General features: G+C 39.8%; 1 protein-coding gene across 6 annotated transcripts; it reads right to left on the bottom strand.

Moving 5' to 3' along the window:
* Nucleotides 1-26,133: 26,133 nt before the first annotated feature.
* LOC100765442 (fibronectin type III domain containing protein 3C1) lies at nucleotides 26,134-92,045 on the bottom strand. Of its 6 annotated transcripts, none has more exons than XM_035450289.1 (28): nucleotides 91,951-92,045; nucleotides 90,205-90,285; nucleotides 81,647-81,763; nucleotides 80,792-80,908; nucleotides 80,373-80,448; nucleotides 55,465-55,541; nucleotides 53,112-53,769; nucleotides 51,123-51,821; nucleotides 49,632-49,687; nucleotides 49,172-49,314; nucleotides 47,358-47,417; nucleotides 46,342-46,480; nucleotides 45,784-45,837; nucleotides 44,950-45,071; nucleotides 44,689-44,863; nucleotides 43,601-43,687; nucleotides 43,283-43,421; nucleotides 42,572-42,643; nucleotides 41,853-41,971; nucleotides 41,625-41,730; nucleotides 40,854-40,960; nucleotides 40,536-40,649; nucleotides 38,860-39,009; nucleotides 32,140-32,414; nucleotides 31,618-31,830; nucleotides 30,937-31,103; nucleotides 27,647-27,768; nucleotides 26,134-26,880 (listed from the first exon to the last, which is right to left on the bottom strand). In XM_035450289.1, the coding sequence occupies exons 3-28, from the start codon at nucleotides 81,722-81,724 to the stop codon at nucleotides 26,545-26,547; spliced, it is 4,461 nt and encodes a 1,486-aa protein (XP_035306180.1). In that variant the 5' UTR covers nucleotides 81,725-81,763; nucleotides 90,205-90,285; nucleotides 91,951-92,045; the 3' UTR covers nucleotides 26,134-26,544. The 6 variants fall into 6 exon arrangements, with proteins under 6 accessions (XP_035306180.1, XP_035306185.1, XP_035306181.1 ...); XM_035450294.1 differs by having other exon boundaries at nucleotides 51,723-51,821; XM_035450290.1 differs by having other exon boundaries at nucleotides 90,209-90,285.
* Between the last annotated feature and the right edge of the window lie 39,801 nt (nucleotides 92,046-131,846).

The following is a 131,846-nucleotide window of genomic DNA, read 5'->3' as shown; positions in this document are numbered from 1 at the left end:
GAGCAAAGGAGCAAAGACAGTGCTAGAGAAACCTGCAGAAACAGTTGACCTGACCCACTGAGAGCATGGAGACCCTAGTCATAAAGCTGGGGAACCAGCATTGGACCAAACCAAGCCCTCTGAATGTCGGTGCCAGCTAGGAGGCCAAGACAGACTACGGGACTTCTAACAGTGGAGCCAGTCTTTATCCCTAGAGCACAAATGGACTTTGGGAACCCATTCCCTATGGAGGGATACTATTGCAGCCCAGATACAGCAAGGAGGGCCTAGGCCCTCCCCCAAATGATATGACAGACTTTGAAGGTCCCCTAGGGAGGGTCTCACTATTCCTGGGGAGGAGTTGGGGGATGGGTTGGGGGGTTTGGGGGGGACATGGGAGGATGGGAGGGCGAGGGAATGGAGGGATGGGTATGTAAATATGAGTGCCTCTAAAATAAAAAAGAGCAGAAAAAAGGCATTGCTGTAATTGGAATTTTTTGTTCCACCAGGTCCTGCTGCCTTTCTCAGTCCTCAAAAAACACACGACACTATATTAATTATTAAACTGTTGGCTTATGGCTAGGGTATCTTATTGGCTAGCTCTGTCTTATTAACCCATTTCTATAAATCTATGTATTTCCACGTGGTCTTATCTTACTGGAGAAGGGTCCGGATCTGTTACTCCTTTGGTGGCTACATGGAGTTTCCTCAAGGTCTCTCTCTGCCTACCTTTCCCAGAATTTTCCTCATCTCCTAGTTCCATCTACCTTCCTGCCTCTATTGGCCAAACAGTGTTTTATTCGTCAACCAATAAGAGAAACATATATACAGAAGCACATCCCCCACATCCTCCATCATCTCCTCTTTTCTGTCTAAATAAAAAGAAAGGTTTTAACTTTTTTTTCAGTCTTAAGTTTTTATTAAATATTGAATGTATAAAACTCAATGAGATTTTTTAATTTCTAGGATTTCTTTTTTATATTTATTTTTTTATCAGTTCGAATTAGGAACAAGCTTGCTTCACATGTCAATCCCCTTTCCCTTTCCCTCCCGTCCCCCAACCCCTCACCCCATCCCCCTCTACTCCCCAGGGAGGGTAGGGACCTCCATGGGGGCTCCACCAAAGTCTACCACATCATCCTGGGCGGGGCCTGGACCCTCCCCCATGTGTCCGGGTGAGAGAGCATCCCTTCATTTGGGATGGACTCTCAAATTCCCTTCTTACACCAGGGAAAAATACTGATCCACTACTAGGGGGCCCATACTGTGCCGAGGCCTCCTCATTGACACCACGTTCAGGGGTCTGGGCATTCCCGTGCTGGCCTCCCAGACAGCAGTCTGGGGTCCATGTGCTCCCCCTTGTTCAGGTTAGCTGTTTCTGGGGGTTTCACCAGTCTGGTCCCGACCCCTTTGATCTTCATTCATCCCTCTCTGCAACTGGGTTCCAGAGTTCAATTCAGTGTATAGCTGTGGGTGTCTGCCTCTGCTTCCATCAGCCACTGGATGAGGGCTCCTCATGCTCTCAATTAGCTCAGCAGATCCTGCCCCTTCCCATTCTCTGGGCTCCATGCATTTTTCTCTTAGAGTCCTTGTTTCCTAGTTCCCTTGGTGATGAGGATTGTAGGCTGGTAATACTTTGCTCTATGTCTAAAATTCATATATGAGTGAGTACATAACATGTTTGTCTTTTTGTGACTGGGTTACCTCACTCAAAGATAGTTTTTTCTGGTTCCATCCATTTGCCTGCGAATTTCAAGATTCCATTGCGCTTTTCCCCACTGAGTAGTACTCCACACTTTCTCTATCCATTCTTCAGTTGAGGGGCATCTAGGTTGCTTCCAGGTCTGGCTATTACAAACAAGGCTGCTATGAACATGGTTGAACATATGTCCTTGTTGTATGAATGTGCATTATTTGGGTATATGCCCAAGAGAGGAATTCCTGGATCTTGAGGTAGACTGATTCCCATTTTCCTGAGGAGTAGCCATACTCATTTCCAAAGTGGCCTTACAAGTTTGCACTCCTCTCCAGCATAGATTGTCATTGGTATTTTTTATTTTAGCCATTCTGGCTGGTGTAAGTTGGTATCTCAGAGTTGTTTGAGTCGCATTTCTCTGATGGCCATTTTAGATTCCTCTATTGAGAATTCTCTATTTAGTTCTTCACCCCACTTTTTAATTTCTTTGATTGGTGTTTTGGTGGCTAGCTTCTTGAGTTCATTGTATATTTTGTAAATCAGCCCTCTGTCAGATGTGGGGTTGGTGAAGATCTTTTCCCATTCTGTAGGCTGTGGTTTTGTCTTACTGACTGTGTCCTTTGTCTTACAGAAGCTTCTCAGTTTCAGGAGGTCCCATTTATTAATTGTAGGTCTCAATGTTTGTGCTACTGGTGTTATGTTCAGGAATTGTTCTCCTGTAACAATTCGCTCAAGGGCATCTCACACTTTCTCTTCTAGAAGGTTCAGTGTGGTTGGATTCATGTTGAGATCTTTGATCCATTTGGACTTAAGTTTTGTACATGGTGATAGATATGGACCTATCTGCAATTATCTGCATGTCCGAATCCAGTTGTGCCAGCACCATTTGTTGAAGATGCTTTCTTTTTTCCATTGTATAGATTTAACTTCTTTGTCAAAAATCAGGTGTTCATAGGTGTGTGCCTCCAGAAGTTCCTTTATTGTACAGGGTTGTTTTGGCTATAGTGGGTTTTTTGCTTTTCCATATAAAGTTGAGTACTGTTCTTTCAAGTTCTGTGAATTGTATTTGGATTTTGATGGGAATTGCATTGAATCTGTAGATTGCTTTTGGCAAGAATGCCATTTTTTACTATGTTGATCCTACCTATCCAAGAGCATGGGAGATCTTTCGATTTTATGGTATCTTCTTATTTTCTTTCTTTAAAGACTCAAAATTCTTACTGTACAGGCCTTTCACTTTTTTGGTTAGTGTTACCCCAAGGTATTTTATGTTGTTTGTGGATATTGAGAAGGGTGATGTTTCTCTGATTTCTTTCTCATTTCATTTATCATCTGTATATAGTAGGGCTAACTGAATTTTTTGAGTTAAACTTGTATCCTGCTACTTTGCTGACGGTTTTTATCAGCTGTAGGAGTTCCCTGGTAAAGTTTTTTCCGATCACTAATGTAGACTATCATATCATCTGCAAATAGTGCAAGTTTGACTTCTTCCTTTCCAATTTGTATCCCCTTGATATCCTTTTCTTTTATTGCTTTAGCTAGAACTTCAAGTACAATATTGAGGAGATATGGAGAAAGTGGACAGCTTTGTCTTGTTCCTGATTTTAGAGGAATCACTTTGAGTTTCTCTCCATTTAGTTTGATGTTGGCTGCTGGTTTACTGTATATTGCTTTTATCATGTTTGGATGTGTTCCTGTTATTACTGTTCTCTCCAAGATCTTTATCATGAAGGGATGTTGGATTTTGTCAAAGGCTATTTTTTGGCATGAAGTGAGATGATCATGTGGTTTTTCTTTTTCAGTATGTTTATATGGTGGATTACATTGATGGATTTTCGTATGTTGAACAATCCTTGCATCCCTGGGATGAAGACTACTTGATCATGGTGGATGATTTTTCTGATGTGTTCTTGGATTCTATAAGCCATGCCTTCTAGAAGCTGTCAGGGTGTGGTCAAGGTGAGGGCAGGATGATGCCTGATAGGGTTTTAAGGGGCTGCAAGGCATGCTCTGGCTTGGATTTGGCTAGTGTTTATTTAAATAAAGATATCTTAACCTTACAGGCTACGAATCATCTCATATCATATTTTGTTGAATATTTTTGCATCGATGTTCATGAGGGATATTTGTCTGTAGTTCTCTTTTTTTAGTTGTATCTTTGTGTAGCTCGGGTGTCAAAGTAATTGTAGCCTCGTAAAAAGAGTTTTGCAATGTCCCTTCTGCTTCTATTGTGTGGAACAATTTGAGAAGTACTGGTATTAGCTCTTGTTTCAATTTCTGGTAGAATTCTGCAGTGAAGCCACCTGGGCCTGGGCTTTTTTTTGGTTTGGAGGCTTTTGATGACTGCTTCTATTTCATTAGGGGTATAGGTCGATTTAAACTGCTTATCTGTTCTTGGTTTAGTTTTGGTATGTGATATCTATCCAGAAAAAATGTTCATTTCCTTTAGATTTTCAAATTTTGTGGAGTATAGGTTTACAAAGTATGACCTGATGATTCTCTGGATTTCCTCAGTGTCTGTTGTTATATCCCTTTTTCCTTTCTGATTTTATTAGTTAGCATGCTCTCTCTCTGCCTTTTGGTTAGTTTGGATAGAGGTTTGTCTATCTTGTTGATCTCCTCAAAGAACCAACTCTTTGTTTCATTGATTCTTTGTAATGTTTTCCTAGTTTCTACTTTATTGACTTCAACCCTCAATTTGATTATTTCCTGGCGTCTACTCTTCCGTGGTGAATTTTCTTCTTTTTGTTATAAAGCTTTCAGTTGTTCTGTCAATTCTTTAGTGTGACTAATCTCCAGTTTCTTCATGTGGGCACTTAGTGCTATGAGCTTTACTCTTAGGACTGCTTTCAAATTGTCCCATAAGTTTGGGTATGTTGTGTCTACATTCACATTAATTTCTAGGAAGTATTTAACTTCTTTTTTAAATTTCTCCCTTAACCCAGGAATGGTGCAGTTGGGTGTTATTCAATTTCCGTGAGTTTGTAGGTTTTCTGCAATTTGTATTGCTGTTGAATTCTAACTTTAAAGCGTGGTGGTCTGATAAGATACAGGATGTTATTTCAATTTTTTTGTATCTGTGGGGTTTGCTATGTTGCCAAGTATGTGGTCAATTTTAGAGAAGGTTCCATGTGGCGCTGAGAAGAAGGTATATTCTTTTGTTTTTGGATGGAATGTTCTATAGATGTCTGTTAATCCCAGATGGGTCATAACTTCTGTTAGATCCTTTCTTTTTTTGTTAAGTTTCTGTCTGGTGGGCCTGTCTAGTGGTGAAAGCAGGGTGTTGAAGTCTCCTACTATAAGTGTGTGGGGTTTTATGTGTGGTTTGAGCTTTAGTAATGTTTCTTTTACAAATGTGGGTGCTTTCGTATTTGGGGCATAGATGTTCAGGATTGAGACTTCATCTTGATAGACTTTTCTTGTGATGAGTATGAAATGCCCTTCTTCATCTCTTTTGATTGATTTTAGTTTGAAGTCTAATTTGTTAGATGTTAGGATTGCTACACCAGCTTGTTTTTTGGGCCCATTTGTTTGGAAAATCTTTTCCCATCCCTTTACTCTGAGGATAATTCCTGTCTTTGAAGTTGAGGTGTGTTTCTTGTTTGAAGCAGAAGGATGGGTTCTGTCTTCATATCCATTCTGTTAGCCTGTATTTTTTTATATGCAGGTTAAGACCATTGATATAGGGGGATATTAATATTCATTGATTGTTGATTCTTGCTTGTTTTGGATTTATTGTTGGTGGTGTCATTGTGTGTGGATTTTGCCCTCCTGTTTCTTTTCCTGTTTGGTAAAGTTGGATTATCTATTGCCTATGTTTTTGTGAGTATAGTTATCTTCCTTGGGTTGGAGTTTTCCTTCCAGAACTTTCTGTAGTGCTGGATTTGTGGATATGTATTTTTTAAATCTGGTTTTGGCACGGAATATCTTGTTTTCTCCATCTATAGTGACTGAAAGCTTTGCTGGGTACAGTAGTCTGGGTTGGCATCCATGTTCCCTTAGTGTTTGTAGGATATCCAGGACCTTCTGGCTTTCAAATTTTCCATTGAGCAGTCGGGTGTAATTCTGATAGGTCTGCCTTTATATGTTATTTGGTCTTTTTCCTTTGCTGCTCTCAATATTTTCTCTTTATCATGTACGTTTTGTGTTTTGATTGTTATGTGTTGAGGGGAATTCTTTTTGTGGTCCACTCTATTTGGTGTTCTGTAGGATTGTTGCATTTTCTTTGGCATGTCTTTCTTTAGGTTGGGAAAGTTTTCTTCTATGATTTTGTTGAATATGTTTTCTGTACCTTTGAGCTGTATTTCTTCACCTTCTTCTATACCTATTATTCTTAGGTTCAGCCTTTTCACGGTGTCCCATATTTCCTGGATATTTTGTGTTAGGGATTTGTTGGACTTGAGATTTTCTTTGGTCTATGACTGTATATCCTCTAGTGAGTCAACAATTGAGATTCTCTCCTCCATGTATTGTATTCTATTGGTTATACTCACATCCTTAGTTCCTGATCATTTATTCAGCCTTTCTATTAACAGCATCCCCTCATTCTGTGTTTTCTTTATTATTTCTATTTCAGCTTTCATGCCTTGAACTGTTTCGAGTGCTTCCTTCACTTGCTTGGTTGCTTTTTCTTGGCTTTCTTTAGATTCTTTAAGAGAATTACTTATTTCTTGAATTTTTTGTTTACTTTTTTTCTATTTCTTTAAGAGATTTTCTTGTTTTCTCTTTAAGGGTCTCGAACATCTTCATAAAGTAGAGTTTTAGGTCTGTTTCTTCTTCTTCCTCTGTGTTATGCTTTTCAGATCTTGCTGGTGTGGAGTTCCTAGATTCTGGTGGTGTCATATTGGTCTTTCTGTTGTTGAGTGTGTTTTTTACTCTGTCTTCTTTCCATCTCTTCTTCCAGTGGGTTGCAGGTGGGGTCTCTCTATCTCCCCTTGTCACCCGGTGCTGTGTGTGGGCCAAGATTTCAATGTCTGCAGTTCTGGATGGTCTTGACTCTCCTGGTAGCCTCCTCATTCAGTAGGGGTCTGGGTGGTGGAGGGGAATGGAAGAGTGAGGTGTTTCCGGACTCAGGGAGATCCTCCCTGTCTGGGCAGGTCCACTCTATGACAGGCTCAGGTACAGAGAGATCCAGGGGTAATGGCAGGAGTTGGGCAGGAGTTGGGCAGGTGTCAGGCAGGAGCAGAGGGTACAATCACCTCAGGAGAGGTCTGGCCGGCGGAGGGGGAAGGAAGCGAAAGGTTTTAACTTTATGACACAGTAAAATTATATATAACCAAACAGTTATCTAGCAAATCTAGAGTTAACAATGTTTAGTCCATTAACATTTGGCAAATTTTAAAGAAAATATTCTATCTTCTATTCTATCTTTGTGAGTCTAAAGTTTCATATGTAACATCTTTTATCATAACTAAGGAAAACCATAACCATAACTATCTGTCTTCATCTCCATCAAAGACCTCAGAAGGATAAGATATAAACTCTAGAATTAACATCACACTGCCTGGACAGTCAGCTGAAGTTCTTCTGTAATGTTGGAGCATCCATCTTCAGCCTACAGTCTGGCAGATTTCTCAGTGAAGCAGGAAATTTGAAACTGTCTGCCTGTATTGGCAGTTTGTCAGTCATTTTTCTCTGTGTCCTGCAGAATGTCTTGCAGAATCTTCCACGAAGCAGGAACCCTGCAGGACTGTCCCATCTTGTTTATTCAAGTTCAGCAGTCACTTTCCTGTGGGTCCTGCATGTCTAGTTTATACAGCATACAGTCAAATAGTCCAAGCAAGAACAGTTTCTTGCCCAAATGGCTATTTCTGCCATGTCAAAGGCAAACTCCATAACGAGTTTCTTCGATGCCCATCTTCCTCTCTGACTTAATTGGTGTTGCTAGGAGCAGTTGTGTTTCACTGTCATGAAAAATCCTAACCATTTTATTTTTTATTTTCTTTTTTTCAGATTTTTTTTTGAATTAGAAACAAGATTGTTTTACATGACAATCCCAGTTCCTGTCTCCCTCCCCCCTACCACCCCCCCAACTAAAACCCTACGTATCACATATCCTTTCTGCTCGCCCTGGATGGTTAAGCCTTCCATAGGGTGTCATCAGAGTCTATCGTATCCTTTGGGATAGGGCCTAGGCCCACCCCAGTGTGTCTTGGCTCAGGGAGTATTGCTCTATGTAGAATGGGCTTCCAAAGTCCACACCTATGCTAGGGATAAGTACTGAACTACTACAGGAGGTCCTGTAGATTTCCGAGGTTTCCTCACAGAAACCCATGTTCCTGGGGTCTAGATCAGTCCCATGCTGGTATTCCAGCTATCAGTCTGGGGAGCAAGAGTTCCCCGATGTTCAGGTCAGCTGTTTCTGTGGGTTTCACCAGCCTGGTCTGGACTCCTTTGCTCTTCACTCGTCCTTCTCCGCATCTGGGTTCCAGTTCAGTTCAGTGATTAGTTGTGGGTGTCTGCTTCTACTTCCACCAGCTGCTGGATGAGGGCTATCGGGTGGCATATAAGTCAGTCATCAATCTCATTATCAGGGGAGGGCATTTAAGGTAGCCTCGCCTCTGTTGCTTAGATTGTTAGCTGGTGTCATCTTTGTAGATCTCCAGACATTTCCCTAGTATGGAGATACCATAATAGGTAGACATAATAGGAGACATTTTAGGTTTACAGAAAATCCTAAATCATTTTAAATGCCATATTCTGAAGGTCTTTGAAAGGTTTGAAGACTATCTCAAATATATATCTGTATATCTAGAAAATCTGACTAACATAACTATAAGTTGTTACTATTGTAGGTGACTATATATAATCTGTGTTTAATTATACATCACAATTTAAAATGTGTTATGTAAACACAATATCTAAATAAGAGAATAAATATACCTATAACAAATTGACCTTAAATTTGTATCAATAAATCAAAATCCATACCAATACAAAACATTCATTTCTATTTCATATCCCCCTTTTCTCATTTAGAAAGAGATTGATTGTGATCATTAAGCATTTTAACCAACCTCATTTAAATGAAACAAATTTATAAACAATATTTGGGAATTTGGGCATTATTCTCTCCAAACTGCCTCCTGCTGTTTGGGGGTGCTGTCAATATCATGGGGATCCTGAGAAAACCCAGAAATCTGGCCAAACCCTGACTGTAGTAGTCTGAGGATGCATCGTCTTAGTTGTTTTGGATGTTGGATCACCTGGGCCACTGCTTCAGGGGGGTCTTGCTTGGACAAACCATATTAGTTTGGAAGGAATCCACTGCTTTTCATTTTCTGTGGAAACAAAAGCAGAACTTCTTTGCCAAAGTAACCTGTCCTTAGACTTACATTTTGAAGTCAAGGCATTTAAAAAATATATAGGTTAAATTAGTCCAGCAGCATTTATGATCAAATGTCTTTTAGCAGCTGTTGCTTCTTCCTCAGCAATCAAACAATTTATAGACAGCATGTTAATATGCAGTATCCAGACTCTCTGTGTATTTTCTATCTTTACATGGCTTTTTTTTATTACTCTATTTCTTTTTATTTTTTCCTTTTTTGAGCCAGGGTTTTTCCATGAACTTTTGCCTGTCCTGGAACGCACTCTGTAGACCAGGCTGCCCTTGAAATCACAGAGATTTGCTTGCCTCTGCTTCCCCAAGTGCTGGGATTAAAGGTGTGTGCCACCCCAACTGTCCCGCGCGCTCTCTGTATTTCTCGCCAGCAAGAAATCATACGCAGGACACTCGGATCCTTCTGCAGGAAAGCTTTAATGCGTCTTGAGAGGAGAGCATAAGCTTACCAGAGCGGAGACACTGAGCCAAGAATCCCGTCCCCTAATAAAGGCTGGCAGCCGCCGCCTGGGACGTGTCACCCTATGATTGGCTGCAGCTCATCAGGCCATATGACGCCACGGAATAGGCAGAGATCAAGGAATGGAAAATTACCCAGCGCCTGCGCAATAATCTTGTTTACATTCGGTGCCTGCCGGATGCAGGCGCCATCTTGTAATGGAGAATGCAGGGACGGCTCCCTACAGATCCCCCTTTTTTTATTAATTAATGATAAGGCTTTATATTTTTACAAGCAAATAGGTCACCCATATGTTGAGGGATAGAGGCAGAGGTTGTACCTTCCCAATCAAATATTAAGACTGTGTACAAGAGTCGCCATCAGGCTGTTAGCTTGACCCGAAGCGCTCTCGACCTGTCCTCTGCCGTTTTTCTGGGAAAGGGAGACTAGGGCAGGCAACCCTTATGCAGGACAACATGCCTCCCAGAGAAGCCTGCATATTGGGCAACTCTCTGTGCGATGCCTTGCTCGACATCCCTCATGGGCTGCTCAAGCCAGGCACTCTACCCTGTGCAATGAGCCTAGGCTCCGGGTGTGCAAGAGCTGTCTGGCCAGCGGCCTATTGCTTAAGCATAGTTATCCAAATATCAGTGGAAGCCCCTTGTTCCAAAGCTACAAGCGCTTGGGCGATAACCACCTTGTCTCTCTTAGTTTGAGCCCTGAGCCTACAGACCAGCCAGAGAAGCAACATCAATCCGCAGCAAACGGCTGCACCAAACAATCCCACCACCACCCATTCCTTAAAATAGGAGACAGCTGAAGCGATCCATGATGACAATCCCTCTGTCAAGGACAGGAGTTAAACTGGATAATAGCGGCTCTCAACTCCCGGGGAGAGGGTGGAGTTCCGACTTTTGAGGGTCCAAAGGGGCTCTTCGGGTGAGTCTTTCCGGGATCCACAGGGGATTCTCTTCATCCTGTGGAAAAACACATATCGCTCCCCTGGATCTTATGAGAATAGGATCCGGGCCTCTCCAAAGACCAGTTAAGACATCTTTCCATTTTACCATCTCCTTAGATCTATCAGGTTCTGAGGTATGACGCTTGGCCGCTGTATGGCCCTGAGCGTCGGTGTTTAGAAAATTAAGGGTAAAGAGTGCCATGGATATTGTAACTCTTGGCACCGAGGGTAAGGATGCTCCCATTCTCTCCTTTTGTTTGATTAAATAAGACTTAAGTGTTGTCCTTGAGGGTTATAAGGTAGGCCAGTTAGATGGGTAATTTCCATCTGTCTGTAGAAGTGTTGGAACTTTTGAGAGGTATAAGCCGGCCCATTATCTGTTTTTAAGAAGCACACAGGTGGCTAGGTAAAGTCTTATTTTTGTAATACAGTTGAACTTCCTTAAACAGTAGCTTAACTTCTTTTTGAGGCAGGGTTTTTTTTTTTGTGACTTTGGAGCCTGTCCTGGAATTTGATCTGTCGGACCAGGCAGGCCTTGAACTCATAAAGATCCATCTGTCTCTTACTCCCTAGTGTTGGGATTAAAGGCGTATGCCGCCAACGCCCAAAACTTAAAGGCGTGTGTCACCAACACCCTGAGCTTAAAGGTGTGTGCTACCAACATAATAGATTAGCATCTTTTACAAAACAAGAACTTTACATTGTCAGGCTTTGCTTAAAAATTTTAAATTGAAGCTCTTTAAGTATAAATATTAATAAAATCAAACATTTGAAAACTGGTTTTAAAAAGAAATTTAAATTTCCTTAAGGTCTTTTTGTAATATATAGAAGCATTAACATTTTAAATCTTAACTGAAAAACTTGTTTCTAAGATGGTACTTCTGATTTCCATGCGGTAACCTTTAGTTAAGATGGCGGTCTAAGTATCCTTTTTTTAACTTTAGCAAAATGGCTACCGTCAGTCATGTGACCAGCTACAAAATGGCCGTACCAGGAAATAGAACATTTTAAAACAAGCATACATAAATTACTTGAGCATCTTTAGGATATGAGGCTTTCCCCAGGCATCCCAGGCCTCCAAGCAGTGTTGAATAACATGCACGGCCTTTTCCCCTATCAAAGACTGGGAAAGTCATCTGTAATTTTCTCCGCTCCTCTGATGGTAAAAAGGAGTCGGTACCAAATAGTGGGGGTGCTGATGGAAGCACACCCGCTGGCATTTTTGGCAGCCGATATCTATCGGGGTGGTATCGTGCTGCTTTTTTCTCTAGCTCTGCTTCCTTGCTAGAGTCTAAAATCTCAGAGTCTGAGCTGTTCAGCTCCAAGGCTTCCAGTTTCGTTGCAGGGCAGAGGCTAGGTTTCGAGTCCTCATCTCTCCTAAATTTACGGGGGTGTGACCGGTTATCTCCTATTTTCTCTCCCTCCATTTTTGTTTCTTTTTCACCTAGCTGAGCTGTTTCCTCTAAAACTTTATCTCTTGAGCTTTTAGAGTCATTAGAGCTATCAAGATTTAAAGCTTTAAACTTATTTACAGAATCATCTAACAAATTATTCACTCCCTTGTCAGTAGACATTCCAGGAGGTCCTTTTTTCTTATTTGTTGTTTTTTCTGTTAACAAATTATTCACTCCCTTGTCACTAGACATCCCGGGAGGTCCTTTTTTCTTATATTTTATTGTTAGGCGCGCCCCATCTCTCACCACATTCGGTTTCTGATATGTAATTCTGGACTTCTTTAAGATTACAACAGTGAGAAAAGTCAAAATAGCTCCTAGTAAAAGCATAGAAGCCTCTATATTAACCTCCCACAATAGCAACATTCCCAAGCCAAAGTCCAGAAAAATCATACCTCTCCGAATTTACCACCCTGCAGTTCTGAATCCGCCTCGTTAGAGGGGATTATTTCTTTATTTCTTTTCTTTTCTTTTCTTTTCTTTTCTTTTCTTTTCTTCTACTTTATTTCTTTTTTAACCATTTGATCATTTTTACTCTATCTCCCAAGCCTACGTATATTTTTAAACAATTGTAAACCCTTTAGAGGTTTTTTTTTTTTTTCATTTGAATCTGTCTTTAATATCTCTATCATTTTTCTGGCCATGAGTCGTTTAATCTGCTAAACAGCATGGCTAAACTTAAAGTGGACGTTTTAGCTGCTGGCTTTCCAACATGGTGGGGTATGTTTAGCGCCAGCACTGGGAGCTGTGCTCACTGCCTCAACTCGTAAACCTTTTTTGTCTGTTTGAGTAAAAGCTAAATCTGCTGTGCAGCATGCTGTGCGGCTTGAAGATGTGGTAACTGCTGCCACCATTCAATTGTTTGGTATCAGAGCCTCTTTTTTTTTTTAAAGATTTTATTTATTTATTATTCATACAACATTCTGCTTCCATGTATATCTGCACACCAGAAGAGGGCACCAGATCTCATAACGGATGGTTGTGAAAAGAACTCAGGACCTCTGGAAGAGCATAAAAGAGCGGTTCAGTTTTTTATTTTTGCCACTAATGCTGAGTCAGGAAGACTCTTAAAGAATCCTCGAGCCTCTGCTTGCGTCTAGCAAACAGAGCCCACCAGAGAAAATGCTCCTACCAAGAAGCCATGTTTGACTTTGTTCTTTTGTTTTTAGAATCCCTTTTTAAGCTTTTGTAGAATATGTCTATTGCTCAGTGTTGCTCTTGCTGGATGTAGGTCTTATTTTGTGTATGTTTCTGCCTTTCTCCTGGAATATACTTAATATTTGCTATCATTGTATATAGTTTTTGTACCAGGCTTAAAACCCTCTTCTTTAGAATAAAAGAGTTATTGTAGGGGCATCTTGCCTTGCCAGTGAACTTGTAGTAGTGGTCACACCCTTTGGTTGTGGTTCAGGTGCAGATGTGACCCTTTAAGATAGAAGAAGGACTAGTGTGAGCTCTCTTGGGTCTCAGAGAGCATTAGAAGGACAGAGACTTCATCTCCTGGAGCAAGAAGGCCGTGGTGGTGATTATTTACTCTTATTTGTGTAGGTTCTTCCCTAATAAAACATCTATTTATCATTTATCTTGGGTCTGGTGAACTCATTTAAACCCTGCCTTCAATAGAGATAGTCTTGGTAGAATGTTTACCAGCTGACCAGGCCCTTTGCATTTGCATATAGACTGCTCATGAAAAAAATCCATCAGTTTTAAACACTTCAAAGTGCATTGGATGTCATCATAAAGTAAGTTTGTCTTTAAAAATGTTTTATTAGCTGAGTGGTGGTGTTGGTGCACGCCTTCAATCCCCGAACTCGGAGGCAGAGGCAGGTGGATCTCTCTGAGTTAGAGGCCAGTCTGGTCTCGAGCAAGTTCCAGTATAGCCAAGGACAGCTAAGGCAGCATAGAGAAACTCTGTGTCAAAAAACCAAAACAGTTTTATTTTAATTTTAATTGTGTGTGTGTGTGTGTGTGTGTGTGTGTGTGTGTGTGTGTGTGTGTGTGTGGTATCTGTGCATGTGTTGCTAGATGAGGGTGTAGGATTGTATGGAACTGGAATTATAGATAGTTGTGAGTTGCCCAATGTGTATGCTGGGAACTGAACTCCTGTCCTCTGCAAGAACTGTATCTGATCTTGATGGCTGAGTCATTTCTCCAGCACCAAACCTGTCTTTCTTAAGAAAAAAATGTCTTATAGCACAGAACTAATTTGAATTTGTCAGACTGACTGGATTCCAGGTAAGTTAGAAATATTCCAAGACTCTCAGAGTTCCCTAGAACTAACTAGGAATGGCATTGGACACACACACACACACACACACACACACACACACACACACACACACACACTCACAGTGTTTTCATCTATACATATGTATGATAAACTTTAATTTTTGTTTCTCTTTGTTACATCCAAATTACCAGAATTATTAATCTTGTGCCTTGGAATGGTTTTAAAGTAAAATAACCGTTATTTACCCACATGCACTGTAGCAGCTCACATGAGAACTGAAGTAGTTACTGACTCGTGGGTGAATCTGTGTATAGCTGGGATGCACTAGACAAAGGAATCACTCACTATAGGAGGGCACAAGAATTTAGTACACTACTGAGAACAGCTTGAAATTTTATGATTCATGGATTGTTAATTTCTGGAATTTTTCATTTAATAAGTTTAGGCCATGGTTGACAACAGGCAACTGAAATTGTGGAAAGCAAAAACAGATTTAGAGAGATTACTGTAGAGAAATGAGAGTATTGCTTCACTCTGGTGCTTTTTCTGGTGACTCTGTGTGTGTGTTCATGCGTGCTCTGAAGCTATTTTATTTTCAAACACATCTCATTCCTTTTTCCTTTCTTGTATGAGAGTTGTTTCACAACTTACACATAATGCCTGTGCTGATTAGTTTTTTGACAACTTGACACAACCAGGGTCATCAACTGAGAAAATGCCTCTGGCCTTTAGGCAAGTCTTTGAAGTATTTTCTTGATTAATGATTGATGTGTGAGGGCCCAGGCCACTGTGGGTGGTCCACGGCTGGGCAGGTGGTCCTTGGTTGTATAACAAGGCAGGCTGAGCAAGTCATGGGAAATAAGCCAGAAAGCAGCGTTCCTTCATGGTCTCTACATCAGTTTCTGCCCTAACTTTCCTGGAAGATACAACTGTAAGTTGAAATGGATCTTTTCTTCCCCAAATTAATTTTGATCATGGTGTTTCATCATCTGAAACCATTAAGCTCTTTTGGAGAAACAACATATAAATATCTGTTTGATTATTATCTATTTTCATCCCCAGTGTATTTCTAAATTAAATGCATTTCTTTCTTTTTCTACATTAATAAAGTTTCAATTTATATCAGACCAACATTTTAGTATCTTTTCTGTGGCCAATAACAACGATAATCACTTTGCAGGTACATGTTTTAAGTTATTCCTTCCATTTCAGTAAACTAAAACTTTTCAGGTACCTTTGTACATTTTAAGGAAACTGGAAAGTACACAAAAACTTCCAATATGGTTCCAAGCTGTTCTCAGTAGTGTATTAAATTCTTGTGCCCTCCCATAGTGAGTGATCCCTTTGTCTAGTGCATCCCAACTATACACAGATCCACCCATGAGTCAGTAACTATTTCAGTTCTCATGTGAGCTGCTGCAGTGTGTGTGGGCAAATAACGGTAAAATATTAAGTAAAATATTATTTATTTAAAAATGGCTCCAAGGCGCAGAGTTAGTAATTCTGGCAATTTGGATGTAACAAAGTCAAACAAAAATTAAAGTTTATCATATATATATATATGTACATACATATATATATATACACACATATATATATATTAAAAAATTCTTTGTGTGTGTGTGTATGTGTGTGTGTGTGTGTGTGTGTGTGTGTGTTCAATACCACCTTTAGATCTTCAATATACTAGGCAAGAAAATCACATCATTCTTCATGTTGTCAAAAAACCAAAAACCAAACCAAAATCAATCAAACAAACAAAAACCCATAATCTTATTTTACATGCCAGTTCCAGTTTCCTCTCCCTCTCATCCTCCACTGCCCCCATGCTCCCATCGCCCCCCCAATTCATTCCTCTGGGAGGTGAAGCCTCCCATGGGGGATTATCAAAGTTTGTCATATCATTTGGGGCAGGACCTAGGCCCTACCCTGTGTGTCTAGGCTGAGAGAGTACCTCTCCATAGGGAAAGGTCTCCCAAAGCCCATTCGTGTACTAGGGATATTTACTGTTTCCGCTGCCAGAGGCCCCATAGACTGCCACCAGGCCTCCCAACTGATATCCACATTCAGGGGGCCTGGTTTGGTCCTATGCTGGTTCCCCAGCTGTCAGATTGGGGTCCATGAACTTCCACTTGCTCAGGTCAGCTGTTTCTGTGGGTTTCTCCAGCATAATCTTGACCCCTTTGCTCATCACTCCTTCCTCTCTACAACTGGATTCCAGGAGTTTGGCTCAGTGCTTAGCTGTGAATCTGCTTCTGCTTCCATCAGCTACTGGATGAAGGTTCTATGATGGCATTTAAGATAGTCATCAGTCTCATTATAGTGGAAGGGCATTTAAGATAGCCTCTTGCCTATTGCTTAGATTTTTAGTTGGGGTCATCCTTGTGGATCCCTGGAGATTTCCTTAGTGCCAGATTTCTTGTTAACTCCATAATGGTTCCTTCTATTAAGGTATCTCCTTTCTTACTCTCCTTCTGTGCTCTTCCCCCAACTCGATCTTCCTGATCCCTCATGTTCTCCTCTCTCCTCCTCTTCTCCCCTCCTCTTTCTCCTACCTCTCTCCACCCTCCTTCTGTGCTCCCAATTTACTCAGGAGATCTTCCTTTTTAAGGATTGACTAATTAGCTGCTGGTGGTGGCACATGCCTTTAATCCCAGCACTCGGGAGGCAGAGGCAGGCCTGTGAGTTCAAGGCCAGCCTGGTCTACAAAGTGAGTTCCAGGACACCCAGGGCTGTTACACAGAAATCCTGTCTCAAAAAACCAAAAAAGGGGATGGTTTATTATTTATGTTTGCCTGCCTGAGTGTATGCAGCACTGTAGTGCAGGAGCTCTTGGAGGCCAGAGGACATCAGATCCCCTAGAATAGAAGTTACAGGTGGTTGTGAACCATTTGTTGTGGGTGTTGGACACATCCAATAAGCAGTAAGTGCACTCAACTGCTTAGCCATCTCTCCAGATCTGTCTCTTTTCCCTTTAAATGAATGAAGACCTCAGCCGCCAGCAGCTGCTGTTCAGTTGACTAGCTATCTGACTCTTCCTTTCTGGTGCCTTAAGGGCAACTTCCAGGGAGTGGAATTATGTGACTCATCCAGGTTGAGGCCAAAATGGAGGCCCAAGAGGAACTATAACTTTTTTTTCCAGGTTTTATTTTTTTTCAAGATGCCAGAACTATGCATCCATTAGCATGGTGGCAAGCAAATCTACAGCTTGGACATTTTCTCAGAGGCAGCACAAACTATCAGTCAAACACTCACTTCTTAATTAATTGTTTGAACTATTATCCTAACAGTCGTGACAGCTTTAAGCACCTCACAGCTGCCTGAAGAACTGGTTCATTCAGATATCCAGGGAAGAAACTGGTCTAACCACCGATGACCTGAGAAGACTTCCTTCTAGCCATTAGGCCTACTGTATTTGTCATGGCTGCTACTGCACCCTTGGTTTTGCTTCAGTAAAATTTGCTTCTATCCTGGCTACACCAAACACCCAGAAACAGTGCTGGGAGACTTCCATCGGGCTATGATAGCTTCAGGTGACCTTTATATGTATGGGAAAAAATAGTGATAGTCACTATGGAAAACAGACCATCTGAGTATACAGTAGAGACAGTGTTGTTTTTAATTTTTATTTATTTACTTAGCCACTGTTTACAATTCAGCTGTTTTCATCCACTATCTAAGATTTTATGTCAAAAAGATTAGGAACAAGATTTTTACTGCTCAAATCATGACAGTGCATGGGGTGGGGAGATGACTTAGCAGGTAAAAACACTCATCCTGAAAGTAATATGACCTGAGTTCTGACCCCAGAACACACATTTTAAAAACGTTGGATGGCCAGGTGTTGATGGTGCACGCCTTTAATCCCAGCACTCCGGAGGCAGAGGCAGGCGGATTTCTGTGAGTTCGAGGCCAGCCTGGTGTCCAGAGTGAGTGCCAGGATAGGCTCCAAAGCTACACAGAGAAACCATGTCTGGAAAAACCAAAAAGAAAAGAAGATGCTGTCTCCCATCCAAGTACTAACCAGGCCCAACCCTGCTTAGCTTCCGAGATCAGACGAGATCGGGCACGTTCAGGGTGGTGTGTGGGTGGGTGCCAGCTAGGAGGCCAAGACAGTCTATGGGACCTCTAACAGTGGAGCCAGTCTTTATCCCTAGAGCACAAACGGACTTTGAGAGCCCATTCCCTATGGAGGGATACTGTTGTAGCCCAGATACAACAAAGAGGGCCTAGGCCCTCCCCCAAACGATATGACAGACTTTGAAGGTCCCTGGTGGAGGGCCTCATCCCTGGGGAGGAGTTGAGGGATTTGGGGGGGTTTGGGGGGAGGGTTGGGGGAACATGGGTGGATGGGAGAGCGAGGGAATGGGGGGATGGATATGTAAATATGAGTAGTACTTACAGAATTTAAATTAAAAAAAAAAGATGCTGTCAACTTTTTAAATGCAGAATGTCTCATTGGCCTGGAACTCATAAAATAATGAGTAACTGGCCAGCGAGCCCCAGGCACCTGCATGTCTGTGCCTCTCCAACACCCTACACCTGACAATTTTTGCGTGGGTTTCGGGGGTTTCGATAGGTCTTTGTGCTTACAACGTAAGAACGTTACCAATGTAGCTATCTTCCCACCCATCCCCCCATTTCTATTTTTAAATGATGCCTCTTAAGTCTCAGAAACTAACTTGGAAGGAATCTAATTTGCCATTTAAAAATACATTATGTATTTTGGTGGCATATACAAGGATGAATTAGAAGATCTGAAAGCTCTTCTTTTTTCTTTTTCTGAAAGCAGAATGCTTCCTCTAAAAGTTCTATAATTTTAGCTCTCATGTTTAATTCTATATTCTTTTTTGGTGTATGGTGTAAGGTAAGAGTCTAAATTGTTGCATGTGGATATTCAATTGTCCCAGTGCCATTTGTTGACAAAAGACAATTTCTTTCTTGAATCATTTTGTGTGTCTTTATCGGAAACCAACTTATCAAATTTTAAGAGTTCTAATTTTTTGTATCATTCATCTATATATCTATCCTCATGCCATTATTGAAGTGTCCTGATAAGCGTAGCATTATAATCACTTTTGTTGAGGCAAGATCTCACTAGGTAGCTCTAGATGACCTTAAACTCATGGAAACCCATCTGCCTCTGCTACCCAAGTGTTCTTTAAAACTTGTGACAATACTGCTGGATGTAATCACTTTTGAAATCAAAGATGTGTAATCTTAACTTTTTTATTTTCTTATATTGTTTTTTAAAGATTTATTTATTATGCATACAGTGTTCTGTCTGCCTGTGTCCATGCAGACCAGAAGAGGGCGCCAGATCTCATTTTGGATGGTTGTGAGCCATCATGTGGTTGCTGGGAATTGCACTCAGGACCTTTGGAAGAGCAGCCAGTGCTCTCCAGCCCCTCTTATATTGTTCTATCTATTCTTTTGTATTTTTGTCACTTATTTAAATTTCTTAAAAATTAAAAGCAATCTTACTTTGTTTTCTCTATTCTTTATCTTTTGTGTTTTCATTTGATTACTGGAGCTGGTTACATTCAAAAGTAGCATGCTGGTTACGGGGGTATATAACTGCTTTCTGATTAAATACGAGGCTTGACCCATAGGATAGATTTCCTGATTGCCATTGTAGACCTTGTTAAAAGCTCATGACTAGGCAAATCATAGGCCCTGTGAGAGAACCTAATTTTGTTGTTAAATGATCATGCTATCAAACTGGTTTATACCCATCAATTTGTGTTGCTCTCAAATTTGGCCAGAGAAGCTTCATTTTGCAGCATAGACTCCTAACTGAGAAAGTGCCATGTATAATCAACTGTGAATGAAGTATGAGTGATCATCTATGCATGAATCATGTACATCAACCTCTCCCAATTCAGGGCTCAAGGAACATCTTGGAAGACTGGCTGGAAAGAATGTAAGAGCTGGGAGATGAGGAGAGCTGTGGAAAGCTGACCTCTGGACAGGACATGGCTACTGCACACGTTTACATCAAGCACATCAGTTGTGCCTACCTGCACAAGATCAAGCCAGTTAAAAACTTCATCCTGGTTAGGAGAGGAGAGGTGGTGAGGAGAGGTGAGGAGAGGTGGTCTCAATCCCCTTCTCCTATTGGAGGTGCTATTGACAGTTGATGGCTGTTGGGGGAGAGTTTCTTTTGGATAATGTGCTGCTGGTAGGTTGTGTACCTGACATTGGTTGGCCCCACACCCATGCACATATGGGGAACACTAATTGGACTCAAGGAATTATTAATAACAAAAAAGGAAGACATGATGTGTGTGAGAGGGGGTAGTGGCACTAGGAGGAATTGGAGGAAGATAGTAGTGGATGAATATGATCAAAATACACTGTTTAAATTTTTTTCTTTTTATTATTATTATTATTATTAATTCAAGTTAGGGAACAGGCTTGTTTCACATGTAATTCCCCTCTCCCTCTCCCTCCCCTCACCCCCATTCCTTCTCCCCCACCTCCAACCTACCCCCCACCCCATCCACCCACCACTCCCCAGGCAGGGTGGGGCCCCCAACTGGGGCTCCACCACTGTTTAAATTTTAATAAATAAGTTTTAGGCATGATTTATGGCCCAGACTGTCTGTGGTCCACTTTAGTGAATGCTCCATCTGAGCTCATAAAGTATATATATAATATATATATATATATATATTATATATATTCTATTGCTCTTAGATATAGGTATCAATTGTGATGAATTGGCTGGCGGAACAGGTGAGTTCAGCTATGCTATATCCTTTATTTTCTGCCTGCTCTATCTTAGTAAAGGGTGTTGATATTTCCAAGTAGAATAGCGGATTTCTTTATCTTTCATAGCTATTTTGTTAATGTTTGTTTCATGTACTTTGGAACTCTATCTGTTGTTACATGTATACAAATTAAGATTTGTAGGGAATAACTTCACTGGGTAACAGTATTCTGAATTGGCATTTAAAAAAAGATTTTATTTATATATTTTTGTATGAGTGTTCCATCTGTATGTGCTCCTTTATTCCAGAAGAGGGTATCAGATCCCACTATAGATGGTTGTGAGTCACCATGTGATTGCTGGGAATTGAACTCAGGACCTCTGGAAGAGCAGCCAGTGCTCTTAACCTCTGAGCGATCTCTCCAGCCCCTGAATTGGTATGTTTTTTGTGTTGTTGTTGTTGTTGTTTGGTACTGTGAAAATCTTTGTCTATTCTCCTTGTCTTTAGTTTCTGCCAAGAACTCTGATTTATGTGAACTGTGTACCTTTAAATGTTATTTTTCTTCATTCATTGATAGCACTTTTTTGTCATTTGCCTTTGAAGCTGGATTACAAAAAGCTTTTGGATAGATTCAGTTGAGTTGACCCTAAGTGGTGAGCATTGACCTTCCTGTATGGTTAGTTGTATGTTTGTCTTGAAAATCCCTTCTCTTCTTGACTTATTTTGTGCTGCCCTGGTTAGCTCCGAACTCGCAGAGATCTGCCTGCCTCTGTCTCCTGAGTGCTGGGATTAAAGGTACATGGCACCACTCTGGGACTCTTTTTTAGAAAAGATTTATTTTTTACTTTATGTGTATGGGTGTTCTGCCTGCATGTGTATCTGGGCACCATGTGTGTGCCATGTTGAGGAGGCCAGAAGAGGACACTGGATCCTCCGGAACTGGAGTTAACAGATTGTTGTGAGCAGCCATGTGGGTCCTCTGTAAGAACAGCAAACACATTGAGCCATCTCTCTCTTTGACACCCCCTCATTATCTTTTTGAATAAGCTTTCTACCCCGTTGGCATTCTTGTTTCTCTTGCCTTCATAACTAAAATTTGCTCTTCTAATGCTGTCTCCGAGTTCCCATGTGCTTTCTTCATTTCTTTTGGTTTTCTTTCTCACCTGATTATGTATTTCCAAGTAGCCAGTCTTAAAGCTTCCTCATTGTGTTTCCTGTCTAATCTGTTCTACCCCCACACTTTCTATCATGTATTAAATTTCATGTAGTATAAATTTCAGCTCAAGAACCTTGATAGACTGGGTGTGGTACTATACTCCCAACACTCAGGAGGCAGTAGCCAGTAGATTTTGAATGATTTTTCAGCCTGGGCATAAATAACCAAAAAAAAAAAATCAAAAAAAGAATTTGTCTTTGATTGAAAAAATTACCCTAAGTTACTCCATTATTCTATTGGATTATTTATCTATCCTCCTGAAGTCCATCGAGTTTCTCTAAATTAGCTGTTTTGAACTTTTTGGTATGACGCTTCTCAGGCATGGGTTATTATGTAGTCAATTTCTAGAGCCTTATTTTTGTTCCATAAGTGGAGTACTGGTTCCTGAAAGTACTTGGTGCTTGTTTGTGTACAACAGCGTGTTCAGTGGAGGATTCGACACCTTTAAAAAAATATTCACCATCTGATTTTGTCAATCCAGAAATTGTAGGCTGTTTTTTGAGTCTGTGCTCATTTCTGTTACTTAAACACTAGAGGGCACCTCAAGCCTGGTTTGTCCTAAACTGAGGTTGGTATTTTGCTGAGAACAAACCGAGTGTCTTAAGAATGGTAGTCTATCCTTGCAAGCTTCCACTTGAGCTACAGTGAACCCTGATCCCTCTTTTCTGGCAACTGGCCCATAGTCAGTCATTGCTTAAGGATTCTGCTTACTCCCGGGATTCATTGTGGAGAGCTAGTCCTCTGCTCTATGCAGTGAGTGGGCATTCACATTTTCTCTGTGTTTGGCTTGTGTTCATATAGTTTAGAAGTCAGTTTCACCAAAGAGTAGGTCCCTTCCAGGTGCTGGGCATGTCTCAAGGTTCCATCTATAAATGTTGGCCGGGGAGATAGGGGCATATGAGCTCTGTCAGGTACTAGGTCTCAGTGTAATGCCCAGGCACTGAGCTCTAAGAAAAAGTGTTAGTCTCACTTTCCTTCTCTGCACCTCAGTGAGTGGGATGCTCTTACTGCTCTTCTACCTGAGGTTGGGAGGGGGCTGATGCAGGTGGTCCCTTAGCTACCGGGCTAGGGAGGGGCTAGATGCTCAGTTTGAGGATATAGGCCTGGGGCCAGGGGGTATGAGGCCCTGCTTGGCATTGGGTTTCAAGTCTAAAGTCTGAACCTAATTCTCTTTCCCAAGTGGGAGGAGTGTCTTTAGTTGTGCTGCACAGAGGAGAGGGAGGGGCACCACAGGCAACTCTTTTTGCTTCCTTCAGTGTTTCTTTTATAGACCAGCAACATTGAGGCTCTCCCTGACCCTGCTAGGAGCCTGTGCAAATAGATAGGTGCATGGATTACTGTTTAAATTAGTGCCTGTGGAGGAGATGATCACTGGACTATCTCACTTAGTTGCTATCTTTCTGCAAACTCTGTAATGTAATTCACTGTTTCATTTGAATACATTCAATTGCTATTTCACTTTATTAACACTTAATAATTGTATATATATGTACGGTGTAATATTTTAACACATGTATGCAGCATGCACTGATCAAACTAGGTATTATCTATTTGACACTTACATTTTGAGCCCCATTATTGGCCTGATATTTTATGCTTTATAGCCTTTGAACATCTCTCTTGTAATTCTTCATAATGTTATGATTATCCACTATGCTGTGGAACACTATGAGCTACTACTTCTGTCTGGCTTCCAATGCCACTTAAACAACCTCTATCTTTCCTTCTTCTCCCTTTCCCAACCTCTAGTACTCTACAATCTGACTTCTTCAGATTTTTCTATATGGGCGACAGATTTCTCTTTCTGTGTCTGGCTTATTTCACTTAATAGACTGTCGTTCAGTTCTGACAATGCTACTACAAATGACAGAATTTTGTGTTTGTTCATGGCTGAGTAATAGTCAATTATGTACCTATTATCAGCAACAATTTTTAAAATATTTTTAAGTAATATTTTTTCATTTATTTTACATAACAAGCGGTTTCCCCTCCCTGCTCTATTCCTGTCCCCTCCCATTTCCCAGCTACCTCCCTCCCTATCCACACTTCCATCTCCATTTAGAAAGGTGCAGGCCTCCCATGGGCTTCCACAAAGCATGGGACATCAAGTGAGGCAGGACCATGCTCCTCCCCTTACTTCCAGGTGATGCGAGGTAATCCAGCATGGGGAACAGGTTCCCAAAAGCCAACTAAGCACCAGGCAGAGGTCCTGCTTTCATTGTTAGAAGTCTTACTAAGAGACCAAGCTGCACAATGGTCACATACATGCGGGGCCTAGGTCTGTCTCATGTAGGTTCCCTGACTGTGTGTCCAGCATCCATGAGCACCCGTGAGTCAGGTTAGTTGGGTCAGCTGCCTCTGAGGGTTCCCCCACCTTGACCCCCCTGGCTGGTACAATCCCTTCCCGCCTTTCTTCTAAAGTCTGGACCTAATTCTATTTCCCGGGTGGGAGATGTCTTTAGCTGAGCAACAAGCTCAGTGCTTGTCTGTGGATCTTTGCCTCTATCAGCAACAATTTCTTAATCAATGGGCACTTACTGTAGATAGTGCTGGAATACTGTTTAGTAGTCATTTCTTCTGTAATATCTAATCTATTGCAAGGGTTTGGGAAATCAAGTAGAATGTATGTGGAACTGGGTTGTTGAAATTGCCAACAGTTACTTGCTTAGTGAAAACAAAATGCTACCTGTCACATGATGGCAGTCACAGTGCTTACAGAGAAGCAAGACTGAGCCAATGTCCAACAAAATGTACTGGTACTTTTATAATATCATTTATATCACTTATCAGTGCCCAGTAAAAGGATATGTCATAGAATATGAAAAAAGTTACACTGAATTTAAATATTCAGTTTTAAAACATTAATAAAAACATTTAAACATGTTCAGTGAGTGTGGTGGTTTGAAAGAAAATGGTCCCCAAAGGAAAATGGCACTATTAGGAGGTGTGGCTTTGTTGGAGTAGGTGTAGCCTTGTGGAGGAAGTGTCGCTGTGGAGGCAGGCTTTGAGAACTCATATATGCTCAAGCCATTCCCAGGTCTCCGTTCACCTCCTGTTGCCTTTGGATCAAGATGTAAGGACTGTCAGCTCCTGTTCCAGCACCATGTCTGCCTGAATGCTGCCATGGCCCACCAGGGTGATAATGGACTGAACTTTTGAACTGTGAGCCACCCCCACGATGAAATGTTTCCCTTTACAAGAGTTGCCATGGTCACGGTGTCTCTTCACTGCAATAGAAACCCTAACCAAGACAGTGAGGATAGTTAAGTTTCTTGATAGAGTTTGAGAACTGTGAGAACTGAGGTGAGATGCTTCATGTGGAATTAGAAATGGATGTGACTCCATCTATGGGAGAGAAAACAATCATAACATGCTGTGTACACGTGCATATAGATGATTGTGTATGGACACAATGTTTGGCAGTACCAATGAGAGGGGTGTATTTTAAGGAGCTTACAGTGCTATAGAATGGTTCTCCATGCCCTTATTTCCTATTACAGCAAAGAGCTATAAATTACTATTTCCCCACTATCAAAGCATGATGGCTAATCTTGGTTGTCAACATGGCTGCACCTAGTCTCAGCTAAAATCCATGCTCCGGGGCACTCCTATGAGGGCTTTTTCTTATTTGAGGCTGAAAGACCCACCATAAATCTGGGCCACACCTCCTGGTGGTAGCCTACATCAAAGGACACTGAAGAAGGAAGTGTTGCTTTTTGCCTGCTTTCCCCCACTCTCTCTGGCAAGTTCATCTATCCTGTTGCTATGGCAGGTATTAAATCCAACTTCTTCAGGATTCCAGTGTAGTTTGAAACCCAGCAGCTCTCCAGGAATCCTCCAGGACTCCAGCACCAGACTGGGACTGCTGAGACATCCAGCCTTGTGGATGAAACAGCTGTTGATTCTTGGCCTTTCTGTTGTGAGAAAGCCATTGTTGGACTATCTGGACCACAATGTGTCAGGCTGTCCAATAAATCCCCCTTTAGTATGTATATTCACACTGTCAGTTCTGTTCCTTTAGAGAACCCTGACTAACACACAAAGTATTTATCAGGGTAAAAAACAATCACTGGTTACATTGTTTTGAACAAATTAGAGCACAAACCTTTGGTAGATACGTTTTATTTCTTCATATGGATGGTATCTGGACATATAGAAGTGATTTTTTTTCTCATTTCATTCCAAGTACAATTCCAAAACACTGACTGCTATTATCTCATAGTCCAGAAATTTTGGAAAAGACTGACTTGAAAAGATAAGGCAGGAAATAGTTTCAACAAAAGGCCTTAGCTTTGCATCATAATATAATGTTTTGTTGAAAAATGATGGAATTCAAAGTACACCTATTTCCTTAAAAACCTTCTCTACTGTCACATTAAAAGCTCTTAGATATTAAGGCAGTTCCTTTGATGATAATAGCTTCTATCGGTAAGCTTTATTTTGAAGTATTAGTTAAGATGTATCTAAGGCTTTCTAAGTTTGATGTAATGCACTTTCCTCCTTCCTAAAAGAATAGACTAGTTGATCAGGAAGTACTGAATTGCAACAGCACACAAAATGGCAATAAGAGCAAATCCTATCATAAGGATTAGAACAAAGGTATCATCTCTCATTTCTGTCTTGTACTTTTCATCTTTGTCATTGTGGTTGCCTTTTCCTTTACCTCCACCGCCTTTGCCATGCCCTGACTGATGCTTGTAAGTTGAGAAGAGTGTGCTGGGGCTATATGGCCCCCAGAGCTCTTGCACACCATCAGAATTTTCATATTGACGTCCGGCACAGACTTTGAAGCGATATCTTGAATTTGCAAGATAGTTGGAAAAGCAAAAGGTAGTGTTCGGTCCTTTGTAAATCTAAAGGAAAAGGGATCAAATGAAAATTATAGTTTCTTTCCAATTAAAACTATATTGTATAGTTTTTTTTTTTTACAACAAGAGAAAAATTCCTTGGTTTCATGAGCATGTTCACAATAAAACTAAAATTTTACTCAATGTTTCTAATGTTCTGAGGGGGATTCAGTATTGATTAGATAATTTTGTTCAATAAAGCATAGCAAAACCCTATGGCATTCAAGTTTAAGTACTTTATGTATGGACTGTGGCCAGTGGAATCAACAAATACTAAACAATTCAATGGTAATGAGCCAATTAAATGAGTGAGCTAATTTCTCCAAATAAAGATTATGTACATAAATGCTACAGATGAGATGGAAGTTTGGGCTAAGATTTAGTTACTTCCAACGCCTTTAAAAATAACACACTCCCCACCCAAAGCACTAATCTCAGCTGGACACAGGACTACAATATTTTTTGAAACAGGGTTTCTCTTCGTAGCCCCGGTTGTCCTGGAACTCACTCTGTAGACCAGGGTGGCCTAGAACTCAGAGATCTGCCTGTCTCTGCCTCCCAATTGCTGGGATTAAAGACGTGCACCCCCCTGCACTGGCATACTTTTTTTTTTTTTTAAAACAAGGCCTCCTAGAGGCCAGGTTACCCTCAAAGCTGCTATGTAGCCAAAGAGTACCTTGATCTTCCTGCATTTGCCCCTCAAGTGCTAAGGCTACAGACATGTGCTACGAGGCCTGGCAGAATGTTAAAGACTAAATTTGCAAGAATATACCTGTTCCGCTTTCTTTCCAGTGATGACTTGAAGACAGTAAATGATGGGATCACCTTTAACTGGATTCAAGGAATCCCATTTGATCTCACAACTGTTGTTATTTAGTGGATGTAATTTAGGTGCTGGAAAAGGAAAATTACATTTTAGAATGTCCTATATTTTTTTTCTAAATGATGCTGAATACATTAAAATGACTAATAACCAACAATCATTATTAAGCACATGTAGATCTAATGTGAGAAATATGTAACCATACTTAAAAAACTATGTGTCTTTTGAGATGGTCTCCCTATGAAGTTGTGAGTGGTCTGGAACTTGCTATGACGATCGGATTGGCCTTGAAGTCACAGATATTCACCTGCCTCTGCCCACCTTGTGCTGGCATTAAAGGTTTACACTACCATACCCAACAGAACTATACTTATTACTGAAATTACTTTTGTTATACCATTAGGCATCATTACTGTAGCAAAACCTTAATGAAGTTATAAATTAATAATGCATGTTTAGATTTTCTATTCATATTGTATACATTTTAATTTTGTTTTTTTTCTTCTAGAATTATCTGCATTGTGTTTATATGGTGTGTTTTACATTAAGAAACATTTTCTTTTTTTTCTGAATGAGAGTTGCTCTGTGTAACATCCTAGTTGTCCTGGAACTCACTCTGTAGTCCAGGCTGGCCTCAAACTCACTGAGATCCACCTGCCTCTGCCTCCTGAGTGCTTGGGATTAAAGGTGTGTGCCACCACCACCTGGCTAGAAACATTTTCATATGGATAAGCAATTTTATTTTAGGAGTTCAGCAACTGTGTCAGGTAGGAAGTATCGGACTCTATTTTATATCATTAGTCTCCACATTTTAATAAAATGGGGCTTAAATATATAGGGACTGTAGTCAGGAAAGGAAAGCATTACTGTCATCAAACACAATTCATTTAATTTGAATGTTGTTCAGTTAGCATTACACTGGAGAATGATTTCATGTTAGTGATTGAACTTGGGGCCTAGAGAGATGGCTCAGCGGTTAAGAGCATTGACTGCTCTTCCAGAGGACCCAGGTTCAATTCTTCGCACCTACATGGCAGCTCACAACTATCTGTTATTCCCATTCCAGGGGTCTGACATGCTCACACAGGCATACATGCAGGCAAAACACCAATGCACATAAAATAAACAAAAATAGTGATTGACCTCATGTGGAAAGATTAGATCAACCAAACTTCACAACTGGGAGAGGAAAAATAATCCTCAAATCTGAGGTTCTGAGACATGTGAACTTGGACTCTGTTAGTGTAATACATAACATTTTATTGTTGTCATTGTAACAGGTCCTGAGACCTTAGTACAACTGACTCCACGATGGAAGTGCATTCAGGCTGTAAAACTCAGTACATAGACAGCATCACCTGACAGCACTAAAACAAAGACCTAACCCACCAAAGCCCATATAGTTCTGGGAAAGTCTCTAAAGGTACTAACCTTGCTTTTTGGCTTCTGGTAGTTCTGCTTCTGGATACTGTTATTTTTAAATGAAGTATGTCAACCCAGAACATGGCTTTTGTGCTCAAAAGCTCACCCTGAGAAAGGCTCAGTGCTCCCATGAGATCCCAAACATCTCGTGTAGTTTTGGGCCCACTAATAAAGACTTTCTATTGGCTTAAACCCTGTTTGAGCAGTCTTCTCTGATGGATACCCCACAACATTGATAAGGAGAGTACATTCATAGTTTTAGAAATAAACTTATTAAAGTTTACATATTAGTTTAGCTTTAATCAGTATAGCTGCACCTGTCAATTGATAATTTTTTCATAACAGCACTTGAGAAAATACAATGTGTAGCAATGAATGAATATGACAATGTGGGAGGCATACCATTATGGAAATCAGGGGCCTGTGTTTTGCCTATATATAGGTATGGGCACCTGTGTGTGTGTTTGTGCTTACAGAGGTCTAAGAGGGCATCAGATTCCCTAGAATTGGAGTTACACATGGTTGTGAACCATCAAGTAGGTGCTGGGAATATAACCTGGGTCCTACGAAGGAGCAACAAGTACTCTTAACTTGGAGACATCTCTTCAACTCCATGTCTTACTCTTTTTTTGTTTTTTATTTTTTGAGACAGGGTTTCTCTGTGTAGCTTTGGAGCCTATTCTGGCACTCACTCTGGAGACCAGGCTGGCCTCGAACTCACAGAGATCGGCCTGCCTCTGCCTCCCAAGTGCTGGCATTAAAGGTGTGCGCCACCAATGCCTGGCGCATGTCTTATTCTTAAAGGTGATAGTGACGAAATTAGATGACCTCTAAGATATTTGAAAAAATATTGATTGTGGCAGTCTTATTAATCCTTTTTTAAAATGTTTCTTGGGACAGGATTTCTATACGTAGTACTGGATGTTCTGGAACTCACTCTGTAGACCAGGCTGGCTTTGAATTCAGAGATCTACTTGTCTCTGCTTCCCAAGTGTTGGGATTAAAGGTGTGTGCCACCACCACCAGGCCTGAAGTCTTAATAAATATTTTCATTGCTCCTTAAATACACAATAAAGCACTACTTTTTAGCATTCTATTAGTGAATTAAAAAATTACAACTGCTATTTTATACGATTTAGTTTAATTTAAATTTTAATTAATTAATTAATTTTATCTATGTGAATGCTTTGCCTGCATATATGCATGCCTGCATTTCGTGAGTGCCTGGTACCTGTGGAGGCCAGAAGAGGGTATTGGATCCCCTGGACTGTAGTTAGGGATGGCTGTGTGCTGCCTCTGGGAATCAAACTCTGGTCATCTGGAAGAGAATCCAGTGCTCCTAACCACTGAGGCTTTTCTCTAGCCCCAAGATTTAATTTAATTTTTAAAATCAGCAAACAAAGTAACAGGTTTCCTTATGTCATATATTTTTAGTTTTGGTTAATTCCTCCATTTGCTGTTCATCTCACTTTCTGGCTCTCTCTTCCTACTTGTACTCACTCCTCAACCTTCAGTATTCTACCTTCCACTTTAATATCATGTGTGTTTTACGCCCTCTCTATCCCCTTCCTTAGAGTCTCTCCCCAGCCTCATGATTTCTACTTTCCTCAACTCCACCCGTAATTACTCTTACTTAAATACATTTGTATAAAAATTTAGAAGCAAGAACTTTCACACGAGAGAGGGAGGACATGTGGCATTTTTCTTTCTGAGCCTTGTTGCCTCCTCTAATATAGCATTTTCTAATTACTGCTCAATTTTCAATATGTGCTGAGGAAGCTCTAGTAAAATGTCCAGTGTCTGTGTGCACCATTTACCTTTAAGCGCAGCAGGCGGGGTTTTTGTGGTCGTGAAAGTGTAGACATCAGACTGTGGTCCCTCACCAGCTTCATTACATGCCTGTATTTTAAACTTGTACTGTGTGTATTCACTCAGTTTTTGCACTTTGTGAGTGAGATCAGGCCCATGGTAAATGACAGAAAATCTGAGAGGAAAACAATGAAGATAAGGGAAGCAATATTATAATCAATACTTGAGCCCAAGAAAGTAAAACTAAGCCAGAGAGGGAAAACAACCAAAAGGGCAAAAAGAAATCAAGTCATAAGATCATATACTGTCAAGGCACTGGGCTTTCTCTTTTTCTCTCATAACTTCTATTTTCTGGTACATACAATGTACTAGGTAAAGGAAAAAGTGGTTAGGAAGAAAGGAAAACACACAGCTTAACCATGGACAACAATTCAAAATATTATGCCTCCCCCAGCAATGGGCTGTTTTCATGCCTACTTAGTTCACTGAAACTACTTCAGATTAAGACGTGTGTGTGTGTGTGTGTGTGTGTGTGTGTGTGTGTGTGTGTGTGTGTGTGTGTGAGAGAGAGAGAGAGAGAGAGAGAGAGAGAGAGAGAGAGAGAGAGAGAGAGAGAGAGCATGCCTGGCAAGATATAACAATTTAAACGGTTTTAATTGCAGTAGATGTTAAATGGTAAAAGTAGTTACCTGCCAGATCGATCTTCCATTAATAAGTTGTAGCTTATAAAGTTGGCAAGTGACTTCTTGTTTGAGGCATTGCCCCATTTGAATCTGAGACTTTGGTGTCCACAGACTACACAATCAAGCAGTGGAGGCTCTGGTGGTAGTGGTTTGGTTTTACTTCTTATTGGTGGGCTAAAAGGGCTTAGTCCATAATGATTAATAGCTTGAATTCTGATTCTAATGGTAAAAATAAATTAAAATTATTAATTTATATTTAGTAAAGGAAATATTTTTCTTTATATAAACCGACCCACTATATCTCTCTGTAGAAGGACTATTATATTAATTATAAGACAGATTTCCAAGATAGAACTATTACTGAAAATTATTGATGAGAAGCATAAATGGCTCTTACTAATATCAAATTTCACCAGTGAAACAGAACTCATTTCAAAAATAATTGGAAGTATATTAAGTACACAAATGCAGATCTGCTCAAAATTCTCAATCTTTCCATTGACCCAAAATAAGATATAAGTGATTTACCTGTATGTAGTATTAGGCTGCAGATTTTTTAGAACACATTCTGTTACTCTATCAACAGTCAAGATTTTTTTATCTCCATATTCAATGTTATATCCAGTGATTGGAGAGCCATGGCAGTCTGGTTCCTCCCACTGGATAGCTATGCAAGATGACGACAATTTGGCAGGCACTTTGTCTTCAACTTCTTGTAACATTGGAACTATGGCGGGTACAGTTCCTGGTGTAGTTACTTTTCCAGTTCCTCCAAACATTCCAACCCCAACTATATTTACAGCCTGAAGAAAAAAATTATGTTTTGTTAGCAATTCTTTTTTTTAAGTTTATTTATTATGTATACAATGTTCTGTCTGAGTGTATGACTGCACACCAGAAGAGGGCACCAGATCTCATTACAGATGGCTGTGAGCCACCATGTGGTTGCTGGAATTGAACTCAGGTCCTTTGGAAGAACAGCCAGTGCACTTAATCTCTGAGCCACCTTCCCAGCCCTAGCAATTCTTTTTAACTATTTTCTGTGCGTGAACCATTTTGTTGTAGACCAATGTGCACCCTAAACTCATCGCCTAACAATTTGGTTCTATGTTGAAGAAATACATACTGAGACAAGCAGACTGTGTCTTTGGGAAAGGAAAGAGTGCACATGGGGGAAGAAAAGTCCAGAGTGTTAATATAGATATTTTAGGAAAATTACACCCCCACAAGATTCATCAACTATGTCACTAAGCTTTCTTCCATTCTTCATGCTTGAGTTTCTATCTCTGTTACATGCCCATCCAGTCAATCAGTTTCACTAATCTTGAGAAAGCATTATTTTTTATTCTGAGATCATTATAAATACATACATACATACATAGACTACATACACACACAATATGTATGTATGTATGTATGTATGTATGTATGTATGTATGTATGTATATATACATCCTGTACCTACTTTCCTCTGGAGATAATATTTTCAGTAGTTACAGCTCAGTACTACAACCAGGAAATCACCATTGATAAAAGCCACTGATGTTATTCAGAATTGTGAGCACTTATTTGTGTCTGTACTTAATTTTTAGTCAGTAACCATGGCCACTTCAATTCAAGGAAGTTTATCACAGGACTCCACGTGCTTCTCTTACAGCCACAGTATCTTCTTACTCCCATCGTCTAACATCCGGAAACCACTAACTGCTAGCCATCATTACTACAATTTTATCGTTTCAAAAATATTATATAATTGAATAATGCAACACATAACTGATGCAGGCTCGGTTTTTGGTTACTGCAATTCTCTGGAGCACTCTGAGCTATTGTATATAGTAGTACTTTGTTCATTTTTATTACTGAACAATGTGACACAGAATAGATGTATCATAGTTTATTTAACCACACATCTGTTGAAAGATATTTGAGCTGTTTTTAGTTTATGATTCCTATAAATAAACGTAAGATGTTACTGTGCTCTTTTCTGGAAAGGCTAGAATTCTCACCAGTAAAGTGTGAGTGACCAGTTTCTTTAAGTCTTTGGCAGCTTAGGCATTCTAGAAGATAGGGAATGGAATTTCCTTGTGTATTTCCCTAATAGTAAATGATGCTGAATATCTTTGCATGTGCTCATTTGCCAACTGTATATTCTCTTCAGTTACTAATCTACAAATATTCTAACAGAATTATCTGAAATAACTCCTGAAGTTTGAGAGTTCTTTAAATATTTTAGGTGCTAGTCATTTGCAAGATATGTGTTTGGAAAATATCTCTCAGCCTGTAGGTTCACCTTTCATACTTTTTAGAAGGTAGAAAAATAAAAGTTTTAAACTTTGAGCATGTCAAATTTACCACTATTTCATTTTGTCAGCTAGCATAGTCTACAGAGCAAGTTCCAGGCTAGTCAGGTCTACACAAACAAACAATGCCCCCCCCCAACTAAAACAAAAAAGAAAGAAAAAGACAATGGTGTGACTGGCTGAAAATAAGAACCAGTTATAAGTTGTTTACAAGAAACTCACTTTTCTTCCACTGAATCACACACACTCTTCGTCCAACTCAGGAATATTTAAAAACCGAGTCGTTATTTTTTTTTCCTTCTGGGAAAAAGGTATCACTGTCTAGCCCAGGCTACCCTAGAACTTGTGATCCTCCTGCCTCCATCTCCCCAGTGTTGGGATTCTAACTGTGAACTACCATGTTCAGCTTTGCCTGCTTTCTTTTTCTTTCTTTCCTTTTGGTAGCACTGAGTAGAGCTGAGTATGTAACCCAGGGCCTTTGCATATGCTAGGCAAGTGACCTACCATTAAGGCTCACATAAGCTCTATGGTATTGTGATGGCTTAAATTTTACAGAGAGCACATTTCAGATTATTTTAAGTTTGTACTTCCCTTTTAACTTATATATATTATAATTCTAGTTGTTCAGAAAATAAAACCAGATCACTTCTAGCTGGCATATAGGAAACATTTATGCAAGAACTGGCTTTGAGGAACAAGACATGCAGAGGGGCACAGTTTCTAGGTGGAATCAATTTATTTGGAATTAAGATTCTATAGAGGTTTTCTTAACTGTGATAGCTGTCACTTAGAGAGCAAAAAACACGGCTATCTTATTTTGAAGCAATCCCATTCCAACCTGAAGAGACCCCTTCTATTTAATTAAAATATAGTCACATTTCCTCCTTCATTTCCTCTCTCAAGCCACTCCTATGCTCAATTCCTTTCAAACCCATGACCTCTGATTGTTTGTTATTGCTACAAACACAAACAAACACATAAATGCAACATCTGAATCTGTTTAGTGTGTGTGTGTGTGTGTGTGTGTGTGTGTGTGTGTGTGTGTGTGTGTGTTTAATGCTGACCATTTGTGATTGCATGACCTGTTTGGGATCTCATCCCTGGAGAAGAGTGACTTCCCCTCCCATAGGGGAAGACTCCCAAAGGCAGTCTTTAATTGCCTGTAGTAGCTCTTCATCTAGGAGTGGGGTCTATGGGATTTCCCTCATCTATGTTGGCATGTCAACTGGTGTCATTGTGCAGGTCTTGTTTAAGCAACTGTATTAGCTCCTTCTTTCATGACACTGACAGTTTTCAATTTCCCCAAAATCAAAGCCACTAATACCATCCCTACACATCCTAGTTTGACACATCATCCCATCTAACTGATAAGCCATTCTGCCCCACCAGAAAATGCCCAGCCCACTGACTATCCTGTCACCTATAAAACTCCAGCCTGTATAAGAGAAGCTGGCTCTACCATTCTCTTCTGACAAGAGCCCTCATGTTTAAATGAAATGTGTTCTTGTCTTTTCTTCTTGATCTTTTTCTCATGCACACCACATTGTATGGGATACAAGTTGTCCAAATAATTGCCTGACACCACCAAGTGGTGCACACCTCCCTTAAAGACACTTCCGCAGTATATTTCAATACACCAATACCCATTTTTTCTCCTGTAGGGCTATGAAGACTCAGACACATCATCCATTGCCTCCTTGTGTTGGACAGCCTCATTCCCAGTATACCTTCCCACCGAATACTATTATCCAAGGATTCCTATCACTTCATAAAGGGCCTTCACATGGAGTAACTGTTCAGTTGTTCCCAGACAAAGGCTTTGTCATCTTGTGGAATTGAATGGCCCATTTCTGGGTTGTCCTAGCAGTCTAGGGCCAGGATAATCCCCACTGTCTCTTTCCTTTGCATACATTACTTCTCTCCTCTCCCCACCTCACCCCACCACACAGGCAGAAATTCAACCAGAGCTTGAATTTCAGGAGCCCTACTGGTACCTCATCAAAAGATCCAGGTTGGCATACCTCAGCTGCATCGTGGAGGACAAGAAGGGCTGATGGCAACCTGTCTGATCCACTTCCCAATCTGTCCCTCCTCTTACTAGTCTCCCTCCTGCTCAGACAGGGGTCCTCACTTCCGTAACTCAACCAGACTGTCTTACTACCCACCAATCCCATCAAATCCCACAATTCCTCCCTCTTCGCCTCATGTTGGAACTATGTTCACCTGTTCCTGGTAGCAGATAGGGCACCATACCTGCTTGCCTTTCCTCAACAGGTAAACTGTATCACGCCCAGTAGAAAACTCCTGAAATCGATTTTGTGCATAGGATGGCTGGAGTTGAGGCAAAGACTTCAGCAATCAGGCCACTCTAATTAATTTCCAGAGATTTCTTACCTGCCTACAACTTCCTCAACATCCCTTCAGGAGGCCATACCAAAGGCCCTTTGCCTGGCCTTCCAAGTCACCGTTGGTGGCCTCTACTCCTCTCTTTACAACGACATCCTCACTATGCTCCCTTCCACTATATTAACCCCCACTGTCTCTTTAAGTCAGGGTCTTTCTATGTAGTCCTGCCTGGCCTGGAGCTCACTATGGAGACCAGGCAGCCACTGAACTCACAGGGATCCAGTTGCCTCTGCCTCCAGAGTGCTGGGATTAAACATGTGCTCTGCTAAACCCAGCCAGTCAATACCTCCAGTCTGGTGAATGCCTTAGACAAAGCAGACTGCCAAACCTTAAAACAATCAGAGAACAAAGCCTGATCCCTCAGCTTCTAGGGAAGAGTTCACTGTCTTGACTTTCCTTCCCCATGCCCTACTTTCCCCACCCTCAGCCCTCCTCTGTCCCTCTCTAAGTCCATCTCCACCTGATATTTGATTCTTACACACATTTTCACTAAAATTCTAAAATCTAGTACCTTCAACTTAAGCTTGGGGGAGTCCCCTCCAGGCTGTCATGCCGCCCCTATCCAGCCTGTCACATTCTTAGCCTTGGGCACTACATTTCCCTTTGGGACACTCATTCAATCACCAAATCCAGACATTCAAGGAAGCTCTTTCCAGATATCCTGCTTTGACCCTCCCCCTGCCTCGCATACACCATGGGCCTCTTCTGAATTTTCACCTTTCAAACCCACACTTGCCTCCTCTTAATTGGATAGGCAGATGTACTCTTTCCTTTTCATTCCTCACAAAGTCACTTCTCCCCTACGATGCACCCATCCTGGTCTCAGCCTCCATCAAGATCTCTAACAACCTTGGAGTCATGATGGAATTGGGTAAGGGGAGCTCCATCCCGTGAGAAACTTTTCACCAGTTAACCCTTCTTTCTAGAGAAGTATTAAAGAGCATCAACAATGTCACACATTAGCTCCAAACAATCCAAGACCAGATCTGTTCCCTAGCTGCTCTTGTTATGCAGAGCTGCCAGGGCCTCCCTGTCTTCCAGAGGCCACCCATGTGAGCTGTGTGTGCACTTCTGAATGAACAGTGCTATTTCTTTACCAGTAGGTCATTTCTGGTGGACATGGTGCATGAGGGTTAAAGGATAGTGGCTTGGAGAGGTGGTTTGACAATTAAGAGCACTGGCTGCTCTTCCAGAAACCCTGGGTTTACTTCCCAGCACCCACGTGGTGGCTAAAAACAATCTGCAACTCCTGTTCCAGGGGATCTGCTGCCCTCTCTTCTGGCCTTTGTGGAGGCCAGACATGTTTATACAATTAAATTAAAATAACTAAAGGATGGAACCATTGTTCTTCAGCAATTATCATGATCATTCTGGGATTCCTCTTCCTCCCTTGGTCTATTAACCCTTTCCAGAAGTTTTTGCCTGACAGGATCACCTCAACTTCTACTAGCAGAGTGAACTCACAAGAGTGCCTTAAAGCTGTCCTGCTCCTCCAGACCCTTAATTTCTAGGACCATTGCCCCTCTCTAACAAGAAGTACTATTAGAGAATTGGTTATCCAGTCTTCCTACCGAACCATAGAGCTTGAATTGGGAGAATAGATGCACAAGCATCTTGTCTTGACAGCAGCCCCATTCTAGCTTTATAGTACCCCTTTTCAAGAAACTAGCAACTTCAGTTTCCTGAAGCCAGACTTTAATTGAATATACCATTCCTGCAATCCTAGTTTAATCACTAACATCATCTCATCTAACTAACAAGACCATTCTGATCATTCAGGACCCTCCCCACCCAGTATCCCCTTTCCAAGCCTGAGCCCTATAACAAACCTAGCCAGTAAAAGAAGTTCATTGTCTTATTATCTTGATTTCTGAAGAGAGTCTGTCCTGAGTTTATCTCAAAATAAACCTGTCCTTGCACTGGAGAAGCAGAGGCAGGCAGACTTCTGAGTTTGAGGCCGGCCTGGTCTACAGAGTGTGTTCCAGCACATCTAGGGCTACACAGAGAAACCCTGTTCTGTCTTGAATAACCAAAACCAAAAGAAAAAAAGAAAGAAAGAGACTGATTATATAGACCTGAACAGGTGTATTTGCTTGTTTTAGGCAGGGTCTCACTCTATTCCAGGCCAGGCTTCAATTTACTGTGCATGCCAGGCTGACCTCAAAACTGTGGTAATCCTCCTGCATCATGCTCCAAAATTCTGGGACTCCATGTATATACTACAGGCCTGACTGGAGTCAGTGTTTTTAATAAGCATTTTAGGTGATTGCTAAGTTCAGAGAAATTTGAAAACCACAGAAGTATAAAGGAAATATGGCAGATCAAGCTGGACTAGGAAGTACATGTAAGATCATATGGGGCTTTGAATAACACAAGAAGGAACTCCAAATGCTATAGTTAAAGATAAGCAATACTCTTAGAAATCCTTCTCTTCTTGACTTTACTCTGGTCTTTACAACCAAATGACACTAGTATTATGTATATGCAAAGTATAGGTTAACAGCTGTTGCTTTCTTTGTAGTGAAGGAAATGATAGCTCTACCTGGACTCTGCAAAAATATGTGGTTGCTGGAATAAGACCTTTAACTTCATAGCGCAAACAAGGGCCAGTGTAAATCAAATGCATGGAATCTTCAATTTGTCCCCACTGCAGTCGGTAATCAGTGATTTCAGCACCATTGCATTTAGGAATCTGGAAGACAAAATGCACACAGAAATTCAATTCTTTTTCTGAGTGGTCATTATGTTAGATACTATGGAGAGGAATAACACATGGAAGCTTGCAATCCATCAAGTGATACAGGATAGCGATGAGTAGAAACAAACACAAACAGGACACTATAACAACATAAAAGACATAAGTTAAAGTAAGAAAAAGGACTTGTTAATTTTACATGTCAGATGAATGAAAACAAATATATTAATATTGTGTAATATTCAGTTGGTTAGTATGATAAATCACTAATCACATACCCTGGTGATTTTGGCTATTATAAGTTAAAAATCAGCTCTGCCATGCATTATTAACAGACTATGCCTTTTTTGGCAATGTTAAAAAAAAGCCATTGCTTGAGACTGGGAAAAAAGAACAACATAAACAAACTTATATGCTTAAATAATTAGGTTGATTCTTTTTTTGGGGGGGGGTTGAGGCAGGGTTTCCTCTGTATTGTTTTGGAGCCTGTCCTGGAACTCACTTGGTAGATCAGGCTGGCCTCGAACTCACAGAGATCCACCTGCCTCTGCCTCCCAAGTGCTGGGATTAAAGGAGTGCAGCATAGGTTGATTCTTATTTTTAAGAACTTAATTGCTTTTGTAAAGCAGCCACATGGTTGTTGAAAGCATAGTTTTAAATCTTTAACATTCCTTGTGTACCACATTGTAGTCACGAGTTAGAATAGAACCAGAGGATTTCCCAGTGAAGTTCTTCAAAGAATACTAAATCCTGGCCTGGGGATATTGTTCAGAAGTAGAGTTCTTACCTAACATGTATGAAGCCTTGTGTTCAGTCCTTAGCACCACAAAAAATTAAACTTCTTATAAAATTTTTTAGATTTATTTATTATGAATACAGTGTTCTGTCTGCATGTATCCCTGCAGTCCAGAAGAGGGCACCAGACTACATTACAGATGGTTAGGAGCCACCATGTGGTTGGTGGGAATTGAACTCAGGACCTCTGGAAGAATGGGCAGTGCTCTTAACCCCTGAGCCATCTCTTCAGCCCCAAACTTCTTATAAATTGATTTACCTTTGCTGCCTCTTGTATTATCTTTAAAAATTCAATTAGAGCAGGGCGGTGGTGGCGCACGCCTTTAATCCCAGCACTCGGGAGGCAGAGGCAGGCGGATCTCTGTGAGTTTGAGACCAGCCTGGTCTACAAGAGCTAGTTCCAGGACAGCCTCCAAAGCCACAGAGAAACCCTGTCTCAAAAAAACCAAAAAAAAAAAAAAATTCAATTAGTTAACCATTGAAGGTCTACTTTGGTACCCAAATTTATAATTGAGATCTGAAGAGCAGATTATCAGATCTATAGTCTTTATGATATCATTGGTATCAAGTCCTTGGAATGTTCTAGACACCACAGTCTCTGAGGGGTATGGGATCCTAATTTTAATCTATGATTCATTAGAGATTTCAGGGGTTTCCCCCCAAATGCTCTAAACCGTTGACATGTTTGTGTATCAGCAAAATTATAAGAAGTTGAATTGGTAACATACTTCCCAACTGACAATAACACAGGTTGGACCCTTGCAGGTTAACACAGGTGTACCACACTGAGAAGGAGGGTGCCGGGCTGGTACAGTTCCACACTTCATTGAATGAGATCCAAGCTACAAATTAAACAAACATACAAATAAACAAACACATGCATGACTTCGCAGGCATGGCCGCTCCTTGCCTTGACAACAAGTACAGTGCAAGCATGAATTCATTCAAAGTGAAATGAAGTACAGGCCTGAACAGCCAAACTCTTATACTCCTATTTTGTGTTTGTAGCCAGAACTGGTGGGTTCTTCAGGAATTAATTTACTTACTGCACATTTCTTTTCAGAGCCAGGGCTCCCCTTTCTGTCATTCCGGGGACTTTTTGCTTTTTTGCCACGCACGACTGTTTCCAAGTTCCCAGTAACAGAACGATTGCCTACAAAATATATAGAATGCACTCAGTTCCCTCATCCCCAATTTAGTTATGTTGATACTAGTGATCAAGCCCAGTCTTGTTTCTACTAAGCACACACGCTATCATTTAGCTCCACACCAAGTCCCTAGTTTTTAGGATGGTTCTTTAAAACAATACAACATACTGTAGAGTGAGTTAAAACAACTCTTTTAAAATGCTCAGAGACACAAAGCTTATTGTATCTTAAAATTAACCTCATAATTTGACTCACACATTAAGAGTTAGATTAAGAATTATTCGATATCTTCTTTATATTTCCAGGTAGTTCATACCCTCTATCTCTGTCTCAGTTTACCATCACTTCTATCCAAATCCTACCCACAGTTAAGATCCAGTCTTCAATCCCCCATGGAAGGTCTCACCCTCCCTGGGGAGCAGAAAGGAGTTGGGATGAGTGAGGGGGTAGGGGAGGAGGGGAGGGAGAGGGAACTGGGATTGACATGTAAAAGAAGCTTGTTTCTAATTTAAAATAGGTCTAATTACAATTAAAAAAATTAAAAAAGAATTATTTGATTCAGACTAAAAGGAAATTCTACTTGATAATATTAATATATGCACAAAAGCAAAAGTCCCAGGACAGGAAGCTTAGGTGCAGCTGTCAATCATATAAGGAAGTCTTACTTACCAAGGAGAAGGTTGGTGTTTTTGCACTTGGTTTTACCATTTAAGGGCAGTGAACGACAAGACTCTTGAGGCAGAGTAGGCGTCTGAATTGTCAATACATCTGAAGGCTAAGAGATATGGAATATTTTACTATTATACTAAATTCAAGATCAGCTTTAGAAAACATTTATTAATATAACACTTTATTTTAGTCCTCAATTTGAGAACTTTCCCCTTTCTGTATTCATACCTGGCTTTGGCCTACAGGTGAAGTGCAAAAGACTCTAAGTTTATATGTGGTTCCTGGTTGGAGGTCATTATACAGAAATTCCTGTAGGGTGCCATTGTAGATTATCTTCCAGACATTTGCTGGAGGAAGAAGAGAAAATTGGTTCCTAAGTCACATAAATTGTATAAGTCCCCACAACAATGAATGTATACATGATATATGCTATGTAACAACCATTTTGGAAAATAATTTGATCCAATAATCTTTTTTTGGGGTGGGGGTGGTTGTTCAAGACAGGGTTTCTCTGTGTAGCATTGGCTGTCCCGAAACTAGCTCTGCAGACCAGGCTGTCCTGGAATGCACAGAGATCTGCCTGTCTCTGCCTCTCAAATGCTAGGATTAAAGGTGTGTGCCACCACTGCCTGGCTAAATCCAATAATATTTTTATGATTGTTAAATTATTTTTTTCCCAGTTGAACTAAACAAAAATGCAAAAGGACAAGTCAATAATGATTTCTTATCAAAACTTGAAGGAATCCAATTACATTCTGGGGTTTGATTTTGTAGATGTGTATTATATTGCTTTTTCTGGTTCTGGTAATTGCACTATAGTTACATAAGACACTACTATTGGGTAGAGCTAGGTCAAACTTTTGCAGGGCAGCCCTGTACTATTTTTCATAACTTACAAGTGTAAGATTATTTCAAAATAAAATCTTTTAAAATTCATGTTGTCTTACCACCATCTGAATTTTCACTGACTTCTAAGCTGTAACTTGAAATGTGCATTCCTCCATTATCTTTGGGGGAGTCTAAAAAGAAAAATGCATTTTTAAGTGATTCTTGAAAAGTCTTACAAGTCTTTCACTAAAATTCTATCTCATAAATTATAGCTTCTCATAGAGAAAAATATAACCATGGCACATTGCTATATTTATATAGTTATATTTATACATGTACACACTAGTAACAATCCAAAGACATAAGACAAGCTACATACATTTGATATTCTGAATCAAGTATTTAGATAGTATTTCAAAGTTCTTGGGAAGAAACTAAAATGATAAGAATGTGTGGAATAATTTTCATTTATCTAGTTTAGAGGCAATAAATCTTTATAAATAAAATTTCTGGTTAAGATGACATTTATTTTTGACACAGACTTCTTACTGTAGTACCTCTGTTGGATATAATTTCACTTGGGAGAAGGTTACTTAAGGATCCATATAAAACTCAAAAGTTTGTTCATATGTGAATAATTAATCTAGCAATAGGAAATCCAATGGCAAATTAGAAAAAATAATAGGGTTTACAACTAAACTCATTATTATGGCAGAATATTTCACATGCAAATGAGAATATTTTATTAAGGGCTTAGGGAAATTGCAGAAAGATTTCTTCTCAGTAGTAAACATGGGAGAACAAAGTTTAGACATAGAAGAATTATTTACCCCATCCAATTTTTACTTGGTGTGCATAGATTGCTCCCACTACATATGGTTTTTTAGGGTATCCAGGCTTGGCTGGACGAGTAGAGTATTTTACTTCTCCACTGGAGTTGCTTCTTCCTTCTAGATTGTAGGCAAAAATCTGTGTAAAAGAGGATATTTTGTTGAACACTGGAAATAAATGTCTGGTTTGATAATGTGTAATGTGCCAGCTGAGTGAGAATTTCCAAGAATTAAATGCAAAGTAAAGTTTCATTTCAAAGGTGAAGAGTTTAATCTTGTATGAAAACACAACACCAATTTATAAATCATGGCACTTACCCGAAACTTGTATGCAGTATTTCTCTGAAGGTTTCTTACAGTGCAGGAGAGGTCTTCTCCATTGTATTTAGGTTTAAAACCCAACCCCTGAAAATGGAGGACAGTGAATTCAGGAACAAAGCCTAGGTTCTAGGCCTAGCTTCAGCTTACTGTCTACCTGAATGGTCTTGAGAATGGTCCTTAGTCCTTTTGAACCCCAAAGGGTCTGCCCCGGGTCCTCTGCATATATGTTATGCTATTAGCTTGGTGTTTTTGTGAGACTCCTAACAGTGGGAGTGGGTGTATCTCTGATTCTTTTGCCTGTTCTTGGGATTTTTTCCCTCCTATTGGGTTGCCTTGTCCAGCCTTGATATGAAGACTTTTGTCCTGTCTTATTGTATATTTTTTTGTTGTATTTGTTTGTTGTGCCTTGTAGGCCTGCTCCTTTCTGAAGGGAAATGGAAAGGGGAGCAGATCTGGGAGAGAGGGGTGTGTGGAGGGGGCTGGTGCTGGGAGGAGTGGTGCTGTGGTCAGTATGAGAGAAGAATCTATTTTCAATAAAAATGGAGATAATTTTTGTTTTCAAATGTTCCATTTTTCAAGATGTAGTGAGATAGCACATGTAAAAGCAACTAGCTTATTAGTTAACAACCCAGAACATGTCTTAATGTTATCTATTTTATTTAAAATTTGGTAACACACACATAGTAATTTGTGGCTGCTTTTTAAATGACTAGTTCTTTGACAGAGATTTGGAAATTCCAAATGGAATGAAATAGTTGCCCATGTACATGAGGAAACTGAGACGAAGAAAGGACAGCTTGGCAGAATTTTGTTAAGGTGCTGAAAGACATGTGTGAGCACAGAGAGTCATCCAGAACAGGCCTGGAGCTGAAGATGCTAACAAACTTCTTTGGTTAGAGACCAAGTAGAGCACAGAGGTGCTGCTCTTGCATTAGCTAGGATGAGGGGGCCTATGCAGACTTGCCCAACAGTTGCTCTGCACCTGGACTCAAGGTTGTTGTTTTTCTTTTTCTAAGTGAGAAGTGAGTGTAAAAAAGTAATGAAAGATGAAGCTAAAGATCATAGTACAAAGAAAAGGAACTTACAGATCTTGGTTCCTCCATCTCTAGTACATAAGTAAGAGTGTCATTTGGGTTTGGGTTTGTTGGGGCACACCATTCAAGCGACAAACTGTAGACTCCTGCTTCTTTCAACTTAGGTGGCAGCGGTGCTGGAGGTGTGTTTCCTGATGTATAGAAGACTGCTATTTCACTGAAATTACTAAAAAAATATGTTAAAATGGGAGCATCAGTTTCAGGATCTCATGGCAGTATAGAGTTTTCAATAGTGAAAATTATTCAGTGTACCTGAATCCGAAGTTATTTTTGGCAGCTAATCTGAATGAATACTTCGTGGAAGCCATCAATTTAAAGATCTTGTGCTGTTTCATGGAACCACTGTAGCAACTTTTGAACTCTTCACCTTTACCCTTGACAATGCACACAAAATATTAGAATCTTTTAAAATACTTCATTTAACAACACATATGCATCATAGCATTCATCATTCACAATCAGGTGATTTTTAAAGGTAACTCTGCATCAGGTCTAAGACAGATGGGGTCCTAGTGCTGAGAGGGGGAAGTGGACACAAACCCTCATCCCTAACCCAGAAGCTGTCTCCAATTGATAACTACTTGCAAAGGAAAATTTAATTTTTCTCACAGTTTCACTGGATACACAAGCCACGCAAGGGTAGGCCCAATGTCCAGCCACAAAATGAACTCAATGGTAATTTTGGAGGTTTTTTTAGTGACTCATAATGCTTTGTGGGGACACTAAAAAACAACCCTATAGGTCTTTTCTTATATATTGTGGTTTCTGTTTTGTGTCTTTATGAGATTTCTATGTGTACAAATGTGTGTGTCATCTCTGTGCCTATATATGTTTTTTGGTGCTTTTACTTTGGCTCTTTTTTTCTGTTGTTTTTTTTTTTGTCCTATTCAGATTTGTTTGTTTTTATTTTACCTTTTTTTCTTCTTTCTTGTTTTCGATGCCTGTTTTCTAATGAGAGAGAACAAGAAAGGGGTGTGGATTTCCACGGGGGTGGGGATGGGGATCTGAAGTTGAGGGAGGGGAAACACTGATCTGCAGATATTATATGAAAAATATTTTAATAAAAAATAAAAGAAATGTACATACCTCATCCCATTCCAAAAGAAAGCTGCTTATTTTGGATCCATTATCTTTAGAACCCTGAAAAAATCAGAATGATAAAATTATGATGTGTTATTTTTCCAACATATATATGTTGCAGACAGTATGTAATATGTATATACATTTAAAGTTGTATAAATTACTGCAAACATTTGTCCCATATCTTGTTTTCATGGCAATTCAGATTTAAGGTTAATACACATGGTTTCCAGTCTATACGACAGATACTGATTCTGCACTTTATGTTTTCAGATTGCATAAAAGGAAGGAAAGTAAAATTAATACCTAAGGAAATGGAGAGGTAGATTTATTGGTAACTATGATGACTAACACCAAAATGTAAGTGCTGGAAAGGAGCAGTTCACCTTTTATTAATTACCTAAGTTATATTCACATTTCTCAATTCACTTGGCAGGACCTCTTAGACAGAAGAGAAAGACGAAAAGTTATATGGAGCATGCGTAACCTGTCTTTAGAATTCAGGATACAGGAGAGTGTTTTAAAGTCACATCTCTGAGATGCTTTTGTCAATAAAATCCTTACTTTCCACTGTAGATTCAGGCTGTTCTTGGTTCTGTTAATTAGTTTGGGTGCAAGTGGAGGGTCTGGTTCACAGCCAGGTGTTGTGAAGCTAATCACTTCAGACACACTTCTGTGTTCTTCGCCTCTTACAGTTGTAATTCTGAAAGGGTAACAGCAATTGTTGTAAGCTTTCAAGTACTGAGCTGCAAGACTATGTTTCTAGACACATTTTTTTTTACTTAAAATGTACTTTTAATTTTTTTATTTTCTTTTTTTAATTTTTATTTTATTAGTTCAAATTAGGAACAAGCTTGCTTCAGATGTCAATTCCCTTCTCCTTCTCCCTCTCCCTCCCCTGCCCCCCAACATCCCACCTGCCCCTAGCCATCCCCTCTCCACTCCCCAGGCAGGGTAAGGCCCTTAAAAGGGGCTCCCCAAAGTCTACCACATCATCCTGGGCCAGGCCTAGGCCCTTCCCCATGTTCTAGACACATTTCTTTGCTGTTCTTTTATTGATTATACATAGTAATGGCTTTCACTATGACATTTCATATATGATCACACTCCCTTCTTCCCTATTATGCTCTTTTGCTCCCTTCCCACTCCCACTGACCCCCTTTTGCTTCCTAACTAGTCCCTCACTTTCTACTTTCATGGTTTTTCTTTTTCTTTTTTTAAAGATTTTATTTATTTATTATGTATACAATATATATCTGCACACCAGAAGAGGGCACCAGATCTCATTACAGATGGTTGTTAGCCACCATGTGGTTGCTGGGAATTGAACTCAGGACCTCTGGAAGAGCAGTCAGTGCTCTTATCCTCCGAGCCATCTCTCCAGTCCTTTCATGGCTTTTCTTTTCTGGGTAAGCTAATGAGTTTAACTAGGATTGCTTACCTGAGTATGGAGGTGGGGTTATTTGGAGTGGCAGGTAGCAGCACTTTGCTGGTAAATAGCTAGGCTGACTTCAGGAATTCTAAGTACTAAACTCATAAATTAAGGAGTCTCGGTATGTTGTGTAGGATAGAGTTCTTACCTTAAAAAGTAGACTGTGCAGGGCTGTAGGTCATGTAGCGCCACAGTAACTTCTTTACCACTAAGAAGATAACCTTTGTTTATATGGGATCTCACATATATTTAACAGCTAAGTAAGCAGTCCTAGTCTCATAATAATTGGTAAGGAACCACAATTTTCCTTAAAGTTTGAACAACTTTAAATTACTTTATATCTGTGCAAAATAATGTTATTAGTAGGCTACAGCTTTCCCTGAGGAGCAGCAGTGCCTCACCAAGCATACCAAGTTTCTGAGGGATGTGATGCAGGAGGTATGCAGTTTTCACTAGCTAGTGGACAGACCACAGAGCTACTCTAAGTTTCTATGGCAGGCGCTCAAGTTCAGAAAGTGGTGATGCCCATCTGTATACCTGTACCAAGAAGCAGCTGGAGGAGCTGAGCAGCATGCTGCTGGTAATCAGGAAAGTGGCCACTAAGAATGACCAAGTTTGTCCTGTCCCTTGCATCAATACATCTTTATATTAAACATCAAAAATCAGAATACTAATTCAAAACAGTCGATTTGCATTTCTTACCGAATACACTTAACCAAAATAGTACAGATTTACTTTTAAGTAGCTCATTTAAAAGAACGTAGATACCAAAAGCTTCAAAGAACACAATGATTCAAGCAATTCATGCATTCAGGTTCAGAGGGATGTTTCTGAGATGGGACCCTATCTGACCATAGGACAGAGGGCTTATATTATTGAAACTATGTCTTCCTGAGCAAACACTTACAAACACCTAAGTCTATTTCACCACACCAAGGAACTCCTAAAAAGACCCCTCTAAAAATGGAAAGGATTGATACTTTTAAGCAAAGTCTGGTTAAAAGCCTTTAAGGATAATCAGAGATGTAAACCAACAGGCAACCTCCTCCTCTTGCTGTGGCCCCTCCTTTTCCTCCCAATGTTGAAAGCTAAGTTCTGTTTCGTTTTAAACTAGTGATGTGTGCAAAGTGCATGACACACCAGAAAAAGATTTTCATGCAAGTGAATTTTGCATTTCCCTGTCTCCTACCCAGTATAGATGATTGTGTGTTGTGATTCTTAAATCTCACAACTTTATCTGCCAATTATTAAATAAATGAATTTTACTTTGAGTATCTAGCCAAAAACAAAACATTCTAGAAAATAAAATTGTCGGGTATGATTTTCAAAGTATTGTATACCATTTCTTGCTTATTTTCTGCCTAAGTTGAACAGTGGGTGTAAGCCTGTCTCTTTCCCTTTATTTGCATGTATTTCCTTCTTTGTTTTTCTCTGCTTACATCTTCATCCAGGCTGACTGCTGTTGAGAACATCTGGGTGTGTGCATGCTATCTTCTACTGTATTCTCCCCAGTCCTGGATTTATCTTTGATTCACATCTCTGAACTTATCTTGCTATTGTCACAACCTCTTTTTTACAACCACCTCCCAGAATTTAATTCCTAGCAGAGTCCACATCTTGAATTCCCACTGCAATGTAAATTATCTCTCTTGTTTATCTAAAGATATCATCACATTTCCTAAAATGAACCAAGTGAAAAATGAGGAGGAATTAGAAGTTTTTTTTTTATTCTCCTCAAGATCAAATTTGTCTAATAGGAAACCTGTAGCCAAAAATGGATGAACTGCTATCTAAATGACATACTGTGATCTAATGAGCTTTGTGGATTGATTTGGGAACCTACTACTAGAAAACTACCCTAGTCAAAGAAGAATTTAGCATAGGTATAAGTTGGGGCACAATGACTATATGTTTAGACAGTGTACTTGAACTGAATAATGAGAAATAATTAAAAATACTTACTTATAAATATTTTTATAGATTCCATTTTTACCATTGCTAGACAGTGCCAATTCAAATGTCACAGGAGAATTAATATGATCACTGTTTTCAGTACTGTTCGGATTCCATGATACAGTAGCAGATCGTGTTTGAATATCAGAAACCTAAAATGATGAAAATGCAAGGAGTATACTTAAAAATCATAATCTGTAATTTTGAATACAGTCTTTTCTTAAGCCTTGTTTGATATTAGGTATAATTCCCATATTAGATACTGAAATACTGTGAATAAATATTTTTATTATTAAATAATTTTTAAAATGATGATGCATTGGATATTACTGCATTGCTGAAGGAGTTCATAAAAATTTTAACATGGTAAATGTTTCAAATGAATCCTCTACTAAAGAAAAATCACTATGAATTTGCAGGGTTTAGACAGAAAAGGTAAAATCATGAAATCATCACTTTTGTTACTTACCACAGGTTTTTCAATGTTGAAACAGCATGGCTGTGTTCTGTATTCTGTATTGTTTTCTAAAAGTAAAAAAAAAAAAAACCCACCTCAAACAAAATAATATATTGGCAAAAACAAGAGAAAAAAGTTAGATCTATTATCACTCTATAAATACATCAGCACAATGAAAACTATTAAGACCCAACGACAACTTACATAAAACACTTAGTACAGAACCTGGTCAAAATATGTATCACACTCTAGCCAGATATGTACAAAATTACTCAACTTAAATAATATCAGACGAACTAAGTAGGATTGAAATTTGCAATATTTCATTAGAAGACAACTAAAATAATGCAAGGACATGCAAATTTTACAAGAAGATATATTTTTAATATGTGTGTGTGTGTGTGTGTGTGTGTGTGTGTGTGTGTGTGTGTGTGTTGTTAGGAATTTAAACCAGAAACTTTGGCATACTACACAAGCATTCTACCATTGAGATGCATTCTAACACTTTTCATGATTTTAAAAGGCAACCTAACTATGATTTTGCATACACTATTTGGCCTTCAAAAGTAGAGTGAGAGTTCTGTCATTTGCTACAACATATATAAACCCAAAGGACATTATACTAAATGAAATAAGCCAAGCACAGAAAAAGAAATACATCATGATCTTACTTATACATAGAGTTTAGTAAAGTTGAAAGAAATATTACCAGGAGTGGGGTGGAAGTTAGAGAATGAGTAGTTGCTTAATAAAGGGAATAAAATTTCATATGGGAGAAATAGGTTTGAGAGCTATTGCATGGCAGGGTGACTCTAGTTAATATAAGGTATATTTCAATATAACATACATGCATTTCAAATGTTTCAACATAAAAAAACTGATTGGTAAGTGAGATGACAGATGTTAGTTTCACGTACTAATTCCACATTATAGTTACACATACATACGTGTGTGTGTGTGTGTGTGTGTGTGTGTGTGTGTGTGAAAATGTTACACTGTACTTTATAAATGTATGTTTATTATTTGTCAACCAATAATAAATTAGAAAAACATGGAGGTACAAGTATAATGAGGTTAAGCGGAGGCAGAAGCAGAGAATGGCACGTTAATATTTCAAGTGGGCTGGCAAGGTGACATTGGAGAATAATGGTGCTTTTCACCAAGCACTATGACCTGAGTTTGATCCGGGGACCTGCATGCTTGAAATGAGAAAACAAACTCCGATAAGTTTCCCTCTGATCTCCCTCATTCACATACATACACAGACTAAATAAGTAATTATGTATAATAGAAATTTATTTAACAATGCATTGAGAGTCCAAAATATTTGACTTGAGTACTCATTGGCAACAAAACTGGATTCCTGGGTCCTCTGATCTACCTTGTTCACATATGTAGAGAAAATGATTAGGTGTAGTGAAAAATTTATTTAAAAATGCATCGTGAGTCCAAAAAATTTGGCTTGAGTACTCATTGGCAACAAAACTGGATTCCTGGGTTTACCTTTTAGGGCTGCATTTGACGACTGAGTCTTCTTTTGTTTTCCACCTGACATCTGCTTATTGTCTCCACCTCCCATATTATTCTCTCTCTTTCCATGATTATTTTCAGTATAAGCCCTGGTAATGTTGGAAATGCTGGCAGCACCAGAAGGTCTGAGAGCATTAGTAATTGAAGAGGGGATATGAGCATTTTCAGAGATTAAAACATAGTGAGCACTCTCGGAAATACAGCGTGGAGTACTATCAGCATTTGAATATTTTTGAGTTCCAGCAGAGGTGACTGGATCATGACTAATTCTGGAAAGGCTTGGAGCACTATTAATGGTGTCAAAGCAAAGAGCAGTGTTTGAGGTAGAAGTGCTAGGGGCATGATCAGAGGAACTAGTGATTTTGTTAGTAGTGTTAATGTCTAGAAGACTGTTAGCAATGTAGTTTTTTGGAGTATTGTCAATAGCACAAGTGCTTAAGATGTTATTCAGAGAGCAAATGCTTGAAGTATTGTTATCAATGTGAATGCCTGGAGTGTGAGTAGCTGACATGTCAATGGTTTTGTTTAGAAGCAAAGGAGTGTCATTAAACATGGATCTAGTCTTATGTTCACCAAATTGGCGATCTCTCATTTTCTTCTTTGAATAATCTCCCGTTTTAACAGTCCTTTCAACAAATTGGTTATGGTTTACTCTTCCTTGAAGATAGGTTTCTAAAAAAGATAATGTGATAATGTTTAGTAATTAAAATAATCATATTCTCTCAATTTCTTTCTTCACCTTAACCATCAAAATAACACTGATAAATCATGCTTTACTTATTTTTTTACCTTACTTCAATCTGAATATTCGGTATTTATATATATATATGTCTTATGTATATGTATTTATGATATTCTGATAGGCATGGAAAAATATGAGCAAATACAGTATTTTCTCATTTAGTAACTTCAATTTCCAATCTTAAGGTCTTATGATTTTGATGACAATCCTCCAGTGCCTTTAAGATTTTTATGATTTTCCAATCTGATTTTATAGACCAGTCAGGAAAAATATGGACCACAAATTACATGCTACACTGAAGCAAAATAAATATTTATAAAAATAGAGTTTAATGAGAATTTTACCTAAGACATAAACTTTAGGCATTATAAGCATTTTATCTAGGGACTATCATCAGCTCTAAGAAGTATGCATGATATACAATCATTCGTGGAAATATTATCTTCTACCCTCTCCACTTTTAATGAACTGAAAATATTCCATTTTTTCCACTTTTAGAAACTTTTGTTTCAAATGGCATGTATTCATTGTATTGTCGTGTTGGGTTTCATAAGAACATTTTTATACAATTATATCATGTGCTTTGCCCATATTTACCCCCTTACCTTCATATTTCTTCTCCCTCCCACAACTGCTCTTCTCTATTTTTGAGATAGTCCTTTTTCTCCTCCTCCACCTCTGCCTCCATCTCTTCTTGAGACAAAAATCACACGCTTTCTAGGCAGGCCTCAAACTCCAGCAGAGGATGACCTTTAACCTCTTATCCTCCTGCTTCCCCCTCCAGAATGATAGCATTCTAGGCATGTGTTACCATCTAGTTTTATGTGGTCCTGGAGATGAAACCCAGGGCTTTGTGCATGCTAGGCAAGTACTCTATTAACTGAACAATATTCTCAATTCCCAGACAGTCTTTCTTTTACATCCATGTCACATCTATATTTGTATCTCAACGACAATGTTTTGCATTTAGGAAAAGTGTATACGGGGGCTGGAAAGATGGCACAATAGTTAAGAGCACTGGGTACTCTTCCAGACGATCTGGATTCAATTCCCAGAAACCACACAACAGCTAACAACTGCCTGTTAACTCCAGTCCCAGGGAGTCTGATGCCCTCTCCTGTTTTCCACTCACACCCACAGGGTGCACAGGCATACATTCAGGCAAACACTTGGTATGACTAAAAACAAATAAAATCTCAAAAGAAGAAAGGATACACTACCATGATGCTCCTGGTACATAAATGCTGGTGGTGGTGGTAGCATCGGAGGTGGTAGCACCGGACGTGGCAGCATCGGAGGTGGCAGCATCGGAGGTGGCAGCATCGGAGGTGGCAGCATCGGAGGTGGCAGCATCGGAGGTGGTAGCATCGGAGGTGGTAGCATCGGAGGTGGTAGCATCGGAGGTGGTAGCATCAGAGGTTGTAGCACCACCAGAGGTGGTAGCATCGGAGGTGGTAGCATCGGAGGTGGTAGCATCGGAGGTGGCAGCATCGGAGGTGGCAGCATCGGAGGTGGCAGCATCGGAGGTGGTAGCATCGGAGGTGGTAGCATCGGAGGTGATAGCATCGGAGGTGGTAGCATCGGAGGTGGTAGCATCGGAGGTGGTAGCATCGGAGGTGGTAGCATCGGAGGTGGTAGCATCGGAGGTGGTAGCGGTGGTGCAGGTAGTGGTATCTGCTGTGGAACAAATTCTTGCATGTAAGGCATTGGAAATTCCCCTTGAACTGGGGGATACATAAATGGAAGGGCCTGGGGGTATGTGAACTGTGGTGGTGCTATGAAGGGTGACAGCTGATGCCCAGGAGCACTCAGGGCCATGTTATAGTCAAGTGTCTGAGGCACAACAATAATTTTCTGAATTCCATTTTCTTCCACCACCTAAAACAGAAGACAGAATCATATGTACATATTAAAGTCTATCGAAATCATTATGTTTTAGATTTATATCATATCCTGTTAATTTGGAATTCTAAAGCATCAAGGGCCAATAATCAAGAAGGCAAGATCATTCTTGTTTTTCCCCAGGTATCTTGATGTTATTTGAGACAGGGTCTCACTAGGAAGTCTCTGGAACTCATTATGTAGACCAGGCTGACTTCAAACTCACAGAGATTCACCTGCCTCTTCTGCCCCTTGAGTGCTGGGATTAAAAGTATATGTGTCACCATGCTTGCTTTTAAGTAGCCTTTTAAAAAAAGAGGTAATTTCTGACATATATCAAAACCTTAAAGTGTACCATATAATTTAAAAGTACCCTTCCTAATCCTTACTTTTTCAATGATTCACAACTGGAAACTACTGTGACTTTCTTAAGAACACTTCTAAAATTTCTTGTTTTCCTTCTTTTTATTATATCACAGTATATTTTTCGTATTCCGAGCTTTCTCTTTTTATTTAGCAATACACATTTAAAGAGTTTTCTGTATAGGTATATAATTACCCTCCACTTTTTGGGATAGGGTCACACTATGTAGCTCTGATTGTTCTGGAACTCACTATGTAGACCAGACTGGCCTCGAACTTATATTCACCTACCTCTGCCTCCCAAGTGCTGGGATTAAAGGTGTGTGCCACTACCACCCAGCTCTATTTTCCTATTTTTTGCTTAGTTTTACAATGCTCCATTAATTGCACATATTGTACAGCCACCTCATTTATAGGTTTCAGGGTTATTTTCAAACCTTTGTGATTATAAACAGCACTGTAAGGAATATTATATATTTGATATATCATTCCAAAGTTGTAAAAATGTGTCTGTCTGATAAAATAAAGACTTTATTTGTTAAAGAATTTATAGTGAAATTGCTGAGAGCAGGCACATGTGCACTCATATTTTTATTAGGTATTTCCTTACATATAATTTTGTTTAGAATTGAAGTATAATATACTAACTTGTTTGGCATGTCCTGCATGTACACCACTATGCAATTTACACAACCAAATAAGCCATGAAGACAAAGGCTATGAAGAAGGATAACAAGACGTCTTCTCAAGTACTATATTTTCAAGGCCACTGCATATTTTCTTAATCTCAATAGGAGTGTTATTTGCACTGTTCATTTTAGGTGCACAATAAATATTTGAGGATCTTCTTAGGTAGCAGATTCTAGATTGTCAAGTTGAGCAGAATGTTGTATACATAATAAATAAATAAAATCTTTATAAAAAAAGCTTTCTTTGGCCTTTAAGAATGAAACACTACTGAGTTGAAAATACTATGTGACTTTCAGGACTAAAGATTATACATTATCAGAAGCCATTACTGTAAGAATTGTAATGATACTTAAGGTGGATTAACAAACTCTACAAAGCAATGGAAATTATTAAATATTATATGATATAAATTCAGTAAACAAATATCATTTATGAGGCAATCTAAGGGAGGTTTGGCTAAAGTCAATCGCTTGAAATGATTACAGATAAAAGTTTAGTTAAGAGAAAAATTTAAAGAAAATGACAACAGTGAACTAAATAAATACATATTTCTGAAAATCTATTATCATACAGTGACATAGTAAAAATATTAAATGATAATAAAGAGCTAGACACCAAACAAAAACCACATTAGCATACCTGAGATATGTAACCAGGAGGAAGGTATATTGGTGGCAAATTACCGGTTGGTGCTATTAGAGGTACGTCTGCAGGTCCTAAGAGAATTATTAATGAATATTAAAAAAGTTCATTACAGAATCCAGTTAACTTTGCATAGTGAAAATCAGCACTAAGCTTCAACAATATCCATTTTGAATGGATACTGTGACATATTCAGAAAGCCTATTGTCAAAGTATAGATGAATCACTGAAAATTCATTTCAAGCAATGGAATATAATTAAGGGATATAATGAGTATTGGGTAAAATATATACTATAAAAATATTGGTAAGTTCACTGCAAATGAAAATGAACTACTAACTTTCTTCTAGTGCTCTCTCACTTAGCATGGTTATATTACCTAAAATTTTACCCCATGTCATAAAATAATTTATTGCAGCGATATTACCCAATAAAAATGAAAGGAATTTTTATTTCAGGGCTTCCTTCCAATAATATTAAAATATATATATGTGTGTGTGTGTGTGTGTGTGTGTGTGTGTGTGTGTGTGTGTGTAACAACAATTAATGAAAAAAAGAGGCCTGTGAGGGAGCAAGTAGGGATACATGGGAAAGTTTGGAGGGAGGAAAGGGAAGGGGAAATGATTATATTATTATATTATAGTCTCAAATAAAATAAATAATTAAAAAAGTGAAACGGGGGCCTGGAGGGATGGCTCAGTGGTTAAGATCACTGGCTGATCTTCCAGAGGAACTGGATTCGATTCACAGCACCCTCATGGAGACTAACAATCATTTGTTAACTCCAGTTCCAGGGCATCCGATACTCTCTCCTGGACTCTATGAGCACTGCACATACATGGTACACAGACATGCATGCAGGTAAAACACTCATACATATAAAATAAAATAATAAATCTTCAAAAAATAATAAAATAAACAGGTTTTAGGAAATTACCTACTATAAAGAGGGCTTAGTATTATTCATGCAATGTTGCACTTTTATACCACATATTCTTAATATATCTCAAACATACATTTGCATTGCAACTAAAAGTTACAGTACAGAAAGGTATATGTCATCATTCTTTGTGTTATTTGCAATTATTATAATTAGTATTTAGTCTAAGAATACATGAGTTTTAAGGTTCTAGATGGTAATTTGTGAGTTCATGATGAGCATTCCATACCAACCATTTAAAATATATTGCTAGATAATATTTTCAGAAATTCTGAAGACACAGGTGCAAAGACAAAAAGACCAACAAGGTAGAAACACAAATTCCCACACTTTCAAAATCAGACTGACTAATCACAACTTCACCTCAGTGACTTGAGATGCCTCAGATAAACATTTAGACTAACTTCTTTTAAAAATGATTTAGTTTATTTTGTGTATATGAGTGTTTATCTGCATGTATGTATGTGGACCATGTGTTTGCCTGGTGTCTGCAGAGTCCATAAAAGGGTATTGGATCCACTGAAGTTGGAGTTACAAATGGTTGTGGGCTGCCTTGTGGTTGCTAGGAAAAAAACCTGGGCCCTCTTCAAGAGCAAACAGACCTCTTTAACTCCTGAGCAAGAGCATAAATTCCGATGAACCTTACTCCAAATGGTCAGTCTCAAGAAAGAAAATGGGTGCTATGAAGTTTACTACTTAACAAAATTAGTTGGATGCTTGCTTACTAGCCTATCCAGATATGAACTCACACAAATGGCTTGAAATAAGACTAAATGGCTTTCCTTTAAAAGAACTCTCATTCTTTTTCAAGGGGTGATTCTTTCCCTGAGCATTTTCTTTTTTTAATTTTTTATTTAATTTTTACATTCATGTCAATCCCTTCTCCCTCTCCCTCCCCTCCCCCCAAACCCCACCAGTCCCCTCCCGCTCCCCTCTCCACTCCCTATGGAGGGTAGGAACCTTCACGGGGGCTCCTCAAATTCCACAACATCATCCTGGGCCTGGCCTAGGCCCTCCCCCCATGTGTCCAGTCTGAGAAAGCATCCCTTCACGTGGGATGGGTCCCTCAGCATTTTCTTGCCGTGTTTCTGTCTTTGCAGCATATTTTATTTTAGACGTTTTTGGCAATTTCCCTTATGTATACACTGTATCTTGGTTATATATAACCCTCCCCGCCCCGTACGCCTTCCCTCCAGCTCTCCTCACCTTTCCAACATATCTCCCATTTCCTTTTTCATCTTATTTTTTAAAACTATAACCCAGTAAGTTCAATTAGTGCTGCTGCTGCTGCTGCTGCTGCTGCTGGTGGTGGTGGTGGTGGTGGTGGTGTGTGTGTGTGTGTGTGTGTGTGTGTGTGTGGTTTCAGCCACCGAAGTGTGGGCAATCTACCAATGGAAGCCCTCCCACAAAAAGAAGTGACTCTCCCTTGATAGCCATCACCTGCCATTAGCTCCTCACCTAGGGGTGGGGCATGGAAGTTGGAATTTAACTCTCTTGATCTTGTTTCGGTCTTATGCAATAACCATAGCTGCTGAGTTCATGTGTACAGCAGCTGTGTCATGTCCAGAGGCCAGCCTTTCACAGCACTCCTCTCCATCCTCTGGCTCATATGTTCTTTCTGATCCTTCTTCCAAGATATTCCCTGAGACTTTTTTGATGTGCACGTGTGTGTGTGTGTGTGTGTGTGTGTGTGTGTGTGTGCGCGCGTGTGAGAGTGCCTACGCTCGGCGGGGGGGGGGCTGCGTGCATACATTCATGCGTGTGTATGTGTGTGTGTTTTGATATGGATGCTCTATCTACTGCAGAACAGTCACAATTGCTAATTCTCAGCATTTTGAAGAGTTCTGAGTCTCTGCATTAACTACTACCCTCTGTGGTAAGAAGCTTCTCTGGGCAGGTTGAGAGCAGCACAAGTCTGCTACTCCCTGGAGCTAGAGAGTTTAGTGTATTTAAATTAATATTTCCTTGTCTGTTGTGTCTGGTAAATACTTTTACCCTGGTGCCTTTGGCTCACCACTGTTGTTTCTGATACATTTTGGTGGCTGGAAGAACACTGTCTTCTTGCCTCTTTTGGCCTTTTTCTAGTCTGGTGATTATGGTAGTCAGCCAAGTAGGCTTGTGCTGTTTTCAGAGAGGTCCAAAGGCTTCTGAGCTCACTAGTATTACTCATCAAGGAGTTAGTTTGTGTCCCTTGTGGAAAGGCTTACTTCTTTGCAACTGGAAGGCTCTCGCCAAAGCTATTCTTTGGTGGCAACTAAAGGCAGTGAAGAGGAGGAAAGTCCATTGCAAGTCTACAAAGTTAAGGAGCCATTGTCAATATATGGCATGGCTGGTAGCCTGTCCGGAAGGAATTCACATGTCCTGTGAGGATTCCTTCTTTTGCCCCTCTCCTTTTCTCTGTCCCACGGCTTGCTACTGCTTTCCAAAATGGGAGAGAGTAACCTGGTTGTTGTCTTCTTTGGGACCATGAGTCCTCTCCTTTCCCTCACAACTGCTTTTTTTCTTTTAAAGATTTATTTATTTATTTATTTATTTATTTATTTATTTATTTATTTATTTATTATGTATGCAGTGTTCTGCTGCATGTATTCATGCAGGCCAGAAGAGGGCACCAGATCTCATTACAGATAGCTGTGAGCCATCAAGCAGCTGCTGGGAATTGAACTCAGGATCTCTGGAAGGGCAGCTAGTGTTCTTAACCACTGGCCATCTCTCTAGCTCCCATCACAACTGTTTTATGGCTAATTTTGGTCTGTGAGATTTCCTTTCAAGGTTAATCTAGCCTGACTAACTGAATGGGTTTGGTTCTGGAGTGAAACTGTTCCATCTCTGCAAGCCAGAAGGTTCTCTATTTTCAGAGGATGCCCCAGCTTAGAACATACTTCAGACAGGTCAGTGCAGTGAAACTGGATCTCACCTATGACAGCAGGAAAAGCCCACTGCCTTCAAGAAATACCTTTTGGGTGAACATTGCAACTCTTGTCAGACACTCCTATATTCTCTGTGACTGAGCCCAGGATGTGGTCTCAGAAACTGGCCCCACTCTTAGGAAAAAAAATCCTTATTTTCCTTTGTAACAAAATTTTGTTCTTACACCCACTCCTGGATCAAGAGTGCTTGCCACCTCATTGCATATGAAGCTATAACTACATCCTATAGTTAGATCTATTTTGTTGTAGTTTATGAAAGACTTCAAGGTCCCTTATATCCAAGTCTCCATGGCTGTGCCACACGATCTCCAGTTGTGAGAGAGATGCTCTATGTGCCTTAAAAGATTCTCCTACACTATTATGTGACCTCTAAACTTAGTCCTGGGTGATATCCTTGATAAGTCCTCATTTGTGAGCACTCAAGACTCTGCTCAGTCTATGGTTAGTTAGGCCAGGGTTACGGTGTGGTCCCTGGTATGTCGCACCACTGGTCATATTAGGCCACTGAATTAGAAACTAGGTGGGGGGAGGATTTTCCCAGACTGTATCCTGTCTATTACAGGGAATTTAGAAAGGGACCATCATCAAACTTAATAACTACAGCATTTGGTGGGAGATAACACAGGGATGCTCCCAAGAACCCTACTTGCTTTTAGTCTAGAAGTATACTGATCTGGCAGCATGTCAGAAAGCCAAGCCATCCTGGCTGTACATTTTACAAGTCAAATCTCTCCAGGTGCTAGATAAAAGCTTAAAGAAATTCTAAACTCTTGCTTCACTTTGTTAAACATGGCCTTCAAGATCTTAACCATAAGGAGACCTAGAGAGCCAAGGATGCATATTATAAGAGTAAAGAGGAGCAATGTCAGTCCATGGCTGCCACAATTGTCTATTACCTGCTCATCTCAGGAAAACCTAGAGCTCTGTCTGCCAGCCACCATGTTCTGTCACAAGGAACTAGTTCATTATAGGCCACAGGACTCTTTCCTGTTATTGCAGTTGCTAGCTTCCCCCAGGACATGTCCAATCTACAAAGTATAGGCCAATGGGAGGCAAGACACTCCCCCTCTTCCTTGTGAGGGAAGACTAATTCCCACCCAAAGAACCCAGATCAAAGCTAAAAAAGACAACTGTCCATGATTTTGTGAGAGAACAAGAGCATGACTCAGAGGCAGCCTCCATTCCAGCCTCAGCTCCTCCAGTCATCAAATTGCAGTTTGAATAGCTCTGTCTTCCCGTGACTAGCAGTTTTAATTTCCCATAGTCAGCTTCCCAAAGTTCACACCACTAATAGCATTCCTGCACATCTGAATTGAACCATGACTATTACTTGCCCAACCTGACTTCAGCTCCTTCCCCAGCTCTGATAAAACCATAGCCTGTAAGAGAAATTCACTCTCTCACCTTCAAAGATGAGAGACCTTCTTAAGTTTATTTCAAAACAAACAGCTGTCGATCTACCTCCTCAGAGTCAGTATCTTTTTGCATTCCCGGAAGTAGCTGACAGTAGTAGCTTCTCCTGGGCTCAATTATGGGGTGCCCTTGGCTTTTACCCCATTCTACTTCACTCCCTTCTTTCAGCCTTGCCCTCAAATTGCAAAGTTTGGTGTCAACTTTATAGGCAAATGTGGTCCTTGTCAGGAGATTACTCCTTTCTGGACACCCCAAACCATCTGCACAATTTAGCCCCTCTCCCACACCCTCGGGGTACTGTGTAATCCACTGAGCTGGAGCTCTGTCTCTCTGTCTGTCTCTCCTCTCCATTCCTCTCCTCCCCTTTCCCTTTTTCTACTTTTTCTTTCCCTCCCCCCTTTCCATCACTTCCTTTCATATTCCATTCTTTAGCAGCTCTGGCACTGTGGAAGCATCTTGCTCTGTTCTTGTAGTGTTCAGCTACCCCTTCTGTCTGTTTCTATCCCAAGGTGACAAGGAGATTACCTGGGGTACCGCCCAGATCCAGAGGTCAAGGAATTGCTACTGGGAAGGCTGCCATTTCTTTTTCTGACCTCTCCAGGAGCTGTCCCAGAGGTGAGTTACATCTTTACAGGGACACTGGTCTGGGGTCATCAGAACATCCTGGGCTCTCCTCACCACCATGGGTTTCCAAATTTACTTCAAATACCTTCAACATTCCCTTTGATGTGTCTTTTGTCTAACCTCTCTAAATTGGATCTTGGGAATAAAATCTAACCCAGTAAATGGCCTGGCACCAATATAAATTGGACAGCGTCTCTCTGTGGTCTGAATGTGACATTGACTTGGCAAATTCTCAGGGACATTGATCATTTTAGGACTAGAACCAGAAAGTGTCAGGAAGCTCTATGTATAAGCTTTCTGCCTGCTTGATGGCTTTTCCTGTGTCAATCTTGTTCCCCTACCCAAATTCTTCTCTTGAAAGAGACTACTCCCTTCATCTCCCTTGGAGATTCCACCTTTAGAGCTGCTGCTGATGCCCATCCCAAACCATCTCCCACCTCAACCTTCTGCTCTTGAGCTCAGTGCCTGGCTCATTGAGTGTTGCCACAATGTAACAAAGTGGAGAATAGTTCTGTTGGTCACCTCCTTTACACTGCCCTCCCAACTATAAGACCATGCTTCCTGTTACTGGTATGAAAGACCAACCCAAGATTCCACATATCATACCCCATTCATTTGTTCCTTCTAGGACCTAACTCTTATACATTCATTTCTCCTTACTCCACTCTTCATTTCCTTTGCTAGGATGAGACTTGCTTTATAAACTTGGATCTGCCATCTCTCTTGCCTATCAAATTATCCTCAATTTATCCTCCTGTGCTAGGCCACACCTGAGGTTGACTCTCTCCCATCCATCAATCCTGTTTTTGTCTCTAAAGTTGGCCCCATTGTATAGGACACAAACCACTTGACAATTGCCCAACACCATCACATGGTGCTCATTTCTCTCAGACACCTTTATTGATTTATTTCAATTCTGCAGTACCCATTTTCCCTTGCCATGGACTTAAACCCATCACCTTTTACCTCTTTGTGAATATCTCCATGCCCACAAACTCCCCCAACAACAATATGCCCATCCTCACTGTTTGAAAGCCCAATGTTCCTACCACCTTGTACAAGGCTTTTGCCAGGTCAACTATCTTCTTGTTCCCATCCACTCACGCATCCCTCAACCTTCTACTATTTTCTCTCTGGTCTACCAGAAATCAACTCCCTTTTCAGTCATGGATTCAGTGCTGCCTTCTTCACCATTATCCTCTAGCCAACTCTTGGAACTTTCTCCTTTCACTTGGACAGACCCCAAGTCCAACTTCTCCCAGCAACTTACCTGGACTGTTCTCTGCAGGGATTCTGTGATGGCTCCTACCACTTTGGAAAAGTTCCTCAACAGCACTCAGATCCTCTTCTTTCTTCTCTCCTCTCTCTCTCTTTGGCTCTCCCTCTTTCTCCTCCCAAATATCCCCCTCTTCCCACAACATTCTACTCCAAGACATAGTGGACTTGTCGTGGAATTGATTCCCGTTCCTAAGACAGAGAGTTTAGTTTTCTGTCTCAGAGGCTACTCGCAGCTGTAGCTCTCCAGTGGTGCTAGTCTCTCCCAACCTTTTTATGCTGCATCCAAAGATGATCTCATTGTCACCTGGTTTCCAGTCCAGATACACATAAAGGTTTTGTCACCCTGAAACAGGCCCTCAGGAACTACTGCCCTTGGGCTCCCCAGCCCCTTCTGACCTTTCTCTACCTTTACTTCTGTAGTGCTCGTAACCAGGCCTTAGTTCTTCTAGCCCAACCAGTAGGAGACTTGTTCCTACCTGTTGCCTATTTCTCTAAACAAATTGAACTGTATGTCAAAGCTGGCCTCCAATGCCACAAAGTTCTAAAAACTGCCATTCCATTCCACTCATCCCTAGAGCCTTCAAAGTTACCTTCCTTTCAAACTCTGTTTTCTCCTCCCACCCATTTGCTACATGAGTAGCCATCTTTCACTCTCCTCCACTTCCTGCTTTTACTCCCAGTCTTGTTATACTACCCTTTCCCAACTTGCATTTTCTCTTCAGCCCTCTTCAGTCCTGCCATCCACTCAACCCTAGCCACTCTGCTCTCAAATAGATATCATCTTTCTTGTGAAAGTCAGAATACTTCACAATTACTCTAAGATAACAGATGAGGCACTTAAGATTTTTCACCACCTCCCATTCCTGGACTTTTGGATTGTTTCACTGATGGTAGTTTTCTCAAGGAAGCCCCATATTTCTGCTAGCTACGATATCTATTGTTATCTTAAGTGGTACCATGATGATCTTGACTGCTTCCTCCAGCATGTGGCAGAGGCAAGTCCTCTCCTTTTGCAGGCTACTTTTCAGCAGGCAGAGCTCATTGCACTCACTAGGGTCCTAAACCTAGCTTGATATACCACGGTTAGCATCTACACTCTAAATATATCTGTGACATCATTCATTCAAACTCTAAAACTTGGAGAGTGTAGTGTTTCCTCACTTCCAAGGGCACCTTGTCATTAACAGGAAAACTATACCCTGTCTCCTTGAAGCAGCCCCATTATCAAAAGGTTCCACTTTGGGGAAATAACTGCCTAACCCTGAGTCTGTTAGCTGACTAAGGGCTAAGATTGCCCCACTATTTTCCCTCTTTGACTATATTACTTATCTTCTCTCTTTTTCAGGCTTTTCTTACCGTACCAGTGGAACACTTCAGATCCACCAAGCCAACCTCTGAGAACTCTACTGATATATTAATAATCTACTACTCTCTTCCCCAACTGAAAAACCTTTCCTTCCTCCAAAAGAGTCACTCCTACTTTCCAGGCCCAATACTTGCCCCTTTGAAATGCCCTTAGTACACATGTTCTTCTCACTACTTTTATGAGAGAATACTTACAGGATCTCTGTAAACAGTGTACCATCTCCCAAAGGGTCTCTCCATGAGCTACTATTAGGCCCCTACCTTTCCCAACTCATCTACTTATGTTGCAACTCATGCCTCCCATAGGACACACTAATTACTTCCTGGTAGTAGTTGTAGTTGACACTTTCAAAGGTTGGGTAGAGGCTTTCCACACTTCTAGCAAATATACCTCCATGTGGCCTCTAGGCTACTAAGTGAAATCATTTCTCATTTGGGGGTAAAGGCCTTCCATTTAATTTGACAATGACTTTGAATTTGTTTATCAAATAACTCATGCCCTAAACATTTCTGAAAATTTCTACATTCCTTGTCATATCTAGTCCTCTGGAAAAGAAGAGACAGTGAATGGCATCTTCAAAACAATCTAGCCTGCTTCTTTCTCTCTTCAACTACATAAGGACGGGATGTCTTTCCTGCCCCTAGCATTCCTTAAACTTCCTGAGGTTCCTTATAACCCTCTCATTCTCAGTCCTTCTGAGTTAATGCATAGATACTCCCATTTGCCACACATCCTTCTAATTTGAACCCATCAAAAGACCCTCCTACTTTACTGAGTAACTCTATATTTCAGTTTCTTAAGACCCTTCTATAGTCTTTTACTAATTCCCGTACTCCCACTCCTGTCTCAATTCCACTAGACTACTCCTTGCTCCTCCTACCTTGAGATCTTGTTCTGATTCTTGTTTCAGTGAACCATCTAAATCCCACATGGGATACCCCACACAGGCTCATTCTAAGCACCCCTACAGCATCCAAACTTCAAGATTTGCCCCATTGGTACCATTTCTCCTCCATAAGGAAGGACCTCTCTGACCCTGGGGACCTGAATACACTAATTAATAAATAATCTTCCACCTGCAAAGGACCTACCTTGATGCATCTCATATGCATCCCAGAGGATATGTAATACATCCTCTCCAGTCTACCACCTAACCCTGCCCATACTCTTTCTTCTCCCCCACCTCTCAGGCAGGGGTCTGAGTCCTTACCTGATACCTAAACAAGACTGTCTCACTACCAATCTCATGAAGTCCTTTCATGATACCATCCACTCCTCTTGTTGGGTGTGCCTTCATGTGCCTCATGTAGCCAAGGCTTTCCTGACACCTATCACTGCCTAGTTCTTTTGAGAAGCAGGACTCCACCATGCTGGACAAGACACTGATTAATCTGAGTACACACATGGGGATGGCTAGAATGAGGTGAAGATTTCTGCAAATACAACACCACAATTAGTTTCCAGAGATTTACCTGCCTATAACTTCCTCAGTGTCTCTTCATTAGCAGTAATAAAAGGCCTTTGCCTGATCTACTAAGGCTCCCTATGCAACTCCTGACCACTGTCTCCCATTTTCTCGGTTGTTGGCAGCTTACAACCTGATCTTTGCAACCTTACCTAATCATTCTTGCCCCAAACTCACTACATTAACATACCTTTTCTTGCTCAATCTGAAGAACTCCTTAGAACAATGGAACCACCCACCATTAATCAATCAGAAACCAAAACCCAGATCCATTGACTGCCAGGCAACACATTTGCTTTCTGATCCTTTCTTTGTGTCTTACTTTTCCTATCCTCTAGTCTTCTTTTATACTTTCTCCCCCTAATACAGCTATACCTGTTATTAAATTCATATCCATAATTTCTCTGAAATCCTGTCCTTAAAAATATTTTCAACTTAACCTGGGAAGTGTCCCCTCCAGACTGTCCTGCCACCCCTTCGTAGCCTGTCACAACCCTAGCCTTTGGACACTCCATCTGCCTCTGGCACACATTCTTAAAACACCAAATGTGGACACTCAGGGAAGCTCTTCCAGATATCCTGCTTTGACCTTTCCACTGCCTGGCATACACCACTGGAATCTTTTGGATTTGCAGCTCTCAGGCATGCATGTGTCTTCCTGTTAATTGTACACTCTTACCTTCCACTGCCCCACAATCTCACTCTTTCTTCCTGACACACAAATCCCAAACCATATCTTGACCTGTGTTAGGACATCCTGGACTGTGAAGATGGTCTTCCTCCTAGTAATCTTAGGAGTTCTGATGAAAGTGGGTATGAGGACCTCCATCCTGTGAGTAAACTTTCACCAGTTAACCCTTCTTTCCAAACAAGCATTAGAGTCTCAATGATGATCAATGGTGATCCTGGAAGTCCAAGATCAGATCTGTTTTTTTCCCTAGCTGCTCTTCACATGCAGGATCTCAGTATCCTGCAGGCCACCCATTAGGGTATATGTGCACTTCTGAATGAACAGTGCTACTTTTTATCAGTAAGTCAGCTCTGATGGAGATGGAGCACAAAGGTTAAGGGACAGAGCCACTGTTTTTCTGCAAGACCCCTACTCATAGTTGGCATGTTCATTGTCCTAGCCGCTTCCTTTTTCTGCCTCTTTCATCCTGATCATCCTGTGGCTCCTCTGCCTCCCTTGCTTACTAACCCCTTCCAGAAGTTTTGGTTCAGAGGATCACTTTAATTTCTCCTAGCAGAGTGAACTCACAAGGATACCTCAAAAATGTCCTCTTCTTTCAGATCCTTCTTTCTAGGACCCATCACCCCTCCCTAGCAGGAAGTACTATTAGAGACTTGGCTGTCCTGTCTTCCCACTGAGCCTGAATTGAGTGACAAGGTTCATGATCATCTTTTCTTGAAAGCATTCCCATTTCTTCTGTGCTGATGCTGTCAACTGAGGAATGAAGGTGCCCAGGATCCTTTGCCCTGACAGCATCCGAATCCACAGAACACAGGGTAATTGTGATGGTATATGACAAGACCATTTCCTTTCTTTTGGATACAACTGCAATCAACTAATTCTGTTCTGATTGACTATCAGGGAACAATTACAGGGGTTTCTTTCCCTTTTGATGATGTGAGAGGACAACCTGAGATTCTACCCATCCCACTCTTACTTACCTTTTTCTTCCAGGACTTTATTTCTATGCACTCGTTTCTTGTCTAACCCTCCTGTCCCCCTTGCTTACTAGGTAGGGACTTACTCCATAAACTTGGAGCCTGTCAAATTATCCTCTCATGCTAGGCTGTAGCTGATAGAGACCTCCCTTCATTCCTTGAGCTTAACTCTGACTCCTAGGGTGATGCCATTGTCTGAGACAAAGTTTGTCCAGTATTACCCAATACCACCAATTGCCTCACATGTCCCTCAGCAACCCTTCTGAATACATTTTGATAGCTCAAAACTCATTCTCCTCCTTGGGGCTATGGGTTACAAGCCCATCGTCTTTCATTTCCTTGTTTCTGTTAGTACCATTTCTGAGAACTCCCTCCAAAGTATGCCTATCCTTACAGTCTGGAAACCTAAGGGTTCCTACTAATTGTGAGCCCATCCACCTAGAAGTCTTCAACCCTTAGCCCCTCCCTCCTCAAATCTCCCCTGATCACCACTTGACAGTCTAGGACCTCCGGGGTTATTTCTTCACAATTGCCTTCCACCTCAAGTCCTGTGACATTTTACCTGACTCATGACTCAAATTTTTTCCAACAACTTACCTTGACTGTCCTCCCTCATGGATACTTAGTGTCCACTATTTTAGACAAACTTTACCAAAGCCCCTTTTCTCCCCACCGACACCCTTCTTCAAGACATAGAAGACCTGCTTCTGTACTTCCTCCTTTATTGTCTCCTGAAATCCATAGCCTCCTCAGTTTCCTAGCCATCCTTAGACGTCAAGTCTTTAGACAGAAGACTCAGCTCATTCAATCCCAGAGGCCCCATTTGGGTGTGAAAGTCACCCCCATACCCTGCCTAATTTCTGCTTTCTGGAAGGAGGATATTAGCCCAATCCCTTTCACTAATACTAAGAAGGATCTTTTATTTTTAGGTCTCATAAGCTACTGCCACTTGTGTCCCTATCATTGCTATTATCTCAGAACTCTTATATTACATCAGTGGCATCACTGATCACTTGATTTCTACTCTATAAATACATAAAGACTTTATAATCCTAAAGCTGGATCTTCCTGGGCCTCCTACTCTTGGGCTACCAACATCAACACTTTCACATTTACCTCTTCAGTGCATGAAAACAGGTGTTAGTTCTTCTAGCCCAGTTGCTGTAATTAGTTCCAATCTGTAGTCTGTTTCTCTAAACAAACTGATGCTGTATTGCAGAGCTGGTGCCTTATGTCTCTAACTTCAGGCAACTGCTGTTCCCCACAGCCTTCAAACTACACTCCATCAGTCTGTTTTTTCTCCTTTATTTCCTTCATTTGCCCCCAGCCTCGTCAATCAGCTTTCTTTACCCTGCAGTCTCTGTACAGCTCTGCCCTCCAAGTATCCCTGACACTCTGCTCCCAGCTACTGACAACACCCTTTTTGTGACTCACACACACCTCACAATTACTTCAAGACAGTAGATGAGGCCCTTAAGGTTTTTCAGTAGCTCAATATCACTCCCATCCCTGGGACCCTGGATAAGTTGATTGATGGTAGCACCCTCAAGGACCCCCTGGTTGGGTTCCCATTGTTGAGTGCTGTCCTGAGAATCTCAACTGCTTCCATTCTCAGTGAGTGGAGGAAGCAAGCTTCCTCCTTCCCAAGACCACTCCTTAGCAGGCAGAGCTCACTGCACTCACCAGGGTCCTACCCTAAGCCTGGAACACTACAGTCATCATCTATCCTGACTCTCTAAAAATCTATAGCATTATTCATCCCATTCCCTAGAATTGCGTTAGAATTGCATTTCTTCTTCTTTTTTTGTTTTGTTTTTTTCAAGACAGGGTTTAGAATTGCATTTCTTTACACCAAAGGCCACCACCAGCATCAATGAAAGGCTCTTTCCCCCTCCTCCTCAAAGCATCCACATTTCCCCAAAGGGATGCTATCATTCACTGCAAAGGCCGTCAGACAGACAAAGGCTTTGTCATCCTGTGGAATTGAATGGCCCATTTCTGGGCCAGGATAATCCCCACTATCTCTTTCCTTTGCATAAATCACTTCTCTCCTCTCCCCACCTCACCCCACCACACAGGCAGAAATTCTTCAACCAGAGCTTGAATTTCAGGAGCCCTACTGGTGCCTCACCAAAAGATCCAGCTTGGCATACCTCAGCTGCATCATGGAGGACAAGAAGGGTGGATGGCAACCTCTCTGATCCACTTCCCAATCTGTCCCTCCTCTTACTAGTCTCCCTCCTGCTCAGACAGGGGTCCTCACTTCCATACCTCAACCAGACTGTCTTACTACCCACCAATCCCATCAAATCCCACAATTCCTCCCTCTTCGCCTCATGTTGGAACTATGTTCACCTGTTCCTGGTAGCAGATAGGGCACCATACCTGCTTGCCTTTCCTCAACAGGTAAACTGTATCACGCCCAGTAGAAAACTCCTGAAATCGATTTTGTGCATAGGATGGCTGGAGTTGAGGCAAAGACTTCAGCAATCAGGCCACTCTAATTTCCAGAGATTTCTTACCTGCCTACACCTCCTCAACATCCCTTCAGGAGGCCATACCAAAGCCCTTTGCCTGGCCTTCCAAGTCACCCTTGGTGGCCTCTACTACTTTCTCTGCAAATTGAAACCTGGGCCTCTGTGCCATCCACACTATGAATGTATAGGTGGAGGACAGAATGAGGCTGATAGTCAGGAGAACCATCTTGCCACTAGAAAGCAAGCTCCTTTACCCACTGGCCTTCACTGAGATATTTGGATGATTCAATGATCCACACATTCTATCTGTTGTTACATCTGTCAAAAAGCCCCTTGCCTGCCCTTGCATTTCCTTTCTTCACAACCTTCACTCCTCTCTGTGCAACTGCAAATTAACTACACTTCCCCCCTCTATCACACCAACACACTTCTTTCCTTCAGTCTGGTGAAATTCTCAGACTATCTGAACTGTCCACCTTTAAGCAATCACCTCTAAGCAAGCCTGATCCCTTGGCTTCCTGAGAAGTGATAACCATCCTATCTTCCTTTCTCCATGTCCTGCTTTCTCCACCCCTATTCTTCCTCTAGCCCTCTCTGACTCCATCTCCACATGATCTTTGAGTCTTATCCACAATTTCTCTAAAATCCTAAAATTCTAAAATCTAATGACTTCAACTTAACCTTGGAGGTGTCCCCTTCAGAATTTCATGCCACCCCTATGCAGCCTGTCACAACTCCAGCCTTTGGACACCCCATCTCCCTCTGGTACACTCACTTTGCCCTGCCTGGCATAGACCATGGACCTCTTCTGGCTTTGTGGCTCCCAGGCCTGTGTGTACCTGTTGATTAATGAACACATGTACATACTCTTACATTCTTGTAACCCACAATCTCACTCTACTCTTCTGATGTACCCATTCCTATCTACATTTTGACCTCTGTCAGGACACACCTGGCTGTCCAGATGATCCTCTCCCTAGCAACCTTGGGATTCACAAACTCTTGAGTAACATCTCAGGAACAAGTCAAAGGTGTCCTTCACCTTCAGGCCCTTCATTTCCGTGACCGATGATGGCCTTTTGCAGAAAACAGAGCAAGAGTAATGCCACCAAATCTTCCTTTGTAGTCATACACCTTGAATTAAGAGTATAACTTGGAGGCCACTGCACTCCAGTCCCTTCCTCACTATAAACTACATTCCAGCTTGAATGCCCCTTTTTCCTATGATTACATTCCAGCTTGACCAGCCTTCCTGTGACCAGCAGTTTCAACTCCCCATAGTCAACTTCCTCAAATCAACACCACTAATATCATCCCAGCACATTCTAGTTTAATCATGCTTACAACCTGGTACAACCTGATTTCACTTGCTTCTTCTGCTCTGATAAAAATTCTAGCCTGTAAGCAAAGTTTGCTCAATCCTTTCTCTGATGAGAGCCCTTCTCAGGTTTATTTAGACACAGTCCTCTCCCTACCAATGTTCGTTTGCCTCTTTTCTTCTTACACTTTCTTCCTAGACTATGAGGATACCAGTAAAGAAAAAGGTACTTCTCTCCTTAAGGAATAAGGAGGCCCTGTGGTGGATTGAAAAAGAATGTCGAAATAGGCTCATATAATTGAATGTTTGGTTCCCAGGTAGTTGTTTGTTAGGAATGATTAGGAGGTGTGGTTTTGGAGTAGCTGTGGCTTTGTTGGAGGGGTTGTATCACTGGGGTTGGGCTTTGAGGTTTCAAAAACCCAAGCCAGGCCCAGTCTGTCTCTCTGCCTCCACTATTTGGGGATGTAAGCTCTCAGTTACTGCTCCACTGTCATGCCTGTCTGTCTGCTGCCATGCTCCCCACCATGATAGTCATGGACTCACTCTTTGAAACTATAAGCTAGCTGCAAATTAAATTAGGTTTCTTTTATAAGGTGCCTTGGTCATGGTGTCTTTTCACAGTAATAGACTAAGACAGACCCTAAGGTTGTACAGAATTTTGTATTCTCCGTCTTTGTGGATGAGCCTTTAGCAACGCTAGAACTTGCAGAGATGAAAATAATTTATTATCAGTAAGAATGTGAAATTTTGTGTCTTTTGGTTTTTCAAGACAGAGTCTTTTTCTAGATAGTCCTTGCTGTCTTGGAACTCACTTTGTAGACCAGGCTGGCCTCAAAGTCACAGAGATCCTCATGCCTCTGCCTCTTGAGTTCTGAGATTAAAGGTATGAGGGCCACTACTGCCTGGCTGAAATTTTGTGTCTTGACCACCTTCTCAGGTTTGACATTTTGGGCTCAGGTTCTGCTCACTGGTGTTAATGACAAGCCTGCTTTATAACATTTTAAACTTGTATGAAAGGCAAACAACTTTTCACTCGTTTTTTCCTGGTCCCACCTACCTGCTCCCTTCTCCTCCTAGGTAGGGACATAATGTTTAAATTTTAGATCCATTTAAGTCTCCAGAGACTCTATGGCTTTCTTAACACTGCATCTCCTGTCCTGGAGTGATCTTTTGTTGTCTGGGGCCTCAAAGGTCCTCCATATATTCTCCAAAGTAGATGTTTACATCATATAAGAAGTTCCACCCAAAGTAGAAGCAGACACCCACAGCTTAACACTGACCTGAACTGGAATCCAGTTACTGAGAAGGAGAAGTGATGAGCAAAGGGGTCCAGACCAGGCTAGTAAAACCCACAGAAACAGCTGACCTGAACGGGGGGGGGGAGCTCTTGATCCCCAGACTGATAGCTGAAAAACCAGATTGGGACTGATCTAGACCCCATGAATGTGTCAGTTGGGGGACCTCGGAAATCTATGGGGCCTCTTGTAGTAGATCAGTACTTATCCCTAGCCTAGGAATGGACTTTGGAAGCCCATTCCACACATAGGGATACTCCCTGAGCCTAGACACACGGGGGTGGGCCTAGGCCCTATATCAAAGGATGTGACAGACTCTACCCAAGTTACTCAGCAGTCTTACCTTGGGGCTTTTGGGATAGCCCTATCTTTCCGGTCTCTACAGAGACCCTTTCTCTTTTAATTTTCTTCCTAGGAGTAGCCTCTTTCACTATGTGGATGTTAATCTGTAACTCAGAAAAATCCAGTTCAGATCAAAATGCTGTCCTAACTCTTCAAAAACTGTCTCCATGCAGCTATAAGGCTTCTCTTTCAAAGGCCAAGATCTCCCAAATAAGGGCAAACTAATTGTGACTTCTACTCAGCAAAGTAGTCTTTCCAGTTACTGCAACAATTTTGTTTTAACTATGTGCACTCTAGCCACAAAACAGCCAAGGACCTTCTTAAGATTTTACAGAATCTGGATTTCCCAATGTGACCTGATAGCTAAACTGCTCAATGGAGATTTGAGGGAACCAGAGGTGAAGCCATTATTGGATCTCTGAAATGACATGAACCCTAGACTTCCTAAAGCAGATACTTACCTCCTACCCAGCATTAGCTGTGACAGATCTTACCAAAACTTTTTTCTTCATATGTGCACAAACAAAAAGGATAGCAGTGGGAGTTTCAACAAAGGCTTTGGGACTTCTCAGTGCCCAACTGCTTATCTTTCCAAGCCTAGTGGCATAGAGCTGCTGCCCTTACCTCAGAGCACTGGCACCCACGACATTCTTAGTTTTAAAGACCTCTCAGCTAACCCTGTGCCAGAGCACGATGAGTCAGTCACACGTCACACTAGAGCCTCAAAAATCTCAACTTAAGAGTTTTCCATTGGGGATCAGACAGAACCAGTTAGTACCAGACTATTCTATTATAAACTGCAGAGATTACTGTAAAACAGTGGCAAACAAATCCTCATCCAATACTCCCAAATCCTAAGCCTGACACCCTTCTCCAGTATACCTGTGTGGAGACAATTGACTTTGTCTACAATGCTAGCCTGGATCTACAGGACTTTCTCATCTGGAGTTTACATGGTTCAAGTACAGCAGTAGCTTTACAGAGGCAGGGTAAAAAGCTTTCAAGGTATGTAGAATGGAGTGTCACAGAAGTCACAGAATCTGAGACCCTTCCAGTCAATTCCAGAACTAATGACCCTCACTAGGGCTCTCTAGCTGGGACCAGAAAGGAGATGACTTTTACATGGATTTTGCCCATGCTTTCTTTGTAATTAACACTCAGGAAGGACCTGAAGAGGAAGGGGCCTCCTCGCTGTTCAGAATGTCCCCATTAAACATGCCCCTAAGACTTTGGTCTTACTTGAAGCCATCTGGTTTCTATCCCAGCTGACCTTTATACATGGCAAGGCCCATCAAAAAGACTATTATCTACACAGTGAGGCTCTGTCTAAGAAAAAGAAGACCACTGAGACATTTCTTAGAGAAACTGAGCAGAACGACGGGCTTAACAGGCAGTGTGGCTTCCCATCCAGGCTGCCTTAGCTCCTAATCCCATTCTCTCACATCCACAGGATACCCTCAGGAGACCGAAGAGGCTTTATTTTTTTCTTTCTCTCCATTTTTTATTTAAATTAGAAACATGATTATTTTACATGTCAATTCCAGTCCCCTCTCCCTCCCCTCCTTCCCTGACCCCCCCAACTAACACCCTACCTATCGAATACCCTTTTCTGCTCCCCAGTGAGGGTGAGGCCTTCCATGGGGGGGGTCTACAGAGTCTGTCATATCTTTTGGGATAGGGCCTAGGTCCCTTGTGTCTAGGCTCAGGGAGTATCCCTCTATGTGGGATGGGCTCCCAAAGTCCATTCCTGTGCTAGGGCTTTATCAAGGCTTTACAAGCAGTCCAGAGTTACAAGCCCACCCCCAAAACTTTTACTCAAAGGATCTCTTTGATGAAAGATCTTTAAGAATTTTCATCAGTCTACATATTTAGGGGCTAAAACCTTTATTTTCCAATTGAGGCTCTGTTCACAGGCATAACAATACTTTGGGGTCCATGTTTAAGCTTGTCTTTCTTGCTGTCAGGTCAATTCTGAAGGTACCTGACACTTCTGTTTCTTTTCTTTTCTTTCTTTCTTTCTTTCTTTTTTTTCGAGACAGGGTTTCTCTGTGGCTTTGGAGGCTGTCCTGGAACTAGTTCTTGTAGACCAGGCTGGTCTCGAACTCACAGAGATACGCCTGCCTCTGCCTCCCGAGTGCTGGGATTAAAGGCGTGTGCCACCACCGCCTGGCTTGACGCTTCTGTTTTTATACACTGTCCAGCGTAGAAGAACTATGCTGGGATAGGGAATGGCAAATATTTTTCACTTACGTGCCCCCCCTGCAAAAGATTCAAATATCTACTAGTTGTGTCTTTTCACCAGATGGCTAGAAACATTTCCCATTAAAAGAGACAGGGCCTTAGTGGTAGCTAGCCACTGTCCTCATAGAGAACATTATTCTTTGCTTTGGGTTCATTTAATCTCTATAATACTATAAAAGCCCAGTTTTCATTTTCAATATGACCCAGAGTGAGTGGGGAGGTGGAGAGTATCTGGGAGAAGTTGGGAGAGGAGAAAATGTCATCAGAATATATTGCATGAAAAAAAAATCCCTTTAAACTCTAATAAATTGCTCTTGAGCTTCCAGTTGTGTCTGGTCTTTAATTATTTTATTAATGAGACTAAGAACCCCAAGGAAGACCCCCATTTCCTTAGTAATATGTGATGGTTCTCCTGAGACTCCCCAAGATTTCCAGCAATACTTCTTTCTTGCTTTTCAACTTTTTAATAAGTAGAATTCCTTCCTGAACCCCTAGATGGTACCACTATCTCAGCCCTTTCAAAGTACTCCCTTGAGGCAGACCTGATACATCTAAAGGCACACTACCTCTCTGAGTATATTACTGGGGCAGGTGATCACGGATGTCCTTCACTACCAAGGTAAGTATAGCTCAAACCTGTCCTAACCTTTTAAATATCATCCTCTCATATTGGCTTACAAAATTGTCTTGAGCCAGTATTGGTTGAAATACAGATAAACAGAAAACACTGGATCCCTCCTGGAGTCTGTTAGTCTAAACATTTGCACCCCTCCACAACCTGCACTGTGCTAAGCTAATCTCACACACCCAAACTAGAAGTTAAAAACAGAAAATTAATAACCATCAAGTCACAAACACAAGGTCACATACCTGATAAGTTTAAAAATAAACAAGATGTAAAATGTCTAGATGAACCTCCACGTGGTTTTTGTTAAGAAAAAGACTAATGATAAGTGGCAGAGAGAAATGTAACACTTAGATGATATGTAAGTTTGCATCCTCCTGGTTACTCAGCCAAAGGGGAAAGGAAGGGAGAGGCCTGTGTTAGGGCTATAGAGACCATTTTCTGTGTTTAATCAACGAATCTGCCACTCCAGGCTGATGCACACTCAGATTTGCAAGGTCATGAAATAAACTAACTTTCATACTGCTGAGTTTCCAGTACTCTTATAAATTGATGACCATTTCTCACATTAACCAAGGGGATTCAGCCTATCTTAAAGACCATCCAACATTTTAAAATTTAAATTAAAAGCAATTATATTTTACATACCAATCCTAGTTCCCTCTCCCTTGCCTCCTCCTGCTCCCTCTACCTCCCCCCCAACCACTCCTCAGAGAGGGTGAGGCCTCCCATGGGGGATCATGAAAGTCTGTCACATCATTTGGGACAGGACCGAGGCCCTCCTCCCTGTATCTAGGCTGACCAAGGTATCCCTCCATAGGGAATGGGTTCCAAAAAGCCAGTTCATGCATTAGGCCATCCCACATTTTTAAAAGACCTTTTGAAGTTGTTTGGACCAGATTTTATCAAGTGTTACACATGCCACCAAAAGTAGCCAGTCTATAATGCTTATTTCACATGGCTTTATATGTCCAGAGTGAACACTGTTCCAGCCTTAGAAACTCAAAAGGTCTGCTTCCATGAGCCTCGTAGAGGTCTCTGATTCATCTTATATCAAGACCCATGTGAAACAGATCTTTAATGCCTTTAGGTCCCAAGGAGTAGCTAGTTCTCTCTCTCTCTTGCTTTTCTGGGATCTGTGATATCATTTTACAAGTTCTTTCCTCATATTCCCTTGCTATTCTTTCTACAAGACCCAACTCAGTTTAGGGAACTCATACTAGACTTTTTCCTTCAGAGACGTATGTATGTATGCATGCATGTATGTATGTATTTTATGTGTGTGAATGATATGTGTATGTGTGAGTGCAGGCATGCCTGGGTGGAGGCAGAAGGACAACTTCAGAAGTCAGTTCTCTTCTTGCTCTGCTCGTGGGCTCTGGGAACAAAACTCGGGTTCTCAGGTTTGCATGGCAAGAACTTTTTCCTGCAGAGCCATCGTGTGGACCTTAGGGAGATTTCTTAAACTATTCTTGGACTGAAGTTATCACTTACCGTGATGCATGCCCTCCATCTTTAATGTTTTATTTCATGCTTCAACTTTCTCCTTTTAAAATGACCTAACCTCTTACTTTTCTATCTAGTCATCAAGTGCTTTAATTCCTCAGAAGCCTTATTCCCATGTAGAAGTAATGTCTCTTCTGGCTAATTCATCTGATACCTGTACCAATGCCTTCACTGCTCCTGACATCCAAGTTACTTCTTTCAACCAGCTCCTCCATGTACCCTCTTCTGGAATCTCTTGACCTAGAAGGGCCTTTCAGCTGATTACTTTCCTAGTGGTATGAGTCATTATGGCAGGCGTAAGTACCAGAATAAGAACACTCACAATGGCTTCTTATGTTTAACATACTTGGCCAAATTAGCCTATGGGACTAGACTACATCTCAGCATCCCCCAAGGTCCTTCAAGACCAGTATAATTTTCCAAAGGCCTCATTTGTAGCATTGCTTACAGTAGTCCAAGGAGTACCTGCCTGATCCTGGGACAGAAATGTTATGTATATGCTGATCAACTATAGATAGTACAAGATAAAGTTATAAGACTAAAAGAGCAGGTATCTGATTTAAGGGAGATAATCTGAGGGATTGCTCCTATGGAAGGACACAGGGACTAGCATTTACTGACATAACTCCTCTCTCTTCCTCTCTCTCTCTCCCCTCTTTCCTTCCCTCCCTTCCTCCCCCCTCAGTATTTTCTTACTTAAACCTCTGGTATGATTGGTATTTTCCATATTAAAGGCCATTGAGTTGCCATGGCAGTGTTGCAGGGCCATTGCCATTATCATTGACATCAGTGCCCATCTTCCTGAGTCAATGACTTTGAAATCTCCAAGTTGATATTACAGTTAGGCCTTCAACCTCTTGAGACAGTCATTCCCTCCTTCCCCTCCAACATGCTTCTTAAAACCTTCTATGCAATACCCATGGTCTTAAAACACTATGACATATTATCACCAATATCAATAAGGTCCCTTTTCTAACCCTTCTGAGCTCTGAAGATTATCTTTGCCCCTAGTCAATGAATTGACCTTAATGCTGTATTGGGGAACACATTTAGAGATAAAATGGCTAAAAATAAAAAGCAAACTCCCACATTTTAACAATCAGCTCCTCACTAGTTGGATCCTGATCACAGTGCCTTGCGAAACCTTGTACAAATACTTAAAGCCTAATAATTCTTCTTTTTTTGAGACAATGTCTTTCTGTTTAGCCCTGGGTGTCCTGAAACTCTCTATGTAGACCAGTCTAGCTTTGAGCTCACAGAGATCCTCCTGCCTCTGCCTCCTGAGTGCAGGAATTAAAGGCATGACTATATCCCCTTTTAAAGCCTAATAATTCCTTTTTTTTTTGAAGACAGAGTTTCTTTGTGTAGCCCTGGCTGTCCTGGAACTCACTCTGTAGACCAGGCTAACCTTGAACTCACAGATATTTGTCTGCCTCTGTCTCCCAAGTGCTGGGATTAAAGCCGTGCACCACCACTACATTACTAAGAAGCCTTATAACTTGTAAAGCTCCATGATGCTCTATTCTAAATGCCCAACCCCCAACAACTGGTACTATACACTTTTCTCCTTAGCAAGATCTTGAGATGCTTGCTTATGTATCCAAATACAGACCCAACAAATGACACATGAGGTAAGACTAAGTAACTTTCTTTAACTGTATAAAAGAATCCCATTCCCTGTCTGGGAGTGTTTTACTCTGTTACAAACTGCCCACTGTGTGTCTATTTCCAATTTAACCCATTTTTCTACATCTATTCTGGCCTGGTAAGTACATTTGCTGGGCCTCTGGCTTTTTACTGTCATTCCTGGCACAGCAGTTAGATCAAAATCACCTTAGAGTATAAAACAATTAGCATAAAAACACAGTCATCTTAATTTAAAATAGTTAATACTAAGTCTATGAATATAAAGCAATACACTTTATTATTGACTATTTGATAGTGAGATCATGTTTTTATACATAATAAAATTTGTATGTGTATTTAAAATACACATAAATTTACTATATACAGTATTTTACATGTGTGCACTCTCTCCTGGACATTATTATTACCATTTATCTAGTGCAATGATGGTGCATGCTAGGATTAAAAAAATATCTGTTGGAAATGTGAAAGAATGAGCTCTCAGAAGGCTCCATCTGTAGAACAGTCTAAAATGGATCATATATGATACATATATGATCGTATATGGTACATATATGATACATATTTGTATAATACATATCTAGTTTTGTTGCTATAGATTGTACAGATTGGTGGTTAACAGGAGATGTTACCTTTTAACAACATACTTGTTAAAAACTTAGAATGTATATATGTCTTTGAAGATTTATAGGCAGTTAATCATTCCTGGAAGGAAGGGCTTCATAAGGCCACACACCTCCCTGAGGAATTATTGGCAGTAAATGGTGGTTGGAAGAGGCAGACATTTTCTTCAGTGGTGTATCCAATCCTAAGATGCCCATACTCCTATACAATATCTATGCTCATGCAAGAAACCCTAATAAACTTAATTTATCACCAAAACCAAGCAGCCTTGAAAACAGAAGAGAGACTAGATGGGGGAAAGGAAGGGCAGCAGTTGATGGGGAGTAAAAGAGGGCAATGGAGGTATGATCACAATACATTATGTACATACATGAAGTAAAAAAAACCTGCATATGTTCACATCTTTTTTAAAAGAGGAGAAAGGCCATTGTATGTGATGAAACTGCCTTTGAGTAATTTATGTTTCATTCTGTTCATGAGCTTTTTTCATTCTACTGAGCTTTATAAATTCAATAAACTTGAATTTAAGTTTGATCAGAATATATGCCACTATAATTCAGATGTTGCAAACATATTATAGATAGAACTCTATAAAAAGTAGCCTACTTATCCTGATATGTCAGCTTGCCTTTTTGTGGCCTTATTTTTTGATGCAAACATTAAAAGTATATGCAGATATTTTCATTGCCTTTTGATATTCTCCAGTCTGACAAATATGTCAAACATCTCAGCAGACATAAATAGTTCTATGTATTAACCTGTAGTACATTAACTGCTTCAAAGATTTTACTATTGAATTAAAAGCATTAGCACAGATCATATTGTAAGGTGTTAAATTCCCATATTGAAGTCAAAAGTAATATAAGTAGCAATCACTATCTACAATGACTGGACTTCTTTGAACAAAATTCTTCAATTAACTTGCTTTCATGTTTTAAAAGTTAGTTGTCAAGACTTCTAGAAAGATTAGCAAGATTAGCTCTTGTGCTATTGCTATTGATTAAGCTCCTGTGAAGAGCATTTTAGGAGTATTCTGTCTCACAAACAGTAGGAGATATTACTGAATTGTTAGTAATTTTACAACAATATTTAGGCTCACTCGTTCTGATTGTAAGATAACACACATCTAATTCTATTTTAACAAACCTTGAATGTGCTGAACGGACCCATCATCAGCTTTTATGGTAAGGACCTCGCCCGGGTTAACTTGAATGAATATAACCTAGAAATAGATAATTATTTAATGGCATACTTTTTTTGTAAATCTATGGAAAAAGTCATTATTATCCCTTTGAATAATATTCAGGCCCCCTAATTATGGGGATTTCAAAATGCTCAAGGAGAAGAGTACAATTGGGTCAATGGGTACTTAGGAGAAATTCAATACCCCCTAGTAAGAGCAGGTCACTCCCCCACCCAAGTAAAGCTTAATGAAGGTCATAGAAAATAGGTGCATCGAGGTGGAAAGACATTATTCTCCTCTGCATCTGCTCCTAGAACAAAACCTCTACAAATAAACAAATCCCAGCAAATAAAATTTATCTGAAGGTAAAAGTCAGACATACTTGAGTCCAGTATTGGGGACAAGAAGTCCATGTGTTGTATATCTTAGGTTGAATCATGGTCTGTGAATAATGAGAATATGTTGCCATAGCATTGGGGTCCAGAGTCCAATTTTCCATCTAAAAAATGTAATTTTGATTACAAAACCATTTTATTTTTGTTATTTTTAGAAATAAAACTTACCATACACTAATAAAAAAATGAGCATCATTTTGACATTTTCATGTATGCATATATCTCAATCATTTCTGTCCATGTTGTTTTGCTAAAGTACCATCTTTGCTTTTTTTTTTTAATTCAAGAGACAAAACGCCTGTCATCTTTTTGCATTATGTATTAAGTTAGGCCTTCTACTGAGTCTATTAAAGGGGCAAATGCTAAATTTGAAGTACATTTTTTTTTCTTTCTAGAAACCAGTCTTACTCATAGAAGTCATTGCTATTCAGATACAATACTTTCAAATATTAGATAATTGAACTACTAACTGAATGAGCATTAAGGAATGCTAGTCTTCATTAGATCCACAATTTCAAAAGATATACCCTATGAAATTTTAGGTAGTAGAAACTTTACAATATAGGGCTAGGTCTTTCAAGTTGTGCTAAAGAGTATTAAAAAAGAAGGTAAACTAATTTAAAAGGAAATTTTATGTAGGATAAGCTAGTATTGAATGTCTTAAGTGATTTTCAAAAGGCCTACAAGGAAAATAACCAATGTTGAAAAGACAAAAAACAAAACAATGACAATAAGAAAAAAACTTTCCAAGTGACAAATAGTCTAAATGAAAACCAATGCCAGATTTTATAACATTTAAACCAGTTATAGTGCAAATAAAAAAGTAGCAAAATTTCTCTTACAGGATACGTGGGATCTCCATTGATAAATGGCACTGTCGGATATATTTCAGCAAGAATAGGTGGGAATTGATGTTCCATTGGGTCTAAAAAGGACTGACTTTCACATTAATTGATACTCTAAAAGAAAGAAACAAAGAAACAGAAACTTACAGATTAATTAAATGTAGTCAGAATCATGTTTTTAAATGACAAAGCAATATACTTCTGCGAAAATCCATCTTAATTTTCCTTTCTAGGAATGTTTGACTTAAGCAGAATTACATTAAGACATCATTTAAAGTAATCATTGTGATGTGGTAGACTTTGGGGAGCCCCTTTTGAGGGCCTTACCCTGCCTGGGGAGTGGGCTAGGGGCAGGTGGGATTTTGGGGGGAGGATGGGAGGGAGAGGGAGAAGGGATTGACAAGTGAAGCAAGCTTGTTCCTAATTTGAACTATAAAGGAATAAAAAATAAAGTAATCATTGATCTTCATAAATGACAGAACCAAGTATGGAGTTGGTGGTCTCTGCTTGATTGTTTTCACTTCATTAATGTGAAGTCAAAGATAGCTCACGAAACGACATAAATAAAGGGTTAGTTAAGCAACTCATTGGCTATTTGATCCACTTTACATCCAGCTCAAACAACTGATTTCCAATTTATGACATTAATTACAAATAATATTTTTAGATTGTAAAGATAGCTGTAAGAACTAATTAGTTCCCATTAATTATGTTAGAAATACAGAAATTTGCCTTAACTGTCTTGGACACTAAGCCAAACAGCTCAAACCTATTGCAAAATTTAAAACCAAACATTTAAACTTGTATTTCTTTCCTGATTGAAATATTTCATCTATCAATGACACCGAACAACAAAACAAACACTTAAGCAAAAACCAGAAAGGAAAATGTGATTACTTTCAAGTTAGAGAGCGAAGATGCTCAAGAGAGAACCTCTCTGTAATGAGGCAAGTCTTGAAATGAAGATCTTGTGACATAGAACTTTAGGAAAAGAACACTTCTATGTCATAATTTGTCGACATCATTTCCTTTGCAAGTTTTTTCTAAGTGCTCTTAGGAGACTTCTTATTTTTGAATATTGTTACCCCACAAAGTAGAGATAAGTGTTTGAAAAGAAAACTCTTTGGGAGTCATGAAGAAATCTGGATTGCATCTAGCAGGGAAAAACACACATTTGTTTAGGTTTGAGGGATAGTGAATAGTCACCTCTTTAAGAGCTTTCAAATGTCTCTCCAGGAGTGCCAAGAAATTTATAGTATTCTAAATCTCTCCTTTGTAATCAAGGTATTGGCTTAATTTAGGGCAAAACTCATTGTTCTGAGGTCTATTCTGATGGCTAGGTTGGTCAACTTAAAATATCATTTAAAAGCAGACTATCCCTCAACCCCTCTCCTATCTCTGTCTTTCCCTCCTTTCTCTCTTCCTCTCTTCTCTCCCCTTCTTTCCTTTTCTCCCCTCCCCTCGTGTTTCCTCTTTCCCATCTCCTCTCTTTCACTCCTTTTCTCTTCATCTCCTCTCTCTCCTTAATTTCCCTTCTTCCCTTCTCCTTTCTTTCCTTTTCTCCCTGACTTTCTCTCCTTCTCTTCTTTCTCACTCCATAATGTAGTAAATTTAATCAAAACTTCCAATAATTTGGTATAAGTAACCTTGAATTGATATCATTTACTATGTCACCACTGCTAGAATCTGTTGACTTGTGGATGCCATCTATATGCCAACAGATTCACAGTGGACAGACTGAGTGAGAGAACTACCCCAGTACAAATTGACAAAGGAGTTTTACTTGTTCTGAAATTATAATTGGTATCAGCTTCTCTAAAATAGAAACATCTGAAAACTCTTTTCCCATAACAAACATTATATGGGATTCAATTCCCCTTTTGGACTTTTAAACCTTTAAGTCTTATAGGTTAAGTTCCTTCTATTATGTAAGGAATCCAATTCCCTTTTACATCATGGGTAATGACCTGTGTTTTTCCCTTATAACTTGATCATTAATTTCATAATTAAAAATTAACTGTTAAACTCATGTTTAGATCTTCAATTTCTTAAAGATAGTATGACTATTTGGGGGCTGGAGAGATAGCTCAGAGGTTAAGAGCACTGACTGCTTTTCCAGAGGACCTCAGTTCAATTCACAACACCCACATGGCAACTCCAACCTTCTGTAACTCCAGATCCAAGTGATCTGATGCCCTATTCTGGCCTCCATGGGCACTAGGCAAGCACATAGTACACAGACAGACATATAGGTAAAATATTCACACACAGAAAATAAAATGCTATTGAAAATTTTAAGACACTATGGCTATTTACATAGCCACTGCCAAAATTTATGCATAACAATAACACCACAATTATTTTAATGAGGACACACTTATCCTTTTGAGCACATACAATAAAATACCAACAATCAAACTGTAACAGCTCTAAAACGGAATTTCCATAGTTATATCACCATTATTACAAACACAAGCGGACTAAATGAATGAGAATACACACTTTTCCTATCAATAACTTTAGTTTAACAACTGCTTTAAATACAGCTTTCATCCATTAGGTACAAGTAAGATAAATGAGAACACAATGAAGGACAATTTGACAAAGGTTTGGTTGTCAAGGATTTTTTTCTAGTATAGAGAATTTCTACGGTTGCTTCATTAAATACCTCTCATCCAACATAATCTATTTTCCACCTCATTAAGTTGGTCAATTAACTACTCTATAAGGTGAAGTACCTTTTTCAATGAAGCTTTTCTTCAATGAAGCTTTAATAGTTTTGCTTTTCAAAAGTCTCCTGAAAAAAATCCCAAGCTTCCATTTTTCTGTTCCATTTTTCTCACAAATTTACTATTATTCTGCTACTACTTTGTACTGTAATTGGCCTATGAATGTTAACTGAAACAGCTCTAAAGAATAAAAATGCCATGTCAGAAAAAGTACAATAATAGGGAGTGACATTTGTGCAACTACAAATCCCCTGAAATTCATTTCAATAAATTTACTACATATGAACAAAATTCATTAACTGTGGCCGAAATAAGGAATTACAAAACACAGAGGAACAATATGCTTTTCAGAAGAAGAAAAGGCTCTAGAAATTGATCAGAAAATGTTAAAGTAGACACATTCAGGCTTCTTAGCTGTTTTTATACTTTTAATTTCAAGGTGGTTCCAGAGTCATGAATTTTCAAATTCAGAAGTTCAGAAACTGTTACATTTAAAAAGTGCTGAGGCCTAATAATGTTGCAATACAGGATTTTTTTTTTTTTGCTTCTTACTACATAAATGTTGAAGCTAAACTATGTAAATAGACACATTTACCATAAACAGCAAATGCAGCAAAGGGAGGATCCCAAAGAGACATTCTGCCTTGGTAATTGCTACAGTTTAATTCAATGAATGATCTGATATCCACATTCATTGTTATTCTGCTGTAAGAAAATAAAGATATTTAAAATAGGCAGCTTTGGTATCTGAATCTGTGTCTGCTCTGACAACCAGAATGCTTCAGAAGTCACTTCTGAACACGTTATACTAGGCCATGTGTGAGTAATTTCAAAAGAAATACACGAACCTTAGACATTATTTTCAATTTCTGTTGAAAAGCAGAAAAATACATCTTACGTGAGTAACCTGATTAGGAACTGGTGCTTGTAAATACAGGTTGCTATGATTGGAAAGACTATATTTTTAAAGATTTTTTGGAATTTTTCTTTGCCCCAGGTTTGCAGTTTAAATTTATCTTTTAACTTTATATAAAGCACACTTTGTATTTCTTTGATAGCCATATTAATTATGCAAGGAATTGGTAGGACTTATTCAATCTTGGTGAATGAGAACAGGTGGTGCTAATATTTTAGTATTTTTGTTTTATGTCAGAGAAGGTAGGATTCTTTGTTTCACAGCAACGTCTGATGGTCAAAAGACCTGGGGTCAAATTCTTGCTTTGCCCCTTTTAGGCAAGTTCTGCTTTGTTTGTATTCTATACTGCTGAGTACTGAACAGGCACTTTAGAAATGCTGAATGAAGGCTGGACATTTTCACCTACAAATGCCCTACTCTGGTAGGAAATAACTGGAAAATAGCCCCAATTACAAAGTGTTCCAAATTAAATGCTCTATTTCCAAAGAAAAGAGCGTTTGCTAAACAACACAGCTTAATATATAAATGAATTATTACCTTGAGGATCACTGGTTTTCCCTGTGCGTAACATGAACAGATGTGCAAAGCTTCAAGTTAAAAAGGAAAAATTGCCAATTTATAGATAAAACCATTTCTGTAACAATAACTCAAGGAATTTGCTAATTTAAGTAGCTAATATCAGATAAATTTATTTTATTTAAATCAAAACATTAAAATTCTCTAACATTACCTCCTGAAAGTGCATTCCAACTACATTTTTCTCATGAATACAACAGCTGGCTCAGGAAACAGACTCTGAAGATGGCAACCTCGGGAATGATGCAAAATTACCAATGTTTTTTAGGTCTTCACTAAATAAGGGGACACAAAGAGGTCAATCCACATCAGATGACATAGCTGGAGCTTACCTCCAGGCTCCTGTCAAGTCAACCCTAGTACCTGTTTCAAAAGACCAGTTTAATTCTGAAGCCGAGGTTAAAGTCAACACCCAATGTAAGACAATGTTTACCAGATAGTAACTGTTATATGTCCCCATTTAAAAATGCATTGCACTTTGATTTATACATCATATTTATACAACATACTTATATTTATGAGTTACAACCATATGTTTTAATTCATGTAGCAAATCAACTCACATTGCCCATTACTTTAAAAACTTTCATAATTTCTTTAAGATGAGTATACTCATATTCCTTGTATTTTGAGATACATAACATATTATTACTAATTGTATTCATCCTTCTGTACACCATATTATTTTGCTACAAATGACTTCTCAGAGATTTGCAAGAAATTTAATAAAAGAAAACAATAAGGGGTTGGGGAGATGTCTCTGTGGGTAAAGTGCCTGGAGCACAAGCATGGCGACCTGAGGTCAGAGTCACAGCTCCCATGAGAAAGCAGGTGCAGAAGTGCATGCTTAGGGATCCAGCCCTTTGAGGATAGCAGGTGGATCCTTGGGGCTTGCTGGCTAACCAGTTTATCAATCTGGAAGCTGCAGGTTCAATCACAGAACCCGTCTCAAAAAAATAAGGTGGAGAGAGACTGAGAAAGGTACATCGCCCTCTGGTCTCCACATGTACCTTATTGTGTATGAGTGCACCTACATACACTCATGTACACATACCTATACATCACACACACACACGCGCACACACACACACACACACACACACACACAAGAAGACAAACATTAAAAATAGTTGAAACAGAAATAATAATAACAGAAAGTGCATAGTTCCTTCAGTACATGCTAAACACCATTCTAAGCATTATTCACATATAAACCCATCTAATCCTTACAATAGCACATGAAGTAGGCTTTGTATTATCCTGTATTATGTACTGAGTGTCTAACATGTGACTGTCATATGCCTGATATTGTGTGGAAACAGGGAAATGCACAGTATTTTCTATTGCCATGCACCTGTCTGCCTGGAAGTTTCAAGGCGTAAATTCTTTTGGGGAAGGGTGTTTTTGTTCTTCCTTGGCTGCCTCCTCCTGTTCCTCTCTTGCTCCTCCTTCTTTGCAGTGCTGAGGGTCAAAGCCAGGGTCTTGAACATATTGAGCAAGTGGTCTACCATTGAGCTACATTCCAAGCTCAGACAAAGGGTGTTTAGAAATAAGACAAAATAACACAGTGTAAGAATTTCATGATTTCTCAATTTTGTTATGTCCACAAAATCTGGTGGCCAAAACAGAATTGACTTAAGATCAGTTCCTTTCCAGTCTATCTTCTAACCCAGTTTACCTTGCAATCTATCTATCTATCTATCTATCTATCTATCTATCTATCTATCTATCTATCTATCTATCTATCATCTATCTATATTATTACTTAATCCATCCACACGAGACTGTGTGGTCTTAACTTTGGATTTGCACTCTTGCATAATGCCCATTAAAATTGCTTTCCAATCTGCAGGTCTCAGAGGTGAACATACTATATCCTCATATATTAATAAAGAGTAATGCTGGTAATACATCTAAAACAAAGTATTAAATTTGCAAATAAATGTGTATGTGGCAAATAAATGGCATCTACCTGCTTGCCTAGAAGTTGCTTTTTTTAAAAAAATTAAAAGCATGATTTATTTATTCTCGTTTATTTATGAGTGTTTTGCTTATGTGTATGTATGTGCACTGCATGTGTGCCTAGCACCCACAGAGGTCAGAAGATGGGGCAGATTCCCAGAACTGGAGTTTTGGATGGTTGTGAGTCCCTATGTAGGCGATAGGAACTGAACCTAGGTCCTTTGTAAGCACAAGTGCTCTTAACTGCTGAGCCATCTCTCCAGCCTTAGCTAAAAGTTCCTTAAGAATTCCCATGTCTTATGGCTTTTGCATTCATTGCATTGATTTGGACTCAGTGTGTTATAAAACAACAAAAAAGAAAGAACATCATGAAGTGTAAGAGGGGACTGGGGACCGTTAGAGTGTAGCAGGGGTTGGTTATGATCAAAATACATTGCATACAAGTATGAAATCCCCCAAGAACAAAACAATATTAAAAAAGAATTCTAGTGTCTTACTACTCTTTCAGTATACTTTAACTTAATTCATTTTTCCCTTAAATACTAGCATTCAAAATTCAAGAACTAAAGAACTTCCAAACAAACAAAAAGCTATGTGCAGCATGTATCCAACAGCAGCTAGTAGTTTTCTGTGCATATACATATACACAGAAAATAGATTGGACACAAATATAGTTGAACTTTACCAGTGGCTGACTCTGGTTGGGTGGTGTGACAAGTGACTTATATTTTTAAAATTTATTTGACTTTTAACATTTAAACACAGGCATAAAAGGGGAAAAGGAGAGCGAAAACCTAGGATCAATGTGCATTTCTACAACATGTATTGAAATATCAAAATCAAGATCCCTCCTGGTACTTTTCCATCCCCCATTCATGGGTATGTGTGCTGGGGGAGGAAACTCAAGGTTGAAGTAATGATTTTAAAGACAAATATAAATAAGAATTGAAGCATCACTCAAGTAGATGAGCATATATAGTTTTTATACAAAATGCCTATGGAAAAATAGCAAATAAATAAACTTGAGAGGCTAGACAAATATTTAAAATATTGATCAATTTTGGGTTATTAATGGAAACCAAGGATGTATAAAATGCCAATCTGGTGTTCTGAGGTCTATGATAAAAATCAGTCATATTCTTCACAAAACATCTCTTGGTGTCACTACCAGATAGAGACTATGGGAATGGATGGTAATTGGGCTGTCTTAGAATGGCTTTTTTAACTCCAAAGTTTCTTCATTAAGAAATCTTTGTTACATTTTAAAGATAATGCCTCCAATAGAAGCCAAAACTACAAATGCCAGTCATAATTGAGAAATTATGTTTAGCTTTGGCAATGGTCAGTGAGGTCATATGTTGTGTGTGTCCTTCCTGGACAGACTCAAGATTCAGGATTTGAATGTTGTCTCCTTTTGACAAAATAAATGATACTTTCTGGTAAACGAATTTTGAAGAATTAAGATGTTACAAATTATTAGAGTAAGATCTCTATGAACATATTTCACTTTGTCTGATACTCCTATTTGAAATTATTTTAACAGCAAAACCCCACGAAGAGCGCAACCTTTCTTATCATAGAACAAGATTTTATCATTAAAAGGCTGATTTTTAAATACCACTTATTCTTTAATTTTTGATAATCTACTGAATTTATGCTCTCAAATTATCATTAAGAATCATATTGTGCTGGGCATCAAAAAGCATGATCAAAATAGAATATCTTAAATTATACATTTCAAAAATCTGAACTTTTACATAAATTACTTTTAATTGTTGAATCTTTTAAGCAGAAAAGTGACTCACTTTATCAAAGTAATAGAGAATGTTTAAAAGGTTTAAATATGTCTTTTTAACTTCTATAATCCACTAGTGTAATTACAAAAGAATGAGAATTTGTGATAAATCTGCTTTCATTTTGAGGTGAAAATATTGGGGATAGTGTTAAACTCTAATTCTAAATCACAGCAAAACAAAGGACAGCAAAGAAAACTGAATTGAACACACAAACAAGAAACTTCTATTGAGTGAAGATTTGCGAGTCTGTGAAAGCTTGAATATCTAATCAGAAGACCATTATAAATTTACTTTTCCTCAAGTATTTCCAGGATAAATTTCATTATGAACTGCAATTGCAATTTATATTACAGTTCCAATATAATAGAAAGGAAAATGAGACTTCGTTTTCCTGGTCAATTTAATTTTACTGGAATAGGGCACAAGGAGTTTTGCCTAGAGCTTAAAACTGGATTTGAGGTCCTAGGAGGTAAGGATTGTATTAGTGGGCAGAGAGCAATTTAAAATAAGAGGTGATACTGGTTTTACAATCAGGGCTTCAAGGGCTTAATAAGTCAGTGCAGTAAAGATACTTACTTACTCTGCTAAAATCTGGCGCTCAGCACAGATGAGCTGCATGGAGCCACACCGGTCTGGAAAGATTTCAACACAGGCTTGCTTTGGGGTGGACACAAAAACAGGTGGAAAAAGTTCACTTAAAGCTATGCTTTACAATTTTGCCATTCAGGTTTCTACTTACTGATGAATGAGAAAGTCGTTAGTAGGAACTTCTCAAATAAAAATATTCTCAGGAGACAAACTAGCTTTAAATTGCCATTATTTGTGAACATTTTATGCCTTGATGAGTGATTAAAGTTAACATATATTCCAGTTGTGGAGAAAGACATGAGCACGCATTTTTGAGAACTAATTTTTCTGTTCTTTCCAGAACAAACAAACAAACAAAAAGAGAAGGTAACAAAATATAATTGTGGTGGTCATTTACAAAAATAAACCATGAAAGCTCCCTGGTATGTCTGCTACTCACTCTATAAGGCACAGCTATTACTTTAAGAGTCGTATTTCAAGTATATTCATTATGTGGAATGTCAAAGCATGGGGGTTGGAGTGCGCCAGAGCCTGGCAACGCACAGGGAACGTTGGTACTGGTACTGGTACTGCGCCGAGTCCAGCCCTGAGGTAGCAAAAAGGTTGATTTCCCCGTCTCAGGTGTTTAAGTTTTGAATCAATGTTTAAGTTTCGTGATCCCTTTTGATCTGTCACAATACTGAGAAATTTCTTACTAATTTCTTAAATGAATTCAGCATCAACACAAGCCTTTGAAAATAATTAATTTGTTCTTTCGTTACATAGACAAAATTCGGGCCGAAAATTTCCAACTGTATGTGCCACCGGGAAGGAGCCAGACAACTTGATTCTGAGTATTTCATAAGGCACCCCATTCAAGCAAGCAAGCAAGCAAGCAAGCAAGCAACGATAATAGCAACGATAATAAGATAGGTAGAAAACACAAGGACATTGCCAGTTAGTTTACTTTTAAGCTTTGGAAAAGTTTACATCCACGAAAATAATACCCTCAAGGCGCGATACAAAAATTGCAGATATAAAACAAAACACTAATGATTTCAAAACAGTCTCTCCACCCTAAGCCATAAATACTTATCCCTTAGGTGGCTAAATAAATGATGCCCAGCTCAGGGCAATCCTCTTGTGCACTTTCCTCAAGGAATCGAAATTTCTCCCCTCAATAAAGCAAGCACCTAGTTCACTTACCAGTCAATGTATAACGAAAAAGAAATGAAAAAAAAAAGCACTGGACAAAATTAGACAAGATTTTCTGCAAAGCGTTCACAGAGAGTAGGAGCTCCAAATTCTGTGACTAATTGCACATAGAAAAGTATAGTTCCTGCACAGTCAAGGAGCATAGAGCTAAGCAGATACAAAAATGCTTCTTCAAAAGCGTCACTCTTCATTCAGGTACTTCTCGATCTGATTTCCGATAGTAAGAGAATCAGCTACAGCGGCCAATTCAAGATTAAGAAAGATAAAAAGACTGAACTGGAAAACAGTCACAAATACAAAGACAAACAGGGGAAGCTAAGCGAAGAAAGACAGAACTGGCGGGACCTATGGGGCCGACCGCCGGACGTGAGGCACTGGTGAGCGTTGGAAGGTCCATGCGGCTACAACGGTTGGCGGGGATCGCTCCTTTTACATGGTCTGAAAGCCCAGATGTAGGAGGAACTTTTGGTGTCCTTTTCGCCCTCCCCCCATTCCCGATCCCAAACTCAGAAACTCTTCCCTCCAAAAATATCCCCTCACCTCCTTGAGCCGGCCCCAGCAGCCTTGAAACCCTATCCATCAGCATCCCAGCAACAGGCAATCCAGCCTTCGGGCTGCTGGCCACGCCTCTCCCCGCCCCCTCGCCCCTCCCTCGTCGCCTCGTGCTCCTCGCCCCGTTCCATCCGGTCACCACCGCACCGTCCGTGCCCCTTCGGCGCGCACCCGGGCTGCTCACGCCCCCTTGGCGGGGCGGTCAGCCCGCGTCTCCAAAGACGCCAACAGCCGTTGTGGGGGAGAAGAAAGGCACAAAGTTAGGAGCTACAGCAGCAGCTGTTCCGAGCCCAAAGACTGAGAGGGGAGGGGTGAGAAAAAAAAGTGACAGGAAAAGAAAAACAAGAGTAGCTGCGGGCCTGCGCCCCCCGCTGTCGACGCAGCAGGGTCACAGGCCCACGGCCCCAGGAGGGTACAAACAGACTAACCAGGCCACCAGGTCAGGGGAAAGGGAGGGAGGGGGCGGGGACTGGCCGTGGCTCCTTGACCGCCCCTCTCACCCGGTGCTGACAAAGATCCCATTCTTTTCTATTATCCCGGTTGGGTCTTCTCTGTCCTTTAAGCCCCTGAGCTTTTCCGAAAGCCCTGGACCTCATTGCTATAGTGTGCAAGCAACAAGTTATTTCAGGAACAACTGGGAGTGGTGGACTGAGCACTCCTAGATTTCAACATCTGAGGTCTGCGAGGGGCACAGAACGACCTCTGCTTCTGAGCTCTGGACAGAACGAAGTGAGGCCAAGTGAGTGCCAGGCTGGGTGCAAGGGAGCTCCCTGAAAGACTTGCCACCTCCATCCACCCCACCCCATCCCTAGGGGAGGAATGCTAGGCACCAAACTTTGTCTATTTGTCCTTCTCTTGTCCCTTTGGTATTCTTCACTAGGTCTCTTAATCTGAGCCCGAGAACTCAAGAGTGACTGTGCAGTGGCTCTCATTTTCTTGGCCAAGGTCTGTCTGTTGAGAGAGGTTCCCATTCCCAAATCTAGATAGTTTGGAGCCTACTGAGACTCTGCAGGCGGTCCTTAGCCGTTCCCAGATCTGTCCCGCACAGCTGCCAGCCTCTGTAGCCTGGCTTTCTGAAAGGGGGTTAAAACTCATCGATGGACATCAAAGGACATTGACTCAGTGCGTGTCTCTCCCCCACCCCCCAAGCCCGGGAATGGAAAGCCATTGCTCGGAGTTCTTTCATATGAGGGCCTTTTACCTCTTTGTATACTACGCTATTCACTCATTTGCGCAATCGTGGGACCGGCCAACCTTTTCTTCCGTTCTCTTGAGAGATTAGCACTCCCAATTTGCAAACCTATCTCCTTGGCCATTTTATTGTGTGGATTCTGTTTCGTAAGGGTCTGTGGCAGCTGCGGCCCCAAAGTGAAAGGGTCCAGAAGAGGAAATTGCTGAATCATAGGATTGGACACAAGCGTTCTCTAACAAAAGAATTTGTGAGGGGAGAGGGCAGGGGCACTTATAAAATACTATAACTCACAAAGAGCAGTGTGGCCAGGCTCCCTCTCCACCCCCCATCCCTGTCATCTCCAATAAGAGGATTTGAAAATTTCCCTAGCCTGGCTAGGGCCAGAGTAAACAAACTGTCCTTAAGAGTTGTAGAGATGCTAATGTCTGACAGGAGATAAGTGCCAGGAGCCCAGATTGGGATATGGTGATTTTCAGAGAGAGGTTCAGTCAATTCAATTCAGTTCAGCTGCCTTATATTTTAGAGCTGTTTGATGCTGGCATCAGACAGAAAGGAGTACATTCCTCACTTCCTAAAATGAGGCAGTCTGGGGGGACTGGGGGACTATGTGTGGGGGTAGCAAGGATTGAAGACATCAGACAAGCAAGACAGCTCTGTGGAATGGAGTGGGAACTACCTGTCTCAAACCAAGGTAAGACTAGTGCAAAAAGAGACAAGGAACAATGAAGAACAAAGTGAGCTCCCAGAGAGTTGGGCGGAACTTGAAAATTAGGAACCGGAAGCTAGCAGGGAAGTTAAGGGGATCTTCAGATTTAAGTTCCCATAGGAACCAATCTATAAGATCCAGGGGGCAGAAACAACAAGTGACTGGAAGAGACTGAACAGGCTAAGGACTCGAAAGAAAATGACTTGACTGTTGTAACTTAGAAGATAGAATGTGTGAATCATTAAATCATTCAAATATCTCACTGACGGAAGTAGCGAAGGCCAGTGGGTGAAAGACCTTGTTCTCTAGTGGCAAGATGGGTCTCCTGACTATCAGCATTGTGCTGTTCTCCACTTACACATTCACGGTGTGTAGGGCACAGAGGCCCACGTTTCAATTCGCAGCCCTTCCGTGTGCCTGGTTGAGGACTGAGGAGGGGCTAGGGCCATGTCTTAATAAGATTTCTATCCCTTTCATGATCTAGTTTCACTGACTCAATAGTAAAGTAAGAAATTCTGCTTAGTGGCTTGCTGAGTGTTGTTTTTATCAGTATATGTGACCTGAGACACTTTAGTTGCACAGGCATTTGAAAGCTCACAGAGAGATAGATCGCTTATTCACCAGGACTTACTACTTAAAGGAATGCAGTTTAGGTCTGGGCAACTAAGAAACAGAGAATTTCAAAAAGTAGTATGTAGAGATCATATACCGGAAATACCTTTGTCAAAGCTTAGTGGTTAAGTTGAGCCTAAGTAACTCAATAACCAAAAACTTAGAGGCCGGCAGTACTCGATCTTAGCAAATAGTGACATCCTACAAATAGACACACATGCCGCCTCTCTTTAATAGGACTTGGGTTGGACTTCTGGAAATGTGAGCCTTATTCCAAACCATTTTATAAACAGCAACGTTACCGACAGGAAATGTGTGGCAAAGGAGAGTTAAAGAATGCTCTCAAATTACTATCAAACTACAGAATAAAAAAACCAAGATAATTCTTAAGTGTAAACATGCATCCAAAGAACAAATAAGCATTGTGTGGCATTTGTTTTTTTTCTTTCTTTTTAAATTTGTTTTCTTTTTTTGAGACAGGGTTTCTCTGTGTAACAGTCTTGGCTGTTCAGGGACTCAATTTGTAGATCAGGCTGGCTTTGAACTCACAGAAATCTGCCTGCTTCTGGATTAAAGGTGTGTGCCACTACTGGCTATTTATTTCCTTTTTTTTTAAAGCATGTATAACAACTTTTTGGCTTTGTTTTTGAGACAAAGTTTACACTGTAAACCAGTGTGGCCTGGAATTTACTATGCAGCCCAGGTTGGCAATGAACTCTCCATAATCCTCCTGCCTCTGCCTCTAGAGTGGTAGATTACAGATGTGAGCCTATGATAGGCTTTCAACAGCTTGTTTAGGATTTTCACTGCAGCAGTATGGTTACTACAAAAAGGAACAGAGCAATGGTAAAGATGTGTCAGGTTGAATCTGGAGGAGACTTCATGTAGCAGATTTAGTACAAATTGTTATTTGTGACAACTAAATTCAGGGATCTTACTGCACTTAATAGTAGTTGCTTTAAAAAGCATATCATAATCCAATCCATATTTGAAAGTATTTATAGCCCAATGTCAGGTAATTTAGAAAGGAATATGAAAATTACAAACTGAAATTATTCTTATTTGGGCATTACCTCAATTTTTTAAACTGGGAAGAATTTTTCTAGTTTTATTGAGGTATAAAGACAATAGAATTTTGTATTTATTACTTTTCATTGCTGCTATAGATTACTTGAATTCACAACTTAATAGAAAAGAACAGACTTATTTTAGCTCATGGTTTCAGGAGACTTGGCCCTTTATGTGTAGAGAGTATGGCAGAGCAGACTAATTGGTAGCATGGTGCCAGAGAAATTGATATTATGGTGACCCATAAGGAGGAAGGGAGGGAGAGAGAATGAATGGGCATGAATATTTGAGTATGCCCTGTTAGCCAGCTTTCTCTTTCATTCCCTTTGATTCCAACTGGGCTGAGGACCTGAAGACGTGATGCTATCCCTGTGGAGGGTATATTTTCTCCGGAAATGGCTTCACATTCATTCTTAGAAGTGTGCTTTACTAATTTCCCAGGCACTTCTTAAACCAACTAAGTAGATGAATCATCATTATCTATGACAAAACTATATGTCTTTGAGGTATATAATGCAATCTTTTGACATTCCTATATACTGTGAAGACATCCACAATACCCTCACATGGTTACCATTTGTGTGACCATGGTGAATGTGTAAATATTACAAGTACATTATAAATCATTAATTACAGTCACATTGTAATCCTTTATCATTATTTGTCTGTTACCTTACCCTTGATCTGCTAACCTCAATTCTACTCAGCATTTATGAGTTTGATTTTTCAAAATCCACATATCAGTGAAATCGGGCAGCATTTGTCTTTCTGGGTCTGAATAATATTTCATGACTTGTATGTAATATACACATGTAATAGCAGTTTGCTTTATCTGTTAACTGATAGGTTGTTTCCATGTCTTGGCTATTGTGGCTGATTTTTCGATGATCTTGGGAGTGCAGATATCTTCATGAGGTGCTAATTTCGTTTCCTTTTGGACATACTCCTAGAAGTAGGTTTCCTGGATCATATCTTGTTTCTATTTTTAGTGTCTTGAGTAACTTCTATGTTTATTTTCCATGATGTGTTAATTTACCTTCCCACCAACAATTATAAGGTTTCCTATTTCTCCACATGGCTAATAGCACTTGTTATCTTTTGACTTTTGATAATAGCCATCCTAATAGATGTGACGCGGTATTTCATTGTAGTCTTGATTTGCTTTCCTGTGATGATGAATAATGCTAGTCCATTTATGAGCCTATTGGCCATTTGTGTGTTTTCTTTGAAAAATATCTAAAGTCTTCCACCTATTTTTAATAAGTGGGCTATTGGTAGTTTTAAATATATATTTTAATATATATATTTTAAAATTAAATATTTGATATGAGTTGTAACATAGTTTGGATATTAGCTCCGTATTGGATACATGATTTGAAAATACTTTTTCCTGTATTATCTATTGTCTTTTAATCTTGTTGATTGTTTACTGTGCAGAATGTTTTAGTTTGATGTAATCTTACATATCTCCTTATGCTTTTTTTTTTTTTTTGCTGTGGTTCTAGTGTCATATCCAAAGATCACTGCTAACCCTAATGCTATGGATTTTTTTGTATTTTTTTATTAGTTCAAATTAGGAGCAAACTTGTTTCACATGTCAATCCCTTCTCCCTCTCCCTCCCCTCCTCCCATCCCTCCCCCTCCCCCTAACCTACCCCCTACCCCATCCACTCTCCACTCCCCTGGCAGGGTAGGGCCCTCAATGGGTATATGCCCAAGAGAGGAATTACTGGATCTTGAGGTAGACTGATTCCCATTTTTCTGAGCAACTGCCATACTATTTCCAAAGTGGTCTTACAAGTTGGCTCTCCCACCAGCAATGGAGGAATGTTCCTTTTTCTCCACATCCTCTCCAGAATAGATTTTCATTGGTGTTTTTTATTTTAGCCATTCTGACAGGTGTGAAGTGGTATCTCAGAGTTGTTTTGAGTTGCATTTCTCTGATGGCCAAGGATTTTGAGCACTTTCTTTAGTGTCTTTTAGCCATTTCAGATTCTTCTGTTGTGAATTCTCTATTTAGTTCGGCACCCCACTTTTTAATTTCATTGTTTGGTATTTTGGTGGCTAGCTTTTTGAGTTCATTGTATATTTTAGAAATCAGCCCTCTGTCAGATGTGGGGTTGGTGAAGATCTTTTCCCATTCTGTGGGCTGTCGTTTTGTCTTACTGACTGTGTCCTTTGCCTTACAGAAGTTTCTCAGTTTCAGGAGGTCCCATTTATTAATTGCAGATCTCAATGTCTGTCCTACTGGTGTAATGTTCAGGAAGTGGTCTCCTGTGCCAATTTGTTCAAGGGAATCTCCCAATTTCACTTCTAGAAGATTCAGTGTGTCTGGATTTATGTTGAGATCTTTGATCAATTTGCACTTAAGTTTTGTGCATGGTAATAGATATGGATCTATCTGCAATCTTCTGCATGTTCGAATCCAGTTGTGACAGCACCATTTGTTGAAGATGCTATCTTTCTTCCATTGTATAGATTTAGCATCTTTGTAAAAAATAAGATGTTCATAGGTGTGTGGGTTAATATCAGGGTTTTCAATTCGATTCCATTGGTCATACCAAGTTGTTTTCAGAACTATGGCTCTATAATAGATCTTGAAGTCAGGGATGGTGATGCCTCCAGAAGATTCTTTATTGTACAGAGTTGTTTTGGCTATCCTGGGTTTTTTGTTTTTCCATACAAAGTTGAGAAATGTTCTTTTAAGGTCTGTGAAGAACTGTGTTGGGATTTTGATGGGGATTGAGTTGAATCTGTAGATTACTTTTGGCAAGATTTCCATTTTTACTATGTTGATCCTGCCTATCCAAGAGCATGGGAAATCTTTCCATTTTCTGGTATCTCCTTTAATTTCTTTCTTTAAAGATTCAAAGTTCTTACTGTACAGATCTTTCACTTTTTTGGTTAGTGCTACCACAAGATATTTTATGTTGCTTGTGGATATTGTGAAGGGTGATGTTTCTCTGATTTCTTTCTCATTGGATTTATCATCTGTATATAGTAGAGCTACTGATTTTTTGAGTTAATTTTGTATCCTGCTACTTTGCTGAAGGTATTTTTCAGCTGCAGGAGTTCCCTGGTAGAGTTTTCCAGATCACTTATGTAGACTATTATATCATCTGCAAATAGTGAAAGTTTGACTTCTTCCTTTCCAATTTGTATCCCATTTATCTCCTATTCTTGTCTTATTGCTCTAGCTAGAACTTCAACTACAATAGTGAAGAGATATGAAGAGAGTGGACAGCCTTGTCTTGTTCCTGATTTTAGAGGAATCACTTTGAGTTTCTCTCCATTTAGTTTAATGTTGGCTGTTGGTTTGGTATATTGCTTTCATCATGTTTAAATATGTTCCTGTTATTCCTGTTCCCTCCAAGATCTTTATCAGGAAGGGATGTTGGATTTTGTCAAAGGCTTTTTCAGCATCTAGTGAGATGATCATGTAGGTTTTCTTTTTCAGTTTGTTTAAATGGTGGATTACATTGATGGATTTTCATATGTTGAACCATCCTTGAATCCCTGGGATGAAGCCATCTTCATCATAATGGATGATTTTTTCTGATGTGTTCTTGGATTTGATTCACCAATATTTTGTTGAGTATATTTGCATCTATGTTCATGAGAGATATTGGTCTGAAGTTCTCTTTTGTTGTTGTATCTTTGTGTGGCTTGGGCATTAAAGTGGTTGTAGTCCCGTAAAAAGAGTTTGGCAATGTCCGGACTGCCTCTATTGTGTGGAACAATTTGAGGAGTACTGGTATTAGCTCTTGTTTGAATTTCTGGTAGAATTCTGCAATGAAGCCATCTGGCCCTAGGCTTTTTTTGTTTGGGAGGCTTTTGATGACTGCTTTTTATTTCATTAGGGGTTATAGGTCGATTTAAACTGCTTATCTGTTCTTGGTTTAATTTTGGTAAATGATATCTATCCAGAAAACTGTCCATTTCCTTTAGATTTCAAATTTTGTGGAGTACAGGTTTTCAAAGTATGACCTGATGATTCTTTGGTTTTCCTCACTGTTCGTTGTTATATTCTTCTTTCCATTTCTGATTTTGTTAATTAGCATGGTCTCTCTCTGACTTTTGGTTAGTTTGGATAGAGGTTTGTCTATCTTGTTGATCTTCTCAAAGAACCAACTCTTTGTTTCATTGATTCTTTGTAATGTTTTCCTAGTTTCTACTTTATTGATTTCAGCCCTCAGTTTATTTCCTGGCCTCTACTCCTCCTGGGTGAGTTTGCTTCTTTTTGCTCTAAAGCTTTCAGTTGTTCTGTCAATTCTCTAGTGTGACTTTTCTCCAGTTTCTTCATGTGGGCACTTAGTGCTATGAACTTTCCTCTTAACACTGCTTTCAGAGTCCCATAAGTTTGGGTATGTTGTGTCTACATTCTCATTAAATAGGAAGTCTTTAATTTTTTTTATCTTCCTCAACCCAGGAATGGTGAAATTGGGTGGTGTTCAATTTCCATTAGTTTGTGGGTTTTCTGCAATTTGTATTGCTCTTGAATTTTAGCGTTAAAGCATGGTGATCTGATAAGATACAGGGGGTTAATTCAATTCTTTTGTATCTGTGGAGGTTTGCTCTTTTTGCCAACTATATGGTCAGTTTTAGAGAAGGTGCCATGTGGCGCTGAGAAGAAGATATATTCTTTTGTGTTTGGATGGAATGTTCTATAGATATTTGTTAAACCCAGTTGGGTCATAACTTCTGTTAGATCCTTTGTTTCTTTTTTAAGTTTCTGTCTGGTGGTCCTGTCTAGTGGTGAAAGCAGGGTGTTGAAGTCTCCTACTATAAGTGTGTGGGGTTTTATGTGTGGTTTGAGCCTTAGTAATGTTTCTTTTACAAATGTGGGTGCCTTCATATTTGGGACATAGATGTTCAGGATTGAGACTTCATCTTGATGGACTTTTCCTGTGATTAATGCCCTTCTTCATCTCTTTTGTTTGATTTTAGTTTGAATTCTAATTTGTTAGATATTAGGATCGCTACACCAGCTTGTTTCTTGGGCCCATTTGATTGGAAAATCTTTTCCCAACCCTTTACTCTGAGGTAATGCCTGTTTTTGAAGTTGAGGTGTGTTTCTTGTATACAGGAGAAGGATGGATTCTGTCTTTGTATCCATTCTGTTAGCCTGTATCTTTTTATGGGCAGGTTAAGACCATTGACATTGAGGGATATTAATATCCATTGATTGTTGGTTCTGTTTGTTTTGGATTCATTGTTGGTGGTGTCATTGTGTGTGGATTTCGCCCTCCTGTTTCTTTTCGTGTTTGGTAAAATTAGATTATCTATTGCCTATGTTTTTGTGAGTGTAGTTATCTTCGTTGGGTTGGAGTTTTCCTTCTAGTAATTTCTGTAGGGCTGGATTTCTGTCTATGCATTCGTTAAATCTGGTTTTGTCATGGAATATCTTGTTTTCTCCATCTATAGTGACTGAATGCTTTGCTGGGTACAGTAGTCTGGGTTAACATCCATGTTCCCTTAGTGTTTGTAGGATATCTATCCAGGACGTTCTGGCTTTCAAAGTTTCCATTGAGAAGTCGGGTTTAATTCATATAGGTCTGCCTTTATATGTTACTTGGGCTTTTTTGCTGCTCTTAATATTTTCTCTTTATTCTGTAGGTTTGGTGTTTGATTATTATGTGTCGAGGGGCCTTCTTTTTGTGATCCAGTCTATTTGGTGTTCTGTAAGCTTCTTGTACTTTCATAGGCATATCCTTCTGTAGGTTGGGGAAGGTTTCTTCTATGATTTTCTTGAATATGTTTTCTGTACCTTTGAGCTGTACTTCTTCACCTTCTTCTATACCTATTATTCGTAGGTTCGGCCTTTTCATAGTGTCCCATGTTTCCTGAATATTTTGTGTTAGGGATTTGTTGGACTTGAGATTTTCTTTGGCCGATGACTGTATATCCTCAAAGCGACTCTTCAACAACTGAGATTCTTCCATCTCTTGAATTCTATTGGTTATACTCACATCTTTACTTCCTGATCATTTATCCAGCCTTTCTATTTCCAGCCTCCCCTCATTCTGTGTTTTCCTTATTGTGTCTATTTCAGCTTTCATGCCTTGACCTGTTTTGAGTGCTTCCTTCACTTGTTTGGTTGTTTTTTCTTGGCTTTCTTTAAATACTTTAACAGGTTTGTTTACTTCTTGAATTTTTTGGTTTGTCTTTTCCCCATTTCATGTAATTTTTTTACTTGTTTTTTCTTCTATTTCTTTATAGGATTTTCTTGTTTCCTCTTTAAAGGTCTCTATCATCTTCCTAAGATAATTTTTGAGGTCCATCTCTTCTTCATCCTCTGTGTTGGGCTTTTCAGATCTTGCTGGTGTGGAGTCCCTAGATTCTGGTGGTGTCATATTAGTTTTTCTGTTGTTGAGTGTGTTCTTATTCTGTCTTCTTCCCATCCTTTCTTCCAGTGAGTGCAAGTGGGGTCTCTCCCTCTCTCTGGTGGCAGGCGGAGGGCTCAGCCTCTGATGGCAGAGGGCGGTGGTTGGATAAGAGTGGGGTGTGTCTGGACTCAAGATGGGACTTCCTGGTCTGGGCAGGTCCACTCTTGCCCCGGTGGGCTCAGGCAGAAGTGAGCAGGGGTTGATGGGGGAGTTTGGGAGGGCAGAGCAGGGCCCAGACTCACCTGAGGCTCGGGCACCGCTGCAGGACAGAGGGCAGAGTGTAGACCAATGCTATGGACCTTATCTTCTGTTTTTTTTTTTCTTAAAAATTCAAGTCTTAAGTATTTAATTGATTTTGTTTACAGTATAAGATAAAGATCTAATATCCTCTTTTGCTTATTAGTGGTTTTTGTTTTTGCAAGATTGGAATCCCTTTCATGTTTTTTATACCGAAATAAAAACTTTCTGGTTTGTGATCCTATGATGTTAGCTGTGGGATTGTCATACATGCTCTTTATCATATTTTAAAGCATTCTTCTTCTACCCAATTTAAGAGTTTCAATAAAGAAAAGGTACTGTGTTTGTTAAAAGATTTTATCCACCTATTGAAATGTTCAGATGTTTTTGCCCTTCATTCTGTTAATATGAGTCTTTTGCATGAATTTGCCTATTTTGAACCATCCTTTCATCCTTGAGATGGATCTCAGTTGATCGTAATGAATGATTTTTTAAATGTACTATTGGATTTGATTTGCTTATATTTTACTGGGTATTCTCTAATTTGTGTTAATCAGCGAGATTGTTGTTTAATCTTCCTTACTCGAAATGTCTTTGTCTGGTACTGCCCTCATAAAATTAGTTCAGAAGTATTCCTCCTCATTTTTCTTTGGAACACTTTGAGAAGGAATGGTATTAATTAATTTAAAAAGTTTATAGAATTATCATTTCTTCTTGGTTACTCTGGCTAAAGATTTATAATTTTTTTGATATTTTTAAGGAAACAACTTTTGGTTTTAATAATTTTCACTGTTCCTTGTTTCCAGTTTCATCGATTTTTGCTTAGTTTTTGCTATTTCTTCTGTTTCCTTTGTATTTAATTTGCTATTATTTTTTTCCCTGGTTTCCTAGGGTAGACTCTTAGGTGATGAATTTTAGCTCTTTGTTATTTTTAACATATCAATTAAACTCTGTACATTTTTGCTGTATTTGACAAACTTTGGTAATTGGCTTTTTATGGTATATGCCTAGTCTTATTGCATCTTGTTATGCCATGTTTGGTTGACATCACTGGGAGGCCTGCTCTTTTCTGAAGGGAAACTAAGGAGGAGTGGATATGGAGGAGAGGGAATGTGGAGTGATCTGGGGAGAGGGGAGGTGGCGGTTAGGAAGAGGACAGGCAGGGGAGGCTGCTGTTGGGATGTACCTTATGAGAGAAGAATAAGTAAATAAAAATGTAAAAAAATCTACGTATTTGGAGATTTTTAAGCCATAATTATGCTAATGATTTGTATTTTAATACCATCATGGTCTGATAATGTGCATTTTGTGATTTTGTTACTACTTAAAAACTTTTTACAACCTGGTATGTGGTCTATCTTGATGAATGTTCTGAATGAGTTGGAAGAATGTGTATTCTGAAGTTGGGTGTAGTAAAGTGTGTGTAGATGTGCAACATAGCTAGCTGAATAATGGTGTTGTTAAATTAAAAATGTGCATATTGATTGTCTGATTACTTAATGTTTTCGTTCTTCGTATAGAGTGCTCCAAAAATAACTATGAATTCATCTGTTTCTCTTTTCAGTTGCCTCAGATATTTTGATGGTAGATTATTATGTGTAAATAAGTTACAGTTTGCCTTCTTGGTATATTGACCATGTTGTCATTATATAATGCCTCTTGAGTGCAGGGATTAAAGGAATATGGCTATGTCCTGTTTAAAGACTAATAATTCTTAAGGATCCATGGTGCCTTATTCTAAATGGCTAACCCTAAACAACTGGTGCTATAAAGTTTACTACTTAACAAGATCGTGAGATGCTTGCTTATGTATCCAAATATAATCTCACACAAATGGCACATAGGTTAAGACTAAGTAACTTTCTTTAGCTGTATAAAAGAATCCCATTCCCTGTCAGGGGTGTGATTTTCTCTGTCATAAACTGCCCACTGAGTCTCTACTTCTGCCGATTTAATCAATCTTTCCTGTATCTATTGTGGCCTTTCCTTGTGGCTTTCCTTACAGCTAAACTTGCTTCCTCTGAAATTAATATAACTAATATTCTCTTTTTATCTGTAGTTTCTTTCTTTTTTCTTTTTTACTTTTTTAAAATTTAAATTAAAATCAAGCTTGTTTTAGACGTCAATCCCAGTTCCCTCTCCCTTCCCTCCTCCCCTGTCCCCCACCAATCCCCTAGCCCATGCCCTTTCTGCTCTCCAGGGAGGGCGAGGCCTTCCATCGGGATCTTCAAAGTCTATCTGTAGTGTCTTTTACAGTAGTTTTAGTTATTCATTGATAACTTCAGTCCAAAAACAGTAAATTGAAAATTCCACAAAGAAATATTTTAGGAGTTTTAATTACATGTTGTTCTTAGTAATGTGCTGCTACTTGAGCTATCTTGTTCTGTCCTGCCTGGGATATGAATCATTTCTTTGTCCAGTGTATCTACACTCTATATGCTACTTGCCCATTAGTCATTTAGTATGTATTTCATTTCTCAGATTGCTGTGGCATTGTGCTTGTGTACAAGTAACCTTTATTTTGGTTAGTTATGGCTCCAAAGCACAGAAGTAATGATATTGTCTTGCCATTCCAGTATGTCAAATAGAAACTGTGAAGTGTTTGTTTCCTTTCTGTGAATAGATAAAAGGTATTGACTTAATGAGGAAAGTAAATTGTTGTATGCCTAAGTTGCTGGGTTCTATAATAAGTTATTGTTATTAATCTACTGTTGTGTCTAACTTACATAGTAAACTTTATCATATGTGTGTATATATAGGAAGAAATTTAGAATATATAGTGTTTGGTACTAGTGGTTTAGGTACCCAGGGAGGGTCTTGGATTATAACTTGGAGATTAGGAGGGGACTGTAGTATTATTGCATCCTTTTGGCTAGGGTAAGCAAATGTATTATTTAGAATTCCATCACCGTGATGAATGCCCGAGAGAAGTAATTTAAAGAGAAAATGCTTTGGTTTATTCATTTTGGTTCACAGTCTCAGTGGTTTGTTTCTATCATGGTGGGAAGAGTATGGCAGAGCAGGGCAACTCACAGAAGGAATGCTTGTTTTAGACCTTCAGCATGTGGATGCTGTCACCCAATTCAGGGTGGGTCTTCTCTTAATTGACTTGCCCTCACAGACATACCCAGAGGAGTGATTTACTAATCTCTGAAGAACTTCTCAGTATACTCATGATAATCAAGAATAGTTATCACACATTCAGGATAGTTTCTCCATTAATTTAGCTGTTTTTCAAGAGAAGTTCTTACTATGTAGCACAGGCTGACCGAGAGCTCTCTATGTAGACCTGACTGGCCTCAAATTCACAGAGATCTGTTTGCCTCTGCCTCTTGTGTGCTATTATGAAAGGTGTATACCACCACACCCAGCTTCCATTAATTTAGTTTTACTCTATATGTATTTTTATACTTAAAGTAAGTCTTGATCCTCTGTCATTTCAAATTAGTGCTTTAGATCACTGACACTTAAGGGTTAAGGTTTATTGTTAGAATTGGTTTTATAGTTATTATATTTATAAAATGTTATTACATTTATGTATTATAGTGATATTTTGTTTGCCTTTTAACAAATAAAGCTTGCCTGAAGATCATAGTACAGAGCTAAGTCACTAGAGGCACACATCTTTAATCCCAGCACTCTGGAGACAGACAGACTGATCTCTGTGAGTTCAAGGCCACTCTGGGCTACTACACAGATTGAATTAGTCTAAATAGAAATAGAGCTCATGCATTTAATCCTAGTACTTGGGAGTCATGTGCTTTTAATCCCAGCACTAGGGAGGTGGAGACAGGAGTGATATGGCTGGGTGGAGAGAGGAATATAAGGCAGGAGGAGATGGAGCTCAGAGCATTTAGTCTGAGGATTTGTAAGGACAGGATGGCCCATTTGGTCTGACTCTTGGTAGAGATAACAGGTCTTTCTAGTAGCTGGCTTCTTTACTTCCCTGACAAGTCAGCATTTACCCTGATATCTGGCTCTGGTTTTTTATTAATTGTGCTACAATATATGTGTACATGCATACACATATGTACTTGCTATGGTGGGCATGTGGCATTAAGAGGACTACCTGTAGGAGTTGGGTCTATCCTTCTACAATATGGGCTCTGGGGATTGAACTCAGGTCTTCTGGTTTGGTGACAAGTATAGTGGGAAATTATCAATACGGAGTCAGGTAGAAATATAAGGGTATTTAATAGGGAAAAACCTTACTTACAGAGCGACCTAGCCAGCCAGCGTGGCAGCAGTCTGTCCAGCAAGTACCAAATTGAAACCCCAAGAGAAAACGCAGTCACTCTACGTCACCCTGACCACGCCCTCGAAAACGTGGTCAGGCACTCCTGTAGCCAGCCCCTAAGTAGGTGTGGCTACAGCTTTCCCTACAGACAAGCATCTTTATCCGCTTTGCAAAGTTAGGCTACCACCTAGACGCATATATACTAAGATTTCAGTGTTTTGAGATAGGGTCTTAATATGTAGCTGAGGCTGACGGTGTGCTTGTTAGTCCAGGCTAATTTCAAACTGTGATCCTTTTACATCTACTTCCTTCATACTGCAAGTATAGAAATTCACAGACATATTCACTGGCCTTTGTGGTTTTAACTGTATTTTTTATTTCTTTTTCTTTTTTGAGACTGGGTTTCTCTGTGTAGCCCTGGCTGTCCTGGCACTCTCTCAGTGAACCAGACTGTCCTCGAACTCAGAGTTCTACTGCTTCTGCCTCCCAAATGCTGGAATTAAAGACTTGTACCACCACCCCAACTTAAAGTGCATCTTTAATAATCTCATTTTTGTTCCTTCCTTGTCATATTAGTTATCCTTCCTTTCTATTAACTTATCTTAACTAATTTCTTCCTGTTCTTTGTCTCATTGTTGTCTTTCATTTTATTTATATATGAGCATATATGTTTTAGATGTCACCTTGTCACAATCTAGCATCAGCTGGAAAGAGAGCTGGAATAAAGGGTTGCCTACATCAAGTTGAAATGTTGCTAAGTCTGTGAACAGTTGCCTCTGTTGCTTTAAATAAGGTGGGATGGAAAAACCACCCTGAATGTGAGTAGCAGTATTTCATAGGCTGGACCTTGAACTATGTTAGAGTGAAGAACACTAGCTGAGAGCAAGCAAGCAGGCAACTTGGGTATATTTGTTTTTTTTTTTCTCTGCTCTTAACTGGGGATACAGATGTGATAAGACCAGCGGTCTCAAGCTCTTGCCTATGTGACTTCCCTGTAACCTGGAATCATACATAAGCCATGTTACTTTTTGTCAGGGTGTTTATTAAAGTAAAGGAAATGAAAGAGGACATGTAAAAACACCGGGTTACAAAATTGATGACACTGTTGCTATTCTTACTGTTTAATTTTGAAAGGGCGTATCTTTATGTAGATAACATTGTTCTTGAACTCACAATGTTGTCCATGCTGGCCTGGGGTTCATGACTCTTGCTTCCTTGCCTCTTGAGTACTCTTGGAGGCCAGAGGTATTAGAATCAATAAGAATCAATAGAAAAATATTCCTCCTTATCTTGGGGTTCCTATTGCTGTGAAGAGACACCATGACCACTGCAACTCTTATAAAATAAAACATTTTTATTTTTAAAACAATCTTATTTTATATATCAATCCCAGTTTCCTCTCTATCCCATGCTCCTACTCCCCCCACCTTCGTCCCACCCCACCCCCATCCACTCCTTAGAGAAGGTGAGACCTTCCATGGGAAATAAACAAAGTCTGTCACATTACTTGAGGCAGGAAAACATTTAATTATGGTGGCTTGATTACAGTTCAGAGGTTCAGTCCATTACCATCATGGCATGACAAGATGGTGTGCAGGCAGTCATGGTGCTGGAGAAGTAGCTGAGAGTCCTACATCTTGCAGGAAATAGGAAGTGGTCTGAAATACTGAGAATATGAGACCTCAAAGCCTAGCTCCATAGTGACACACTTCCTCCAACAAGACCACACCTACTACAATAAGGCCACACATCCTAATAAGTGGCCACTCCCTTTGGGGGCCACTTTCTTTCAAACCACCACAGCCCTAGAACAGGAATTACACACAGATGTGAGTTGCCAGATATGGATGCTGGGAATCAAACTCTGATACTCTGCAATAGCAGTAAATGCTTTTAACAACTGAGCTGAATCTTGATGGGGGATGTCCTTCTGTATGGTATGAATATATGTTTCTCCTATTGGTTAATGAATAAAGCTGTTTCCACTAATAGACAGGCAGATTTAGCCAGGTGGGAAATCCAAACAGGGATAGAGAAAGGAAGTAGGTGGAGTCAAGGAGATGCCATGTAGCTGCCAAGGAAGCAAGAGATTTGGGCATCATCAGTAAGCTAAGACCATGTGGAGATACACAGATTAACAGAAATGGGTTAATAATTAAGAAAGAGCTAGCCAATAAGAAGCCCAAGCCATTTCTTGAAATTTTTACTAGAGTTTTTCTTTTCTACTGATTTTTCTTGATTATTTCTAGATTCCCATCTCTTTGCTTAGCATTCTCATATATTCTTGCACGCTGTCTGTTACTTTCATCCATTAGAGGCCTTATAATATTAATTATACTTATACTAAATTCCTAATAATTCCAGCATTTGGTAAGCAGAGACAGGCCAGTCTCTGTGAGTTTGAGGTTAGGTTGGTCTACATAGAAGTTCAGGCCAACTAGGGCCACATGGTAAGACTCTATCTCAAAACTGCTTTATCTAAGCCTGTGTTTTTTTTTTTTTTTTTAGATTGGTTTTTGTCATTTAGTGTGCCATCTTATAAAATTTTCTTAATCTACATAATGAACCAAATGATGTGAAGTTATTTGGGTTTATAGTGGTAAGGTGTGTGGCTAGAGGTGAAGATTTTTGTTCGAGTAGGCTTTTCTTTACATGCATAGTCAGATCCAGCTGGATTCGAATAGTTCTTTTCTCCTAGATTATTTCGGCTCTGATAAAAGGACAGCCGCTTAGCTGCTAGCTAAATATTTTCATATGAAAGCTTGCTTTATTAAGAATAGATTGCTCTGATGCATTTAAAAGTGATTAATACCACATTCACTCTGGTTGAAGCACAGTAATTTCTTCAACATTCTTAATAAAAATCTCAGATGAAACAACATAAAACCATGTGTGGTACTTCCTCCATAGGAATTTTATGTTTTAGACTTCTCCATGCTGGACTCTGGCCACTTATTTGCTACAGTACAGATTTTTCTACCTCAGTACTTACTGGTACCTGTGAAAAATATGTGTGTTTCTATTCTGTAAAGTTTTCATTATCTGAATTGTCAGACAGTTTCTTCAATTTTGGGAACAGTGGTTTGCTTTGTGACCTTCACCTGTGTGCTGGACCTAAGAACTGGTAACTTTTCAGTTCAGCTTTTTCCTTGTTAGAATGCAGCGGTAACTTCTAGGTTCTAATTTGTTGAACCCAAAAGTATCTACAATAGTCTTCTATTTAAACAAAAATTATTCAATTGTGTACATATAAAGTATTTGATGTGATGTTACAAAATGTAGACAGATGGCAAACTGTTTACTGCAATGAGGCTTAGTAACACATTTACCCATGTTTTGTTTTGTTACAGGAACTGCTAACCTCTGGCAGGAATCCCCAGTGTAGCATAGTTTTGTTAACATTGGTCCTCAACTTGTACAATAGGTCTCTAGACTTGTTAATTATATGGATCTGTCATGTTAAAACTTCTGAGTTGAGGGGCGGTGGTGGTACACTTCTTTAATCTCAGCACTCGGGAGGTAGAAGCAGGCAGATCTCTGTGAGTTCGAGGCCAGCCTGGTCTACAGAATGAGTTCCAGGACAGGCTCCAAAGCAATACAGTGAAACCCTGTCTTGGAAAACTAAGACCCCCCCAAGACAAAAACAAAAAACAAAAACTTCTGAGTTGAATCTTGCAATTTCCTTCCATCCCCCCTCAGAAAGAAAAAAATGAATACCATCTAAAACAGAAGTACAATTTAGTATTTTTCATTACACCTTTTTCTTATGTGTAAGCTTTAATAGTTTCTTTGATATTTCATATTTGATTTCCTTCTTTGTTATAAAAATGTTTACCTAAGAGTTTGATTTTTTTTCAAAAACAAAGTCAGACTTGTTTTTTTTTTTAAATTTTGTATTTATTTCTGATCTGGTCTTTGTTGTTTCCTTTCTCTTGCTAACTTTGTGTTCGGTTTGTTCTTTTTCTAATTCCTTGAGTTTGAAACATTGGCTATTTATTTGATAGCTTTCTTCTTTCTTAGTGGAGGCATTTATCAATGTTCACCCTCCTCTTCATATTGCTTTGATTATATCCTGCACATTCTGGTATATTACATTTCATTTTTGTTTGTCTGAAGGTGTTTTATACTTTGTTTTGATTTTTCTTTGTTTCAATAGTTTAAATTATTTTGTATATTTTTGAAACATTTTTGAATTTTGGGTTTTCTTGTGTTAATTTTGAGCTTCATTTTGTTGTGTATCTTTTTCATTATAAATCTGAAAATTAATGACATAACATACGTCTAGTCTGGAGAATGTCTTCTGTACACTTCAGAGGAACATGTACTCTTCAAAACAACATGTTGTGTAGAAAGTTTTGTGTATGTTTCTTAAGTCCTTTTGGTTTATAGTGTAGTTCAAACATGCTGTTCATTGAGTGACTTTCTGTTTAAAAGTTTTGTTCATTGTTGAGAGTGAATATTGAAGTTTGCTATTATTGTCTTGTGTATTTATACCTCCACACCTGTCAACATTTGCCTTTTATTTAAGTGTTCTGATATGGGTGCATATGTAATATATGTACTTGATATAATCTTGCTGAATTGTCCTTTTTATACTAGTACAATGAATTTACTTGTCTCTTTTCTTATGTTGATTTTTTGCTAAAGCAAGCCATTTTCTCTCTTTTTGTAGCCATATATATGGAATACCTTTCTCCATTCCTCCTTCTCTACTCTCTAAGTGACTAATTCTAAAAATAGATAGCATGTAGTGGGAGCTTCCCTGACTTAGCTAATTTGGGTTTTTTCTTGCTTTCTTTTGGTTAGCTGGGCTGAGGCTTTGCTAATCTTCTTTGTATTTTCAAAGAACCAGCTCTTAAGACTTTCTGCATTGTTTTCTTTGTTTCCATTTCATTAATCAATGTTCTGATTCTTATTATTACTTTCCATTTACTGCTTACTTCCTGGTCCTATTCTCCTGGAATACATTTTCCCCCATCTTTTCACTTTTAAGGTGGTACCTCTCTTTAAAGCTAAAACGAATTTCTTGTCGACAACAGAAAGATGGATTTTCTTTTTTAGTCCATCCAATATTCTTGTACCTTTTGGTTAGGAGTTGAGACTGTTAATACTTAGTTATTATTGATGGATTGTATCAATTGCAGTCATTCTGTTATTTATGTTTGTGTTCTTACTCCTATTTTGTGTTTCAGTAGTTATATCTTCATTTGTTTTCTTTCTATAGTCTCTCAGTTATGCTTTTACCTTTCTTCAGTTCAGAGTATTGCTTCCAATAATTTCTGTAGGACTGGTTTTGTGGACAGGAATTATTTTTACCTTGTTTATAACATCAACATTTTTCTTTGTCCATCAACCAATTTGATCCTGGTATATTATTTTTCTTATTGTGTTTTAGATTTCTGTTTGCAAGAATTTTACGTTTTTCATTATTTATTATTCTTTGATAGTTTTGTATATATGCAACATATTTTTGTTATTTTACTCCCATTACCTTTTATTGTCATCTTTCTATTCCAGCTAAACTTCTTCCCAACAAGTATCCCTTCATTTTTTATGTCATTTTTTGTTTTTGTAACTATGTTTATTATCCTGGCATAAGAATGGACAATTTAACTGTGGCTACATCAAAAATGACTCTCCATGTTCAGCAACTGTTAACTTTCAATAGCTTCTCAGGGAAGGGTGGCAACTCATGAACCCCTCCCCAAGCAACTGTTAACTGCAGTTACCTCCTCAAGCATGTGTGGAACCTCATGGACCTCTTCCCAGCAACTCCTAACAGCCAATAGCTCCTCAGGGGAAGTGTGGGACCTCATAACCCCCCATACAACAACTGTTAACAGCCAATAGTTCTTTAGAGATGGGTGAGGTCTTATGGGCCTCTTCTTTAGCAAATATTAACTGGGAATAATTCCATAGGGAGAGGTGGGACCTCATGGACCTCCTTCCCTAACAATGACTAACTGCCCATAGCTCTTTAGGGAAGAGGTCCCCTCTCATTTATGGTGAAATACGGATAGCTCAGTCTTGCATAGGTCATGTTCACGGACCCAGATCTATTGGTTTCCAAGATTTTTTTTCTTATTTTTTTCTTAGTTCAAATTAGGAACAAACTTGCTTCACATGTCAATCACTTCTCCCTCTCCTTCCCCTCCCCCAACCCTCCCCCCAACCCCCCACCTGTTCCCCACCCCGTCCACCCTCTACACCCCAGGCAGGGTAGGGCCCTTGACGTTGGCTCCCCAAAGTCCACCACATCATCCTGGGCCAGGCCTAGGCCCTCCCCCATGTGTATAGGCCAAGAGTGCATCCCTTCACATGGGATGGGCTCTTAAAGTCCCTTCTTATACCAGGGAAAAATACTAATCCACTACCAGGGCACCCCTAGAATTCGGAGGCCACCTAATTGACATCCATGTTCAGGGGTCTGGATCAGTGCTGTGCTGGCCTCCCAGACATCAGTCTGGGGTCCATGTGTTCCCCCTTGTTCAGGCCAGCTGTTTCTGTGGGTTTCACCAGCCTGGTACCGACCCCCTTGGTCTTAAGTCCTCCCTCTCTGCAACTAGGTTCCAGAGTTCAGTTCAGTGTATATCTGTGGTTTCCAAGATTTTAAAACAAAGCAAACCTAAACACCAAAGCCATTGTATTAGGCTGGAATTGGATCAGCAGTTAAGCACACTGGTTGTTCTTTCAGGAGTCCTGGGTGTGATTCCTAACACTCACATGATGGCTAACAACCGTCTAGAATTCCAGTTTCAGGAGATTCTATCCCTACTTCTGACATTTGCAAGCCCTGCATGCAGGTGGTACATAGCATGTATGCAGGCAAAATATCCATAATATACACAATACAAAATTTATGATTGCTACATTTTATTTACTTGTAAGCCAGCATGCATGTTCATGCACATTCCATGGCACACACATGGAGTCAGAGAACAACTTGAAGGAATCTGTCCTCTCTTTCCACCATGTAGGTCTCAGGGATCAAACTCAGATTGTCAGTCTTGGTGGCATGTGTCTTTGCAAATTAAAGAGATCTTTAACACAAGCAACAAAACTGAAGCATCAAAGGAAAACCCAGGGCTCGCCAGGTTCACTGCTGAATTCCACCAGAATTTAAAGACATTTTATATATGTAGGCTTATATTTTAGGAAGCCTCTGCTGTTACAGTTTTACATATGACTTTTTTTAAAAACGGTTTTTAGTGTTAATTACCCCTCTCCCATTCCCTCCTCTGCCCTCCTCTGCCCTGCCCTCCCATCCCCCAACCCAGTTAACCCTTCCTGCTCCATTATTCCATTTTCCTCTTTATTTATCACTGCATTCTATCTTCCCTCCCCTGAAAGCTCTCTCCCCATGGCCCCTTTCTAATTACATGACCTCTGTGGGTATTCCAAATAAAACACATATATCTAAAGGTTCAAAGCTAACATTCACAAATGACAGAAAGCATGCGACATCTATCTTTCTGGGTCTGTGTTATGTTACTCAGAAGGATTGCTTCCAGCTCTAACCATTTACCTGTGGATTTCATGATGTCATTTTTCTTTAAAGGAAAGTGTGTTTATCTTTAGGAAATACAAATTCGAGTACTATGGGTAAAGGAGTTAGTACATCTGTAATGAGCGTTTCAATGGTTCAGAACATAAGCACTTTCCCTAGACTTATTACAGATAACAGGCAACCTCTTCATTAGAGACAAACAACAAATACACAAGGAATATAGAGCTTAAAGAGACACAATTTGGCAAATATTCTAAGAAAATCATTCTGATAAGAATCATCAAGAGAAAACAAAAGAATCATCAAAAGATGTTAAATATAGGAGAGGTGGGAATGACAAGTAATAGAAGTAACATGGCCTGAAATTTCCCTCTCACAACTTATGAACCACAAAAAGGAAAACAGTAGCTGCATGGGGTGAAAGTGGACCCCGTCTTACCATGTGACCCAGATTAGCATCATCACTAAAAGGAGACATGCTGTGCATGTGGATATGATGCTTAGTCAACATCACTTGATGTTATTCCCACCCACACTGCACAAGGCAGCCATGAGGCACAACAGAAAACGTCCAACGAATCTCTAGCTCTTCTGTTTTTCCAGTGCATCAGAATTTAAAAAGACATTAAAGAGCACAGCACTCTTTCCACATCAGAGTCCTGCAGGTATCCTGCAATCCTGGCTTGGATCCCACCGCTGATAAGAAATGGAACTGATGAAGCTGGAACACAGAGTGCCAGACAGACAACACTGTTACACAAATGTTCAGCCCCTGAGTTCCTAACCACACATGGGTGCAATCTTACACTTATTCTTATGAAGGACATGTGTAGTAGTAAAGGTAAAGGATATGATCCTTACACTCTACTGTCAAAATGTTTCAAAGAAAAATAATACAGTGAATGCAGCAAACATTTCAAAAAGAAGTCAAAACAATGACTAGACCTTCAACTTAAAATTCCAGAAACATCAGATGCTAAAATGCTTGGCATTAGCATGTTCTCCTGGGTAAGAGAGCTGGGAGCTTAAAGACTGATGTAGTCCACACAAGGATGGAAAGGGCTAAGTCTCTTCCCAGAGGTTAATAGCATTAGACTTATTAAGGTTTTTTCCATGGATACACAAACTTTTGCGTGTATATACAGATAGCTCTATCATTGGCTGTGGATATATGCTATAGGTTTTCATCACTTTTAGACTTTACCAAAGCATACTCTTGGCATTGAGTCTACTACCTTGTTTTGCCACATACCTTGCTTTTTTGCTTCCTTTTAGAAAGTATTTTATGTTCGTGTTCTGCTTGGAACTTTTTCATCTAGCAGCTATTTCTACTCAGTTGATGAGTCATACTCTTGTTATTCATCAATGTGAAGCCTATTAATCCCGACATTCTGTTCTGAGGCATCATGTAGAAGTCTATGGAGCATTTGCATCTGACCACTGGGCCTACTCATGCAAGAAAGCTACTCAAGGCAGACATAAGAGGTGAGATATGTAAGTTCTGGCCCAAGTGACCCTGAGAATTGCACCTTTCTCAAAGGGAATCAACCTAATTTTAATGGACCTGTGCCCGACTGGCTCCTATTATGAATTTCATATTATGAATTTGGTTCAGAGCATCAAACTGATTAAAGCATGGGATGATATTCTTTTTGTCCTCAGAGATAACATTTGTATTCTGCATAATCCTTGTGATATGTCTTCGATGTAGAAATAACAGTGTATCCCAGAAAAACACTGACGACTCATATTAATAAAATGAGGTTAAAACTTTGGAGGTACTCTCCAGTCATTTCAAGATAATGAAAATTCGACACCCATTTTTCATTATCATTAGCACTTGACCTGTTATCCAGTGCTTTGTACTTAAAGATTCTTCAGGTGAAAACAGGGAATACCTTTTCAGTTTCCTAGTGGGCTGCCGGATTTCAAAGTATAATGCCCAAATCTAAGAATGCACTATAAGAAAATATTCACTTGAAAACTTAAAATAGTCTCCTAGCAGTCTACGATGTTTATCAGAGGGAGGGGGGAGAGAGAGAAAGGGGGAGGAGGAGAGAGGAAGGGAGGGAGAGTAGGAGAGATGAGAGTGGGAACAGAGGTAGAGAGGAAGAAAAAAGAAGAGAGCAGGAGAAGGAGGGAGGGAGAGAGAGGGAGGGGAGCAGGGGAAGAGAGCAAGAGCCAAGCATTCTTTCTGGGCAGATGAAGAAGTTTATTTTTTGTTTGCTTTTTTATTCTTTTTTAAAAAGTTTGTTTCCTGCTTCAAAGAGATCATTCAAAAAGTAGAGATTCATTTTCATTAAATAAGAACCCAGGCAGATACTGCCATGGACAAACACTGTTCTCTGGGCAATTTCATGACAATTTGAATTTAAGATAATATGGATAATATGTGTTTCTGTGAAATCTGGTGTACTCATTTGGACTAATGAGTGCTCCTTGGGTTCTTTTCACATGTCAAAGGAATTGGCACTTTAGCTTCAACAACAAACTTAAAAGAAAATAATTCAACTTGTCTTTAATATGGGTTTGTACTAATTACTGTGGAACCATTCAGTAATAGTTGCCTCAAACATTTAAATAGCTCATGAAACTGCAATTAATTAAGGAGTTGTTGCTTCTAAGAACGGTGACATTTTTGAAGAATGAGGGAGGAATTCTAAGTGTGGATGTCAAGTTCAGAGTATAGCATAAACAATTTCACATACACAATATGTCTATGTAAAACACATGGATCAGACAAGAACTGTAAGGACAATGTTAAATATAACATGAATACAGAGCTCAGGAATATCTTTTTTTTGGAAAATTTCCCATTTATTCTAATACAATAAAATGCTCATAAGGAAAACACTTAGGGCAGGAGACAGTTAATGTCATTGCTCTTCAGAACTTCTTAATAGCCAAACTTGTTTTTGTTCTGTTTTCCCTCCCACCTTCTGTGGTGTTCTTTGCATCATGTTCTGGAGTGATGGCTGAGCCAGGTTTCCTCTCACGTCTTTCACATGCCTTCCTTCCACAGACTATTTGCTCAGCCCCAGGAACAGTAGCAACCATAAAACCAATTCCACTTTTCTTAACAGCCGAATAATATTCCACTGTGTAAACATTCCACACTTTCATTATTCCTACCAGAGTTGATGGGCATCTAGGCTCTTTCTGTTTCCTGGTTGGTGAGGACACAGCAAAACAGAAACTCTAATTTGTCCAATGATCACAGATACAGAAATTCTCAATAAAATCCTTGCCAACTGGGCTGCATCTATCTGTTTCATATGCTTGGAATTTGGTACCAGGGACACCACACTGCCTTACTTTTTTGTGCTCTCCTGTGTTTCTCTTCTGTGATATACACATCTATTGTAATGACATCTCCTCTGATTTTGTGGTCCCAGTGAGCAGCCTTCACTTGAGCACTCAGTCCTCAGTACTACTTAGAGCAGAGAAAGTTAATAGCAGCAATGCTGAAGCAAACAATATATTGACAGACACTTTAAATTGATTACAGCAAGCTCTGATTCACCAGTGATCGCAGAAGAGAAAATGGCAAAAAATAATGTAAAGGCTGGAGAGATGACTCATTGGTTAAGAATACCAGACGACCTGTCATTGGACCCCAGCATCCATGCTTGGTAGCTCATAGCTGCCTGCCACTCCAACTTTAGGGAATCTGACTTCATGTTCTGTATTCCTTGGGCACCCGCGCACACACACACACTTTAAAAAATTAAATCTTTGAAAAATGACATATAATAATATATAAAGTTAAATATTAGTTAAGGCGAAAATAAAAAGAATAATGAAATGCCTTAAGGAAAAGGGCAAGTGAAAATGAATAAAGAACCCAGTATAAATAAAAAAGAAACAGGCAGAAGATAGGTGAGGTATGCTAGGAAGAGCGAGATTAAAGAGGAAGAGATAAAGAACTTACAGAAAAATAAAGAAATATACAGGCAAATTATATAAACTTCAGAGGAAAAACCTGTAAAATACCTTTGAAAATAAAATTAAAATGTCTGTTAAGACTAGAATAAAAGTGTGTTTTCACAATAGGGAGAAAAAGCCCTAAATTGACAATAAAACAATCCTAAACTCAGAGACAATGCCTCAGAGTAGCTTTTTTCTGTCTTCTTCAATAGTGGAGCTTGCCAGTTGCCAGGGCTGGTCCATACAATGCTGGGTGATCTTCTGATATTTCCTAAAATACAGATATTCTTAGGAACACAACCACCAGGTTTATGGTAGATCTCTTAAGCTTATTCTTCCTATGCAACTGAAAATTTGTGTTCTTTGCCCAGTATTTTCCCATTTGCCTCTTTTCTCCTCCACCTTTGATGGATACCATTCTTAGCTTGTACATGTTCAACTACTTTAGATTTATTGAGGCCATGACATGTGTGTGTGTATCTTTCTGTTCTTACTGTATTCCATTTAGTAACAGTTTACTTTTAGTCGTGATGTTGCAAATGACAATATGTCTTTTTTTGGTATGTCCTCCATTTTAAATACTGAATACCATTCTACAGATCATATTTTCTTTGTATATTCATCTATCAGAAGATATATAGGTTACTTATATTTCTAGGTTTGTGTAAGTACAATGAACATGGAAGTATAGCTCTCTTTTCAACATACTGATTAATTTTATTTGGCCGTAGATATTCAGTAGTGGAATTTTCTGGGATATCTGGCAGTCTTGTTTTAATATTTTCAGGAATTCCCATGTTGTTTTACATACTGGATGTACTCATTTACATTCTCATCAATAGTGTGCAGGGTTTAGGTTTACATTTTCTCCATATCTTTTTCAGCACTTATTTTAATTGTTATAGTCTCTTGATAAAATTAGTTCCTTAATGGCTTCTATGATTTAATTTACAGGTTTGGAATTAAAGTCTCCTTTATCCATTATAAACATGTCTATCTTGCTGCTTTCTTTTGTTTCTCATTACTATGAGACATCATTTTTTTTAATCTCCTTGAATGTGAATTGAAGGCAGTTCTTGCAGATTGCATGCAGTTGTGACCTTTTAACAGCAACCTATTCAGCCACTTTAGGTCTTTTAATTGGAGAACTTAATTCCCTTACATTCAAGTAAACAACTGTCAGTTTGTTAATTATTCTCTGGTTGTTTTGTGGATGCATTTTTTAAACTCTTTTGGTGTTTTCGTTAGACGATTTGATTAAAAAGTTTCTAGAGTTGTAGGCTTCGATATCTTTCTTTCAAAAATCCATTACAGGTTTTTACCTAATATTTACCATAATTCTTGAAAAATATAGGCATAAGAGAACATTGCAAGCTCATAATAACTACTTTGTCACCATAGAAATTTACATGGTTACTCCATTTTCTTAGTTAAAATCTTTGATGTCATAATTTACCTCATTTTATTGTATATGTTTTTAATTTATTTTAGTTATTTCAGTAGTTCTATGTTTAAACCTTCTTGCTAAAGATAAGTGACTTACATGAATTTGACTGTGTATTTTACTTTTACCAGTGAATTTTGTATTTTGTATACTTTCATGTTATTAATTGGCATCCTGTAGCTGTTTGAACACTCCTGTTTAGCATGGCTTTGTAACACTGATCTTACAGTGATGAGCTCTCTCAGTTTTTGCTTCTATGTGGAAGTCTTTGTCTCCCCTTTTATATGTAAAGGACAAATTTGCTAAGTACGGAAGTTTTGGTTAGAAGGTATTTCCTTTGGTACTTTGATAGATCATTGCATTATGTTTTGGTCTGTAATGTAACTGTTAAAAAAAAATCTACTGGCAGTTATTTGACTCTTTTTCTCCTTCCTCTTGCTTTCTTGTCTTGATCATGTCTCATTGGTTCCAAAAATATTCTTTATCTTTATTTACTCCCTTTTCTCCTTTAACTGCATTTCAAAATAATTTATCTTCAAATTTAGATTCTTACCTCTGAATTATTCTGCTACTGATGCTATTCCACTTTTCCCATTTATGTTATTTCACTTTCTAGTCACATAAATTTTCTTTCATTTAAAAAATATTTTTAGTCTCTGAAATCTCTCATTTTGCTAATTACCGTTTTCCTGATCTTTGTGAAGTGTTTGTTGAAATTCACTGCAGTTCCTTAAAACATTTGTTTTTGAGTGGCTGAAGAATAGGCTCATTGGTTAAGAGTACTTGCTGTTCTCACAGAAGACCAGGATTTGGTCCTCAGCACCTATTTCATGGCTATGGTAGTTAGAAGGTAACTGGCCCCCATAAATGCATAGGAAGTGACACTGTTAGGAGGTGTGGCTTTGTTGGAGTATGTATGGCATTGCTGGAGGAAGTGTGTCACTGGGAATGAGCTTTGTGGTGTCCTTTGCTCAAGCTCCACTGAGTGTGACACTCAGACTACTTCCTGTTTCCCACAGGTCAAAATGTAAGACTCTCAGTCTAGACTCTGCTCTACAAGTATAGCTCCCCCAATAGCTCCTCTGGGTGGGGTCTGGTGATTTCTTCCCTATCCATGATGAAATGTTGATGAGCTTGACCATGTTCATATTTTGTGCAGATAACCACAGTTCATGAGTCATGTCACATCAGAATAGTGTTTCACAGCACCACTTCCACCCTTCCATTCCCTTCTTCCGCAATGTTTTTTTTTTTTTTTTTAGCCTGGATAGATGTGCTATTTAGAAGTTAGTATTGAACAGTTACTTATTTTATACGCTCTGACTAGTTATAAGTCTCATTAATCATTACCCATTGCACAAAGAAACTTCTCTGACCAAGACTGAATGTATCATTAATCTATGGATATAAGCATACATATTTAGAAGATGGTTTGATACCATGCATATTTAGCAAAACACCAGTAGTAGATTCTCTCCTAGGGTCTGAGATCTTTCTAGATATGGGATTTTGAACAGATTTACAGTACCAGGCATGAATACCTTCCTATGGAATTGTCCTCAAATTCAAGAAGAAAGCAGTTGTTTACCTCCATAACTGTCATGCCACTATTTCACCAGTGACCATATTTTGCCCAACACACTGGCATTGTAGATGCGAGGCTCTTTGCTGGGTAAGACTACATTTCAGTATTGTAAAAACTAGTCAATAGGGAGGAAGGGTTAATTCCAAATGGATTTCTCTGTCCTGCAAACAAACTGTGTTGTGTCTTCAGCAACAGGATCTTACTTACCACAGGCAATAGCCTGTGTTATTTTAGGAGTCTTTTAGGCCTCCCTGACCAATAACTCATATGTGGTATCCCACGAGATTTTCACTTACTAATCTATGTCTTCTAGGGGAAACATTGTTCACTCATGAAGGATATATCTCTTAAATCTACTTTTTCTTTAAATGATATTGTATATTATCTTACAAAGAAGTGGGTTTCCAAAAGACTTTCCATGTATTCTTTGTTTCGGTAAACCTATCACCTACTCTCTTATCTCCTTGTTTGAACTGTGGTATTCTCTCTTCTACTTTCTTTATTCTTCTCTCATATGTTACATCTTGACTGCAGTTTCCCCTTCCTCTTCTCCTTCCAGTTGCCCTCTCCACATCCTCTCTCCCCTAGATCCACTCCTCCTTTCTCTTCAGAAAAGGGCAGGTCTCTCAGGGGTATCAACCAAACATGCCATATCAAGTTGCAACAAAGACTAGGCACCTCCTTTCATATTAAGGTGCAATCCATTAGGAGGAAATGGTCCCAAAAGCATGCAAAGGAGTCAAAGACAGCCCCTACTCCCACTGTTAGGAGTCCCACAAAATCACCAAGCTATTGAACCATAACATATGCAGATGGCCTATGTTAGGCTCCATGATTGTCAGTGCAGTCTCTGTGATCCTCTATGACTCCTGGTTACTTGATTCTGTGGGCTGTTTTCTTGTGGTGTCCTTGACCCTTCTGGCTCCAACAATCCTTCCTTCTTCTCTTCCACAGGATTCCCCGAACTCCCCATAATGTTTGGCTGTAGGTCTTTGTATCTACTCCTATTGGTTGCTGGATGGAGCCTCTCTGATGATGATTATGCTAGCTTCCAGTCTAGAAGTATAGCAGAGTATCATTATGTATCATTTCATTCACCTTTATTATTATTTTTTCCTGCCAGTTGTGTTTGGTTCTCTACTAGGTCTATGGGCTTTCCAGCTCCCAGTTCCTTCTCCCCCCTGTACTCCCATTCCCCCCACCATCTCCCCACCACACACCCCCATCCACTCCTCAGGGAGGGTAAGGCCTCCCATTGGGGATCATTGCAGTCTGTTACATCATTTGGGGCAGGACTGAGGCTCTCCCCCTGTGTCTGGGCTGAGAGAGTATCCCCCCATAGGGAATAGGCTCCCAAAGCCCATTCCTGCACTAGGGATAAATATGGGTTCCGCTACCATCAGCCTCATAGACTGCCCAGGTCCCCCAACTGACATCCACATTCAGGGGGCCTGGTTCAGTATTATGCAGGTTCCTCAGCTGTCAGTCCAGGGTCAGTGAGCTCCCACTTGCTCAGGTCAGCTGTTTCTGTGGGTTTCCCCAGCATGGCCTTGACTCCTTTGCTCATCATCATTGCTCCCCCTCTTTATAACTGGATTCCAGGAGTTTAGCTGAGAATCTCTGCTTCTGCTTCCATCAGCTACTGGATGAAGGCCCTATGATAGCATTTAAGGTAGTCAACAATCTCATTATATAGGGGAAGGGCATTTAAGGTTTTCCTTATGCATTCTTTAGTTGATGGGTATCTAGGTTGCTTCTAGGTTCTATTACAAATAATACTGCTATTAACGTAGTTGAACAGATATCCTTGTGGTATGAGTGTGCATCCTTTGGATATATGCTCAAGAGTGGTATTGCTGGGTTTTGAGGTAGATCAATTCCCAATTTTCTGAGAAACGGCTATACTGATTTCCAAAGTGGCTGTACAAGGCACTCCCATCAGCAGGGGAGGAGTGTTCCCCTTACTCCACATCCTCTCCAGCATAAGCTTTCATTAGTGTTTTGATTTTGGCCATTTGGACAGGTATAAAATGGTATCCCAGAGTTGTTTTGATTTGCATTTCCCTGATGGTTAAAGATGCTGAGCAGTCCCTTAAGTGCCTTTTGGCTATTTGAGATTCCTCTGTTGAGAATTCTCTATTTAGATCTGCACCTCATTTTTAAAATTAGATTATTTGGTGTTTTGGTGCCTAGTTTCTAGAGTTCTTTTTATATTTTGGAGATCAACCCTCTTTCAGATATGGGATTGGTGAAATTTTTTTCTCATTCTGTAGGCTGCCATTTTCTCTTGTTGATTGTGTCTTTTGCCTTACAGAAGTTTCTCAGTTGGAGGTCCCATTTATTAATTGTCAATCTGAGTGTCTGTGCTACTGGTGTTATTCTCAGGAAGTGGTCTCCTGTGCCAATGAGTTCAAGGGTACTTCCAACTTTCTCTTTTTTAAAAAAAACATTTTATTTATTTATTATGTATACAACATTCTGCTTCCATGTATATCTGCACACCAGAAGAGGGCACTAGATCTCATAAGGGATGATTGTAAGCCACCATGTGGTTGCTGGGAATTGAACTCAGGACCTCTGGAAGAGCAGTCAGCACTCTTAACCTCTGAGCCATCTCTCCAGCTCCCCAACTTTCTCTTCTAAGACATTCCGTGTGGCTGGATTTATGTTGAGGTCTCTGATCCATTTCAACTTAAGTTTTATGCAACCATCCAAAATCATCAAATTCTTCCTTCTACAAGTTGCTTCTGGTCATGAGATTTTATCATATCAACAAAAGAGTAACTTGTAGAGTCATGTAGAGGGCAAAGTTAGGGTCTTGTGAAGCATTTTCCAACCATGGGTTCAGCTTTGTGTATGAGTGTAACATTCTAAATGTCTTAATGTATGCCATAGATTTAGAAATTTCTCTTTACTTGTGATGTTTTCTTTTTAAACCTCTTTGTCTCCAGGATTTTGCTTCTGCATCTGGTTTGTCCTTGTTTTTTCTCCTGCTCCAGTCACTAAACCAAATTATTTTGCCTTCAAATGATCTTGACTGGGGTTCCACAGGAAACCACCTCAGTTCTGGGATTATTTCATGTCAGTGGAAATAAAAGAGCTTTCCACTAGTTCTTGAGGTAGCTGCCAGACAACTAAAAACATATGTAAGTGTGATTCTTTGAGAGCAATTCCATGTTGTTCCTTCTGTCACAATTAGCCATCATGAATGAGAGTTGCTGTCTTCATGGCTGCCAGGAAGCTATGGGACAGAGGAAGGTAAACATTGGCCACAGTGTTCCCTTATTACATGTAGAAAAAGCTTTCTTCAAGAAACTCTCCTGAGACTGCTGCAGTGTTTTTTTCTAGATTCCAGAGGTCTGTAAAAGTTGATTATGTTAGTTTTGCTATATTATTGTAATTTTTCATTCTCAGTGATGAGAGAAGACAGACATTGACTGTTTTATTGATTTTTAAATTTTTACCTAAAAATTAAAAATTTTCACGTGTGTGTATGTATGTGTATTTGCTGGTGTGCACTTGAAAACAGACATACATTTTGAGGTCAGAGGTCAATTTGCTGGAATCAGTTCTCTACTCCCATCATGTGGGGTCTGGGATCAAACTCAGGTCATCAGACTTGATGGCAAGCACCAAGCTGCTGAGCGATTTTGCTGACTAGTTTTTATGTCAACTTGACACAAGCCAGAGTCATTTTGGAATAGAGAACTTCAATTGAGAAACTGTCCCACCAGAGTGGCCTGTGGGCAAACCTGTGGTGCAGATTCTTAATTGATTGCTGATGTGGGAGGGCTCAGCTCACTGTAGGCAGTATCACCCCTGCGTGGTATAAGAAGACAGGCTGAACAAGGCCAGTAAGATGGCCTTGTCATCTCCTGCTGCCTCCAGGTTCCTGCCTGTTTGAGTTCCTGTCCTAACAGCCTTGGTGATGAGCTGTGATATGGAAGCATAATCCAAATAAACCCTTCCTCTCTAAGTTGCTTTTGGTCATGGTAAGCAATGGAAACAGTAACTAAGCCATCTCACCAGCTTATCTGATTTTTGATATCACCTCAACTTAAAAGTTTGCTATTTGTGTAATTTTACTATTTAACTGAAGGGTTTTTTGGTTTATTTTTCTACATACTGTTTCCTTGAAGGGTAAACTATATTAGAGAAAAACTTATAAAATGCACAGAATAAGGAGGCAGAAGAGGAGGATGGTTAAGTAACATCCTCTAAGAATTGTCACATCATAGTTGCATCAATTTGAACAGTTATTCATACATCAAACCACCTCATGAGAGCTAAGGAATTCAGAGAAAGGACAATAATTCTTGAGTTAAGTATGAAAACACTAAAAGGACAGATGCATTGAAGAAGCCAGGAAGTTTTTTGTCTTTTTCTTTTTATTTATTTATTTAAATTAAAAACAACCTTCTTTTACATGTCAATCTCAGTTCCTTTTACCTCCCCTGCCCCCCACTGGTCCCCTGTCCCAACCCCTTTCTGCTCCCCAGGGAAGGGGAGGCCTTCCGTGGGGGATCCTCCAAGTCCATCATATCATTTGGAGCAGGGCCTAGACCCTCCCTAGTGTGTCTAGGCTGAGAGAGTATCCCTCTATGTGGAGAGGGCTCCCAAAGTCCATTTGTATACTAGGGGTAAATACTGATCCACTACCAGTGGCCCCATAGATTGTCCAGATATCCAAACTGACCTCCTCGTTCAGGGGGTCTGAAACAGTCCTATTCTGGTTTCCCAGCTATCAATCAGGGGTCCATGAGCAACCCCTTGTTCAGGTCAGCTGTTTCTGTGGGTTTCTCCATCCTGAAGCCAGGAAGTTAAAAAATTGATTATATTAGCATTCTCCAAAATCCTATTAGTGGAGAGATACCTCCCACTTTTTAAGGAAAGGGGAAATAAATCCAGATCGTAGACTAGGCTTGCTACAGCAAAACAAGCCCTGTGATTCTTGGGGAGCAGTACAAGCATCAAAGCTAGCAAAAGATTGTATAGTGGTATTCATGATGAACTTACTGTGGTGAGGTCATATACCACATGGAAAATAAAGCCTCTACATCCACACCATAATTTGTAGATGGAGCCTCCAGATCTGAACTAGCACTTGAGAACTCCGTGATACTGGGATGTACTTGAGAAGTATGGTTCTCTTGTAATCCTTAGAATGGGTTTAGGATATCACCTCTCTTCAATTGTTGGAAGATATTACTCAGCCATGTATAGGTCTCTGTAATGATGAAATGACATGTGACCCAAGTTAATATCATCCCTGGTAACCAAGGAACTATTTTCACTATATGCTTCCCAACTTGAGACAGGAGACACATAAGAACTCATATGTTACTTTGTGTTGCCATCAGCTGGAACATGGGTCTTGGTGAACCCCTGAGATCACAGAGGACTTTGAAATTATAAGATTGAGGTGCAATCCTGATTAGTGTTAATTTGGATAGTGGAAGGACTGCCTTTACCTATACCTTATCAACCTCAGACAGGATAGCAAAACCCTATTCTCTGTATTTAGGACATGTTAGAAAACTCAGGGCTTGGCCTTGGAATTCAGTGTTGGGTTGGCGAATGATAAATTCTAACAAATATCATTAACCAGTGCCTGCAAGTGGAGTCACTGGAAAACTTTGCAGGTAGGCATAGATGTGACCTCAGTCCAGCAAGCATCCACTGTAGTTGGCTATAGAGATAATAGACCATAATTCCATCCAAGCAGTCAACACAGCATAACAATGTGGGTTATGATCTTAATTCAGGGATGTACTAATCAAACTTTGGTTCAAGGCTGACATAATGTTGTATTGGCATTCACAGGCATAGTGCAGAAAACTGCAGCTTCTTACCCACTAGCCAGTGGCTGTAATTAAGGTATCAGGGCCCATGTTGGCATTGGAGATGCCTGTTGGGGAGCTGTTTCCCCATTTAGATACTCTACCAGATACTGATGACTATCACACTAACTTTGGATTTGGAAAAAGCATATTATCCAGCCATTTTACTCCTGGCCAAATACTCAGAGAACTCTGTACTCTACTACAGAGATATTTACTCCCCATATTTATTGCTACCTTTTTCACTATAGCAAAGAAATTAACCTAGTGTCCATCAACAGATGAATGGATAATGACAATTTGTTCCGTATTAAAAATGAATACTACTCATCTCTAAAGAAAAATGAAATTAGGCTGGACATCGTGGCATCTGCCATTAATCCTAGTATCCAGGGGGCAGAGATAGGCAGATCTCTGAGTTGAAGGCCAGCCTTGTCTACATAGCAAGTTCTAGGCAGCAAGAGCTACATAGAGAGAACCTGTCAGGACACACACACACACACACACACACACACACACACACACACACACACACACACACACATATATATATATATATATGGAGAGAGAGAGAGAGAGAGAGAGAGAGAGAGAGAGAGATAGGAAAAGAAAAATGAAGTTAGCCTGTTTGATCAGAGGCAATGCTGGCTGCCAGAAATCCACCACCACCAAATAAACAGGAATTGACAGTCATTGGTCGTTGATCTCTCTCAATATAAGTGGACTGAATTCCCCAATGAAAAGACACAGATTAGCAGAATGGATGGGAAATCAGGATTCATCCTTCTGTTTCATTCAAGAAACATTTTAACACCAATGGTAGACATTACCTCAGAGTAATTGGTTGGAAAAAGATTTTCCAAGCAAATGGACCTAAGAAACAAGCTGGTATAGCCATTCTAATAGGTAACAGAATAAACTTCAAAGCAAAGTTAATCAAAAAGAGACTGGTAAAGAGACTTCATACTCATCAACAGATAAATCCACCAAGATGACATTTCAATTCTTTTTTACAGATTTTTTTTAATTTGAATTAGAAACAAGGTTGTTTTACATGTCAATCCTAGTTCCCTCTCCCTCCCCTCCTCTCCTACCAGCCCCTAACTGAAACCCTGCCTATCACATACCCTTTCTGCTCCCTAAGGGTGAGGCCTTACATAGGGGGTCATCAGAGTCTATCATATCATTTGGGATAGGACCTAGGCCCAGCCTCGTGTGTCTTGGCTCAGGGAGTATCCCTCTATGTGGAATGGGCTCCCAAAGTCCACACCTATGCTAGGGATAGGTACTGAACTTACAGGAGGTCCTGTAGATTTCCAGGGTCTCTTCACTGAAACCCACGTTTCTGGGGTCTGGATCTGTCCCATGCTGGTATCCCAGCTATCAGTCTGGGGAGCAAGAGTTCCCCGTTGTTCAGGTCAGCTGTTTCTGTTTTCACTAGCCTTGTCTGGACCCCTTTGCTCATCAATTGTTCTCTGCAACTGGATTCCATTTCAGTTCAGTGATTAGTTGTAGGTGTCTGCTTCTACTTCCACCAGCTGCTGGATGAAGGCTATAGAATGGCATATAAGACAGTCATCAATCTCATTATCAGGGGAGGGCATTTAAGATAACCTCTCCTCTGTTGCCTAGATTGTTAACTGGTATCATCTTTGTAGATCTCCAGATCTTTCCTTAGTGCCCGATTTCTCTGTAAACCTAAAATATCTCCCTCTATTAGGTATCTCCTTTCTTGTTTTCTTCTTTTCTTCCCCCGACTCAAACTTGTGGCTCCCTCATGTCCTCCTTACTTCTCCTCATCTCCCCTTCTCATTCTCCTAGCTCCCTGCCCCCTCCTCCCTCCTAATTTTCTCAGGAGATCTTGTTCCCTTCCCCTTCTCCAGGGGACCTCATGAAACTGAAAAGCCTGTGTAAGGCAAAGGACACCATCCATAGGACAAGATAGGAAAAGATTTTCACCAACTGCACATCAGATAGAGGGCTAATATCCAAAATATATGAAGAACTCAAGAAACTAGACATTACCAAACCAAACAATCCAATTAAAAATGAGGTACATATCTAAACAGAATTCTCACTAGAGGAATCTCAAATGGCTGAGAAACACTTAAATGTTCAATGTCCTTAGTCATCAGAGAAATGCAAATTGAAAGGACTTTGAGATTCCATCTTACACCTGTCAGAATGGCTAAGATTGATAACACAAGTGACAGCTCATACTGTTGAGGATGTGGAGCGAGGGGAGCACTGCTACTTTGTTGGGGAGAGTGTAAGATAGTACAGCCACTTTGGGAATCAACATGGCAGTTTCTCCAAAAATTGAGAATCAACAAACCTCAAGACCCAGATATAGCACTCTTGGGCATATATTCCAAGGGCCCTCCATCCTACCACAAAACACTTGCTCAACTATGTTCATAGTGGCTTAATTCATAATATCTAGAAACTGAGAACAACCTAGATGGCCCTCAACCATATAAGGGATAATGAAAATGTGGTAATTTACACAATGGAATATTATTCAGCTGTTAAAAATGACACAATGAAATTTGCAGGCAAATGGATGGAACTAGAAAAATTCATCCTGAGTGAGGTATCCCAGAAAGACAAACTTGGTATGTGTTCACTTATAAGTGGATATTAGCTATTAAGTAAATGATAACCAAGCTACAACCCACAGATCCAGAGAGGCTAAGTAACAAGGAGGGCTCTGGGTGTGGCAGCGAGGCGGCATGGATCTCCCCGGGAAGAGGAAATAGAATAGATTTTGTGGGTTAACTGGGGACTGGTGGGGATGCGAATAAGAGGGATCAGGTTGTGTATTTGGGGGAGAGATGGCTGGAATTGGGGGGCATTTGGGGGTGGTGTGGGAACCTATTGCACTGGAAACTCACTGGAATTTATGAGGGTAACACTAGTGAGGACTCCTAGTAATAGAGAATACAGAGCCTGAACTGACCATTTTCTGTAAGCAGGTAAGGCCTCCTGCAGTGGGGATGGGACACCAACCCAGCCACAAAACCTTCAACTTACAATCTGCCCTGTCTGCAAGATGTGATGGAGTAAATGTGGAGCACAACTTGTGGGAGTAGCCAACCAACAGCTTGTCTAGCTCAAGATCCACGCCAGGAGAGGGAACCCATGCTGAGTGCTGCCTGCTTGGCCAGGAACTGTAGCTTGGGTAGCCCAGAGTTTTAAGGGTAGAACCAAACATGACTGGCAAAAATATCAATGAAAATATTCTTAATGATATTATACTATTATAGATCAATGCCTAGTCCAGTCGTCACGAGAGGCTTCTGCTGGCAGCAGATGGGAGTGGATGTAAAGACCCACAGCCAAACATTAGGCAGACAGAGAACCCATGTTGGAGGTCTCCATCGAGTCCCTCTCCTTGGGTAACCCCGTGGAAGATGGTGACTAAGAACTGTGGGAGCCAGGGGGTCAATCACACTTGGAAGATCAAGGCATGCAGAAGCAACTAAGCATGGCTCATAGGTGCTCAGAGATTGAAGCAGCAGTTGTGGAATATGCCTGGGTCTGTACTAGGTCCTTTGCGTATTTGTTATGGTTGTTGGCTTCATGTTTCAGTGGGAGTCCTGAGAGCGGATGAAGGGGTGTCTGTGACTCTTTTTCCTGCTTTGGGGGGCCCTTTCCTCCTCCTGGGATCCCTTGCCCGTCCTTTATGCGAGGGTTTGTGCCTAGTCTTATTGTATCTTGTGCCATATGTGCTTGATGTCGCTGGGAGGCCTGCTCTTTTCTGGGGAGAGCCAGGGAGCAGAGTGGATCTGGGGATAGAGGCTGTGGGGAGAAACTGTGAGGACTGGAGGGAGGGAATCTGCAGATCGGGATGTATTTTATGAGAGAAGAATAAAAAAATGTGAAAATTTTGCAGGAAAATGAATGGACTTAGAGGGTAAAATAGTAAATGACGCCACACAATTTTAGAAAGAAAAGCATCTGCATGTCATATGTGGAATCTAGCCAATAACATGTGTGTCTATGTAAACAAATTCGCATGCAGTTAAAGTATAACATAAGAGAAGAGAACAAGAAAGGCTAAATCGCGGTGGATGAGGAAGGAGTAAATGTAGGAAACAGACGGGTTATGAAAGAGGATACATAGTTGTTTTTCTAGTTCTATGGCATGGATTCTTGTGTTTCGGTGGTGGACAAGTGCATAGAATCTATTAGATACTGAAAATATAAAATTTAATGTGACACTTCATAGCTTGCATTCGGAATACCTATTCTAACTGTATAGAAATTCATTGAGTTGTATAAACTCTGAGTATGGTTAATTTCGGTGCGTGATGTTTTCATTAATTTTCACATTTATTTTAAATAATAAGGCGTATTAAAACCGAACCAAACAAACAAAGGGACAAAATTGTGTTGCGGTTGCCTTCTAGTGCCCAAATGGTGGCAACACATCAACAATAGATTTGTGGCAAACCTGGGGCTGGGTGCCACCTAGCGTTGAAATAGAGGAAGTGACTACAACGCAAAGAAAGTAAGCCCTGGCTGAGAATTTCTTAGAAGACAGGAAAAGACAAAGCCAAATAATGGAGATGGCAACAAATGCTCAGTCCTTCAGTGTACAGATGGTGCTGAATAGTCGCAAGGAATAAGAGTATAATGGAGTCATGTTATCTACCGAACAGCCTAAATGAGTTGCTAGAAACTGAGGATATCCAAGCCGGTGATGGGCTAACATTCCCATGGAGAATTTAAAAGTTTAGGAAAGCGATTTAATACTCTAAAACTGCAAGTTTATAGACACGGAAACAGTAAGAAAACACAAGTCCTTAAACCAAAAATACGTTAAGTAAAATCAAATACATAAACAGAGCAAAACCAGAACAGATTAAATGAAGAATACATTAGTTAACTCAAGGATAAGCTATTTGAAAGTCAACAGTTGGAGGGAAATTGAAAAGAGTGATGAGGCAAGAAAAATGCCTACGGAAACTTTGGGACACCATTAAAAGAGCAATATTTGACTGTTGGTGTTCAAGGGGGACATGTTAATTCCAAAGGAGAAGAAACTTTACTCAAAAAATTTGTAACAGAAATGTCCTGATGCCTCAAGGGGATGCAAATGCCCAGCTTCAGGAAGATTAAGGCAACCGTCAGAATTAAC

The sequence above is a fragment of the Cricetulus griseus genome, chromosome X (assembly GCF_003668045.3).
Source record: "Cricetulus griseus strain 17A/GY chromosome X, alternate assembly CriGri-PICRH-1.0, whole genome shotgun sequence".
NCBI lineage: Eukaryota > Metazoa > Chordata > Mammalia > Rodentia > Cricetidae > Cricetulus > Cricetulus griseus.
The sequence above is the reverse complement of the archived record's forward strand: the minus strand, read 5'-3'. Positions and strand labels throughout refer to the sequence as shown.

What these genes read in the sequence shown, in the direction of transcription:
- LOC100765442 (XM_035450289.1), bottom strand. Translation starts at nt 81,724, where the DNA reads ATGGAACATCAATTCCCACCTATTCTTGCTGAAATATATCCGACAGTG. An exon ending in GCTCTGAAAAGAAATGTGCA is followed by an intron (nt 40,650 to 40,853) that starts GTAAGTAAATTA and finishes TTTAATTTGTAG; the next exon opens with CTTGGATCTCATTCAATGAA. An exon ending in ATGGAAGATCGATCTGGCAG is followed by an intron (nt 31,104 to 31,617) that starts GTAACTACTTTT and finishes TTTTCCTCTCAG; the next exon opens with ATTTTCTGTCATTTACCATG.